The 144,179-nt window shown below is 47.7% G+C and overlaps 1 protein-coding gene across 1 annotated transcript; it reads left to right on the top strand.

The window, feature by feature from the left end:
- Positions 1-32,430: 32,430 nt before the first annotated feature.
- On the top strand, positions 32,431-113,555 carry DDX46 (DEAD-box helicase 46). The gene is made up of 23 exons (XM_063928740.1): positions 32,431-32,598; positions 34,865-35,053; positions 35,288-35,428; positions 37,577-37,667; positions 48,628-48,793; positions 48,900-49,054; positions 50,104-50,217; positions 51,688-51,853; positions 52,701-52,821; positions 62,972-63,147; positions 64,778-64,899; positions 72,936-73,014; positions 75,559-75,641; positions 79,680-79,844; positions 80,101-80,263; positions 90,805-90,998; positions 91,186-91,323; positions 92,479-92,628; positions 92,868-93,101; positions 108,844-109,062; positions 110,039-110,183; positions 110,892-110,965; positions 113,263-113,555. The coding sequence occupies exons 1-23, from the start codon at positions 32,582-32,584 to the stop codon at positions 113,308-113,310; spliced, it is 3,150 nt and encodes a 1,049-aa protein (XP_063784810.1). The 5' UTR covers positions 32,431-32,581; the 3' UTR covers positions 113,311-113,555.
- The last annotated feature ends 30,624 nt before the right edge of the window (positions 113,556-144,179 follow it).

Here is a 144,179-nt window from a genome sequence, read left to right as displayed (position 1 = left end):
CCAATTGAAACACCATTTATAATTGACTATGGCATGGGTTAATTAAATTCATTGGTAGCTTTTAAATGGTGTTGGATTTGTACATATATTTGTTTATATTGTGACAAAGGATGCAGATTGTTTAACAAACTGAAAGTCAGCTGTTAGCTAAGTGGATAGAGAGTGACCTTACATACATAAAATGGCCACTGCTCCTCCCCCTTCCCAAGCTATGTGCACGGACTAAATGGTGATCACACCATGCGGCCAGAATACACAAACACTCTATCCTTTGTCATAAATAAATCACAAATTATACAAGCACCAGAAGTTTGCTACTTCAGGCCTGCGTTAGCAGTATGCGCATAGGCCTCAGCATGATAACACAGCTATATCATACCTATGCACCAACTTTTAAACGCTCTTTAAATTTACTTAACAGATAATCCAATCTGAATCAAACACAATATGACTTATTGAACCTCGTTTAGCAAAAATAAAAATACGCTGTAGCATTTCTAATATTGTGCGTTTTTGTCACACTCACACAACAAAGAACTATATTGTCCCTTGATTCATATCAGCACCTTACTGATAACACAAAAAAAAACAATGCATGTGGTTCAGCAGCATCTAGATGCATCCATCCTTAGCTGGTAGACCACAGCGTGTCTGTACTGCACATCATTAAGTACGTGATATCGCGGCTGCGAGCCCCCAACTGTAAAGTTCAGATTATTTTAAATAAACATTTCAATGCCAGCGTTAATATATGCTGCGGACGCAAGGCGCATCTTGTTACAATAAACGTGCGCTGTACGTCGCAAACACTACATCCCTTAAGAGAAAACAAGCAGTCGCACACATTGTAGACTGAGGTCCAACGCTCAGAGATATATATATTTGATATTAAAAGGGTATGCATATAAAAAAATTACATATGTACAGTATATCATTCAGTTATAACATATATATATATATATATATATATATATATATATATATGGTTACAGAGTAACAATTACATAAGAAGCAGACAGTTACATAAGGATCAGTTACAGCCAGCATACTTCACCCTGTCCCTCAATGCACAGTCCTCTCCATCTTTAAATCTGCACCAACAGCAACTAACAGAGCTTCCTGGGTGAGGGGAAATACCTATATACTGTGTATTGGGGAGGTACATGTCTGGGACTGAGTCTTCTGTTATTGGTCCAAGGGAGGGAGATCTCTCATTCATGATGTTATTGGTCAGTTCATATGCAAGCTACGTCCAGTTTGATGATGAAATTATAGGGGTTAGCCACTGGTTTCTTTCTGCACACATGCTGTCTTTCAGGAAATCCTTTGTTCACTTTAGAATTGTGGCTTCATATTTATACATTTAATCATAACTAATCGTTGCAATGTGCTACAATCTACCCATAGCTATCAAATTAACACACACATTCTTTTAACCATTTTGACACTAAGCATGATATGTTTAACTTGTTCCGTTCCAATAATACATATATATATGATGTTATAACTCTCTTATGTAAATACATTATAATGTCTGGTGCTTGACATGTTCATTTATGTGTTGTATGAAATAAGTGTTGAATATATCTTTGTGGCTTGTCTGTGTGACTGCGTATGCTACCATATATCGCTGTGCATACTGCATGTATGCGCAGCCCTGAAAAGAGCTTTTTTAGAAGACTTAAAGGGCCGCAGCACTTTCTATGTCATTCTGACATGCTGTGCTGCAGTTCCATCACCTCCCTCAGCGGTGCTGCATACTCCCGCGGCCTGGTTCCCGGGTACTTGCAGCGGGAACGCACTGGTTTCTAGGCACACCACTGCTGCTGCTCTCCTGAATCACGTGGCTGCATGACAGGGAGGAGGTAAGAGGATCCCCCCAGGTGGGACCCGCCGAAACCGCAATCCGGTCGCGGTCCCAGGAGATGGACCGCGCCACTGGCATGTACACTGTGGCCGTACAGGGACCCCACTATATCCACCATGGCAGGGAGCACAGATCGGATTTACTAAAATCCGTTTGTAATAGGCTCCACAGTACCCGGTGGTGAAGTCCAGCATAGGGGATAAGGTAGCCCCTGTAGCCCTTCCCCCAGCTCTGGGCACCATCTACAGCAGATGTTCCCGCCCTGGAGCTGCATCTCTCTCCCTCTTACTCCCTGCTGAGATTTTGGCGCCATCTTCACTACTAGCTGGGCTGATCTCCGGGACTGCTGGGCACTTTCTACTCTGTAAAACAGTCTGTCTTGTCAGCGCTGTGTTTTTACAGACACTTAAGTATTCTACATGTCATTTTAGACAGTATTAGTTAAGAACAAGTGTACTGCTATATGAATATTTAGTACAAGTATTCTGTGATATACATCCAGTCTTTACTGTGCATTGTTATATCTGTATACATACAAATCTATTTGTATATTTACTAGTCCAGTGCAGTTTTATTATACTATGGGGGCCATTCCGAGTTGATCGTAGCTGTGCTAAATTTAGCACAGCTACGATCAGGCACTCAGCCATGCGGGGGGGTGCCCCGCATGTCAGTGCCCCCCCCCCCCCCCCGCAGAAATGCAAAAGCATCGCACAGCGGCGATGCTTTTGCATTTCAGGAGTAACTCCCGGTCAGCGCAGCTCCTGCGGCTGGCCAGGAGAACCTCCTCACTGCCAGGGTCGCCGCGGCTGCGAGTGACGTCATGCAGTCGCCGTGGCCCGCCCCCCCCCCCAACGGTCCGGCCATGCCTGCGTTGGTCGGGCCACGCCCCCTAAACGGTGGCTTAACTTAACTGTCAATCAGGCAGAGGCGATCGCTACAGTGCAACAGCCTTTGGCCGCCCAGTGGCGTCAGCGCATGAGCAAATCCGACCCGATCGCCATTACAGCCACATTTTGTCCCTGTCTACCCAGTTACAACAATTAAATCAGTCTTTGGTTAGACAAAAACCTACCCCTCACCCTCCTGGGGCCAAGGGGTCATCTAAGCGGGCCATTTCTTCCTCACAATCCACTAATATTTTGGATGATTCTTCAGATGAGGATGGGTATTATACTGATCCATCAGACACTGATACAGTTGTTTCCTATGAGGAATCTACAACTCAAGTTGATGTTCCCGACCTAGTGGAGGCTATCAAGCTGATTCTCTAAATTGATGATGACATGGAGCCCCCCCCCCCCCCCGCTATGTCTAAGAAACCAGATAAGTTCAAACGTCAGAAGGTTACTAAAGTTTTTTTTACCACATTCTGATCTTTTAATTGACATACATCAGGAATCCTGGTCATCTCCAGGAAAGTAGTTTTCCCTGTCTAAAAAGATGCTAGCTCTTTATCCTAACCCTGCACAGTTGAGTAACAAGTGGGAAACTCCACCGCCGGTGGACTCTCATGTCGCCCGTCTTGTGGTGTCATCTACTCTGCCTGTTACCACTGTCACCTCAGTGAAGGAACCAACAGATAATAGTGTGGAGGGATGTCTGAAGTCTATTTACACTCTTAAAAGTGCTGTACAATAGACCCACTATGGCTGCCTCTTGGGCGGCAAAAGGAATTGAAGCATGGGTTCAGGCAATTGAGGATGAGCTGCCTCAGGGTTTTTATGACACTGCCAGACAATATCTGTCATATATTACCACTGCCTCTGATTGTATTCAGGAGGTGGCCTCTGATGCAGGGGTCATGGCGGCCAAGGCATCTACTACATCTATCCTGGCTCGCCGGATTCTGTGGTTAAGGTCCTGGAAAGTGGACCTACTCTAAAAAGACCTTGGAGATGCCTCCTTTCAAGGGAGACATACTATTTGGGTAGCATCTAAACAAGATTGTGACTGACTTGGCGACGGCCACGACTGCGTTTCTCCCTAGTACTAATCCTTCTGCTTCGAAGGCTGAGTACAACTTTTTTGATCCTTTCGACCTCCAGGTAAAGCAACAGGTCAGGTGAACCCGAGACAGGTTCGTACTTCCAAAACCACAAAGCCCAAATCTAAACAATCCTGGGCCGCCCACCAGCCTGCTTTCAAACAAGACAAGCCTGCAGCATGATGGGGCGGGCCTACCCTTGGGGGACCCCAGGGTGGGAGGCCGACTTCTGCAGTTCGCCCAGGCCTGGTTAAAGACCACTTCAGACGCCTGGGTGCGGGAAGTTGTCTCTCACGGGTATGCAATCTCCCTCGCCAGTTCTGTTCAATGGTTATCCCCTCGGATCTGCTGAAAGTGCAAGCTCTACACCTGGTTGTACAATCCCCCCTGGAAACAGGAGTGGTGGTGCCGGTACCTCTGTCCCAGAGAGGCAGAGGTTACTATTCGACCCTGTTTCTTGTTCCGAAACCAAATGGGTATTTCTGGCCTATCCTCAACCTCAAATCATCGAACAAGTTTGTGAGAGTGACCAAATTCCGTATGGAAACCCTGCGTTCTATTGTGCTGGCTTTGGAACCCGAGGACTATATGGTATCCCTGGATATACAGGATGCTTACCTGCACATACCTATTGCCATTTCGCATCAGCAATATCTGTGTTTTGCTATTGGCAACCTTCATTTTCAATTTCAAGCTCTGCCATTTGGACCTGCCACGGCACCTCGGATTTTCACCAAGGTCATGGGCATGATGACGTCTTTCCTCCGTCGTCAGGGAATCAGGATCCTGCCATATCTGGACAAAGTCCTCCTCAGTAAACTGGAGGTGTCGGTCCAATTCCTACAAGCCCACGGGTGGCTCATAAATTGGAAGAAGTCCTCGCTGGTCCCTGCTCGGAGCATGGTGCACCTGGGGGCACCGCTGGACACACACAGCCACAGACTGTTTCTGTCTCTGGAGAAGGTGCTGAAACTTCAGGACAAGATCAGATACTTCCTCTCTCGCCTGAGAGTGTCGGCGATGCAAGTACTAGGCTCATGGTGTCGGCTTTCGACATGGTAGAGTACGCTCAATTTAATTCTCCTCCCGATAAACATTCTGGAATTACGGGCAGTGTTCAATGCGTTGACACTGGCCCTGCCTCTGGTACAGAACAGGCCTGTTCAAGTACAATCAGACAACGCCACTATGGTGGCAGGGGCGGATCCAGAAGAAAATGATAGGGGGGGCACCATGGAAGGGGAAGTACATTTGTGTGCGGCTTCGGTGCATGTGAGGTGGCGCTTCTTATACAATGCCCACAGTTGTAGCGCTCATTATGCAGTGTCCACTGCACAGGTAGTGCCCCTTATATAGACCCCAGAGTAGTGGTGCCCCTTATGCAATGCCCGTATTGCCCCCAGTAGTAATGTTGCCTGTAGTAATGCCCGCAGTCATTTAGTGAGTGTGGCCAATTAAAATGAGACGTGATACACAGACATATGCCCCCAATAGTGCAGTGCCAAATCCACAATTGTATCCACAGTGCCAGATCCACAAATGCCCCCACAGTGCCAGATCCACAAATGCCCCCACAGTGCCAGATCCAAAAATGCCCCCACAGTGCCAGATCCAAAAATGCCCCCACAGTGCCAGATCCAAAAATGCCCCTACAGTGCCAGATCCAAAAATGCCCCTACAGTGCCAGATCCACAAATGCCCGCACAGTGCTAGAATCAAAAATGCCCCCACAGTGCCAGATCCAAAAATGCCCCTACAGTGCCAGATCCAAAAATGCCCCCACAGTGTCAGGTATACAAATGCCCCCACAGTGCCAGGTAAACAATTGCCCCCACAGTACCAGGTAAACCATTGCCCCCACAGTGCCAGGTATACAATTGCCCTCACAGTGCCAGGTATACAAATGCCCCCACAGCAGGTATACAAATGCCCCCACAGCAGTTCTGCAGCTGCTTACCGCTGCTGCTGCTGCTTCTCTGCCCGGCTCTGAGGGTGTCAGGAGGAGAGCGCGGCTATGTCTGGCGGTGTGTAGGACTTCAAACTAGCCGCCAGTTCGTGAGCCAATCAGAGCTCGTGGACCGGCGGCTCCTTATTGGCTGCCGGTCCGCGAGCTCTGATTGGCTCACGAACCGGCGGCTGGTTTGAAGTCTGCAACACGCTGCCAGATAGCCGCGCTCTCCTCCTGACATCTGAGACACGCTCCCGCCGGACTGAGCGGCAGCTTGTCTCAGTGACACAAGCGGGGGGGGGGGACGGATGGGGCCACAAGTGACAGGGGGGGCACGGGCCCGAGTGCCCCCCCCCTGGATCCGCCACTGTATGGTGGCATACATAAATCAAAGGGGCGGCACTCGAAGCCGCATGGCAATGATGGAAGTGTCAAAAATCCTCCAATGGGCGGAACGCCATCTACCAGCCATATCGGCAGTGTTCATTCCGGGAATCCTCAACTGGGAAGCGGACTTCCTCAGTTGTCAGTACGTGCACGCCGGAGAGTGGAGTCTTCATCCAGAAGTCTTTCAACTACTAGTGGACAAGTGGGGCCTACCAGATGTAGACCTGATGGCGTCTTGACACAATCACATGGTTCCGGTCTTCGGAGCAAAGACAAGGGATCCTCAAGCAGCATTCGTGGATGCACTGGTAATTCCATGGAACTTTCGGCTGCCATACGTGTTCCCTCTGGTGTCACTCCTGCCCAGGGTAATACGGAAGTTCAAGCAAGAAGGAGGAATATTCTAGTTGCTCCAGCGTGGTCCAGATGGCATTGGTTCTCAGACCTGCAGGGTCTATCGATAGAGCGTCCTCTTCTACTTCCTCAATGCCTAGACCTCCTCGTTCAGGGCCTTTGTGTCTACCAGGACCTGGCCAGACTGGCTTTGACGGCGTAGCTCTTGAAGCTTCACTCCTATGAGCAAAAGGATTCTCTGAGGCAGTCATTCAAACTATGTTGAAAGCCTGTATACCAGCTTTGGCTCGGACTTATTACAGGGTCTGGAATTCTTACTTCACCTGGTGTGCTGCTAAGAATTATGATGTATATACTTTCAGAACTTCCAGGCTTCTGGCTTTTCTACAACAAGGCCTAGACTTGGGCCTTCGTCTTAAACCTCCCTATGTCCCTCCTGTGGCTCCATGGGATCTGTCTGTTGTTCTGAATGCCCTATGAGAGTCTCCATTTGAACCTCTTGAGTCTGTAGACCTTAAATGCCTTACACTGAAGGTCGTATTTCTATTGGCTATTGCCTCTGCTAAGAGGGTGTTGGACTTAGGTGCTTTGTCCTGTTGTCCACCCTTTGTGATTTTTCACTGTGACCGGCCAATTCTTCAAACTCGCCCAGGTTATTTAACTAAGGTGGTATCATCTTTTCACCTTAACCAGGAGATTGCGGTTCCGGCCTTCATCTCTTCTGGTTTGTCCTCCAAAGAAAGATCTTTGCATGTGGTACGGGCTCTCTGTGTTTATGTGGAAAGGACAGCCTTTATTAGGAGGTCAGATTCCCTTTTTGTACTTTTTGGTTTTCAGAAACGTGGCTGGCCTGCGAATAAGTAGACCTTGGCCAGATGGATTAGAATGGTTATTGCACAAGCCTATGCGCAGGGTGGGCTCCCAGCTCCTGCTGCTAATCGAAGCCCATTCTACTCGGTCTGTTGCCCGTGGCGCGTCCACAGAACAATTGTGCAAGACGGCTACATGGTCCTCAGTGAACACGTTCATCAGGTTCTATGCCTTTGATACTTCCGCCTCCCAGGATGCTTCCTTTGGATGCCGGGTTCTTGTGCCCGCTACAGTGCATCCCCTCCCATGAGGAACTGCTTTAGGACATCCCCGATGTTATTCCCTGTGGAACATCAGTGTACCTCACTGTAGAAAATGAGATTTATGGTAGACTTACCATTGATAAATCTCTTTCTGCGAGGTACACTGGTTTCCACAGGGCGCCCACCCTGACGCACGTAGCTTCTTTGGGTTGGCATGGCATTAGCCGCTAGTCCCTTCTCCTGTCGTGAGAATGTGGTTCTATGTGACTAACATCTGCTGTCTCTCTTACCTGCTACTGCATTGGACTGGTTAACAAAACTGAGCTCCAGTGCCTGGAGGCGGGGCTACAGAGGAGGCAGTGCAGTGCATCCTGGGAACAGTCAAAGCTTTAGCCTGTTGGTGCCTCGGATCAAGATCCAACTCTACACCCCGATGTTATTCCCTGTGGAATCCAGTGTAGCTCGCAGAAAGAGATTTAACAATGGTAAGTCTACCATAAATCTCTTTTTCATACTCTATTTGGTGAATCTTGATCACCGGGCTGATTGTATACCTGAAATGCACAGACAATAACAGAACATAGTAACGTGTAGAAGGAGCACTACTGTGTGTCGGAACGTGAATAAGGGACACTATTATGTGGTGTGTAAATGTGTGACAGCTCTGTGTGTTACAGATAGGACTGGGCTATCACTAGTGAATACAGATGGGACCGGCCTCTCAGTCTGTAGCAGTGACGGAGAAGCCGTCCTCTCAACGGGTACAAGTCACACTTCCCCACTGAGCTCATTCTGCACCACAGGCGACGTCCAGCATGGTATGGAGGTCATGCCTCTGCAGCAGTGTCAAAATCCACGAGCGATACTCATCGGTGCAACATCACTTGTCTCCAATGTAATAATGCCAGACCAGAGTTGCTCGGCCATCTGCGTACTGATCCGGGATCCCCTTGGCTGCCACGCCCAGGGAGCGGGTCCCCTGCGATGCGTCTGGAAGCCGAATTAGTAGCTGCAGCAGCGCCCACTGGGGGTAATTCCAAGTTGATCGCAGCAGGAATTCTGTTAGCAGTTGGGCAAAACCATGTGCACTGCAGGGGAGGCAGATATAACATGTGCAGAGAGAGTTAGATTTGGGTGTGGTGTGTTCAATCTGCAATCTAATTTGCAGTGTAAAAATAAAGCAGCCAGTATTTACCCTGCACAGAAATAAAATAACCCACCCAAATCTAACTCTCTCTGCAAATGTTATATCTGCCTCCCCTGCAGTGCACATGGTTTTGCCCAACTGCTAAAAATTTTCCTGCTGCAATCAACTTGGAATTACCCCCACTGTACACACTATACCCTGCAGATGCACAACCACACACACCCACATCCACTGACCACAGAGCCGGCCATAGGCATAGGCAAACTAGGCAATTGCCTAGAGCATTTGATATGCCTAAGGGCATCAGCAGCTTCTGCTGATTAAAATGATATGCGGCATGCCTATATTCTGTATGTAGCATTTCATATGCAGATACAGCCACAGTCTCACACAGTATATAGGCATGCTGCATATCAGTTTAATCAGCAGAAGCTGCTTGTGCATCCTAGCCACATAGCAATGCAAATAAGATGCATTTTCATAAAAAAATGTGCCCGACGTTAGCATTGATGCAAGATTTGTGAGGACACATCTGTATCCAAGCAGAGGCAGAGGTCACAGTGTTAGTGGAAGTGTGAGTGCTTTGTGCATGTGAGTGGGTTGGTTGTGCAGTAGTGTTCGGAATATGTGTAAGGAGCATTATGTGTGTCATGTAAAAATGCATTAATAATGTGCAACATATGTGTAAAGGGCACTATGTGTGTCATTATGTGTATAAGGGCTTTAATAATGTGCAGCATATGTGTAACAGGGTACTACTGTATGTGTGTCATTATGTGTATAGGGGCACTAATAATGTGCAGCAAATGTGTAGGGGGCACTATGTGTGTCATTATGTGTATAAGGGCATTAATAATGTGCGGCATATGTGTAAGGGACATTATGTGTAAAAGGGCATTAATAAAGGTTGTCATAATGTGTAAGGTGCATTATGTTTATAAGGACATTAATGTGTCTCATATGTGTAAGGGGCATTACTGTGTGGAATGTGTATAAATGCATTACTAATGTGTGGCATTATGTGTATAAGGTGCTCTACTATGTGGCGTTGCGTATAGAAAGATCATTACTGTGTCGTCTAATGTGAATAAAGAGCAATAGGGTGTGGTGTAATGTGAATAAGGAGCAATTCAGTGTGATGTAATGTGAATAAGGGGCTCTACTGTGAGGAGTAACGTTTATAAGGTAAAGTGATACTACTGTGGGATGTAATATGAATTATGGACACTATCTCATGATAAAATGTGAATAAAGTTGCAGTACTGTGTGGCGTAATTGGAATTGGGGTTACTATTGTGTGGCCATGCCCCTTCCCAGCAAGAAGATGCCCGTTTTTGGGTTGTGTATCAAATGTGCGAACTGTTCCTATTTAAAATATAGGGGGTACAAGGACTATTATGGGTGAGGGGTGATGGTGCTGGGAAAGAGGTGCAGGGTCAGAGGCAGAACCAACGGTGGTGTTCGGGGGCACCAGCCAAAATCTTGCCTAGGGCATCATATTGGTTAGGGCCGGCTCTGACTGACCAAACACAGTGGCAGCAGCTGTCTAGGGTGCCAAATTACCTTGCACTGGCTCTGTTGTTGAGCATTAATAAAGTCTTTGGGGGAGATGTATTAAGCACATACACCCTTATCCCCCCAGTACCTGCCAGCAACAATAACTTATCCCATCACCCAATGCCACACCAGACCTCCCCCATACAACCCCTCACCTTCAATTCTTGTTTCCTATGTAGATTAGTTTATCCTCTGCATCCTCATCTTCTTCTCCCAATGCAGTGTGCAGGAGAGGACACATAGAGGCATGCTTCGCCAGCTGAAGTAATAATTGGTGAGCGGCAGGCGGCCGGGGGTGAGCTGCGGGTGCTGTTAGCTTCAGGACACGGGCAGTAAACGGCGGGCCGCCGGGTGTGAGCGGCGGGTGGGCAGCATCAGGACTAGACATGAGCGGATTCGGTTTTACTCGGTTTTACTCGGTTCTCAAAACGGCATCTTATTGGCTCACGGATGTCACGTGTTTTGGATAGCCAATAAGATGCCGTTTTGAGAACCGAGTAAAACCGTGTAAAACCGAATCCGCTCATCTCTAATCAGGAAGCGGGCAGTGAGCATCAGGCCGCGGGGCGCCGGGTGTGAGCGGCGAGTGGGGAGCATCAGGACGCGGGCGGTGAGCGGCGGGCGGCCGGGGGTGAGCGGCAGGTGGTGAGCAGCAGGACGCGGGCCGCCGGGTTTGAGCGGCGGGTAGGGAGCATTAGGAATTGCGGTCAGTGAGTGGCGGGCAGCCAGGGGTGAGCGACGGGTGGTGAGCAGCAGGACGTGAGTGGTAGACGGCAGACAGACTGATGGTGCTCTTCTCAGCCTGACCGCGGATCTACCTCTCACAGCCGCACAGCTCCAAGACATTTATGTACCGCTGCTGCCGGGTTTGCCTTCAATTCTCCTGCTCCCTCGGCGCCCAAAAAAATCCTGCGCCCAGGTCACTTGCCCCCCTAGCCCCCCCCCCCCAGTTACGGCCATGGCTTAGTACATCTCCCCCTTTGTCCATTGGCCCTCATTCCGAGTTGATCGCTCGCTAGCTGCTTTTAGCAGCAGTGCAAACGCTAGGCCGCCGCCCTCTGGGAGTGTATCTTAGCTTAGCAGAAGTGCGACCGAAAATATTTTCATGCAGTTTCTGAGTAGCTGCAGACCTACTCCTACCTTGCGATCACTGCAGACTATTTAGTTCCTGATTTGACGTCACATACACGCCCTGCGTTCGGCCAGCCACTCCCCCGTTTCCCCAGGCACGCCTGCGTTATCATCTGACACGCCTGCGTTTTTTAGCACACTCCCGGAAAACGGTCAGTTACCTCCCAGAAACGCCCCATTCATGTCAATCACTCATCGATCAGCCGAGCGGCTGAAAAGAGTCGCTCAGCCTTGTGTGAAACTGCATAGTTTTGCGTGAAAGTACTTGGCGCATGCGCACTGCGCCCCATACGCATGCGCAGAAAAGACGATTTTTAGCCTGATCTCTGCGCTGCGAACAAAAGCAGCTAGCGATCAACTCGGAATGAGGGCCATTGTCCGTAAGAAGCCAGGTGACGGCCTTGAGAAGAAACGTCATATATTTCCTTCTAACTGTGAACACAATGACAGCATAGAAGCTTCTGATGGGAATGGGATGTAGCTATGTGACCGGCGGTCTCACAATACCAACCACTACATCCCGCCCGCTCAAAATCCTGCCGGTCAGCATGCCAACCAACAGGGACTATTCCCACTCGTGGGTGTCCACAACACTCATGGGGCGGGATTCAAATCTTGCAGCTCCCCTCCCGCCCCCATTGCGCCCGCCGGCAGTACTCAAATGTTACTGCCGATGGGCGCGATATCAGTATTTCAGGGGTGGCGAGCTGAAATGCACGAAACGGGACTTTTCGTGATCGCGCCCATGACTTTAGTCGGGTTCAGCTGCTTTACGCATCTCTCACGGGCGCGATCAGTGCGATAACAGGGGGCCATAGAATATCGCCCCGCGATCTCCCGTCACTTTAGATGGGAGACCGGGCGCAATAAAAGATTTGAATCCCGCCCAAAGAGTGGGAATAGAACCTGCACTAGCCCACAAGGGTTTTTGTTGCCGAGTAAGTCTGAAGCTACTCAGAAACTGCTACGAGGTGTGTAATCGCAATATTGCGAATACATCGTTCGCAATTTTAAGATGCTAAGATTCACTCCCAGTAGGCGGCGGCTTAGCATGAGCAAATCTGCTAAAATCCGCTTGCGAGCGAACAACTCGGAATGACCCCCCATGTGCACTGCAGGGGAGGCAGATTTAACATGTGCAGAGAGAGTTAGATTTGGGTGTGGTGTGTTCAATCTGCAATCTAATTTGCAGTGTAAAAATAAAGCAGCCAGTATTTACCCTGCACAGAAATAAAATAACACACCCAAATCTAACTCTCTCTGCACATGTTATATCTGCCTCCCCTGCAGTGCACATGGTTTTGCCCAACTGCTAAAAAAAATTCCTGCTGCGATCAACTTGGAATTACCCCCACAGTCTTTAGATTGCAGCGTCAGCCAGTGGTATAAGTAGAAATATTTTCTTAGTGGTACTGAGGGCCGAAAAATGGGAGTGATCATGTGATGTGAGGGGGCGTTGCCACATGCTGCTAGTGGGAGTGGCTACATGACACTAGCGGTGTGACCACACGACAGCCCCCCTTTTTTTTATTTTTGATCTGGAGGCAAGGCTAAACATATATAGCAAAGCCTCCAGTATAATAGAAATATATAGTAATGCCCCCAATTTAACAACAATATATAGTAATGCCTCCATTATAACAGGAAAATACAGCCACTGTCGCACTCCCAGTAACCCTGACAAAGTGGGGGGACCCGTCATGCTGCCAACCACCATGGTCTTGTTGCTTTGTGGCACATTATAATTATGGTAATGGCAAAGTGTGTGGCAGGTGTGTAACAGGCCTAGACGATGATGTAGGGCCTGCTGCCGTGCAGGTGTCGTCACTCCACCCACCTGTACAACTCCCGTCACCGACGATGCCCAACGCGTCAGGGGAAACTGCCTTCCGGACCTACGGACCTATCACCAGCGTAAACACCACCTTGCAGGGGGTGATGCGGAACCTAGGAAAAAGGAACGAACCGGTTGAGACGTGCGTGTCGGCCTCCGTCCGGAGTACGGGGCACGTCAGGGGTAGCAGCGACCTTCACCGGCTGGGCGGAAGGTCATCACCGGCCCGCAGGCCTCAGCTACCCAGTTCTCACACACTCGCACGTTGTGTGGTGAGGGGGGTCCTCACGTCCGTGAGCAAACCCCCGACCGGTTATACGGGGTGATGACAGGACAGACACAGAGTAATACTCACTCCCGACTTGCTGGTCACCTTGATTGTCGCGCCTCTTCACTCCTGTTGGGGCAAGAAGAGCAGCCTCCCTAACTACAGGCTACACTAACGGCTAACAACAACTACAGCCAACTACGCCTGCCTGAACAAACAGTCTTCGACAACTGAGGCTACTGGTTCTATTCCAAACTAGCAGAGACCGGACTAATTAAACACATTCACTAACCAACAAGCCAGTAGAACAATTCCCCGGCCCAACAGTATACCCCGACTAACCAGTCCTACCTTCCAGATACTGGACACCGGCCACTGCCTTTTGCTCTCAATGGGGGACGGGGAGTCTAGAGCAGACGGTTGCCCACTCCAGACGACCGGGGGATGGCGACGTGTGGGACGGGGACGTTACTCCACACTTCCAAATCCCCTGGAGCAAACACCGCGTGGAGCCGGTCGGCTCCTAACACCGGCCACGGATCCCTCGAAAGCTGCCGCACAGCCCACTTCCAGCCGATCCGGGCCGGTCTGCACAGAACTTTGTCCCGGGTCCCGTATAAGGCAGTAGGCCTGGGAGCCTGGGTGAGGGGCGCAGGCCGGAGGCCTGGGTGAGGGGCGCAGGCCGGAGGCCTGGGTGAGGGGCTCAGGCCGGGGGCCTGGAGGAGGGCTCAGGCCGGAGGCCTGGAGGGGGCTCAAGCCAGAGGCCTGGAAGGGGCCTCAAGCCAGAGGCCTGGAAGGGGGCTCAGGCCGGGGGCCTGGAGGGAGGCTCAGGCAGGAGGCCTGGAGGGAGCTCAGGCAGAAGGCCTGGAGGGAGCTCAAGCAGAAGGCCTGCCTACCGTGGGCACAGGCCGAGGGGGCCTGATTATACCTGCAGGCCTAGCGCCTGTCCCTGGTGGTCTAGGGTGGTTCTAGAGGTAGGTGGAGGTGGCCCAGGGCCGCCTACCTGTCTCGGAGGGAGAGGCTGCAGCGGGGAGCTTCGTTAGCTCTTTTGCTCTCCACACGCTGCAGCACTCTCCGCCGGACTCCCGCCGCTGGTCGCCGTCTTCCGCCTTCCTCTTCTTCTCCACTGACGTCTTCTTCCTCTTCTTCCGCTCCGCTGACGCCTTCCTCCGCTCCGCCGCCGCTGCCGGATCCTCTATCTTCTGCGGGAGGTCTCCTGTCTTCGTCCGGAGCTCTTCTCTCTTCGCCGTCCGCCGCTCGACTGCCTCTTCCCGCTCCGCAGCGTCTCTTATATGACGCTGGGAGCGGGCGGAGCTATGACGCGGCGAGCTCCGATTGGCTCGCCGCGGCGAGCTCTGATTGGCTCGCCGCGGCGAGCTCCGATTGGCTCGCCGCGGTGGGCCCTGATAGGCCCGCCGCGGCGAGCTCTGATTGGCGGCCAAGGCGCGAGCCCTGATTGGCTCGCGCTCGGCGCGCCGTTCAAAATCCGGCGTCGCGATTGGAGGGGCTTGAATCCTTTCGGATGCAAGCCCCTCCAGGCTAGGGCCTGCCCGCCGCGACGCACGGCCGGAGGGAGCAATCCCCTCCACATTCCCCCCCCTTTGTCCTTTGTGGTCCCCACAAAGCAAGAGTCCGACCAGACAAAGTTTGGATCCGCGTAGCGAGGGCCCGGGATGCCCCTATTTGGATGCTGAGAACGTCTTGGCAAGGGGGAGGTACTTACATCGGCTGGGGGCTGAGTCCCCGATGCCCCCTCCGGCTGATTCTCCTCGTCCGGCAGCCACCATTCCTCGTCCGGCAGGGGGGCAGGAGCTCCAACTCCCTGCCCCTCCACAGGGGCCTCGGCTTCACTAACCGGACTCAGGAAAGGACAAGGTCGCAGTTTACTCCGATGTAACGTGCGCAGGCGTCCCGTTCCATCAGTAGATTCCACTTGATATACCGGACCACCCGGGGCCAAGCGACGGCGAACAAGGTATGGGGTAACCTCCCACCGTTCAGACAGTTTCCCCCCCGGGCGGACCTCTCGCACCAACACTCGCTGGCCCACGGCCAGCGGCCCAGGTTCGTGGGACCCCACAGGTGGATGTTGGTGGTCCGCGATAAGCCGTCTAGCCAACTCGTGGGCCGTCTTCAGCCGCAGGCGGTGTTCCTCGACCCATTCGGCGGGGGCTAGGGGCGTTTCTTCTTCAGTCCCGGATAGTTGTAAGTCGTGTGCCTCCCGCCCTGGTCGACCGAACAACAAAAAAAAAAGGGGAAAATCCAGTGGTGTGATGAACTCTGTTGTTATAAGTCCAGACCAGTTCCTGTACATGTTCGCGCCATCGCTGCTTCTCAGCTCGTTCCAACACGCGGAGCATCTGCAGCAGAGTCCGGTTAAATCTCTCGCAGGCTCCATTTCCCTGCGGGTGGTAAGGCGTCGTGCGGGACTTTTGAACGCCATAAAGCTGGCAGAGGCGTTCCATCAGCTGCCCCTGGAAACAGGCCCCTTGATCCGAATGGATCCGCTCGGGACAACCGTACTGCCGAATGAAATGTTCGATGATCGCTCGTGTTGCTGACTCCGCAGTTTGGTTTCGGGTGGGGACCACTACCGTGAATTTAGTGAAGTGGTCAGTCATTACCAGGGCATACTGGTGTCCACTTACTGACTCCCCGATCAACACGTAGTCGATCATCAGCATCTCCAGCGGCCGACTGGTCCGGATCGTCTGGATGGGCACATGCTGTTCCTGTGGCTTAACTACCGCACACCTCCTGCACTCGCGACATACCTGGTCCACGACCGCTTGCAGCCGGGGGGCGAAATATTGGCGTCTCAACCAATGGTATGTTTTATAGGGTCCCAAATGGGCCCCCTGCTCATGCGCCTCTTCCACCACTGACCGCACCCGGGCTTCTGGCACGACCACCTGCTCAACAGTACGCATTTCCTGTTCCAAGTAGCACTGCCTCCGTAGGGTACCAGCGCAGACCCGCAATTGGTCCCAACGACGCACCACCTTCCTACAGAACCCGGTCAGCCCATCCTGCTCCCGTCGAGATGGCATATGACCCCTCTGTATCCACTGTCGAATGAGGTCCAAACCTTCGTCGGCCTGCTGTTCCTGTGCCCAGTCCGTCTCCGTGTACCTAAGTAAGGCAGTCTGGGCATTCTGTCGACACAACTCTCCGCCCACGGGCTGCCGCACACGAGTGAGATCCGGCATTTCTTCTCCGCAGTCATCTTCTTCCCCACCAGGCTCGGGGGTTTCCACTGGGAAGCGAGACAGGGCATCCGCGTTGGTATTACTCTTTCCTGATCGATAGCGAATCTTGTAGGAGAACTTGGCCAACCTGGCCACCCACCGTTGCTCCAAGGCACCTAACTTGGCGGTCTCCAGATACGCCAAGGGGTTGTTATCCGTAAAAATATCCACGTGAGCGGCGGTCAAGTACTCCGCAAATTTCTCGGTCACGGCCCACACCACTGCCAGCAATTCCAACTTGAAGGAACTGTAGTTGTCTGGGTTTCTCTCGGTCTCTCGCAGGCTACGACTGCCGTAAGCAATCACCCGCTCCTGCCCATCCTGAACCTGAGCCAAGACAGCGCCCAACCCCTGCAGACTTCCATCCGTGTATAGAACGAAGGGCTTCTCAAAATCTGCGTACCCCAACACCGGAGCTTCCGTGAGACTTTCCTTCAGTCGGTTAAAGGCCAGGTTCTGCGCTTCTCCCCAGGTCTCCAGGGCAGCTTTCTTCGTGGTCGCAATCCCTCGAAGCAAGGCATGTAGGGGTTCCGCGATCCGGGCGAAATCTTTGATGAAGCGTCGGTAATACCCCACCAAACCCAGGAATGCCCGCAATTCCGTGACAGTGGTAGGCACCTTCCATTCCTGGACGGCCGCCACCTTGCTGGGGGTTGGGTACACCCCATCGCGAGACACCACATGCCCGAGGTACTCCAAACTGGATTTCAACAGATGGCACTTCCGGGGCTTGAGCTTCAGGCCGTACTCCTCCAACCGCTGGAGAACCATGTCGAGTCGAGCAAAGCGCTCCTCCAAGGTCGCGGCGAACACGATGATGTCGTCCAAGTAAATCAGCAAGGCCTCAAAATTCAAGTCTCCCAAACACCTCTCCATCATCCGCTGGAATGTGGCGGGCGCATTGTTCAACCCAAACGGCATGCGACAAAATTCGAACAACCCCATGGGAGTAACGAATGCGGTCTTCTCCCTATCCTGGGGGGCTACCGGTACTTGCCAGTACCCACTGGCCAGGTCTAGGGTCGAAAAGAATTTTGCATTGCCCAGTGCAGCTAGGGACTCCTCGATCCTAGGGAGAGGGTAAGCGTCCCGGACGGTGCAACTATTCAACTTCCGGTAGTCCACACAGAAACGGATAGTCCCGTCCTTCTTCCGGACTAAGACTATGGGTGCAGCCCATGGACTTTTGCTCTCCTGGATCACGTGGTTGTCCAGCATCTGACGCAACATGTTCTTTACTTCTTGGTACAACCGGGGCGGTATCGGCCGATACCGCTCCCGAACAGGGGGGGCATCTCCGGTGCGGATCTCATGCTGCAGGTCCTCCGTGTACCCGAAATCCTCCTCATGCCAGGAGAACACCTTCTGCCGATTCCAGAGCATCTGGTCCAGCTTGGCTACGTCCCCGGCCGCGCACTCTTCCAGCGACACGTCCATCTGTGTTCGGATAATCGTACCGTTCCACTCAGGGCAGGCTCCCTCCTGCTCCTCCACTCGAACAGACAATGCCCATGCCTCGGAAGCCTCCGGCTGCAGGGAGAGTTTTCGCATCCCCTGAATGCTATCCTCGTGGATCGCCACCACCTGAGCAATGACTGTCCCAGCCGGGACTCGGCAAAGCTGATCGGTGAGATTACAAAGACGGACGGAGACCTTCCCCCCGGTCACCACCGACACGGTACGTGCCACCATCACTCCAGACCCTACCCCCAGCACATCAGTGGGCTCTACCATCACCGCCATGCCATTTAGGCTCTGATGAGTCCGTACCTCTAGAGGGATCAGGACCTCTTGGCGAGGTGGCAACTCCAGGCGCTTTTGGTGACCAACCTTCAAAAGACCCAGGTGCTCATCGATAGCCCCTAGGGCCCTGGTCCCCCGTCGTCCCACCTGTTGGAGAGCCTGCTGAACAGGACGCCGGACTCCCAGATTCTTCCAATATCGTGGCCCATTTTCCCGGAACAAGAGCTGGTCGAGATGTCGGAGTACGTTCATCCCGAGGATCACCGGGCCATGGCTCAGCCCCGGGCTACTGACTACCAGCAGCCCCTTCCTACCCAGCTCTTGGCCACAAACTACCATTTCCATCCACACCACCCCCACCACGGGGATGGGTAGGTTATTAGCCGCCGTGAGGGTAATGAAGCTCTCGGACACCTCACTCTTGAGATGAGCGTAGTGCTCAAGGAAACAGGCCTCGGAAATGGTGGATACTTGAGAGCCGGTATCCAACAGACAGGACTGATCTTTCCCACCAAGGCGGCTGACTACTACGGGACACTCTCCTACCAATTCAGCCTGTTCGTTAATGGCTGACTTCCCCTCATCGCTCTCCCCCACGGGTGGTCCCGTTACCGCGAGGGAGGTCAGTTTAACTGTGCCTCCGGGATCGCTTCGGTACAGGTCCAGGCAATATGCCCGTACCGATGGCAGCGGTAACAACGAGGGCCCCGGCCCTCTCCAGGACGGCTATCGGGTCCCGTGCTTCGTCCACGGGGCCGTCTGGCGTCCCTCTCACGGGACCGGGACTCCGCACCCTGTTGGTCACGCCGGTACACCTCATCCCTCAGCTGGGCGACCTCTTCCCTCATCTCCTTGGTCACCCGGAGGAAGATGTCTTTCAGGTCTTGCACACAGGTCTCTAATGGGTTGGTCTCCCTGCTAGCCTCTGGCGCGGAGACCGGCTGCACCCATTGGGGAAATACAGCGTGTGGCCCGTAATTGGCATTGCGGTCCCTGGCTACGGCGTCGATTTCTACCTGATGGAAGGTCAGGGTGTCATCCTGGGATATCTTATCCAGCATAACCTGCCTCAGGGGCACATTCCTGAGCCCCATGGCAAACTGATCCCGCAATATCTGACTAGTGTTGGTGAGTGCCCCAAACCCATCGGGTTCCTTTCGACGTATTTCTCCCATCATCTCCTGGAGTGCGTTGGCGTACTGGGGTATGGACTCGTCCTCCCTCTGGAACCGGCCAAACAGACGCTGCCGGAGGGTCCCCGCCGAGGAGGTGTCCCCGTAGATATCTCCCAGGATAGTGTAGATCTCCTCCAGCTCCTCGCGTTCATCGTCGGGTCGTAAAAGGATCGTCCGACGAGCCTCGCCCTCCAGAGAATTCAGGGCGAGGGGCACCTGCAGGTCGTCGGGCACCCGGTAGATGAGGAACGTCGCCTCCAATCGGGCCTTCCAGTCCTCTAAGGTCATATTACGCCCGTCGTAACGCGGTAGGTGGGCGAGGGCTGGTCCGACGTTAAGTCGACGTGATGACCTTCGTCGCTCGTCGTCCGTTCCCCTCCGGGCCACCTCAGTGGAACTGGCGTTCGAGTCTCTCCGAGTGAGTCGTTTTGGCTCATCTCCCCACGGCTTCTCGGCTGTGGGTAGTGACTGATCTCCGTCCATCCTGCCGACTACGCCAAATGTAACAGGCCTAGACGATGATGTAGGGCCTGCTGCCGTGCAGGTGTCGTCACTCCACCCACCTGTACAACTCCCGTCACCGACGATGCCCAACGCGTCAGGGGAAACTGCCTTCCGGACCTACGGACCTATCACCAGCGTGAACACCACCTTGCAGGGGGTGATGCGGAACCTAGGAAAAAGGAACGAACCGGTTGAGACGTGCGTGTCGGCCTCCGTCCGGAGTACGGGGCACGTCAGGGGTAGCAGCGACCTTCACCGGCTGGGCGGAAGGTCATCACCGGCCCGCAGGCCTCAGCTACCCAGTTCTCACACACTCGCACGTTGTGTGGTGAGGGGGGTCCTCACGTCCGTGAGCAAACCCCCGACCGGTTATACGGGGTGATGACAGGACAGACACAGAGTAATACTCACTCCCGACTTGCTGGTCACCTTGATTGTCGCGCCTCTTCACTCCTGTTGGGGCAAGAAGAGCAGCCTCCCTAACTACAGGCTACACTAACGGCTAACAACAACTACAGCCAACTACGCCTGCCTGAACAAACAGTCTTCGACAACTGAGGCTACTGGTTCTATTCCAAACTAGCAGAGACCGGACTAATTAAACACATTCACTAACCAACAAGCCAGTAGAACAATTCCCCGGCCCAACAGTATACTCCGACTAACCAGTCCTACCTTCCAGATACTGGACACCGGCCACTGCCTTTTGCTCTCAATAGGGGACGGGGGGTCTAGAGCAGACGGTTGCCCACTCCAGACGACCGGGGGATGGCGACGTGTGGGACGGGGACGTTACTCCACACTTCCAAATCCCCTGGAGCATACACCGCGTGGAGCCGGTCGGCTCCTAACACCGGCCACGGATCCCTCGAAAGCTGCCGCACAGCCCACTTCCAGCCGATCCGGGCCGGTCTGCACAGAACTTTGTCCCGGGTCCCGTATAAGGCAGTAGGCCTGGGAGCCTGGGTGAGGGGCGCAGGCCGGAGGCCTGGGTGAGGGGCGCAGGCCGGAGGCCTGAGTGAGGGGCGCAGGCCGAAGGCCTGGGTGAGGGGCGCAGGCCGGAGGCCTGGGTGAGGGGCTCAGGCCGGGGGCCTGGAGGAGGGCTCAGGCCGGAGGCCTGGAGGGGGCTCAAGCCAGAGGCCTGGAAGGGGCCTCAAGCCAGAGGCCTGGAAGGGGGCTCAGGCCGGGGGCCTGGAGGGAGGCTCAGGCAGGAGGCCTGGAGGGAGCTCAGACAGAAGGCCTGCCTACCGTGGGCACAGGCCGAGGGGGCCTGATGATACCTGCAGGCCTAGCGCCTGTCCCTGGTGGTCTAGGGTGGTTCTAGAGGTAGGTGGAGGTGGCCCAGGGCCGCCTACCTGTCTCGGAGGGAGAGGCTGCAGCGGGGAGCTTCGTTAGCTCTTTTGCTCTCCACACGCTGCAGCACTCTCCGCCGGACTCCCGCCGCTGGTCGCCGTCTTCCGCCTTCCTCTTCTTCACTGACGTCTTCTTCCTCTTCTTCCGCTCCGCTGACGCCTTCCTCCGCTCCACCGCCGCTGCCGGATCCTCTATCTTCTGCGGGAGGTCTCCTGTCTTCGTCCGGAGCTCTTCTCTCTTCGCCGTCCGCCGCTCGACTGCCTCTTCCCGCTCCGCAGCGTCTCTTATATGATGCTGGGAGTGGGCGGAGCTATGACGCGGCGAGCTCCAATTGGCTCGCCGCGGCGAGCTCCGATTGGCTCGCCGCGGTGGGCCCTGATAGGCCCGCCACGGCGCGCTCTGATTGGCGGCCAAGGTGCGAGCCCTGATTGGCTCGCGCTCGGCGCGCCATTCAAAATCCGGCGTCGCGATTGGAGGGGCTTGAATCCTTTTGGATGCAAGCCCCTCCAGGCTAGGGCCTGCCCGCCGCGACGCACGGCCGGAGGGAGCAATCCCCTCCACAGGTGGTACTGCGGACCCATTGCCAAATTCTTATGGGTACTCCGTACCCAAGCTTACCCGCATACTTGCACTGCTGGCGTCACCATAGCAGTTGCTGGAAAGCACTGATCTTCAATATAATTTCTTGCAGAATGTGCCATATGCTTGGGAACATTATCTTGCAAAAAATTATATTTTCTTCCAAAGTGTTGGATAAATAACTATGTTAAATTAGCTACGAAAATGTGATAACAGACGGGCATAGTTTTATGAGCAACAAAGTCAAACAACTACATTTTGTTTTAATTTATCAGATGCTTTCCTGCATCGGCCAAAAACAATGACCTGTCCAAAACATCTATAGTGTACGTAGGGGGTCATTCCGAGTTGATTGCTCGCTAGCAGTTTTTAGAAGCCGTGCAAACGCATTGTCGCCGGCCACCGGGGAGTGTATTTTCGCTTTGCAGAAGTGCGAACGCTTGTGCAGCAGAGCGCCTGCAAAATCTTTTTGTGCAAAACAAGACCAGCCCTGAACTTACTCTTCATGTGCGTTGATTCTGACAACGGTGGGACGGCTTTTGACGTCACACATCCGCCCAGCGTTCTCCCAGCTACGCCTGCGTTTTCTCCAACACGCCTGCATTTTTCTAAGCACTCCCTAAAAACGGTCGGTTGACACCCAGAAACGCCCACTTCATGTAAATCTTCCCGCATTCCGCCGTGTGACTGAAAGCTTCGCTAGAACCTGTGCAAAACCACAAAGGACTTTGTACCTGTACGTCGCGCGTGCGCATTGCGGTGCGTACACATGCACAGAAATGCCATTTTTTAGCTTGATCGCTGCACTGCGAACAACGGCAGCTAGGGATCAACTCGGAAGGACCCCCGTAGTCCCACATTTGTAGCTGTTGGGACCCACAAATCCATCCATCGCCTGTAAAACCTACTGTAGTACTAGCCAAAAAACAGTTGAATGTGTTCACCCAAGAACAAAAACGCCTAAAAAATTATATATATAGCTGACGACGCGTGATATAGTGCATACACACTAGACAATATTGTGAACGATGTGTCGGAATCAGGCACATCGCCCACGATATTGTCTAGTCTCTAGTGCCAGCCAATAAGCTCCTAGCTGTCATTCTTCAAACACAACCTGTAACATAGCAGTGAGGAGCTGATTGGCTGGAACTCTATCTCTCTCCAAGGCTTAGCACAGTACATCTGCCCCTAAGGTACTATCATTTTGTTTTGCTGTCCCTATTAGTGTGATACCCAGGACTTAGGACCTATGACTTTAATAAGTTAAAAGGTCCCGATGCGGTGTTGGGCAGCTGTGGGGTGCCATACCATAGGGGACAGTGTATTAACAAAAGTCGCTGGAGGTCCTTTGGACCCAGGGGAGCAAGTGCTGTGCACAGTGGTGTCCCCGCGCCTCTGGCGGGACACATACGGGGAAGCGTGAGGAGAGGATAAAGAGGGGTGACAGAGGAGATCAACGGCTGTTCTCGCTCTGACAGGACTGTGAGGAGGATCGTGACGGAGCGGAGAGAGGTGAAGGGGTTGACGGCGCCCTTATCGTAAGGAAAGAAGACGATGAAAGTGGATTCATCACGGAGACTTACCGAGTCAGAATAGGTGAACGGGATCCGGCAGCCCCGAGCAGAGGAGAGTAAGAGAGCTGAAGCAGAGCGGTAGTGCCGTGTCAAGGACGGAAGGTCCGCAGAGCCGTGAGCCGTGAGCCGTCAGTGACAGACTTCCTGGGGAGGAGATGGAGAGACGATCCGCCCACAGGGAGTGTTGAAAGGGTGAGTGATTGCCCATTGCCGCAGCCTAGAAGGGAGAATAAAAGATCTCCCTCAGTCAAGGAAACTGAACAGTCGAGGACTGCCGGGCAGGGGGTAAGCTCCTAAGTACATATCCATTAACGGTATAACAGAGATAGTACACTCAGACAGAGACATTGGCTTATGCAATCCCCTCAGCACTCCGTTACTCCATAAAGGAATAAAAGTTACCTCAGATCCCATTTGTATATCCTCCTAAGTAAGAGCACAGTGATCTGGAAGACTATATCTAGTTTAAGTTATTACTTAAGTATTCCCCTAACAGATGATTTTCCTCACATAACCCATTTTTATGAACTGTAGAGGAAAGCTGGGGCTCAGTCAAGTTAATTTTATCCGCAAGGGCAGCCTCCTCAGAGCAGAAACGAGAGACAGTAATAAGCCAGCCACATCTGCAACTGAGATATAGTAATAAGCCAGCCACATCTGCAACTGAGATACAGTAATAAGCCAGCCACATCTGCAAATTCCAGAATAGAAAAGGATAAAGATCTTTAACACCCTTCAATAGTCTCTAATGTATACACTACGGGATGCACAGAATAGAATGAGAGACGGATTAGAGTCAGCATTCCCCGTTGCCATTTAGCCAACCACAGTTAATTGGTATACGTTAAAAATTCCTCATCTTAATGGATTACAAAGGACAGACAGGCTTCAGCGGAAGAAAGTGAGTTAGATACAAGAACCAACAGGATCAGCAGCAGGGAGTGACTTATTAAGGAGACTCTAGTATTTAATAGACTCGTTCAGTGTGCACCAACGAAAAAGGGAGCGCTCCAATAAACTGAGTTAGACTTATGGGTATCTTAAAGGTTGCGCGCTATAGTAATGTAATATGTTAGTGTGGTAGTAACGTATATAGGTATATGTTGTATTAATCTAATCTTTAACAGTAGTAGGGAACTAACCTGATCTAGACCATTGCAGTGGTGACCTCGGTGTACCTGGTTCCAGTTCAATAAATCATTTGCTTCCATGCGATTGTCGTCTAATTGTATAGTGTAAATTAAATTGTGATTGTATTACATCCACACTCCAACGGAGAGTTATCACAGAATAGTGTTCCAGGTAAAAGTCCCTACCAGCAGGACTTCAGGTCAGAGACAGAATAAACCTGCAGAGAGAGAGATAAAGAAAAAGAGAAAAGAAAATAAGGTAAAATTTATGCAGTAGAAAAATTTACGGATACTTACCTTCAGAGAAACACGAGTGAACTAAGAAACAGTTACATTGTATCATTTTCCGGTTATCACAATAGAAATTTAATTTGGCGTCACCGAACAGGATTCATAACTTCAAGCGAGAAAACCTATTCCTGTACAGGATGTCTAAAGAGCCATCTGCAACGGCGGGGGCATTCAGTGGAGAGTCTAGCAAGCCGGCACCAGAAACGCCTAGTATGGCACAGATAAACCCAATTACCTTACCATACTATTTCGGGGCCCCGTGGCTTCCCACCTATCATGGGGACCGACACCAGGCTGAAGGAAATACCTTGACCGATTTTAAGAACAAGATGAAATCAATGTTCCGTCTCTATCCATTAAATGAGCAACAAAAAGTTGAGATCCTTATCGGTCAGCTGAAAGGGTCAGCTCAACGAGAGGTGATATCGTGGCCTACAGAGGAGAGGAGAAATATTGACCAGATACTTCAACGGTTAGCTACCACCTTTGAGCTTCATACAATTTCAGAATTAAAAATGAAATTCTACGCAAGAAAACAACGTTTAGGAGAGACATTGAGAGATTATGCACTGAGTCTACAAGAGGCTTTGAAGGCAATCCGGACTGTCGATGAGAAGGAAATTGAAAATAGTGACGAAGCTCTTATATCTCAATTAACTGAAGGGGCGAATAAAGAGAGTGTGAGAGCCCAATTGAGATTGTTAAGGATGCAGAAACCCGAACAGTCGTTCTTAGACTTTAAAGAGGCCGCCATTAAGGTGGTAGGGACAGAAATGTCCCAAGAAGTAGAGTTTCCCGAAATGCCTGGATATCAGGAAAGACACTTATCAAATGAAGAGGGTCCACTACATCTCACCAGGAACAAAAGAATGGGAGATGCTATTGGACAAAGCTTTCAGACGCCCACAACAGACCCAATGCGAGCGCTGAGAAACAAATTGGAGGAGCTCGCCGTGGGGATGGCTGAAATGGGTAAGGAGGTACAGAATTTAGCTCGACGACAAGGATCCACGGCAAATGAAACCAGGTGGCCCCGGGAACGAAGGAGAGCCCGAAGCGAGTGGTGGACCCCACCTCCGACCAGCGGAAGAAGAAGCACAGATCAGTTCGACTCACAAGGCCGTCCTATTTGTCGGCGTTGTCAGCGGCCTGGCCACATTGAACGGAATTGCGACCAAGATGAAGCTTTAAACTCCAGTGCCCCGAGGTTAGAGACCGAGCCTCGGGGGGAGATACCGCAATAGGGTCAAGGTCTACAGAATGGTGGTCCCAGTATGTGGGCCGATGCCCTCATATCCCCATTACCCTTAACGGGGTGGAAATTCTGGCTATGATCGATACAGGTTCACAGATTACCACCATTCAACACTCCACCTTCATCCAACATTGGGGAGAACACCAAATTGTGACTCCTCCTCCCACATGGCTACAATTGATAGCCAGCAATGGGTCAAGTATTTCTTGCATGGGCTATTGGGAGGCTGACGTCAGAATAGGGAACACCGAAATGCCTCATCAAGGGTGCCTGATCACACATACAACCGACCCAAATGCTATCCCAATGATTCTGGGGATGAATATACTACAAAATTGTCCGGATGAATTGATCTCGATACTCAAACAAGAACTTGTGGAAAAATCAACCATCGAACCATCGGTACTACAAAAGACTATAAAAATCTTGAAGAGCCAGCGGGCACTGGTACAATGTAACGGTGCCCTCGGAAAAGTGCGGATCACCGAAAGCAAACCCATCAAATTACCTCCAAATGCAGAAGTGATTATTTGGGGCAAGGCTCGTTGCGGACCCAGAGGGGACAGTTATGAAGCCTTAGTTGAGCCATGTGAAGAGGATGATGGGAAAGAAATTGTTGTCGCCCATGGTATAGTCAACGTGATGGATGGCCGAGTTCCCGTACGAATTTTAAACCCGCATAATCACTCAGTAAAATTGTACCGACAGCGACCAATAGCTAAACTTACTTGGATTACATTCCAAGACGTCATACATGCACCGACTCAGGTAAGGTCACGGGGTGATGATCCTGTATCCGAGAGAGAAGAAAGTAAGACAGAATGGTGGAAAGACATCCACATCGGAGATGACAATACCCCTCAAGAACACAAGGAAGGAGCCCTTCAAGTTGTAAAGGAAAATGCGACCACCTTCAGCCAAGGACCCTTAGATTTTGGGACGGTTACTACTGTGAAACACCGCATTGTGACCGGAACGTCTGCCCCTGTCCGAGAAAAACATCGGCCGTTAGCTCCAGCACTGTACCAGCCGGTTAGGAAGATGCTGGAAGAAATGAAGGCTACGGGCGTCATCCAAGAGAGTCACAGCCCTTGGGCCGCACCTATGGTGTTAGTAAGGAAAAAGAACGGACAATTGAGGTTCTGCGTCGATTATCGGAAATTAAACCAGGTGACGCATAAAGACGCATACCCACTTCCTCGGATTGAGGAATCTCTGGCTGCCCTCAAGTCCGCTAAATATTTCTCTACACTGGATTTAACAAGTGGGTATTGGCAGATCATGATGGAGCCAACAGATCAAGAAAAGACGGCCTTTACTACTCCTATGGGACTACACGAGTTCAAACGAATGCCATTTGGATTGTGTAATGCTCCAGCGACTTTCCAAAGAATGATGGAACATTGCTTAGGGCACAGAAATTTTGAAATGATATTGTTATATCTAGATGACATCATTATTTTCTCTAAATCATATACAGAACATCTACAGCATCTCCATGAAGTCCTACAGCGACTAGCCAATTACGGGTTAAAAGTAAACCCAGCTAAATGCCATTTATTGAAACCACAAGTGCATTACCTGGGACATGTGGTGAGCTCGGAGGGAATCACGCCTGATCCTGAAAAAATTCGGAATGTTCGAGACTGGCCGGTACCTCAAACGGTCAAAGATGTTAGACGACTCCTGGGGTTTGTGGGGTATTATAGGCGCTTCGTGAAGGATTTTGCCAAAGTAGCTGCCCCGATCCACGAACTGCTTCGAGATATGCCCCGCCATAGCCAAAGCAGCCGGCAACTGATTATTTGGACTTATCGTCAACAAGCGGCATTTGAACATCTAAAAAGCGTTTTGACTCAAGCTCCCCTTTTGGCCTACCCGGATTACAGTAAACCTTTCATCCTGCAGACAGATGCGAGTAAACAGGGACTCGGCGCGGTCCTCGCGCAAGTACAAGATGGCAAAGAAAGGGTAATCGCGTACGCCAGCCGAGGGCTTCGAAAAACCGAACGGAATGATGCTAATTATAGCGCTTTTAAACTGGAATTTCTAGCATTAGTGTGGGCCATCACAGAAAAATTCAGAGATTATCTAGCCGCCACTCCGTTCGTAGCTTACACCGACTGTAACCCCCTTGCACATTTGGCGACTGCAAAAATGGGAGCATTGGAGCAGCGATGGTACGCTCGGCTGTCCAACTTTCAGTTCACAATTCAATACCGGCCTGGACAGAATAATAGCAACGCTGACGCCTTATCCCGCCTATCTGCTCAAGAGGAACCAGAAGTAGAAGATCCGTTAGAATCAGTAGAACTCCCACCTTTTCAATCAATACCACAGGCGGTGGTGCAACATAATCTCACTTTCACTAGAAAAGAAGCTGAAGGGCCGCTAAAGGGAGAAGGATGGAGTGAATGGCAAAAGTGGCAAGAAGAGTCCCCTATATTTCGGCGATTAAAGAAATTATTATTAAAAAAAAAAAACTCTATCTAAGGCCGAACGACAGGAGGCAGCACCGGAATTAGTAAAATTATGGAGGCAACGGGAACGCTTGGAGATCCATCATAATGTATTGACACGGAAGAGTGTTCATCCAAAAACCCATTTAACTGTCAGACAAGTGCTTATTCCCACGCCAAAGGCACCTATCCTACTAAATGCTTATCATAATCGATCCGGCCATTTCGGGAACCAGAAAACCGAAGCAACTCTGAGACAGAGATTTTACTGGGTCGGATTACGGCAGAACGTGGAAAGATGGTGCCAGAACTGCAAAGAATGTAACCTTCGGAGACCTTCCCTTCCGACCGAGAAAGCACCACTTCACCCCATCATCAGCCATCAGCCATTAGAGTTGGTCACCCTTGATCATCTCAAACTTGAAAAGAGTCGGTCAGGTTATGAATACGCTTTAATGATGGTAGATCATTATACCAAATTTGCCGTCGCTCTCCCAGTGAAGGATTTAACCGCCAAGACCACGGCAGAAATCTTTTGGAGAGCCTTTGTGCGACCTTATGGATTTCCGGAAAAGATTCTCACTGACCAAGGGTCGGCTTTCACGTCTAAACTATTTCAAGAACTGTGTCTCTTGTATGAATGTAAAAAATTAAAAACTACAGCTTATCACCCTCAATGTAACGGGCTTTGTGAAAGAACCAACAAAACGCTAATTCAAATGTTACGGTCTCTTCCGTCACAACAACGACACGACTGGCCCCTGATGTTAACTGAGTTAATGTTCATATATAACAATACCGTACATAGTTCGACCGGGTATACGCCCTACTATCTACTATTCGGAAGACAAGGGAAGTTACCAGTGGATATACAGTTGAATGTAGACATTGCTTCTGAGCCATTGCTAGAAACCGATTGGGTGACGGAACACCAACGTCGAATCCAAACCGTTCATGATCTGGTAGCGCGAACTCGAGAGGTGGTCCAAGAGCGTCAAGAACATTATTACAATCTAAAAGCAAAAGCCGAACCATTGCCAATTGGATGCCGGGTATTGAAGAAGAACCATCAACGTCGGAACAAATTAGATCTTCAATGGGAGCCCATCCCGTACAGGGTGATAGATAGGCCCAATTTAGAGATTGAAGTATACCAGATTAGGCGCGAAGATGGAAATGGACAAAGATTAGTTCATCGAGATCAGTTGAAATTGTGTCCAGAATGGGCAGAATAGAGTGTCGAGATTTACCAATTTTACCAATTCAAGAGAAAGTTCCACCCGTATCTCCATATCTGGACGTAATGATGAGTCTGTGTTGGCCAGTTCTTGGCACAGTCGGATCAACCCAGTTTCCCGTGGATACGGAGACAATAGTTGAAGTGGAAACTGAGTCGGGGGAGACTGAAATCCCTTTGTTGAGACGCTCTGAAAGGAGCACAAAAGGAAAATTACCTGTTAGGTATCAAATCTAAAATAATTTGTCATAATGGTTGACTTTAAAGTTGTTAAAGTAAGCAATTTCATTGTTATAAGTGTTCAAATGTAGTTTAACTAGAATATTGACAAAGAGCCAGTACCTGTTGTAAACAGTTGGTATAAAATGTGGTTGAGAGAGTGTCTATCAATTGTAGATGCATAAGGATATGCATCAAAATTACCGGGGAGGAATGTGATACCCAGGACTTAGGACCTATGACTTTAATAAGTTAAAAGGTCCTGATGCGGTGTTGGGCAGCTGTGGGGTGCCATACCATAGGGGACAGTGTATTAACAAAAGTCGCTGGAGGTCCTTTGGACCCAGGGGAGCAAGTGCTGTGCACAGTGGTGTCCCCGCGCCTCTGGCGGGACACATACGGGGAAGCGTGAGGAGAGGATAAAGAGGGGTGACAGAGGAGATCAACGGCTGTTCTCGCTCTGACAGGACTGTGAGGAGGATCGTGACGGAGCGGAGAGAGGTGAAGGGGTTGACGGCGCCCTTATCGTAAGGAAAGAAGACGATGAAAGTGGATTCATCACGGAGACTTACCGAGTCAGAATAGGTGAACGGGATCCGGCAGCCCCGAGCAGAGGAGAGTAAGAGAGCTGAAGCAGAGCGGTAGTGCCGTGTCAAGGACGGAAGGTCCGCAGAGCCGTGAGCCGTGAGCCGTCAGTGACAGACTTCCTGGGGAGGAGATGGAGAGACGATCCGCCCACAGGGAGTGTTGAAAGGGTGAGTGATTGCCCATTGCCGCAGCCTAGAAGGGAGAATAAAAGATCTCCCTCAGTCAAGGAAACTGAACAGTCGAGGACTGCCGGGCAGGGGGTAAGCTCCTAAGTACATATCCATTAACGGTATAACAGAGATAGTACACTCAGACAGAGACATTGGCTTATGCAATCCCCTCAGCACTCCGTTACTCCATAAAGGAATAAAAGTTACCTCAGATCCCATTTGTATATCCTCCTAAGTAAGAGCACAGTGATCTGGAAGACTATATCTAGTTTAAGTTATTACTTAAGTATTCCCCTAACAGATGATTTTCCTCACATAACCCATTTTTATGAACTGTAGAGGAAAGCTGGGGCTCAGTCAAGTTAATTTTATCCGCAAGGGCAGCCTCCTCAGAGCAGAAACGAGAGACAGTAATAAGCCAGCCACATCTGCAACTGAGATATAGTAATAAGCCAGCCACATCTGCAACTGAGATACAGTAATAAGCCAGCCACATCTGCAAATTCCAGAATAGAAAAGGATAAAGATCTTTAACACCCTTCAATAGTCTCTAATGTATACACTACGGGATGCACAGAATAGAATGAGAGACGGATTAGAGTCAGCATTCCCCGTTGCCATTTAGCCAACCACAGTTAATTGGTATACGTTAAAAATTCCTCATCTTAATGGATTACAAAGGACAGACAGGCTTCAGCGGAAGAAAGTGAGTTAGATACAAGAACCAACAGGATCAGCAGCAGGGAGTGACTTATTAAGGAGACTCTAGTATTTAATAGACTCGTTCAGTGTGCACCAACGAAAAAGGGAGCGCTCCAATAAACTGAGTTAGACTTATGGGTATCTTAAAGGTTGCGCGCTATAGTAATGTAATATGTTAGTGTGGTAGTAACGTATATAGGTATATGTTGTATTAATCTAATCTTTAACAGTAGTAGGGATCTAACCTGATCTAGACCATTGCAGTGGTGACCTCGGTGTACCTGGTTCCAGTTCAATAAATAATTTGCTTCCATGCGATTGTCGTCTAATTGTATAGTGTAAATTAAATTGTGATTGTATTACATCCACACTCCAACGGAGAGTTATCACAGAATAGTGTTCCAGGTAAAAGTCCCTACCAGCAGGACTTCAGGTCAGAGACAGAATAAACCTGCAGAGAGAGAGATAAAGAAAAAGAGAAAAGAAAATAAGGTAAAATTTATGCAGTAGAAAAATTTACGGATACTTACCTTCAGAGAAACACGAGTGAACTAAGAAACAGTTACATTGTATCATTTTCCGGTTATCACATTAGCGCTGTAACCTCCCACCACTAGATGGCGCTGTGCGATAGGTGCCTGCCAGTGGTCACTCTGTAGTGTGGCTGTAACGCTGGGCCTCAGGTGAAGTGTCTTCAGCAGCGCGCCACCGCCGTCTGCTGATCACAGAGAGAGGGAGGCGGCAGCTAGGATCACGGACAGTACGCGGCGCTGACTGAGGCCTAGTACTGACGGAGCCATGGGCAGGGAGTCACGGTGAGTGCTACTGAGCCGTAGCCCTATATATGTGTCTGTACATGTGCTGGGGATGCTGTGACCGGAGATCGCGTTACACTGCAGTGCAGAGCACGGGACAGGGGTAGCCTGGTGTTACCCTACAGAGTACGGAACAGGGGTGGCCCGGTGTTACCCTGCAGAGCACGGGACAGGGGGTGACCCGGTGTTACCCTGCAGAGCACGGGACAGGGGGTGACCCGGTGTTACCCTGCAGAGCACGGGACAGGGGTGACCAGGTGTTATCCTGCAGAGCACGGGACAGGGGGTAACCCGGTGTTATCCTGCAGAGCCCGGGACAGGGGGTGACCCGGTGTTATCCTGCAGAGCACGGGACAGGGGGTGACCCGGTGTTACCCTGCAGAGCACGGGACAATGGTGACCCGTTATTACCCTGCAGAGTACTGGACAGGGGTGACCCGTTGTTACCCTGCAGAGTACGGGACGGGGTGGCCCGGTGTTACCCTGTAGAGTACGGGACAGGGGGTGACCAGGTGTTAGACTCCAGAGCATGGGACAGGGGGTAACTTGGTGTCACCCTGCAGAGCACGGGAGAGGGGTGGCCTGGTGTCACCCTGCAGAGCACGGGAGAGGGGTGGCCTGGTGTCACCCTGCAGAGCACGGGAGAGGGGTGGCCTGGTGTCACCCTGCAGAGCACGGGAGATGGGTGGCCTGGTGTCACCCTGCAGAGCATGGGAGATGGGTGGCCCGGTGTCACCCTGCAGAGCATGGGAGATGGGTGGCCCGGTGTCACCCTGCAGAGCACGGGAGAGGGGTGGCCCGGTGTCACCCTGCAGAGCACGGGAGAGGGGTGGCCCGGTGTCAGCCTGCAGAGCACGAGACAGGGGTGACCAGGTGTCACCCTGCAGAGCACAGCAAAGCTATACTGTCCTGCCAGTGTTTAGCTGACCCCTCGCCTATGGGTATGTCCCCAGCTGGTACATGCAGGATCTGTTATTTGTATACAGAGTATATATCACTATGCTGGGCACACTGTGTGCACTGTCTCTGCTTATCCCCCCCCCCCCTTCCCCAGCCTTAGTGACATGGATTATTTACAAATTACCCCATAGTCCGGTTCTGTAGCCCTATTGCGGTGATTGACAGACTGGTACATTGCTGCATTGGGCGTGCGCACTCCCGCTCTAAAGCGTCGCTCGTCACTTTTAGTATCAGTAGTAAGTTAAGTGATGAGAGAGACGCCTGTCTGTAATCACATACTGTACCAGGAGCCATGTTAAGCCAAGAGCAAGCAAATATGACAAAAAAGTAGGGATTAGCAAGGCAGGTGCCACCTGTTGCCCAACATTTTGTTCTTATGGTAGTTATTTTAGTCTACTGGAGTGTAAACTATGGGTGATCTTATGCAGGTCCTACATACTGTACCTCGGCCAAAGTCCTGTGTATGAAGATCAGGTGGGCGTAGTTTGAGTGCATCACAGGTCAGGTTTATTGGTTTCCGACTTTTGTATTTTAAAATGAAGGCGGGCATGCCACCGAATCCAAAGCATGCTGGTGCGTATTTGTGCGGCTTAGAATTTAGGCTAAATTGCACTTGATAAGGGACAGTCATTAAACCGCAGTTTCCCAGATGTTATGTTTTATAGTGTCAGATAAATGTAGGAGTTTAGCTAAATATTTGTTTCAGATCTAGTTGATCTTAACAGCTATTTATGGGATGAATTGTGTTTTGAGCTAAATTTACATTTATTTAAAACCTGACTTAAACAATACGTCAACATAACTATTTAAAACTACTTAAACTGGATACAAACTATAATATTACCTTTCCAATCTTTGTGGTTGCAATGAAAATCTGGTAATGTATGGGAGAAAATTATAATTGACCATTGTTCCCAAACACTGGAAGACAGACAAAAATGGATGTTCAGACAAATTGATTAAATTCATTTGATTTAACCAATTTTATCCGAATGACCATTTTTGACCATTTTCCGTTCCTTTGGGAGCAAATGGTCATCATTTGCTCCCAAACATTACCAGATGTTCGCTCCAACCAGAAAGATTGGACAGATAATCTTATAGTGCGTAAAAGTCATCGGTTTAAGAAATCAGGCAATTTTGGATAGAATTAGAGAGGACATCATCCGCAACATTGACGCTAGGGATAATGTAGCAAGTTGCTTCGGTACACGTATACCATCTGTCCTGTACGTCACACAAATGCTGTACTTTTGTTTTTTATTTATTTTCATACTTGCATTTTTTTGTCTTCTTCTCCTCTCAGGCATTACCGTAAACGGTCATCATCGCGTGGCCGATCCGGCAGCAAGTCAAAAAGTCGCTCGCCAGCTGACAAGAGAGTTAAGCGGGTAGAAGAGCGCCGATCCAGGAGCCACGAGCGAGAACGCAGAAGGGAGAGATCGCGCAGCAGGGATCGTAGAAGATCGCGGTCCAGAGAGCGAAAGCGCCCACTGTACGATTTACTCATTCTCTTACTAGTATAAAAAGTGTTGGCAGTCGCTGTTTGCGCTGTCAGTTAGGAGAACATCAAGACATTAGAAACTTTTGGTTATTGCCCAGCTGTACTCCTGTTTAATGTTCTCGAAGCTCTCCAGGAAAAAGAACACGTGTAGGTTTGCTTACACCTAGCCCTACAGTTGATCCTTAAAAATGTTTCAGAATTCCTTTTCCTTTGTTTCTCTTATAGCCGCCGACCAAGCCGAGAGAGGGAGCGTAGCAGGGAGCGGAGACGATCCCGCAGTCGTGAGCGACGACGATCAAGAAGCAAAAGCCGCACGAGACGTTCCCGCTCCGGCAGCCCTAGCAAAGCTAAAAAGGGAGAAATAAGGTACTTAGACCGGGTGTAGTATGGTATGCCGGTGGCCGGGCTCCCGGCGACCAGCATACCGGCACCGGGAGCCCGACCACCGGCATGCCGACAGCGTGGCGAGCGCAAATGAGCCCCTTGCGGCCTCCGTGTCGGGATTCCGGCGCCGGTGTACTGTGCACCGGGATCCCGACATTCGGCAACCAGAAGACCACCCCTTAGACCCTATCATTCACTCTTAGGTTACATGTCTGTATTTAATATTGTGCCAAGATAAATCCCTGAAAGTTTAGGTTTTAATTTTGTGAGCAATGTACATTTGATTGTTGCTGTTCATCTTTCCCTTACGTGAGCCAGGGTGTGGGATGGTCAGTGGAGGAGATGTTGGGATTGTTGAGGGTTTTGAGAGTAAGTGGAACAGTTGAGGCTTATTCGTGAAAGTGTTTAGAATTGTTAGGACACTTTCATGTAAATCAAATGATTTTATTTTGTAACTGACAACGATTTCATGGAATGAGCCAGGCAGGGGAATTGGCAAGTCGTTCTAGGTAGCAATAAATGACATCAACACAGAGCAGAGATGGATGGCGTGTATTCAATAGAAGAGGAGCTGGAAGGTACCGGGGCTATGATTTGGATGATTCCAGTGCTGTCTGTCAGTGGGGCTAAGCAGGGTCCTCGGTAGTCAAAGGAGGTCATTCGGCCTTTATAACTGCAAGGTGTTTGAGGGGTTTTAAAATGAACAGCTCATGGGATGGTTTGTTGCAAACATCTTGGATTCCAGATTCCACAGGAAAAGGAAGTGAATTTGGTTGCAGTCATTGGAAGTAGGTGGGTGGTAGATTGAGGATGGGGAGTGGTCAATGGGAGGAAAGGGGGTGGGTGGTGGTGGGAGGAAGAGGGGTGGGGGGGACTATAGATGGGGAAAGAAAAGGGAAGGAGACGTGGGGGGGCTAAGATGGGAGGAAGAAGGGGATTGGGAGGGGGGGGGTAGATAGATGGGGTGTAAAAGGAAAATTTAAACTGCAATACTGGGAACAGTAGCGTGTGACCCAGCGAATCATGGGTCCAAAACACTAGTTTCCATTTCATGATTTACATTTCTTAAGTGCGCTCCTAAATGTTGCTTGTGACGTGCTGAACCTTGGATATCCTTCTCGCCTTCATGTGTTTCTGGAGTGAAATGTAATTATCCCGCCCCACTCCCCAGTGAGGTTTGATTTGTAATCGGCAATATATTGTGAGAGGTCACCACCTTCTCTCCCGCACTTTCCAATATGACATGGGTCTTCAACCTGTGGCCCTCCAGCTGCTGTGAAACTACACATCCCAGCATGCCCTGCCACAGTTTTGCTAATAAGGTATGCTTAAACTGAGGCAGGGCATGCTGGGATGTGTAGTTCCACAGCAACTGGAGGGCCGCAGGTTGAAGACCCGTGCAATATGACCTATTTGTTGGACACAGCATTGTCATAGGAAAATCTAAATACACTGCGGCTGACCAATTATCAAATCATTTGGACATACAAGACAATTTTAGCATGTCCGACAGACCAGTATTGGGGTGGTTGATTGCAGCACTACACACTGTACAATTACCTGGGCGAACGCCCGACATCTGGCGGATCAGCCAGACAATTGTGTATTGCATGCTCAGCATACAGTAAGTACTGAGCATCTGGGAGTGCTTTAGTCCTGATTATGAATTTGATATGTTATCTGTAATGTCACAATGTGGGTTTAAAATGAGCAGTATTTCAGTAATATCCCTAAATTAAAATTGGAGGCATGTGTCTGTGTTTTATATGCCGGCTGCTTATTTCTTACAAGAAATAAACGCTAGTATTGTGCAGATGTCATCGTGTGGAAGAAAATAAAAATTATGTTGGCTATTTAGGGGGAGTTGTACTAAGCAGTGATAAAAGTGAAGTGAGCCAGTGAAGTAGTTGCCTGTGGCAACCAATCAGCATTGACGTAACATTTATAATTTGCATACTATAAAAGTATACAGAGCAGCTGATTGGATGCCATGGGCAACTTCTCCACTGGCTCACTTCTCTACTTTTATCACTGCTTAGTACATCGGCCCCTAAGTCCATTATGGATTTCTCTGATCACTCCCAGCAGTTTCCTCCAGCTTTTATAAATGTCTCCCATTATGTCTTGTAGATCAAAATCTAAGGAGAAAACTGATGTTTCAGAGGCTGCTAAGGAAAAGAAAAAGGATGACAAGGAAGAAGACAAAGAGAAGGATGTCAGTGTGAGTATTGACCAGTCATTGTTTTACTTTTCTAATTTGCTTTACATTGAATTGGGAATCCTGCACTCAGAAGGAACTAAGGTTATCTGCACACTAATACCCCTTTCACATCGCACAAATAACCCGGTATCGACACGGCATATTGCCGTGTCGAAACGGGTCAGTGTGCGATGTGAAAGCTCCTTTGCTGAAATAGCGGGTCGCCTGACCCGGTAATTCAACCCGGTAAAAAAGGAGGGTTATTACCGGGTTGAATACCGGGTCAGGTGCAGTGTGAATGGGAGCCGTTCCGATGCGACACGGCTCCCATTCACAGCATAGGGAGAAGCGGCGCAGGAGATGAGCTCATCTCCCGGCGCCGCCTCCGCCCCTGCTGCTGCTGCGCCCCCTGCTGCTATGGCAACCGACCCGGTATATTGCCGGGTCGGAAAGCCAGCAAAGGAGCGCAAATGCCGGATCCCACTCGGTAAGGACACGTTTCTCTTACCGGGTGGGATCCGGAATTTGCGATCTGAAAGCAGCATAATATATAACTTGGTATTGGGTTAAAGAGGGGCCACCCCGTAGATTTTGAGTATCACAATTACTCAAAATAACAACCATACTGAGGGACAAGAGAGAAAAAAGGGGTTGTATTGATAAAGTGCACACATTAAATATAAAAATATCACTTTTAATAATTATATTAAAACTTGCGTCACTGCAGATGGTTTAAACAAAAGTGAAATTTAGAGGTTAAAACAATTGGGTATTGTTCACAGATTTAGCACATTATAATAAAGAAAAAAAGAAAATGTCTGTTCCATTTGTCTCTTTTGTGTAAGGATACAATATCTCATATGCCACATTAATCGTTGTATGTGTGCCCGTTACTTCATTGTAGTCTATATCCAACTGTCCTGACACTATTAATCCCTAATTATAATTAGTCAATGGTCAGGATAGAGTGGTTGAATCAATATTTGTAATTGCAAAAAAGTATTGTCCCAAGGTGATATTGGTATTCTCATCAATATGCAATAATTGTATCAGCGATGGAGTTAAGTGATCAGTGGAGATAACGTATATATGTATACAGGTTGAGTATCCCTTATCCAAAATGCTTGGGACCAGAGGTATTTTGGATATCGGATTTTTCCGTATTTTGGAATAATTGCATACCATAATGAGATATCATGGCAATGGGACCTAAATCTAAGCACAGAATGCATTTATGTTTTATATGCACATTATACACACAGCCTGAAGGTAATTTTAGCCAATATTTTTTATAACTTTGTGCATTAAACAAAGTGTGTCTACATTCACACAATTAATTTATGTTTCATATACACCTTATATACACAGTCTGAAGGTCATTTAATACAATATTTTTAATAACTGTGTGTATTAAACAAAGTTTGTGTACATTGAGCCATCAGAAAACAAAAGTTTCACTATCTCACTCGCTCAAAAAAGTCCGTATTTCGGAATATTCCGTATTTCGGATATTTGGATATGGGATACTCAACCTGTATCACCTTTTTGAAGGTTATTGTCAGTCAAATTATGTTTTATATTACCTCTGGGAGCTGGATGCAGGAATAAACACAATGTTTCTTTATCACACAATGTTTCTTCTGTCACAACACAGTTTGCCATATAGTTACTTGTATCAATACATTTCTAATGCAGCTGGCCGTACACTTAAAGATTTATCTGTCCAATCTGGCTGGTTGGAATGAAAAACTGGTAATGGATGAGAGCAAATGGCAATTGACCATTTGCTTCTAAATGCCGTAAAACCGACAAAAAGGTCATTCAGACAAATTGGTTAAATCAAATGGGTTTAACCAATTAGACATTTTTTGTTTGTTTTCCAGTGTTTGCTGTTATCCATTACCAGGTTTTCTCTTTCATCCATCTGGGGGACGCTGCGCTGTTACTTGTGGGGATTAGAGTTTATGGATGGGAGTTTGGCACAGAACCTAATCAAAACTAACTCCTCCCCCCTCTAACCCCTCCCATCTCCAGCCTACCACTAGATCACCGCAGTTTTAGTTTTGTACCTGAGGAGTACAGGCACAGATTTCCTTATCTGTAGATTTTAGTTAGGTTTTATTTATTTTCTTTAGACTTCTTAAATTATACTTAGTCCCTGTCCATAGGTGACAAGTATAACAGGAGTGGGGTTAGTCAGTATGTATTTACTCACTCCTTTTTGCGCCTCTGGGGAGTCACCATACTGAGGTCACTGGGGCTTGCTCATTCCGGGCTCAGATCCGAGGAGGCAACAGATCTGTCACGGAAAGACGAAACACCCCCCCCCCCCCGGTCACTCACATCACCGCCGCTAGTTTCACTGAACAGAGCGCTAAGGTCCCTTCAGGGAAGGGAACGTATGACGCTCCGGTCACTGAAGGGAAGCGGTAACCGCGGCGAGACGCAGGGGGAGATGACGTCTTCCCGCATTGCACTCTCACCATGCAGCGTCCGCCGACCTCACTCTGTGGGGGCGGTTCCCAGCTTCAGGCGCCATCTTATTGCTTGCTGCCGGAGTGGAAGCGGGGGACACTGCGCTGACGCCACACACAACACGGACAGCATCTCACCCTGTATATCTCACAGGCGGGGAGCAGCATAATAGCAAGTATTGCTAGGTTTTTAATATTGTAAGAAGTATCCTGCATAGCTCGGCAAGGTTTCCCACATGCTCTCTTTACATTACTTTACAGTTGTTTTAGTACTCACACTGTGAGATTTACAGGAGGGGTACACAATTTTTCAGCATATTGTATAGGGTGGAAGCCTTATATAGAATTTTCCTTTATTTAATAAGTCACTGATGGAAAATAACAATGGCCAGTAAGCCAGACAAACCTACTAAAGTGAAGACAGGCTCAGCTGTATATTTTGCCTGTTCTCAGTGTGGTTCAAAGCTGTCAAAGGGTAGCACGGATCCTGGTTCGCTCTGCACGGCATGCTCCGTGACACCTACAGTAGAGCAGCCTAGTGTATCAGCAGATCAGTCAGTCCCTCTATGGGCCAGGAACATGGCTGACGTTATTGCTGATTTACGTCAATCACAGTCAGGGGTGGATTCTGGTCAGTCGGCTATGGAGCCACCTTGGGCAAGGAATATGGGAAAAAGTATTGCAGACTTGGCACAGTCTATTAACAAGATGGTGTCCGCTTCCAGTTCGGCGGCCGCTAAACGACAGCATCCGTTGGCCGCTATCACCTTCCCAGGAGAGGACTTGGATCTGGTATCCGCTCCTCTGGAGGAGAGTGAACTGGAGTCTGAGTGGGAGGATACTTCCGCCTGGGAAGAGGAGGAATTATCTACAAGTTCAGGTGTCAGATTATTGATTGAGGCCATCCGTCAGACTCTTAATATTCAGGATTCGGCGGAGGCGGAGACTTCGTCAGGTTTCTTCAAGCGTCAGAAAAGACAAGTAATAGTCTTTCCGTCTTATACTCATTTTGCAGACACTTTGGAGGAACCTTGGCTTAGGCCAGATTCACGATTTCAGGCTCCTAAGAAATTAAAATTTTTGTATCCTTTTGCAGATGAAGACACAAAATTCTGGGAAACTGCTCCGAAAGTGGATGCTCCTATTTCTCATTTGGCGAAGGCTACGGTAATTCCTTCAGCACAATCAGTGACATTAAAGGATCCAACAGATCGGAAGCTTGAAGCTATTCTTAAATCCATTTTTGCTTTATCAGGTATTTCTCTGCGCCCAATACTTGCTAGTGCCTGGGTCCTTAAAGCCGTTGATGAATGGTTGGCCCAGGTGGTATCTGGCATGCAGTCGGATGACCCATCGGAGGCTATTCAGCTGGCTGAGCAGATCTCCGAGGCTGTCACCTTTGTTGGTGAGGCCTTACTAGACTCTGTCTCACTACAGTCGCGGGTATCTGCTCAGGCGGTTACAGCAAGGCGTGCGCTATGGCTTCGTGTTTGGAACGCTGACTCTGATTCAAAACAGACATTGACAGCGGTTCCATTTGAAGGAGAGTTCCTCTTTGGTTCAGAGCTTAAAAAGATTATCTCTGATACTACAGGTGGTAAGAGTCCGTTTCTTCCAGTTGCCCCTCAGAAGTCAAGAGCGACTAGGTTTCGGTCCTTCCGTACTCTGAGTAGGGGCGGGTTCCAGTCCTTTCGGGCCTTTTCAAGATTTCCACGTAGAGGCGTGTACCGTGGTAGGGGCGCACAAGCACCTCGCAGAGCGGCAGTCAAACCTGCCGACAAACCTGCAGCATGACGCAGGGACTCCCCTGGGGGGATCCTTGGTAGTGGGAGCGCGGTTACTACAGTTCAAAGAGGTGTGGCTCCTGTCGCATCCGGATCAGTGGGTGTCTGGAGTCATAACCTGAGGTTACATTTTAGATCTCGAAGAACCTGTTCCAAACCGTTTCTTAATCACTCCTCTTCCGAGGGATCCCTGTAGACGACAAGCAATAACTTGGGCTACTTCCACGCTCTTGAAACAAGGAGTAATTCGTTCAGTTCCCAGAGCTCAACGCGGTCAAGGGTTTTACTCAAGTCTTTTTCTAGTAAACAAACTGGACGGTTCATTTCGACCCATTTTAAATCTAAAGTGCCTGAATCCTTACCTTTCTGTCCAGAAGTTCAAAATGGAATCGATTCGTTCAATCATCGCAGCCATGGAACCAGAGGAGTATTTGGCATCTATCGACATAAGGGACGCTTACCTCCACGTTCAAATTTGGTCGGGTCATCAATGTCTGTTGAGGTTCGCACTAGGGCCCTGGCACTTCCAGTTTCAGGCTCTTCCCTTCGGTCTTTCCACGGCCACTCAAGTATTTACAAAAATATTGGGTCACGTGGTGGCGGTCCTCAGAGGCCAGGAGATCCTTACCTGGACGATCTACTTCTAAAAGCTTCCTCGCCTGAACTTCTTCAACTGCACCTACAGCGCACCACGACCACTCTGCAGTCCTTCGGATGGATTGTGAATTTCCAAAAATCTTCCCTGACTCCCTCTCAGGAGATAGTGTTTCTAGGTCTACTGTTCGACACAAGGAGGCAGAGAGTTTTTCTACCTCAGGACAAGATTCAGGATCTCAGGTCCAGGATTCGCTCTCTGTTGCAATTGCCGAGGGTGTCTGTTCTCAGATGTATGCAGGTGTTGGGCAAAATGGTAGCAACGTTCGAGGCGGTACCATATGCCAGATTTCATGCTCGTGCCCTTCAGTCGCAGATTCTGGGCTCTTGGAATCAGATGGGTCCGCATCTGGACTTGCAATTATGCCGACTGTCGGTTCAGACTCGACAGTCTCTACTTTGGTGGCTTCACAGTCCAAATCTAACCAAAGGAGCACCGTTCACGCTATGGGATTGGATGATGGTCACCACGGACGCCAGCCTCACCGGTTGGGGGGCGGTATTTCAGTCTCGGTATCTCCAGGGGCTCTGGAGCGTTCAGGAATCAAGGCTACCAATCAACATTTTAGAGTTGAGAGCAATTCGGTACTCTCTGGTTCAGATACAGGACAGTGTCAGGGGTCACCCAGTACGCATCCAATCAGACAACGCAACAGCAGTAGCTTACATAAACAAGCAGGGAGGAACTCGCAGTTGGAGAGCCATGAAGGAAGTCACACATATTCTACAGTGGGCGGAGAAGTGGATTCCGACCATATCCGCAATTCACATTCCAGGGGTAGACAACTGGGAAGCAGATTTCTAAAGCCGCCACACGATACATCCGGGGGAATGGGAACTTCATCAAGAAGTCTTTCTGACCCTGGTGTCTCAGTGGGGAACACCCGACATCGATCTCATGGCATCCCGCCTAAACCGAAAGTTACCTCAGTACGGCTCTCGCACTCAAGACCATGCAAATCGATGCATTGACAGCCCCGTGGCAATTTCGTCTCGGGTATGTGTTCCCTCCAATTCCCTTGATACCGCGTCTTCTTCAACGCATCCGCAGAGAAGGTCTACCAGTCATTCTTGTAGCACCGAACTGGCCTCGACGTCAGTGGTACACTCTTCTTCGCAGCATGGTGGTCGGAGAACCGTTCCGTCTTCCTCTACGACCCGATCTCCTCTTACAAGGTCCTTGTCACCATCAGGGTTTAGATCGTCTGGCTTTGACGGCTTGTTTCTTGAATCCAACATTTTAAGAGCTAAAGGGTTATCTCGTCCAGTGGTAAAAACTATGCTTCAGGCTAGGAAGCCTGTCACTTCTCGTATTTATCACAGGGTATGGCGTATTTACATTGCTTGGTGTGAAAGGCGTGGGTTGTCCCCGCACCTCTTCCAATTACCTCGTCTGCTCTCTTTTCTCCAGGAGGGTCTGACTAAGGGACTTCGTTTGTCTTCTCTTAAGGGACAGGTTTCAGCACTGTCGGTACTTTTTCAAAAAAGATTGGCTGTCATTCCGGAAGTTCAGACCTTCTTTCAGGGTGTACTCAGGATTCAACCTCCCTTTGTACCTCCGGTTCCACCGTGGGATTTAAATCTGGTTCTTCAGGCTCTCCAGAAGTCTCCGTTTGAACCATTAAATTCTGTTGAGTTACGCTTTCTTATTCTTAAAGTCGTTTTTCTCTTGGCCATTGCTTCCGCTAGGTGTGTTTCTGAGTTGGCAGCCCTTTCTTGCAGGCCGCCTTTGTTGGTTTTTCACGACAATTGAGTGGTTTTACGTACAAAGCCTTCTATTCTGCCTAAAGTTGTCGGCTTTCCATATGAATCAGGACATTGTTCTTCCGGCGTTTGTTCCAGAATCTTCTGGAGGGAATTGCCATTTGGCCTCCTTGGATGTTGTTAGAGCTTTATGCATATATTTGTCCCGTACAGAATCTATTCGACGTACGGATACCTTATTGATTTTGTTTGCTGCGCCCAAGCGTGGCTGGCCGGCCTCTATAAAAATACAGTGGCGCGCTCGGTTACCTCTGCTATTAGACAGGCTTATGTTTCTTCAGCGTTACCTATTCGTGATTCTTTGAGGGCTCATTCGACTAGAGCTGTTGGGGCCTCTTGGGCTGTGCGCGGTGGAGTGTCCGTCGAGCAGTTATGTCGAGCGGCAACCTGATCTTCCGTGCATACCTTCACAAAGTTCTACCGTTTTCATACTTTTGGTTTGGAGCCTGCCTCTGTTGGGTGTCAGATTTTACGGACGGCTATGCCGTCCACGTCTCCCTCCTCTAATTAGCTTGCTTTGGGAAATCCCACAAGTAACAGCGCAGCGTCCCCCAGATGGATGAAAGCGAAATAGGGATTTTTGTTACTTACCGTAAAATCTCTTGCTGTGATCCCTCCCGTATCTTTGTCTGGTTTCCTTGGTCAGGTTCTATCTCGTCTCCTCCGGCTTTGCTAAACGTTAACTGAGGTGATCTAGTGGTAGGCTGGAGATGGGAGGGATTAGAGGGGGGAGGAGTTAGTTTTGATAGGTTCTGTGCCAAACTCCCATCCACACACTCAAGTAACACAAGTAACAGCGCAGCGTCCCCCAGATGGAATCGGAGAAAGAGATTTTACGGTAAGTAACAAAAATCCCTATTTCATTCCAACCAGCCAGATTGGACAGATAAATCTTGAGGTGTATGGCTTAAGGGCCATACACACTAGACCAGGCATTCCCAACCGCGGTCCTCAAGGCACACCCAACAGTGCAGGTTTTAGTGATATCCAGGCTTCAGCACAGATGGTTAAATCCAAAATAGCTGAGGTACTAATTAAGTCACCTGTGCTGAAGCCTGGATATCACTAAAACCAGGACTGTTAGTGTGCCTTGAGGACCGAGGTTGGGAAACACTGCACTAGACGATTATTTTGACCAATACCGACAATTGTGAACAATATATCGTTCACATCGTCTAGTGTGTATGGTCCAAGCAATCAACGATGCGCTCCCGCGCTGGTTGATTGCAGGTTGGCGGTGGGAGGTGCTGCATGCTCATTGTGGATTACAGCCTCCTTATTGATATTGTACAATACTGTTAACACTGTATAGCAGAGCAATATAATTCCTGTTATTCAATAACAAGTTATTAGTTATACCCCTTTCAGACAGACAGAGAAATTACCGGGTGAAGCAGTTCCACCTGGTAATTTCATGAAACACACGGGTCCTTTTTCTGTGTGAAAGGGTCGGCCTGGGCTGAATTTCCTGGGACTTCGACCCTGGAATCTACCAGGGTCGGAGACGCAGGAATTTCGACTCTGGTTGACCCTTTCTCGCAGACAAAATACCCGTGTTGATCTGCAAATTATCGGGTCGTAATTCTCGACCCGGAAATTTGCTTGTCTGTGAGAAAGGGGGGTCAGGCAGTGGTATTACCAATACCACTGTCTGACAGTGGTATTAGACTGGAGCATTTGCTGGTCCTGCTTATGCTAAACACCTGTAATCAGCAGGCGTAATCCCACCCTTCTATTAGCAATTGTGTGCGTAATTCCATCCACCGCTCCTCTACATAGTGTCGCACACTGTTAAGCGTATATATGGATTAGTGGTGCCGTTTTAATACTTTCACTAGATTGTGATGGAAAAGACAGTATATTTTGCATTCACGTTTAATTAGTATAATTGGTTACACGCTGCTGCAGCGCTTCACATTGCAACTAGGAACTCTCCTTTATAATCTTAGGTCATTTCATACAGTGTTCTTATATATGCATCCACTTAGAACCTTAATAAATTGCTTTGATGGAACTAAATAACATTGGGTACAACCAATATCCAATAGATAGACATGTGGTAAGAGTGGACAAGCTGTCACGGCATTTACGTAATGTTCCCGTTAGTCCGTTTAGGGTTAGCGCTCACTCTGTATTGGGCAAATACATAGGAAACATTATTTACATTGGAACAGCCATAACGCCAATGCGCACATTTCACTGCATGCTCCCTCAGGGCTAAACCCGATGGTCTCCGAGGTACAGATATTTATTCCTGTTCTAGGGCCAATCATTATCGATCCCACCTTTAATAATGATTTTCCCTAGAATAGGAATAAATATCTTTACCTTGGAGACAATCAAATGTGTGGCTCATCAATTATATATATATATATATATATATATATATATATATATATATATATATATATACACATAGACCACGGGCATTAGACCAAGTGGTTGCAAGATCTATCCTAGTGGAGAACACTATATAGATACATATCTAGCAGGCACTGGGAATAATATGTGGCCAACACATTAGAATTTTCTGGCATAAAACGGAAGTAACCTATGAGTATTAACCAGCAGAACATGCGTGGTGTGTTATATTTCTAACAACACTCAATAAGCATACAACCAATTCTCTACATGGGTTCACTATGGTATACCGGCGGTCGGGCTCCCGGCGACCAGCATACTGGCGCCGGGAGCCCGACTGCCGGCTTACCGACAGTGTGGCGAGCGCAAATAAGCCCCTTGCGGGCTCGCTGCGCTTACCACGTAATTTATTCTCCCTCCAGGGGGGTCGTGGACCCCCACAAGGGAAAATAAGTGTCAGTATGCCGGCTGTCGGGATCCCGGCGCCGGTATACTGTGCGCCGGGATCCCGTCAGTCGGCATACTGAAGACCACCCCTCTACATCACAGGTCTTCAACCTGCGGCCCTCCATCTGCTGTGGAACAACACATCACAGCATGCCCTGCCACAGTTTTGCTATTAAGGCATGCTAAAACTGACGCAAGGCATGCTGGGATGTATAGTTCCACAGCTTTGAGCGCCTAAACCCGAGACTAATTGGCGCAATCAGTGGGGAAAATTGAATATCGCCCCGCAAATCTCCCGTCACTTTAGACGGGAGATTGGGCGTGAATAAACAATTGAATTTCCCCCAATATGTTAAACACAGTACCGCGAGAAACCTGTACTCTCAGGTCCATACGAACTGCATAACCGCATGGTATAAAGCTCAATAGCGGCAGAGATCAGCAACACATTGGGTGCATAGCAGCATTATAGCAGTATATAGAAGGACTGGATATAAAAGCTGTACATTAACTAATTAGCAGCCTGGTTTATAGCTGCCTTATAAAGGACAGTAAATACATTTGAACTATATCTGCTATATTACACTGAATGTATAAGGAGCAGCAATAATATATCAAGGTTACACAGCAGCAGTTGCTGTTAAGGTGCATGACAGCATGAATATAACATAAGGGAAGAATATACCGTGATAGAACGTTTTGGTATCTATATATGTTACACAGCAGCCAATGAATTTCTCTTTTTCTAGACAGGCAGAAAATGTGTGTATAGAGTATAATAGTTGACTATATAAGCTACATAGCAGCTTAGGTATATACATTTCATACCAGCATTATAGTAATATAAGGGGAGATGAAAAGCAAGATCTACATATATAATCTGCATAACAGACTACGGGGCAGATTTATTAAGCCTGGTGAAGTGATAAAGTGGAAGGTGATAACGCACCAACCAATCAGCTCCTGTCAAGTTACAGGCTGGGTTTGAAAAAATGACAGGTGCTGATTGGCTGGTGTGTTATCGCCTTCCACTTTATCACTTCACCGAGCTTATTACATCTGCCCCTATATAACTATTGCTGTAGCAGTATTTCTCTTACTTCCTAGAGGATGCTGGGGTCCATATTAGTACCATGGTCCACCAAAAGCCATTGGCACTATATAACTATTGCTGTAGCAGTATTTAATGATACATCCTAAAAATGGGACACTGCCATATTTAAGTGCTATATTTAAGTAAGTGCTATATTTACGCCAATGATGTATTTGCTTTTGAAGGTGATGTGTTACGTTAATAAAGGAAGAGGGATTTCTGTGAATTCCAGCAGCTGGCCATAATTTGTGGCTTCTGCATGTTGCGTTCAGCAGAGTGCGTACTGACAGGCCAGGCTGTGGGATTTCCCTTGCTTTTCCTGTTAGACCCAGTGAAACATTATCCATTCAAACTGTTACTTTCTATGCTCCAGTTTCCAAATAAACGTTTCCATCCTATTTCAGAATTTTGACCAGAACAAACTTGAGGAAGAAATGCGCAAACGCAAAGAAAGGGTTGAAAAATGGCGGGAAGAACAGCGTAAACGGGTTGTGGAAAGCATCGGAGAGCTGAAGAAGGAAATTGAAGAAATGAGACAAGGGAAAAAGTGGAGTTTAGAAGACGATGATGGTAGGTTCCGTTGTTATTAACCTTCTAGATCTTGTTGGGTACAATGTTGTATCATTTCTGTTTAGTTTGAAACGTTCTTTCACTGCTGCTCGTGTTAATGTCTCAGATGATGAAGAGGAGGCACCTCCAGAAGAGATGGAAACGCAGGCGGTGGAGGAGGAGGAGAGCGAGGAGCTGGATTCCCTAGACGCCTACATGGAAGAAGTCAAGGAAGAAGTCAAGAAGTTTAACATGGGCAGCGTCAAAGGCGGAAGTGAAAAGGTTAGGAATGGTCACTCACACAAGCTGGCGTCATGGCGTGTCCAGATTCTCATATGTAGATCAGATATTGGCAAACAGTTCATGATACTGGATGAGTGGCTTCATGATGTACCTCTTTGTTGCGGGGAGTGTTTCACAGCTCTTTGACAAGACCACATATCACCGTCTCGCTGTGTTTGTTATTTTTTCAGGGCTTATGCTGGGTACACACCTAGTCCACTTGATGGCGGATTCACTGTCGTGCCGACAGAGCAGCCGATTCAAGTAAGCATATTTACTTATCGATCGGCTGCTCGATTTGTCATCCTGACGTCACAGCCTGGTGGGCATTTGAATGTGCTCACCCAGCTTCGGCGGCTGCTTCCTCCCCTCTTCCGGCTCCTACGTCTTTCGCAGTGGGAAAGCCGTCCGTATGTCTCCCACAGTGCTATGCATGGCAACAGACAGGGGAGCTGTAGTGCTGCACAGAGTATTCTTCGATGCTTCTGGCACTTTGGTGGAGTACACGACCAGCCGCCAGCTGGGGCACTGACCTTATGACTTCTGCACTCGGGTAGGGAATTGGGGGCAGAGGCACATGACCGCACAGGTTAAATTGTTGCCCTGTTACTGGGCTGCCCTGCAGCAAGTGTACTTATGGGCAGTCAGTGGAGTGCCCATACACACAGCCAGATCCGTCAATCCGCAGTTATATTGGCCATCGGCTGTGCTGTACATCCGACATGATACGTCTGTGAATGACATTCACAAACCTATTGGGTCTGCTATTTTGTCCGTTTCATTGAACGGACGGCATCACCCAATGTGTACCCAGCTTTAGATTAGATTTTTTGTCCAAATAATGCAAAAATCATGGAAAATAGCAGGAAATCTAGTCCTTTTCACCATGGGGTACCAAATATGCGTACGCTATTTTACGACCTCTATATAGGTCACACATTACAGTTTAGTATCATACATATACCCATGATTCTGTGCCATAGATCCCTCATTGTCAGCATTTGCGCTATTTTTTTTGCAGAATATATAAATTGTGTTTGCACCAACAGAAATCTGGACCATCCTTTACAAAGGTACTAACCGTGATGACCACCAAAAAGATGGCTGGAGAGACCACAAAGAAAAAAGGAGAGCTTATGGAAAATGATCAAGATGCCATGGAGGTAAGCTCTTCATTTTCTTCACCCACAGTGTAACATCCACAGTAGCTGCAAAATAATACATCCCCAGGAAACGTGACCAGAACAGATGGTCTCGCAACTCCGTGTTACATTAGGAGCTCTGGCACTAAAGCTTCCTCTTATTAAGCCAAACAGAGTACAAAGTAAGATTGTCATTGTGAATAACACTTGGAATTCTCCATTTATTCACAGATTATTGCTCTCAGCATTTAATTTGATTAATGTATTGCAATTCCCAAATTATCTGTCAATAAGAAGGGATTGTAATATTCACTTTAATGTCTGTAGCTGCCATGCATGGTTTTTGAATTACACGTTGAAGCAATATAATCTTATTACATACTGTGCAGTGCTGGTTATATTAGTACACTGCCTGTAGAGCTTAGGTCACATCGATTGGATGGTTGTCAAACCAAATGCTGTCATCCGTTCAACACCATTCTTCCTGTCCGTGCTCGCTGCGGGCACGGTGGCGCAGTACGCGCGCCATGCTATTTATTATCCCTCCAGGGGTGTCGTGGACACCCCAAGAGGGAAAATAGTTGTCGCTATCCTGGCGCCGGTATGCTGAGCGACGGGATCCCGACAGCCGGGAGATCGAGTGCCATCCGCGTCGTACATATAGGTTTACAACTATGGGGTGTATTCAATAACTGTCGGAAGCTGCCGTCTTGTCGGAAAGACGGCAGCTGCCGACAGTTTTAGGTCGGAAGGGGTTCCAACCTATTCATTAGTGCCCCGTTTATTCCGACAAGTCGGGATACCCGACTTGTCGGAATAAGACCCGTTTCCGACAATCTCAATCCGACTTTAAAAAAGCCCCGTTTCCGGCAATCTCAATCCGACTTTAGCCCCGTTTCCGACAATCTCAATCCGACTTTAGCCCTGTTTCCGACAATCTCAATTCGACTTTAAAAAAAAGTCGGATTGAGATGAGGAGACTAGTGGTGCCGCGGGCAGCGGGAGGAGCAGGCTGCGGGGGACATGTCTGCGGCGGCGGGGGGAGGAGTTGCAGGGAGAGAGGTGCCTGGCCGTCCCTCGGCCAGGCACCTCTCTCCCTGCAGCGCCTCCCCCCACCGCCGCAGACATGTCCCCCCGCAGCCAGCTCCGGCCGCCGATCTCTGCTCCCCCCGCCGCAGACATGTCCCCCGCAGCTTGCTCCTCCTGCCGCCGTCCCGCTCACGCCCGCCGCCGCCATCTGCACCGCTGCTGTCAGCGCATCAGCAGCTGCTGACAGCAGCGGCAGCACAGGACCAGTGTACGGCCAAATCTGACAGTCGGATTTGGTTGTCCATTGAATAGGGGTTGTCGGGTCCATTCCGACAACTGCATGTCGGAATGGACCCGACTCTTATTGAATATACCCCTATGTTTCCCTGCTTCCAAGGTCTTTTGATTTAATACTGGATAATGTTGCTGTTTAATAATTAATTGTCTTTGCTGTGCCTGTAGTATTCTTCAGAAGAGGAGGAGGTGGATCTTCAGACTGCCCTGACCGGCTTTCAGACTAAGCAGCGCAAACTGCTGGAGCCAGTGGATCACGGCAAGATTGAATATGAGCCATACAGGAAAAACTTTTACGTGGAAGTTCCAGAGTTGGCCAAAATGACTCCGGAAGGTAAAATGTTTTAGTTTTGGCGCAATAATACGCAAATACAATGCTATTGAGAAGATCAACTAAGTGCTTCTAGTTTTATGGCTTAGAGCTATAACAATATTTAGAGTTGGTAGGATTTGCAGGATCTGTGATTGCTACAATGGTCAGGAGATGCTAGAAATACTGGCCACAGATCTGTCACTGGAGCAACTACATACAGGGGATGATTCAATTATCTTACCCACACAAGTAAGTGTGATGGTAGGTCGCACTTACAGTGACTACGGAGTCGCGGATTTTTGTTTTCAACCCATGTAAAAATCAGCGAGTCTAAGGGGGGAACGGAGGGGAGGGGAATTGCGATGTCGTGGCCCCCTGAAGGTTAATTTTATTGACTCCATAGTCTTAGATAAAGGGGAATTTCCTGAACTAGCTTAAGCTTGAGTTATCTGTTCATTTGTGAGTAACCAAGTCCAGCTGGACCAGTGTCAGAAGTGAGTGCCCCTATCCTCCGTGCAACCTGGTGTTTTGAAGCTCCCAATTGCAGTAATGTGTGCTTGGTGAGGAAAGTTAAGCTTATCTTCTGGCTCTTCCAGCTAGGGCAGTACTGCAAGCATGGTGCTTCAGATAAACATGTCTGCATTGTGATGACTTTTCTGCTTTGTCCACTAGGGGGCGACTTTTCCGAGCATAACTGTTTTTGTAGACCATTGCTTCCTGTACGCTTACTTATGAACAAAAATGCAGAGCGTGTTACGTCTGTGTTGTAGAGGCAATATCGTGTGGTGTTCTTATTTCACCCCACCCCTTCCCCAAAAGAGGAATCCTAAAACCAGTTATTGATGTCTTTCATTTGATTTTCTCCTAGATGTCAGTTCGTACAGACTTGAATTGGAGGGCATTACAGTGAAGGGTAAAAATTGCCCTAAGCCAATCAAGACCTGGGTGCAGTGCGGCATATCCATGAAGATTTTGACTTCGCTCAAAAAGTAAGGATCAATGCTTCATCCATGTTGGTCTCTGCTAGTGTTTGTAACCAGCAATTGTGATCTTTACAGTGCAGCTTTTGTAATCAAGCTAAGTGTCTTAATTGTTTAGTCACCTAAACGATTACGTAAATTACTGTAAATCCACTGTGTCAACACCTACTGTAGAGGTATGTAGTGTTTGTCGTCAGTCACTATGTTAGAGCAAGAATGCCAGTATCCCGACACGGCTGTAGGGGTGTTCAAAGCGCTTTAACCGTGCATGCATTATAGCTGAAAATGCCGCTTTATCGGCATGTTTAACGTTATAGTGGCCACAATTAGTGTTACGACTGTGTTGCGTTACTGGCGCCGATATTCTGGTGTCGACATAACTTACATAGTAATATCCCAGACATTAATATGTATCAGTGGTTGGGCTCACGCAGATATTCCCATTTGGGATATTAGACTGCTTGTGAACTGTGTTACAGCCTCATTGCCTCCATTGTTACGGCAGCACGTTATACTATTTATTATACCTCAGACAAACAGTGGCAGCTGCTCAGTCATTCCTGGAGATAATTATATATCAGGTGCTAGAAAGGGGGAGGGGTCACAAACAGCAGACAGAGGGGGGGGCTTAAACCCCCACCACCACCCCTGCCCCCTCCGGTATCCCCCCAGCACACTAAAAATTACCTGTAACCTAATCTGAACCTATCTGGTAATAGAATGTCAGATAAATTGGTCACATGCGTTTGCAAAGACATGTTTAGCTGCTGGCAGCGTCAAGGCTTCTTCGATATCATATTTTCTCTAACGTCCTAGTGGATGCTGGGGACTCCGTCAGGACCATGGGGAATAGCGGCTCCGCAGGAGACAGGGCACAAAAGCAAGCTTTTAGGATCACATGGTGTGTACCGGCTCCTCCCCCCATGACCCTCCTCCAAGCCTCAGTTAGGTTTTTGTGCCCGTCCGAGCAGGGTGCAATCTAGGTGGCTCTCTTAAAGAGTTGCTTAGAAAAAGTTTTTAGGTTCTTTATTTTCAGTGAGTCCTGCTGGCAACAGGCTCACTGCATCGAGGGACTTAGGGGAGAGAAGTGAACTCACCTGCGTGCAGGATGGATTGGCTTCTTAGGCTACTGGACACCATTAGCTCCAGAGGGAGTCGGAACACAGGTCTCGCCCTGGGGTTCGTCCCGGAGCCGCGCCGCCGACCCCCCTTGCAGATGCTGAAGATTGAAGAGGTCCGGAACCAGGCGGCAGAAGACTTTCAGTCTTCATTAGGTAGCGCACAGCACTGCAGCTGTGCGCCATTGTTGTCAGCACACTTCACACAGCGGTCACGGAGGGTGCAGGGCGCGGGGGGGGGGCGCCCTGGGCAGCAATGTATAATACCTGTATGGCGAAAAATACATCACATATAGCCCTTGAGGCTATATGGATGTATTTAACCCCTGCCAGATATCACAAACTCCGGAGAAGAAGCCCGCCGAAAAGGGGGCGGGGCCTATTCTCCTCAGCACACAGCGCCATTTTCCCTCACAGAAATGCTGGTGGGAAGGCTCCCATGCTCTCCCCTGCACTGCACTACAGAAACAGGGTTAAAACAGAGAGGGGGGGGCACTGATTTGGCGATATGAATATATATTAAATGCTATAAGGGAGGAACACTTATATAAAGGTTGTCCCTATATAATTATAGCGTTTTGGTGTGTGCTGGCAAACTCTCCCTCTGTCTCCCCAAAGGGCTAGTGGGTCCTGTCCTCTAGCAGAGCATTCCCTATGTGTGTGCTGTATGTCGGTACGTGTGTGTCGACATGTATGAGGAAAATGTTGGTGAGGAGGCGGAGCAAATTGCCTGTAATGGTGATGTCACTCTCTAGGGAGTCGACACCGGAATGGATGGCTTATTTATGGAATTACGTGATAATGTCAACACGCTGCAAGCCGGTTGACGACATGAGACGGCCGGCGAACAAATTAGTACCTGCCCAGGCGTCTCAAACACTGTCAGGGGCTGTAAAACGCCCATTTACCTCAGTCGGTCGACACAGACCCAGACACGGACACTGATTTCAGTGTCGACGGTGAAGAAACAAACGTATTTTCCTTTAGGGCCACACGTTAAGGGCAATGAAGGAGGTGTTACATATTTCTGACACTACAAGTACCACAAAAAAGGGTATTATGTGGGATGTGAAAAAACTACCTGTAGTTTTTCCTGAATCAGATAAATTAAATGAAGTGTGTGATGATGCGTGGGTTTCCCCCGATAAAAAATTATTGGCGGTATACCCTTTCCCGCCAGAAGTTAGGGCGCTTTGGGAAACACCCCTTAGGGTGGATAAGGCGCTCACATGCTTATCAGAACAAGTGGCGGTACCATCTACAGATAGGGCCGTACTTAAGGAGCCAGCTGATAGGAGGCTGGAAAATATCCTAAAAAGTATACACACACATGCTGGTGTTATACTGCGACCAGCGATCGCCTCAGCCTGGATGTGCAGAGCTGAGGTGGCTTGGTCGGATTCCCTGACTAAAAATATTGATACCCTTGACAGGGACAGTATTTTATTGACTATAGAGCATTTAAAGGATGCATTTCTATATATGCGAGATGCGCAGAGGGATATTTGCACTCTGGCATCAAGAGTAAATGCGATGTCCATATCTGCAAGAAGATGTTTATGGACACGACAGTGGTCAGGTGATGCAGATTCCAAACGGCACAAAGATGTATTGCCGTATAAAGGGGAGGAGTTATTTGGGGTCGGTCCATGGGACCTGGTGGTCACGGCAACTGCTGGAAAATCCACCGTTTTTTACCCTAAGTCACATCTCTGCAGAAAAAGACACCGTCTTTTCAGCCTCAGTCCTTTCGTCCCTATAAGAGTCATATCTGCCCAGGGATAGAGGAAAGGGAAGAAGACTGCAGCAGGCAGCCCATTCCCAGGAACAGAAGCCCTCCAACGCTTCTACCAAGTTCTCAGCATGACGCTGGGACCGTACAGGACCCCTGGATCCTACAAGTAGTATCCAAGGGGTACAGATTGGAATGTCGAGACGTTTCCCCCTCGCAGGTTCCTGTAGTCTGCTGTACCAATGTCTCCCTCCGACAGGGAGGCAGTATTGAAAACAATTCACAAGCTGTATTCACAGCAGGTGATAATCAAAGTACCCCTCCTACAACAAGGAAAGGGGTATTATTCCACACTATATGGTGGTACTGAAGCCAGAAGGCTAGGTGAGACCTATTCTAAATCTGAAATATTTGAACACTTACAAAAGTTCAAATCCAGATGGAGTCACTCAGAGCAGTGATAGCGAACCGGGAAGAAGGGGACTATATGGTGTCCCGGGACATCAGGGATGCTTACCTCCATGTCCCAAAAATTTGCCTTTCTCACCGAGGGTACCTCAGGTTCGTGGTACAGAACTGTCACTATCAGTTTCAGACGATGCCGTTGGATTGTCCAAGGCACCCCGGGTCCTTACCAAGGTAATGACCGAAATGAGGATTCGTCTTCAAAGAAAATGGACGACTTCCTGATAAGAACAAGGTCCAGAGAACAGTTGGAGGTCGGAGTAGCACTATCTCAAGTAGTTCTACGACAACACGGGTGGATTCTAAATATTCCAAAACCGCAGTTGTTCCGACGACACGTCTGCTGGTCCTAGGGATGATTCTGGACACAGTCCAGAAAAAGGTGTTTCTCCCAGAGGAGAAAGCCAGGGAGTTATCCGAGCTAATCGGGATCCTCCTAAAACCAGGAAAAGTGTCAGTGCATCATTGCACAAGAGTCCTGGTAAAAATGGTGGCTTATTACGAAGCGATTCCATTCGGCAGATTTCACGCAAGAACTCTTCAGTGGGATCTGCTGGACAAATGGTCCGGATCACATCTTCAGATGCATCAGCGGATAACCCTATATCCAAGGACAAGGGTGTCTCTCCTGTGGTGATTACAGAGTGCTCATCTTCTAGAGGGCCGCAGATTCGGCATTCAGGATTGGGTGCTGGTGACCACGGAGGCCAGCCTGAGAGGCTGGAGAGCAGTCACACAGGGAAAAAATTTCCAGGGAGTGTTATCAAGTCTGGAGAATTCTCTCCACATAAATATACTGGAGCTAAGAGCAAATTTATAATGCTCTAAACTTAGCAAGACCCAATATTACAGCAAGATCCTATTCTAAGAGACATTCTCCCCATTAACCCAAGAGTGATCTTCAAAAAGAATAAATCATTGAAAGATACCCTAGCTCCGAGTCAGTTGAAAGAAGTATGTGCAACAAACATCGAAAGTAACGAAACGTGGCTACCATCTAGACCACACGGTTTTTACAGATGCAATAGATCTAGATGTCTAACATGTAATTATGTGATAAATCGCACCATTAATGTAACATGTGCACTTGATGGAACTAACTTTACACTGAAGGAATTTATGAATTGTGAAACTAGTTGGGTAATATATCTCTTACAATGCCAATGCAAAATCGGCTATATAGGAAGAACTACCCGTAAAGTTAAATCAAGGTTCCTTGAACACAGAAGAAATATTCTTAATAAAAAAATGGACCACAGTGTATCCAGGCACTTTTTTGAGTGCCATCAGGGTAATCCAGACTCTCTAACAATAGTATGTCTAGAACACATTAAAGCCACACAGAGAGGAGGAGATAGATTTAATCGGTTGCAGAGACAGGAAATCCATTGGATTTTTAAGATGAATACACTGCATCCATATGGACTAAATGAGGGTATGGAATTAAATGCAGTAATCTAGATATTAGAATGAGGTGTATATATACCAGAGGATGCTACACCTAGGACCTGCCACTTTATGTACCTTTCTGTACTCTTTTTGTGTTGCCTAATATTTTTTAATTGTTATATATATATACACCTTTTAAGATGCCATATGACATGTTGTTTCTAATTGAGTCAGTAAGATGGTCTTTACTAGTATTTGAAGAAGTAAAACCAATGCCCTGATGAAAAGATGAAAAATTGTAAAATACAAAATGAGCTTAATTTTCCCTTTTGATGGCCTCCCTTTGTGTCTGATATGATTTGTGATAATCAACATAAATTCTGCACTCTAGTATAAAATCTGTGTTAATTATGTTATAATTGCTGATCAAAATGTATAAAGATCTGTTTCTAAACTATAATGCAATCCATGCTGTTTGTATTGAATCAGACGTGCGTTTAACTACAGATAATATTACATCAGCAATAAAAGAACTGTATTGACCTTAAGTACAGCTTGGACATTGAAGATCCCATATCCAATAGAATGGTTTGTTTACAAACTGCATGTCCAATGATTGCCTAAATGAACTGCATCGACCATAAGCACAGTGTGCAAATTGAAGATTTTTTCATCCAATAGAATGGTTTGTTTACAAACCGTACACCCAATGAATGCATCCATTGGGAACTAATGTTTTGAATGATTCCGGAGCACGTGACTGTGTCACATGATCGCGGACTCCGTCACGTGATCTGATGACGCGTCGTTCGACAGTGGCTTTGTCACATGATCGCGGACCTTGTCACGTGGTCCGAAGACGCGTCGCCCGTTTATGTGAACGCGGGCTATTTAGCACCTGAGATTATAAACAGTGTTCTTAATGGTCGATGTCATACTGTTAGCTGTTGGGCAATGCAGATCACGTGATTTATGACACCTAATCCACGTGACTGCCGGGTCTACAATCACTAGAGGCTCATTATAAATAATAGGAAGTGAAGACAGTGAAGTCCATTGCCCTTAATGTGTGAAATTCCCCTAGTTCTTAAGAAAAATGACACTTTCATTTATGCAGATGGATTATTTGTTTTATTAACATAAATTCTAGCACTCGTTTTTAATATTAAAAACATATTTTATGATGAATTTGCCTCCTCAACCAAAATAAGATGTTTGAAAGTTGATTTTGAGATATTGTATATATAATTGATGTTGCAGACAGGTGTTGTGGATTAACCAATTTGTACCCTATATAAGGGATGACTGCCTCAGAGAGCATATACCTTTGATAAAGCTGCCCCTGGAAGTCAGCGAAACGCGTAAGGACCAGATTAGTGGACCGTGTGGCACTACCATCCAGGACATTTGGACGGTGGACCTTCTTCAGAACAAGACTGGGATTTTCTCGGATAACCTTTCCACTATTAAACGGAGGACCTATTTCCCACAACCGGTGTGTCGAAATCTCCTCAGGCTGAGATATCACCAGGGAATGTGACATTTGGTTCTACCAGGATCGGTAACTATAAACAGAGAGACTTACCACTCTTACCCAGGAATTATAGGTTCACCAACCACTGGCTATCTAGTAGTGCCGTGCACACGACCATTCAGCTCGATTCAAGTCAGTCATGTTTTAACTTGTATACACAAATGCTCTTATGTGCAATCACGTATTTTAACTGACCAAATAGAAACTAAATAAATATTGATTGATCTTTTACACCTGTCTGCATACATTGGTTTACTGTTAATATTCAATTCTATCTTGTATACCACTAAGCGCTGTCTTTGGTACCTAGAGTACATTTGCATATGAAACTTAGCAAGACCTCTGCTTCAAGGTCAGCCGGTATTGATCCAGTGGGATAACATCACGGCAGTCGCCCACGTAAACAGAAAGGGCGGCACAAGAAGCAGGAGGGCAGTGGCAAGACTGCAAGGATTTTTCGCTAGGCGGAAAATCATGTGATAGCACTGTCAGCAGTGTTCATTCCGGGAGTGGACGACTGGGAAGCAGACTTCCTCAGCAGGCACGACCTCCACCCGGGAGAGTGGGAACTTCATCGGGAAGTTTTCCGCATGATTGTGAACCGTTGGGAAAGACCAAAGGTGGACATGATGGCATCCCGCCCGAACAAAAAACGGGACAGGTATTGCGCCAGGTCACGAGACCTTCAGGCGATAGCTGTGGATGTCCTGGTAACACCGCGGGTGTAACAGTCGGTGTATGTGTTCCCTCCTCTGCTTCTCATAACCAAGGTATTGAGAATTATAAGACGTAGAGGAGTAAGAACTATACTCGTGGCTCCGGATTGGCCAAGAGGGACTTGGTACCCGGAATTTCAAGAGATGCTCACAGAGGACTAATGGCCTCGGGAGCTAAGAAGGGACTTGCTTCAGCAAGTACCATGTCTGTTCCAAGACTTACCGCGGCTGCGTTTGACGGCATGGCGGTTGAACGCCGGATCCTAAGGGAAAAGGCATTCCGGAAGAGGTCATACCTACCCTGGTCAAAGCCAGGAAGGAGGTGACCGCACAACGTTATCACCACATGTGGTGAAAATATGTTGCGTGGGTGAGGCCAGGAAGGCCCCACGAAGAAATTTCAACTAGGTCGATTTCTGCACTTCCTGCAAACAGGAGTGTCTATGAGCCTCAAATTGGGGTCCATTAAGGTTCAAGTTTCGGCCCTGTAGATTTTCTTCCAGAAAGAATTGGCTTCAGTTCCTGAAGTCCAGACATTTGTCAAGGGAGTATTGCATATACAGCCCCTTTTGTGCCTCCAGTGGCACCGTGGGATCTCAACGTAGTGTTGGGATTCCTCAAATCATATTGGTTTGAACCGCTCAAATCTGTGGATTTGAAATATCTCACATGGAAAGTGACCATGCTGTTGGCCCTGGCCTCGGCCAGGCGAGTGTTAGAATTGGCGGCTTTGTCTTACAAAAGCCCATATTTGATTTTCCATTGGGACAGGGCAGAACTGCGGACTCGTCCCCAGTTTCTTCCTAAGGTGGTGTCAGCGTTTCACCTGAAACAACCTATTGTGGTGCCTGCGGCTACTAGGGACTTGGAGGACTCCAAGTTGCTAGACGTTGTCAGGGCCCTGAAAATATATATATATATATAATTCCAGGACGGCTGGAGTCAGAAAGTCTGACTTGCTGTTTATATTGTATGCACCCAAAAAGCTGGGTGCTCCTGCTTCTAAGCAGACTATTGCTCGTTGGATTTGTAGTACAATTCAGCTTGCACATTCTGTGGCAGGCCTGCCACAGCCAAAATCTGTAAATGCCCATTCCACAAGGAAGGTGGGCTCATCTTGGGCGGCTGCCCGAGGGGTCTCGGCTTTACAACTTTGCCGAGCAGCTACGTGGTCAGGGGGGAACACGTTTGTAAAATTCTACAAATTTGATACCCTGGCTGAGGAGGACTTGGAGTTCTCTCATTCGGTGCTGCAGAGTCATCCGCACTCTCCCGCCCGTTTGGGAGCTTTGGTATAATCCCCATGGTCCTGACGGAGTCCCCAGCATCCACTAGGACGTTAGAGAAAATAAGATTTTACTTACCGATAAATCTATTTCTCATAGTCCGTAGTGGATGCTGGGCGCCCATCCCAAGTGCGGATTGTCTGCATTACTTGTACATAGTTATTGTTACAAAAATCGGGTTATTATTGTTGTGAGCCATCTTTTTTTTTTTTTTTAGAGGCTACTTCTTTGTTATCATACTGTTAACTGGGTTCAGATCACAAGTTGTACGGTGTGATTGGTGTGGCTGGTATGAGTCTTACCCGGGATTCAAGATCCTTCCTTATTGTGTACGCTCGTCCGGGCACAGTACCTGGCTGAGGCTTGGAGGAGGGTCATGGGGGGAGGAGCCGGTACACACCATGTGATCCTAAAAGCTTGCTTTTGTGCCCTGTCTCCTGCGGAGCCGCTATTCCCCATGGTCCTGACGGAGTCCCCAGCATCCACTACGGACTATGAGAAATAGATTTATCGGTAAGTAAAATCTTATTTTTAGTGTGCTGGGGGAATACCGGGGTGGGGGGAGCACCTACCCTCTCTGTGTCTGCTATTTATTATACCTCACCTTTCTGTGTTCTGGGTTTCATAAAGTTTTTTAATTTTTTAAAGATGCGTTCTAACAGGTCATTGAGAGCCTCGTTAGTGCCTACTGTTTCTGAAACTACTCCTCATGGATAGAGTGGCACTCCAAATTCTGTGGAACTATGCATCCCAGCATGCCCTGCCACATTGCTGTTAGGGCATGCTAAAACTGTGGCAGAGCCATGCTGGGATCTGTAGTTGCACAGAAGCTGAAGTGTTATGTTACCTCCCTCTGTTCTAGGATGTACGTGGGCACAGTCCAAGCCCTCTCCGTCTGATCACGTTGGTCTCCTCGGTAGAACCCTGTTCTTTGGCTGAATCCTGCGCAGTCTGCTCTCTCCCGTGCATTTCTTTGTACCTGTATCCGTGCTAGTTGTAATTAGTAGCTCACGATTATCAGTGTTGTTGTTACATTTGTGTTTTGTTACATACATTAATAAAAAGAATATAATATCTGTAATGCATTGCTATGAATTTCATGGTGCTTACAGGTGGTGTTGATGACAATGATGATTTGTGCAACCACCAGTTGCTTTTCTCGTACTGCACAGGAGTATTTACCCAAATATAAGAGAACCTACTAGTACTTCACGCTAATCCTGTGGGAGGTGTTCTCCTTTCTGAATGATCAAATAGTTTTTTGCCAATATGTAGAAAAGAACCAATAAAAAAAACTGTAGTACATTACTTCAATAAGTCAAAAGATATAAACACCCTAGGTCACAGGTTCCCAAACGCTGTCCTCACAGTCCTGGTTTTAAGTATATCCATGCTTGGCCACAGGTGACTTAATTCGCTCCTCAGTCAATTTGATTTAAACATCTGTGCTGAGCCATTATATTCCGAAAACCTGGACCATTGGGGTGCCTTTAAGGCCGCGTTTGAGAACCTGTGGATTATATGATCAATCACCGACACTTTCCTAATATGTTTCTTTGATGGATATATGGCAACTCCATTCAACTCTTCCTCGGAGACCGGGAGGAGTTTTTCTTCTCCGTCGGTTAAATCCATGATTTGTATGAAGGAGAGAAAGAAGAGAATCCCAGGGCAACTTTGTATGGATAAGACCATGTACACTTTCTTATGTTTTTATAATAGCATTGACATTAGAGGTGTGGTGACTCTTCTACTGTTCATCTGCTAGTTTGTGTGTTCCTTTGCGCAGTCAAATCTATTTGTTTAGTTCCGCACAGGCGTTTCGCACATACAACATACTCCCATTCAACAACGGTGTATAAAAGTGTCACTTTTCAGAATCTTCATCACTTACATATATATTCTTGTTTGGTCATCAGGCATTCATATGAAAAACCAACCCCAATCCAGACACAAGCCATTCCTGCAGTCATGTCTGGCCGTGACCTGATTGGCATCGCCAAAACTGGAAGTGGAAAGACCATCGCCTTTCTCCTGCCTATGTTTCGCCACATCATGGACCAGAGAACCCTGGAAGAAGGAGAAGGCCCAATATGTATGTGTTAACACTAAGCAATCAGTGCTTTGCAAAAGTAGTCACTGCTAAGACCATAAAATAGGACGAATGGAAGGGTGCAAAATATATTCAATAACCGTAATACCCCTTTCACACCGCCGCTTCGACACGGGTTATTGCCGGTTTACCCTGAGTCGCGGCTCTCTGAAAGGGTTTAAAAAAAACAAACTCCCATCCAGTGACCTGAGAATCCAACCTGGGTAGCTACCTGTGTTACGGAGCAGTGTGAACCCTATGGTGAGCCAACTAAGCGGTTCTTGAAGATGTCAAGCACAGGTAGAGTAGAAGCCCCAGTAATAACCTGGGTCCAGCCTGTGTTGTAAATTGGATTCCTGCTGCTGTGACGTGGCTTGAAACCCGTGTTCAGCGACCTGGCTGGATCTGGGCTTTTAGTCTAAAAGTGGTATGAGTTTGCTTTCATCACATCCATTATTGCTATGAAAATGTATGTCTTTATTACACTCCCCTGCTGTAAGTAATGGTATTGGTTGTCTCAAATTTGTGTGCCATCTATAAAAGGAGTTGTCCTATAGCCTCGTGCTTTTCATATAGGCACATAGGTTGTGATATTCTGAAGTCACAAATAAAACTTTTCTCCTTCATCCACTAGGGGACACTGGAGCATATAAACAATGGGGTATAGACGAGTGGATTATTGGAGCCTGGCACTTTTTTCAGGAAGTGTAGCTGGCTGCAAGCAGCGTCCTCCCTGGGATCAATGTTACGGACACTCCACCCGTCACTATCCTGCTCCAGGAGTATGGCAGACAAAAAAAATAATTTCACTGTGCTTACGTTATTGCGACGGGCTCAGTAACGGAGATCCCTCCCACATCTTTGAGGCAGGGCTTTGTTTGTGCGGTGGGAGCATTGCAGGGAGGGTAGACTGAGAGTGTAGACATGCACTGTGTCTCGGTGTGCATTGTTGGACACAGTTATCTATGTGTCCAGCCAGTAAATCAACAAGATCTGCAAGAGAATTATGGACTGGACAAAGCAAACCATTCTGGCAATATTTGCAGTGCTTATATCGAGAGTTTGATTATCTTACTATCACCTTGATGGCGTCTTGGATGAACCAGAAGGTGGAGCATTTTTGGTCAGGGGATCCAACACGTGGATCCCACAGGCTTTTCATCTAAGGTTTTACTTTCCATTACTGGTGATGCTAACTCGCATAGTCAAAAAGTAAAAGGATCTAAGTGCTCTTGGTGGCACAGGGTTGGTCATGGCAGTCTTGGTACACGGACATTCACTCTTAAATTTTCTGATTCTGGGCGAGATGTATCAAAGATTGGAGAGAGATAAAATACCAATCAATCAGCTCCTGTCATTTCTCAAACACAGCCTGTAACATGGCAGTTAGTAGTTGATTGGTTAGTGCTTTATCTCTCTCCACGGTTTAATACATCTCTCCCTCTGTCCAGTGGGGCTTGGTTAGAGATAGTCAGCCGGTGCCACTTCTGTGCTTGTGGTACCAGTTATCCCCCAGTGGATTCTGTAGTAAGGATTTAACACAAGTATAAAAATGTATACTGCCTATAAGAAGTCTTTGATTTTACTCGTTAATTTAAGGTGATTTTAATGTATGTTTTATTTGTTTCTCTAGCTGTCATAATGACCCCAACCAGAGAGCTGGCTTTGCAAATAACAAAAGAGTGCAAGAAATTCTCAAAAACGCTGGGACTGAGGGTGGTCTGCGTCTATGGTGGAACTGGCATCAGTGAGCAGGTAAAGACAGGTCTGCTGAGTGTGTGAAACATTAATAATGTACTGTATGTATTTATAGGTCTATGCTGCAGATTTGTTGTTGAATGTGTCCTAGATTGAGTGACGTTATAACACTTGGGAGAGCTCAGAGGCACCCGCATCTCTATAGGGTTGTAGTTATGTGACCGGCGGTCAGGAGACCGACCCTAACATCCCGCCCACTCCGAATCCCGACAGTCGGCACCCACTAGTGGGTGTCCACAACACCCATAGAGTAGGAATATAACCTGTGGCAAGCGCAGCTCGCCACCGAGCCCGCATGGCGGCGAGCACAGCAAACCCGCATTCTGCGGCAGGGATCCCGGCCGCTGGTAAGCCATACCCAAACCTCTATCTATTCAAGTTGTCTGGTCTACAGAAGAGAATATTGAAGACCCCAATAGTGAAAAACCGTTTATAACATGTTTTCTCTAACGTCCTAAGTGGATGCTGGGGACTCCGTAAGGACCATGGGGAATAGCGGCTCCGCAGGAGACTAAGCACATCTAAAGAAAGCTTTAGGACTATCTGGTGTGCACTGGCTCCTCCCCCTATGACCCTCCTCCAAGCCTCAGTTAGATCTCTGTGCCCGAACGAGAAGGGTGCACACTAGGGGCTCTCCTGAGCTTCTTAGTGAAAGTTTTAGTTTAGGTTTTTTATTTTCAGTGAGACCTGCTGGCAACAGGCTCACTGCATCGAGGGACTAAGGGGAGAAGAAGCGAACTCACCTGCGTGCAGAGTGGATTGGGCTTCTTAGGCTACTGGACATTAGCTCCAGAGGGACGATCACAGGCCCAGCTTGGATGGGTCCCAGAGCCGCGCCGCTGGCCCCCTTACAGAGCCAGAAGGCAGAAGAGGTCCGGAAAATCGGCGGCAGAAGACGTCCTGTCTTCAACAAGGTAGCGCACAGCACTGCAGCTGTGCGCCATTGCTCTCAGCACACTTCACACTCCGGTCACTGAGGGTGCAGGGCGCTGGGGGGGGCGCCCTGAGACGCAATAATAAACACCTTGGATGGCAAAAAATGCATCACATATAGCTCCTGGGCTATATGGATGCATTTAACCCCTGCCAAAATACATAAAAAAACGGGAGATAAGGCAGCCGATAAAGGGGCGGAGCCTATCTCCTCAGCACACTGGCGCCATTTTCCCTCACAGCTCCGTTGGAGGGAAGCTCCCTGGCTCTTCCCTGCAGTCACTACACTACAGAAAGGGTTAAAAAAGAGAGGGGGGCACAAATTAGGCGCAGTATTAACTATACAGCAGCTATAAGGGGAAAAACACTTATATAAGGTTATCCCTGTATATATATATATATATATATATATATATATATATATATATATATATATATATATATAGCGCTCTGGTGTGTGCTGGCAAACTCTCCCTCTGTCTCCCCAAAGGGCTAGTGGGGTCCTGTCCTCTATCAGAGCATTCCCTGTGTGTGTGCTGTATGTCGGTACTTTTGTGTCGACATGTATGACGAGAAAAATGATGTGGAGACGGAGCAGATTGCCTGTAATAGTGATGTCACCCCCTAGGGGGTCGACACCTGAGTGGATGAACTGTTGGAAGAAATTACGTGACAGTGTCAGCTCTGTATAAAAGACAGTGGTTGACATGAGACAGCCGGCTACTCAGCTTGTGCCTGTCCAGACGTCTCATAGGCCGTCAGGGGCTATAAAGCGCCCGTTACCTCAGATGGCAGATATAGACGCCGACACGGATACTGACTCCAGTGTCGACGGTGAAGAGACAAATGTGACTTCCAGTAGGGCCACACGTTACATGATTGAGGCAATGAAAAATGTTTTACACATTTCTGATAATACGAGTACCACCAAAAAGGGGTATTATGTTCGGTGAGGAAAAACTACCTGTAGTTTTCCTGAATCTGAGAAATTAAATGAGGTGTGTGATGATGCGTGGGTTTCCCCCGATAACAACTGATAATTTCTAAAATGTTATTGGCATTATATCCTTTCCCGCCAGAGGTTAGGGTGCGTTGGGAAACACCCCCTAGGGTGGATAAAGCGCTCACACGCTTGTAAGGGCTCTATCCTCTCCTGAGATGGCCGCCCTTAAGGATCCTGCTGATAGAAAGCAGGAGGGTATCCTAAACTGTATTTACACACATACTGGTGTTATACTGCGACCAGCAATCGCCTCAGCCTGGATGTGCAGTGCTGGGTTGGCGTGGTCGGATTCCCTGACTGAAAATATTGATACCCTAGATAGGGACAGTATATTTTTGCCTATAGAGCATTTGAAAGATGCATTTCTATATATGCGTGATGCACAGCGGAATATTTGCCGACTGGCATCAAGTCTAAGTGCGTTGTCCATTTCTACCAGTAGAGGGTTATGGACACGTCAGTGGTCAGGTGATGCGTATTCCAAACGTCATTTGGAAGTATTGCCTTATTAAGGGGAGGAGTTATTTGGGGTCGGTCTTTCAGACCTGGTGGCCACGGCAACAGCTGGGAAATCCACGTTTGTACCCCAGGTCGCCTCTCAACATGAGAAGACGCCGTATTATCAGGCGCAGTCTTTTCGTGGATAAGCGGCCAAAAGGTTCCTCATTTCTGCCCCGTGACAGAGGGAGAGGAAAAAGGCTGCAGAAATCAGCCAGTTCCCAGGAACAGAAACCCTCTCCCGCCTCTGCCAAGCCCTCAGTATACGCTGGGGCTTTACAAGCAGAATCAGGCACGGTGGGGGGCCCGTCTCAATGAATTTCAGCGCGCAGTGGGCTCACTCGCAAGTAGACCCCTGGATCCTTCAGGTGATATCTCAGGGGTACAAATTAGAATTTGAGACGTCTCCCCCTCGCCGTTTCCTAAAGTCGGCTTTACCGATGTCTCCTTCTGACAGGGAGACAGTTTTGGAAGCCATTCACAAGCTGTATTCCCAGCAGGTGATAATCAAGATACCCCTCCTGCAACAGGGAACGGGGTATTATTCCACACTGTTGTGGTACCGAAGCCGGACGGCTCGGTGAGACCGATTCTAAATCTAAAATCTTTGAACACTTACATACAGAGGTTCAAATTCAAGATTGAGTCACTCAGAGCAGTGATTGCGAACCTGGAAGAAGGACTACATGATGTCTCGGGACATCAAGGATGCTTACCTTCATGTTAAAATTTACCCTTCTCACCAAGGGTACCTCAGGTTTATGGTACAGAACTGTCACTATCAGTTCAGACGCTGCCGTATGGATGGTCCACGGCACCCCGGGTCTTTACCAAGGTAATGGCCGAAATGATGATATTCCTTCAAAGGAAGGGAATTTTAGTTATCCCTTACTTGGACAATTCCCTGATAAGGGTAAGATCCAGGGAACAGTTGGAGGTCGGTGTAGCACTATCTCAGGTAGTGTTGCTGCAGCACGGTTGGATTCTCAATATTCCAAAATCGCAGCTGGTTCCGACGACTTGTCTTCTGTTCCTAGGGATGATCCTGGACACAGTCCAGAAAAAAGGTGTTTCTCCCGGAGGAGAAAGCCAGGGAGTTATCTGAGCTAGTCAGGAACCTCCTAAAACCGAGCCAAGTCTCAGTGCATCAATGCACAAGGGTTCTGGGTAAAATGGTGGCTTCCTACAAAGCAATCCCATTCGGCAGATTCCACGCAAGAACTTTCCAGTGGGACCTGCTGGACAAATGGTCCGGGTCGCATCTTCAGATGCATCAGCGGATAACCCTGTCACCAAGGACAAGGGTGTCCCTCCTGTGGTGGTTGCAGAGTGCTCATCTTCTAGAGGGCCGCAGATTCGGCATTCAGGACTGGGTCCTGGTAACCACGGATGCCAGCCTGCGAGGCTGGGGAGCAGTCACACAGGGAAGGAATATCCAGGACTTATGGTCAAGCCTGGAGACATCACTTCATAAATATCCTGACGCTAAGGGACATTTACAATGCTCTAAGCTTAGCAAGACCTCTGCTTCAAGGTCAGCCGGTGTTGATCCAGTCGGACAACATCACGGCAGTCACCCACATAAACAGGGTGGCACAAGAAGCAGGAGGGCAATGGCAGAAGCTGCAAGGATTCTTCGCTGGGCGGAAAATCATGTGATAGCACTGTCAGCAGTATTCATTCCGGGAGTGGACAACTGGGAAGCAGACTTCCTCAGCACGACCTCCACCCGGGAGAGTGGGGACTTCACCCAGAAGTCTTCCACATGATTATAAACCGTTGGGAAAAACTCGACAGGTATTGCGCCAGGTCCAGGGACCCTCAGGCAATAGCTGTAGACGCTCTGGTAACACCGTGGGTGTACCAGTCAGGGTATGTGTTCCCTCCTCTGCCTCTCATACCCAAGGTACTGAGATTGATAAGATGGAGAGGAGTAAGCACTATATTCGTGGCTCCGGATTGGCCAAGAAGGATTTGGTAACCGGAACTTCAAGAGATGCTCACGGAGGATCCGTGGCCTCTACCTCTAAGAAGGGACCTGCTCCAGCAAGGACCCTGTCTGTTCCAAGATTTACCGCGGCTGCGTTTGACGGCATGGCGGTTGAACGCCGGATCCTGAAGGAAAAAAAGGGCATTCCGGATGAAGTCATCCCTATCCTGATCAAAGCCAGGAAGGATGTTACCGCAAAAACATTATCACCGCAAATTGGCGAAAATATGTTGCGTGGTGCGAGGCCAGTAAGGCCCGACGGTGGAAATTCAACTGGGTCGATTCCTACATTTCCTGCAAACAGGAGTGTCTATGGGCCTGAAATTGGGGTCCATTAAGGTTCAAATTTCGGCCCTGTCAATTTTCTTCCAAAAAGAGCTAGCTTCAGTCCCTGAAGTTCAGACGTTTGTAAAAGGGGTACTGCATATACAGCCTCCTTTTGTGCCTCCAGTGGCACTTTGGGATCTCAATGTAGTTTTGGGTTCCAAAAGTCACATTGGTTTGAACCACTTAAATCTGTGGAATTAAAATATCTCACATGGAAAGTGGTCATGCTGTTGGCCCTGGCCTGGGCCAGGCGCGTGTCAGAATTGGCGGCTTTATCCTGAAAAAGCCCTTATCTGATGTTCCATTCGGACAGGGCGGAATTGAGGACTCGTCCTCAGTTTCTCCCTAAGGTGGTTTCAGCGTTTCACCTGAACCAACCTATTTGTGGTGCCTGCGGCTACTAGGGACTTGGAGGACTCCAAGTTGCTAGACGTTGTCAGGGCCCTGAAAATATATGTTTCCAGGAGGGCTGGAGTCAGGAAATCTGACTCGCTGTTTATCCTGTATGCACCCAACAAGCTGGGTGCTCCTGCTTCTATGCAGACTATTGCTCGTTGGATTTGTAGTACAATTCAGCTTGCACATTCTGTGGCAGGCCTGCCACAGCCAAAAATCTGTAAATGCCCACTCCACAAGGAAGGTGGGCTCATCTTGGGCGGCTGCCCGAGGGGTCTCGGCATTACAACTTTGCCGAGCAGCTACTTGGTCAGGAGCAAATACGTTTGTAAAATTCTACAAAATTGATATCCTGGCTGAGGAGGACCTGGAGTTCTCTCATTTGGTGCTGCAGAGTCATCCGCACTCTCCCGCCCGTTGGGGAGCTTTGGTATAATCCCCATGGTCCTTACGGAGTCCCCAGCATCCACTTAGGACGTTAGAGAAAATAAGAATTTACTTACCGATAATTCTATTTCTCATAGTCCGTAGTGGATGCTGGGCGCCCATCCCAAGTGCAGATTGTCTGCAATACTTGTACATAGTTATTGTTACAAAAATCGGGTTATTATTGTTGTGAGCCATCTTTCAGAGGCTCCTCTGTTATCATGCTGTTAACTGGGTTCAGATCACAGGTTATACGGTGTGATTGGTGTGGCTGGTATGAGTCTTACCCGGGATTCAAAATCCTTCCTTATTGTGTACGCTCGTCCGGGCACAGTATCCTAACTGAGGCTTGGAGGAGGGTCATAGGGGGAGGAGCCAGTGCACACCAGATAGTCCTAAAGCTTTCTTTAGATGTGCCCAGTCTCCTGCGGAGCCGCTATTCCCCATGGTCCTTACGGAGTCCCCAGCATCCACTACGGACTATGAGAAATAGAATTATCGGTAAGTAAATTCTTATTTTTTGGAGCAAACTGTCCCTAAAAACAGAAGCTTGTCGTCTGCCTATAGCACGATAGTGTCCTACTTGCTACCCACCAACAGAACTGGAATTACATGGGCACAGATTAAGCAACCCTTAGTGGAATACAAGAGCTGTGTATCCAACTAAAGAATCAAAGCTGCAACGACAAAGAACCTATGCATTGCGGAAGTACATGATGCAGCCTTTGATTCCAGGGGACTTACAGCAATGGCTTCAGCCAACGTAGTGGTAGTGCAGAATTCTCTAGATAAGTTAATGCATCCAAAATTCTATCTCCCCTTCTTATTCTATATGGGGCACAACTAGATAATTACGTGCACCTCAGCAGGAGAGAGTACCTTCTTTCCGCAGAATAAAACTAAACTGGATGGCTTTCTCAGAAAGAGTTCCTTTAATCTCTCAAATGGGAAGCAGTCCTGATACTAATCTTTAAACAACTAACTGGTTCCTAAGGTACATTGTGTTCCAAAAACCGTTCTAAGTTCTCAGTGACCAGCACACCCTGCTGATTGAGGTCTATGGGCTTAGAGTTATTATTATTATTATTATCCTTTCTTTATATGGCGCCACAAGGAACAAGCAGCGCCCATTACACAGTACATAATTAAATGAGCAAACAAGCATACAGCACTTACAGTTCAATATAGTATAGGAAAGGTATGGAAAACCAGGGTTAGGTGCCATCAAAGGGAGTATGGAGTATAAGTGTAAGTAAGAAAAGGAAAGGCACATGAGGAAAGAAGACCCTGCTCTTGCGAGCTTACAATCTAAAAGTTAGAAAGGAATCTAGCTTGCTTGTCACACAATGCTTTCTCATTCAGTTCAACTTCGTGTTCAGCACGCCCAGAGGATATGTTAAGTATTTTCCAGAACATCCTTCCAAACAGGTGATTCTTTTACCAAGCTCCGTAAAGTCAAGGTTGCTCCATAAAGATTAAGATTGCCATTTCAGTCTCCTCTTGGTGATGTAAAGGGGACGGATCCTCAGTCAGTGTTTTGGCTGTAAAGGCACTCATCAAGTTTCCCAGATGGCAGCTACTCTATTCATGTCAAGAGAAAGCAAGTTTCTGGTGACCATGGGCAATGAGCCCTCCTATCCCGATCATAGCCACTTCATATGTTTTAACTTGCACAGTGCAGTCTCCCCTGTCACTTGTCTCCGACAAGTCTTCACCAAGGTTACAGCCTCCGTTTTGGCATTCTTTTGGCCTGAGAAGGTCATGATCATTCTGTGTTTCCAGCACACATGGATGAACGCCTGGATCAGGAACTTGATGGGGCAACATATTGTGCTAAACATTTTGGAAAGACATTATTGGATAATCATAGGTCCATGTCATCTTTGGTGCTGATGACTCCAATACATTCCTAGGTCTTTATATCGTTATGGTATGACAGCAGTTTTTCCCCAGGGCAGTTCAGTTGCTAATCTTTACCCTTATGATCTTACCCTTTCCCAGCCATCGGGTCCTGCGTGTGGGAGTACATTCTCCTGGGTATTCCTAGAACATTTCTCCCACACCTTACAAGCCTCCTCAAACCATCTGACAAGGTAGTTGCCAACCCTGGGGTGTACAAGACCTTGTAGCAGGTAGTCATGATGGACTCCATCACTCAAGGATTGGGTGCAGTCCTGCACAGTTGCACTTGTAGAAACGTGGTTTTGGTAGTCTCCCCGGTTACAGAAGGTCAAAGCACCCCTGATGTATTAACTGATCCACAAGGGGGCACTCACATTCTCTGATGGAATCCCTTCACACAAAGTGTTGTTTTTTTGTAGCCTCTGAGGAAGCTCATTGTAGGAATGGTCCCTTCTATCTTAGGGTCAGTATAATTTATCAGCTGAGAGCATAAGTGATGATTAATGTGCTAATTATCTAGTCTTTCCTGACTCCTCTCTTTGCTTTGTTTTTTTGCAGATTGCTGAACTAAAACGAGGTGCAGAGATAATAGTTTGCACTCCGGGTCGCATGATCGATATGTTAGCTGCAAACAATGGTGAGTTTGTGTCTTCTGTTATGTCATATTGGGGGTGAGGGGTATTTTCAGAATTGCAAGTTTTGGTTTCCTTAGAGCTGTTATTGTAGAATAGCCACACTCCATGCTGAAGCTGTGTGACTTGGCACAAATGCTTCATAATGTTACAGGACAATAGATGCACAGCTGTACGCAGTGAAGCTTTGCATTTCCTTCCAAAATGATGATTATTCTGTTATTGCCGGACAGATGTATTTTACGTGGCTAGAACTCCGGTTTAAAACAGCTATATAATGGCAGAATGTGATTTACCAACTTCTCCTCTCCATGTTATTTTCGCCCCTCTTGTCTATGTAGCTGTAGACAGAAATGTTCAAGTATAAATATACCCAAGACCTTATTGTTCAAGGAGATGGAGTTTAAATAAAACATTATAGAGCCTGTCATCATTGTGGTTGGTTTACTTTGTCCTCCTGGCAACAATTTGCTTTGGGATCTTTTGTTATACTCTGGTGCGCTTGGAGAGGCATGAGGTTCGAGCCACTGGACATGGGCGTAGCTACAGTAGGGGTTCGGCTGCTAAGGGGTCCGGCACACCTCTGGGGCCTGGCCCTCCCCCTGCACCAACCATACTAAATCAATACTGCACAGGGCAGATGCTGACCTCTGGATCCCTGTGGACGGCTTTACCTTTTCAATGTGTGTGCTGGCCCATGTACCGGCTGGCTCTGGCTCTCGTCACTGATGCATTACAGGGAGGAGACAACTCAAGGCCACATCCACGTCTTCTCCCAGTAATGCATCAGAGATTTGTCATTCTAAAGAGGCCAAGTGAAGGTGTTGACCACTGTAGCCAATCAGATTCAAACGGTCATTTTATAGAATGTACCTGATAAGTGATAACTAGGATCTGATTGGTTTCTCTGGGTAACTTTTCCACTCGTCTTCCTTTGAAGGTTTGATAAATCTCCCCCTAAAGTCACTTACAAAACACTTATTGAAACGGTCAATACATAATCAGAAGTGTTAAATATAATTTTGGGTGGACATCACCTCTGTTAAAAATAATGAAGCACTAATTGTCCCAATAATAGCAGCTTTATGGATATTATCCAGGCTTATGATGTGCATGCTGTATTTGTCTGTTATTGCTTTGTACCATGAACAAAAAACCTTACTAAACTGTTACATTGTTTAACTTCTGTGGGGGAAAAAATATATCCGTGCAAGATATATAGAACTGGATTCCAGGACTTCCCTCTCCTAAGGTAGGTTTGTTCCGCGTTTTGTCAGAATGCAGTTTTACAAAGGGCAGCGAGCTGCTGTAAGTATGGTAAGGTGTTTGTAGAGTTGGCTACTCTAAAATGTGACATCGTTGCATCTAAATATAGGGGCGGATTCTGAGTCGCATGAGTTTCTGTTGATGGACGCATGCGGCAAGCTATTGCATACAGCGTATGCATTTATACATCTAGACAAATCTACTTCCTACTCTGAGTCGTACAGAGTTTGGCCAGATCGGTCGTTCTATAAAATAGGTCGTTTGGGGGCAGGAATTGGGAGGGGGCAATACTGTCTGATGTAACCACCCTGTCATGTGGTGGTGTATCAAAAGCTCTGTGTGATTCTGAGTTATGCGTACGGAGAAGGGAAGTATGTGACTGATATTGATGAAGATGGCGGCGGCAGGGGTAAATCCAGTTGGACGGCACGGCTTTTCCAGTTGCACACGCACGATCCCCTGCATTATTTGAGCAGATACTCTCATAAGCATACAGTAGTAAGTCTGGCTTCCCGCAACTACAGCCACTTTCTGTGTGACTCAGAATCAGCCTGTAGTACGTGATCTTCAAGTACCTGGAGCGTACATTGCTCCGTGTTTTCTAGATATCTTACATTAAGATACAAAGTAATGTCTGAGCCACAGGTGCCTTTCGTACAACATCCTACAATTAAAGGTCCTTCAAGATTGGTTTTGAGCACTAGTAACTCCACTTTAATCCTTATCAACCTGAAATGGAGTTTTTTTAACAATATGTGACATTCTCCTTATTTCTTGTTTTTGTAATCTATATATTGGAGCACTTAGTTCTGGTTAGCAACGTTTTTTTATTTTGTTTAAAGATATTGCATCTGGGTTAGTCAAGTAGCAGTAAGTGTTGAATGGTTCCCTAAATTAAGCGGTGGTCTTCATATGGGCTCTCTGCTTCCCGCACATGCTCTGTAATCTCTAATATGTTCTTTCCTAGGTGAATGCGGTCATATTATGCCTGACGTGGCTCCAGGCTCCACCTCAGTCTTAGTTTTAAGATGTTTGCTTGGAGAGGGCTGAATTATACAGGTCCTCCTAGCCATGAGATGGTACGCAAGTGTAGGCCTTACCCAAACCAGATACCAGAGGGCCTAATCTAGTGTTCCGTGGGGATTTGCTTAGTCAAATGAAGTTCTGTTAGGATTAAAACATTTATTTCAGCCATTTTGTTTGAAAGAAAATGTTATTGCCGCAGGACAAACTGAAATTAAAGTTTAACGATTCCCCCCCACTCATTCTTTCTGTGTGTGCAGGTCGAGTAACAAACCTACGACGGGCTACATACGTTGTACTGGATGAGGCCGACAGGATGTTTGACATGGGTTTCGAGCCACAGGTAAGTTAGGCGCTTTTGGTTTAAAAGGGAGAAATAAATGGCTAAGAGCCACACGGGTGTACAGATGGAGCCCTGCTCGTCTATCCCCTTAATAGGATTAACTTTAGCTAGGGCAGTCGGACTTAATCCCCTGTTGTAATGACTTAATCCCCTGCTGTATTGTTCTCTCTGTATTGTATTGCAGCTGAGAACAATAGATGACAGGTTTATGCTAATAAGCCTTGGTGCACCTAGGCGCAGCAGAGAAGGCTAGATGAGCGAGGCTCCATCTGTATAATAGTCTCATCGTTCCGGACAGTCATCTGCCTTGCAGAGGCTTATTAATTGCCATCACTGGTCTGTGGTTAGCACTTAAGCCAGAGGTTCTCAAACGCAGTCCTCAAGGCACCCTAACTGTCCAGGTTTTAATTATATCCATGCTTGGCCACAGGTGACTTCATGGGTATCTCAGTCAATTTAATTTACCCATCTGTGCTGAGCCTTGGTTATACTTAAGACCTGGACTGTTGGGGTGCCTTGGGGACTGCATTTGAGAACAACTGACGGTCGGTCTTCAAATCAAATTAAATAACACAACTTTCAGATATGTATAAAACATTATTTTTTTCTTTTTCTTGGTTTTATTCATAATGTGTGGGAAATGTGTATACTATTAGTGGCTTGAAACAGAGTTATACACAAGTGGAATTGTAACTGATGCCAAGCAGTGCGGTTTATTGAACAAGTCATGGTAGCTGTACTCACTGTTGCACTGGTAGAGGGGGAGCATGAGGCGGCGTTTGTAGCAGAGCTGGGTTTAGACAGATTGCTGGCCGATGACTATCTCCTGGATGCCGGTGTAGGGTACTGGAACAGCGGTATCGTGGGGTAAAAGATCTCTGGTCTCTTGAGCTAAGGAGGAGACTCTCACTTTGTTACTCATACACTGTAATCAGATGGTGCAGCAGCAGTAGTACTGGCAGCCATCTTGGTAAGGGAATGAAGTCTTATCCCCAGAAAATCCTGCGCAGTAGCACTCTTATTCTAACACATGATAGGGTCAGTCCCAGGCCGCTTTAAATTACTTAGAGGCGACAGAGATGGTTTGATTCTTTTTCTTGGAGGTGTTCGCCCATTTCTCTGAAAATACGTTCTGCATTTATTTGTTGCTTTTGGACAATTGCATGTCTGATTTTGCATTAAAATACGAGAGGTCCTATGATTTTCTTTCTATATAGCCTCCTTTTATTTATGATTGTATCATTTCTTCCGAAACCATGTTAGGATCGTACAAGTGAATACCCAGTTTATACCATCTTCATGATTCTTATAACAAGAAATTTGTGTTAGATGTCATCAGAGACACATGTCCTTTTCATAAGTTTTATGTTAAATGCAAAGGAAAGTTTTTGTTTTTACTCCAACATTCATAAGGTGACTATACTTCCTAGATCAGCAGTTGTCTAGCATGGAATCTTCCACATGTCCCGTGTTCTGATCATTAATCAGACGCTATCCAGCTCCGCTTGCCAAAAATTGGAATGCAGTATTTAGTTATTGTAGTGGTTCCCAAACTGTGTGCCGTGGCACCCTGGGGTGCCTCAGGACGCTTGCAGGGGTGCCTCGGGTTGGTGGTCCAGGACCAATTAAAATTATTTATGGTCAATGTAATGGGCAAAGCCAGTGCTGGTGGCTGGCAATCATAAAGTATGTGGACAAACAGAAGTAAATCTTGTCCCTCACCACACAATTGACCCTAATGATGACATATAAGCACAAATTTACTTAATTTTATATTTTTCTTTATTTCTCAATAAGAAACCTTTGGCCTAGGGGTGCCGCGAAAAAAATTCTGATACTCTAGGGCGCCGTGATTGAAAAAAGATTGGGAACCACTGAGTTATTGTCATACAGCCAGATACAATGCTGCTTGTACTCCCTTATTTAGCATATTGGCTTCTAATAGTGTTTACTGTATATGTTTCCCACACTCAGAGTTGGACACAGTACTTTATATAGTTTCAATTCTTATGCATAGTGCTTCAAGTTTTATTCATTTGCTGTGCCCTGTTTTTTTAACAATTGTTGCTATTTTGTAGCAATGTTTGGTCAGCAGGAGATGGATGAATACACTGTTGCAGATCACACTACTTCAGTCGGTGTCTGTCCCTGCTAAGTGTTAACGCGAACATTCAATCGCAAGAGTAGAGACTGCCTGTGTTGTAGCGCACACTGGCTGCTAATTGTGGTTATTGTGCAGTGTCTGAGTTGAATCTAAGAGTAGCGTTTGTGTAACGAGGCTCCTAGCGCCCCCACCAATGCACATTGAAGCTTAATCTAGTGTTCATTCTAGCACCCTGCACCTTTCAAATCCTGTGCAGTTCCACTTTCATGCCTGGGGTGTTGCTCTCTGCTCTGGTGCTTCTCAGCACACACAGGTCTGTATCACAGCACTGAGTAACAGATCAGAGTGTGCATCACAGCAGAGAGCGACACCCCAGGCAGGAAAGGGTGTGCAGGGTGCTAGAATGAACACTATTAATCATAGTGTGAAATCTGCCTGAGAGAAAACCGGTGGGGTTGCTCACCTGCAAAAGTTATACCAAAGGCACAAAAAATGGGACATGGTCTTGTGCCCGCTAGGCCACACCCCATTTTCACGCACGCGCATGATATCTGCTCTATAACTTGACTACAGATATTTGAGGCTCTTTGCCTCTGGCTGGTTAGCCACCCCTGCTTTAGAGTATGGTGGAGAAATGAGAGACTTGGAAGACGGAAAATTTATTAAGCAGCTGCATGTTTCTGTAGGATCCATCATAAAAATAATCTGTTCCTATGGCATAGCTATGTAGCCTTGCTCATCTTACTGCAATGCTGCATGGAGTACCAGGCTGTGACTATTTGCAGCCGGCAGTTGCTCAATGAGTTCCATTAGGAATTAATGGAGCGATTGCCGGCTGAAAATAGTAGCAGCCCGGTATGCAGTGCAGCAAGCCGTGTTGCAGAATGCGGCATCGCAGCATAATGGAGCATGGTTTCATCTTTATGTTCTCCAGGGCTCATAGGATCTGGATGTATAATAGATTTTCAGTTACACAGGGCAAAAGAAGCAGATAAGATTTCCCTAAAGACATGAACATTATTAAGTAAGGCGTGAGTTTCCTGTGTCAGGCTTCTAAAGAAATAATTATTCTGGGAGCCAAGGGACAATCCTCTACCATTGTAGCCAGACTTATCAGGAGAATACCCTCACAGAACATTTCCTCTGAGATTGTGTGCTTGGGACTCATGGGGATGTTTTCTTTAGCCATTGGCACCTTACCATGGGCAAACTGGGGCCTAAGCTGCAAGAAGAAAGACGGCAAGTGTTGGGAACACCATAAAAGTATCCTCGATCTGATAATTATCACAACAGACAAGGGAGGAGGTGCCTCACTTGGTGGCAACATCCAAAAATATTGGAGGAAGCAATTGCGATAACAGAGCCACAATGGACAGTGCAGTCAAGCCTAAACAGCTGAGGAACCCATCTTCACCAGCAGCGTAGCTCGAGGTCTGTGGGCGCACGGAGAGAAGTGGCTTGCCATCAAAGCAAGAAAAGTGTGGCATGCAGTCCATGACTTTGAAATTGTGATTGCAAAAAAGCATCTAAACCAGTGGATCTCAAACAGTGTTCCATGGCACTCTGGGGTGCCTCGGGATACTTGCAGGGGTGCCTTGGATTGGTGGTCCAGTACCAATTCAAATTATTTATGGTCAACGTAATAGGCAAAACCAGAAGCAAATCTTGTCCCTCACCACACAGTTGAACCTATATACGCTTTTCCATATAAAACAAGAAATAGTGTCCTCATGGTGACAAGTTGTGATGATGCTCAGAATGTTTTCTATGAATGCTAGCTGTGATGCCATTCTTGGCTCAGTCTTTATTATTCAGATTTTCCTATAACGCCCCATAACTGAAACTGGCAGCACTTTACAGAATTATATATCGTCACCCAATAACTATTTCACAGGTGTAATTCAAACCATAATGTTCAATTCAATTTTGTACAGGTCATGAGAATCATAGACAACGTTCGGCCAGATCGACAGACTGTTATGTTCTCCGCCACGTTCCCAAGAGCCATGGAAGCTTTAGCACGGAGAATATTGAATAAACCCATAGAGGTCCAAGTTGGAGGCAGAAGTGTTGTGTGCTCTGATGTGGAACAACATGTGGTGAGTATTCGGAGGGTGCAGTGTTGTAGGGGGGACTGATTGAGGGTCCCTTTACTTGTATACTTCATAATATCGCCCTGTCCATTAGGGAGCTATATAAGATTAGGGTGTTGCTGCTTGGTGATAGTGTCACCTGTATACATGGCAACTTCTAGCATAACGGCTGGTTCTGACAACTGAATATATATACAATTACTGGCCGTTAAGCGATGAATTGTTTAAGCGTTGGAATAAATGATCGTTCTGTTTCATTTAGATTGTAATAGATGAAGACAAGAAGTTTCTTAAATTGCTGGAGCTTTTGGGACATTATCAGGAGTCGGGTTCCGTCATTGTATTTGTCGACAAACAGGAGCATGCAGATGGATTGCTGAAAGACTTAATGAGAGCGTCGTACCCCTGCCTGTCACTTCATGGAGGTACACCTTACTCTTACTATTGCAGTATTCTTATGCCTACATGAAAAACAGTTCGTTTGTGTCACTGTTACTATATGTATAGTCTTTGGTTTCTAAGTTGCCGTAAAGCTTCCTGCGCACCATCCAAGGAGATGGTAAACGTTAAGCGCAGACTAAAATAGGTAGTATATAAAGTCCTATAGATACAATACTGTACTGTAGTTGGCATGAGTGTGTAGAGCAGGCAACGGAGAGAGGCCCCTGCTCAGACAAGCTTACAGTCTATAGGGGATATAGTTGGACACAAAGGAAAGAAGAAGACTACAGAGACTGCAGAGTTAGGAGGAGGGGAATGTAAACTTGAGTTTTAAGGACACCCCAGTGATGAGGAACAGCCCAGGAGAAATTCTGAATGTGATGTCGGGAGCGTTGATCAGGGAGGTGGTGAGGTGGCAATCACTAGCAGATAGAAGAGGATGGGAGGGCGAGTAGGGAAATAAGGCCGGGGATGTAGGGAGGAGTGTTGAGAGTATTTAATTTTCTCTAACGTCCTAGTGGATGCTGGGGACTCCGTCAGGACCATGGGGATTAGCGGCTCCGCAGGAGACAGGGCACAAAAATAAAGCTTTAGGATCAGGTGGTGTGCACTGGCTCCTCCCCCTATGACCCTCCTCCAAGCCTCAGTTAGGTTTTTGTGCCCGTCCGCGCAGGGTGCAATCTAGGTGGCTCTCCTAAAGAGCTGCTTAGAAAAAGTTTTTAGGTTTTTTATTTTACAGTGAGTCCTGCTGGCAACAGGCTCACTGCAACGAGGGACTTAGGGGAGAAGAAGTGAACTCACCTGCGTGCAGGATGGATTGGCTTCTTAGGCTACTGGACACCATTAGCTCCAGAGGGATCGAACACAGGCCCAGCCATGGAGTCCGGTCCCGGAGCCGCGCCGCCGACCCCCTTACAGATGCCGAAAAGCGAAGAGGTCCAGAAACCGGCGGCAGAAGACTTTTCAGTCTTCATGAGGTAGCGCACAGCACTGCAGCTGTGCGCCATTGTTGTCACACACTTCACACCAGCGGTCACGGAGGGTGCAGGGCGCTGCAGGGGGCGCCCTTGGCAGCAATGAGAATACCTTGTTCTGGCTAAAAAATACATCACATATAGCCCTTGGGGCTATATGGATGTATTTAACCCCTGCCAGGTCTCACAAACTCCGGAGAAGAGCCCGCCAAAATAGGGGGCGGGGCCTATCTCCTCAGCACACAGCGCCATTTTCCTGCTCAGCTCCGTTGCGAGGAAGGCTCCCAGGACTCTCCCCTGCACTGCACTACAGAAACAGGGTAAAAAAGAGAGGGGGGGGGCACTTTTTTTGGCGTTTTTGATATATATTAAGCTGCTATAAGGGAGACAACACTTCTATAGGGTTGTTCCTATATATTTATAGCGCTTGGGTGTGTGCTGGCAAACTCTCCCTCTGTCTCCCCAAAGGGCTAGTGGGGTCCTGTCTTCGATAAGAGCATTCCCTGTGTGTCTGCTGTGTCGGTACGTGTGTGTCGACATGTATGAGGACGATGTTGGTGTGGAGGCGGAGCAATTGCCGGTAATGGTGATGTCACCCCCTAGGGAGTCGACACCGGAATGGATGGCTTTATTTATGGAATTACGTGATAATGTCAGCACATTACAAAAATCAGTTGACGACATGAGACGGCCGGCAAACCAGTTAGTACCTGTACAGGCGTCTCAGACACCGTCAGGGGCTGTAAAACGCCCTTTACCTCAGTCGGTCGACACAGACCCAGACACGGACACCGAATCTAGTGTCGACGGTGAAGAAACAAACGTATTTTCCAGTAGGGCCACACATTATATGATCACGGCAATGAAGGAGGCTTTACATATCTCTGATACTGCATGTACCACAAAAAGGGGTATTATGTGGGGTCTGAAAAAACTACCTGTAGTTTTTCCTGAATCAGACGAATTGAATGAAGTGTGTGATGAAGCGTGGGTTAACCCCGATAGAAAATTGCTAATTTCAAAGAAGTTATTGGCATTATATCCTTTCCCGCCAGAGGTTAGGGCGCGCTGGGAAACACCCCCTAGGGTGGATAAGGCGCTCACACGCTTATCAAAACAAGTGGCGTTACCGTCTCCTGAAACGGCCGCCCTCAAGGATCCAGCAGATAGGAGGCTGGAAACTACCCTGAAAAGTATATACACTCATACTGGTGTTATACTGCGACCAGCCATCGCCTCTGCATGGATGTGCAGTGCTGGGGTGGTTTGGTCGGATTCCCTGACTGAAAATATTGATACCCTGGATAGGGACAGTATTTTACGGACTATAGAGCATTTAAAGGATGCATTTCTATATATGCGAGATGCACAGAGGGATATTTGCACTCTGGCATCAAGAGTAAGTGCGATGTCCATATCTGCCAGAAGAAGTTTATGGACGCGACAATGGTCAGGTGATGCGGATTCCAAACGGCATATGGAAGTATTGCCGTATAAGGGGGAGGAATTATTTGGGGTCGGTCTATCGGATTTGGTGGCCACGGCAACAGCCGGGAAATCCACCTTTTTACCTCAGGTCCCCTCCCAACAGAAAAAGACACCGTCTTTTCAGCCGCAGTCCTTTCGTTCCTATAGGAACAAGCGGGCGAAAGGACAGTCATATTTGCCCCGAGGCAAAGGAAAGGGTAAGAGAGTGCACCAAGCAGCTTCTTCCCAGGAGCAGAAGCCCCCCCCCCGGCTTCTGCAAAGCCCTCAGCATGACGTTGGGGCTTTACAAGCGGACTCAGGGGCGGTGGGGGGTCGACTCAAGAATTTCAGCGCACAGTGGGCTCACTCACAGGTGGACCCCTGGATCCTGCAGATAATATCTCAGGGTTACAGGTTGGAATTCGAGAAGTCTCCCCCTCGCCGGTTCCTAAAGTCTGCTCTGCCAACGTCTCCCTCAGACAGGGCGACGGTATTGGAAGCCATTCACAAGCTGTATTCTCAGCAGGTGATAGTCAAGGTACCCCTCCTACAACAGGGAAAGGGGTATTATTCCACACTATTTGTGGTACCGAAGCCGGACGGCTCGGTAAGACCTATTCTAAATCTGAAATCTTTGAACCTGTACATACAAAAATTCAAGTTCAAGATGGAGTCACTCAGAGCAGTGATAGCGAATCTGGAAGAAGGGGACTTTATGGTGTCCCTGGACATCAAGGATGCTTACCTGCATGTCCCAATTTGCCCTTCACATCAAGGGTACCTCAGGTTCGTGGTGCAAAACTGTCATTGTCAGTTTCAGACGCTGCCGTTTGGATTGTCCACGGCACCTCGGGTCTTTACCAAGGTAATGGCCGAAATTATGTTTCTTCTGCGAAGAAAAGGCATATTAATTATCCCTTACTTGGACGATCTCCTGACAAGGGCAAGGTCCAGGGAACAGCTGGGGGACGTAATAGCACTAACCCAAATAGTGCTGCAACAGCACGGGTGGATTCTGAATTTTCCAAAATCTCAATTGACCCCGACGACACGTCTGCTGTTCCTGGGAATGATTCTGGACACGGTTCAGAAAAAGGTGTTTCTTCCGGAGGAGAAAGCCAAGGAGTTATCCGAACTTGTCAGGAACCTCCTAAAACCAGGGAAAGTGTCTGTGCATCAATGCACAAGAGTCCTGGGAAAGATGGTGGCTTCTTACGAAGCGATTCCATTCGGCAGATTCCACGCACGAACTTTTCAGTGGGATCTGCTGGACAAATGGTCCGGATCGCATCTGCAGATGCATCAGCGGATAACCTTGTCGCCACGGACAAGGGTGTCTCTTCTGTGGTGGTTGCAGAGTGCTCATCTGTTAGAGGGCCGCAGATTCGGCATACAGGACTGGGTCCTGGTGACCACGGATGCCAGTCTGAGAGGCTGGGGAGCGGTCACACAGGGAAGAAACTTCCAGGGAGTATGGTCAAACCTGGAGATGTCTTTTCACATAAATATACTGGAGCTAAGAGCGATTTACAATGCTCTAAGCCTGGCAAAACCCCTACTTCAGGGTCAGCCGGTGTTGATCCAGTCGGACAACATCACGGCAGTCGCCCACGTAAACAGACAGGGTGGCACAAGAAGCAGGAGAGCAATGGCAGAAGCTGCAAGGATTCTTCGCTGGGCGGAAGATCATGTGATAGCACTGTCAGCAGTGTTCATTCCGGGAGTGGACAACTGGGAAGCAGACTTCCTCAGCAGACACGATCTACACCCGGGAGAGTGGGGACTTCATCCAGAAGTCTTCCACATGATTGTGAACCGTTGGGAAAAACCAAAGGTGGACATGATGGCGTCTCGCCTCAACAAAAAACTGGACAGGTATTGCGCCAGGTCAAGAGACCCTCAGGCAATAGCTGTGGACGCTCTGGTAACGCCGTGGGTGTTCCAGTCAGTGTATGTGTTTCCTCCTCTGCCTCTCATACCAAAAGTACTGAGAATTATACGGCAAAGGGGAGTAAGAACGATACTCGTGGCTCCGGATTGGCCAAGAAGAACTTGGTACCCGGAACTTCAGGAGATGCTCACGGAAGATCCGTGGCCTCTACCTCTAAGACGGGACCTGCTTCAGCAGGGACCGTGTCTATTCCAAGACTTACCGCGGCTGCGTTTGACGGCATGGCGGTTGAACGCCGAATTCTAAGGGAAAAATGCATTCCGGAAGAGGTCATTCCTACACTGGTAAAAGCCAGGAAGGAGGTGACTGCACAACATTATCACCGCATTTGGAGAAAATATGTTGCGTGGTGTGAGGCCAGGAAGGCCCCCACGGAGGAATTTCGATTGGGTCGATTCCTACATTTCCTGCAAACAGGATTGTCTATGGGCCTCAAGTTGGGGTCCATTAAGGTTCAAATTTCGGCCCTGTCGATTTTCTTCCAGAAAGAATTGGCTTCAGTTCCTGAAGTCCAGACTTTTGTAAAAGGAGTACTACATATACAGCCCCCGGTTGTGCCCCCAGTGGCTCCGTGGGACCTTAATGTAGTTTTGGATTTTCTCAAATCCCATTGGTTTGAGCCACTCAAATCGGCGGATTTGAAATATCTTACATGGAAAGTAACCATGCTACTGGCCCTGGCTTCAGCCAGGAGAGTGTCAGAATTGGCGGCTTTATCGTATAAAAGCCCATATCTGATTTTCCATTCGGACAGGGCAGAACTGCGGACGCGTCCTCATTTTCTGCCTAAGGTGGTGTCAGCGTTTCACCTGAACCAGCCTATTGTGGTGCCTGCGGCTACTAGCGATTTGGAGGATTCCAAGTTGCTGGACGTTGTCAGGGCATTGAAAATATATATTTCAAGGACGGCTGGAGTCAGAAAATCTGACTCGCTGTTTATACTGTATGCACCCAACAAGCTGGGTGCTCCTGCTTCTAAGCAGACGATTGCTCGTTGGATTTGTAGCACAATTCAACTTGCACATTCTGTGGCAGGCCTGCCACAGCCTAAATCTGTCAAGGCCCATTCCACAAGGAAGGTGGGCTCATCCTGGGCGGCTGCCCGAGGGGTCTCGGCATTACAACTCTGCCGAGCAGCTACGTGGTCGGGGGAGAACACGTTTGTAAAATTCTACAAATTTGATACCCTGGCTAAAGAGGACCTGGAGTTCTCTCATTCGGTGCTGCAGAGTCATCCGCACTCTCCCGCCCGTTTGGGAGCTTTGGTATAATCCCCATGGTCCTGACGGAGTCCCCAGCATCCACTAGGACGTTAGAGAAAATAAGATTTTACTTACCGATAAATCTATTTCTCGTAGTCCGTAGTGGGTGCTGGGCGCCCATCCCAAGTGCGGATTGTCTGCAATACTTGTACATAGTTATTGTTACAAAGAAATCGAGATACACTGACACTCGACGGTGTCGAAGTACCGACCTTACCAGCGTCTGCAGAGACAGGATCTTGTCCTGAGGGAGGAAAACCCTCTGACGGACCGTGTCGAGAATCATCCCTAAAAACAGCAACCGTTGTGAGGGGCATAAGTGAGACTTCGGGATGTTCAGGATCCACCCGTGCCGAATCAGAAGGTCCTGCGTTATCCGGATATTCTGAAGTAACAGGTCTGCCGAGCGCGCCTTTATGAGCAGATCGTCCAGATAGGGAACAATAGTCACACCCTGCTTTCGAAGTAGGGCCATCATGACCGCCATGACCTTTGTGAATACTCTGGGAGCAGAAGAGAGACCGAACGGAAGGGCCTGGAACTGGAAATGAGCGTCCTGAATCGCGAACCGGAGAAAGGCCTGATGAGGAGACCAAATGGGAACATGTAAGTATGCATCCTTGATGTAATAAGGACGCCAGAAACTCGTTTTGCTCCAAACCCGCAATAACAGACTGGAGGGACTTAATCTTGAACTTGAATACCCTCAAATACGGATTGAAATCCTTCAAGTTCAGGATTGGTCTGACCGAGTCGTCCGGCTTCGGTACGAGAAACAGGCTTGAGTAATAGCCCTGTTTCCGAAGATGAGCGGGAACAGGGATCAATACCTTTGCGGATAGAAGCTTCTTGACAGCTGCCTGTAAGGCAACTCTTTTGTCGTTGGAAACTGGTAAACCCGTGGTAAAAAAAACGCTGGGGCGGTCGGGTTTGAAAATCGAGCTTGTAACAGCAAATGATGAGGTCCCTGACCCAAGCATCTGGACAGGACTGTACCCAGACTTCCCTGAAGTCCCACAGACGAGCTGCCACCCTGTGGTCTCCCAGGTGGGAGGGAAGCCCGTCATGCGGTGTTAGTGGTGGAGGACTTAACCTCTGACTGGGTAGAGGCTGTGGAACCTCTGCCTCTACCCCTATGGCCTCGAAATCTGGAAGGGGCACGAAAGGATCGAAAGGAGGGACCCCTATAGGTCCTGCGAGGGGCTGGAGCAGCAGAAGGAAGATAAGTCGACTTACCTCCGGAGGCCTGAGAAATCCAGGCATCCAGACCCTTACCAAAGAGGACCTCTCCTGTAAAAGGCAACACTTCTGCAGCCCGTTTGGACTCCGTATCCGCTTGCCACTGCCGCAGCCAGAGAGCTCTGCGGGCCGAAATAGCTAAAGCAGAAATCCAAGCACCGAGAATACAGATGTCATTGGAAGCCTCGTAAAGATAAAGGGCTGATTCCCGGTTGTGTTCTGCCAACTGGATCAGCTGATCCTCCGGCAAATCATCCCGAATTCCAGAAGACAATTGCTCCGCCCAAGCTTCCATTGCTTTGTTGACCCAACAACCTACCTGCGCCGGGCGATGTAATACCCCCGCCGCAGAGTAAATAGTCTTCAAGGTGGATTCCAACTTCCTGTCCGACGCCTCCTTAAGTGAAGTCGCTCTGGAACCGGCAGAACCGTTTTCTTGGACAGATGAGACACCGAAGGATCCACAATCGGAGAGGTCTCATAACGCGTCCTGCTATCTGCGGGAAAAGGATAGGAAGACAACCGTTTTCTCGATACCTGAAACTTCGCTTCTGGATGTTTCCAGGCTGCCGTGATGAGCGCATCTAGCTCCTCCGAAACTGGAAAAGTCACCGGCAAGCATTGGTTGGTGCCAAACCGTGAAGGGCATAAGGCGTCCTGCTCCGTCTCCTCCACCTGTAATACTGAGCGAATAGCAGTAATAAGAGCCTCTATACCCTGAGCTACTGCAACACAGAGGCTAGCGAGCTCTTTTTAGAAGCCTGTGGGGGAGGACTAAAGGACGGGGCTTGGGTAGGGATTACAGCCCTAGAGAGCCCTTCCACTGATTTTGCCGGGGAAACAGCCCATGCTGGTTCTGGCTCCGGTACCGGGACAGGCTGTCGGACCCGGGTCGCCTCTCTATCTTCCCGAGAGTCCTTCAGTTCCCTAGTCAGCAGGGACATAACCTCTGTGAGCTGTGCTGCTCATGCAGGGGTGGGCTGGGCAGATGGTTCTGACCCACCTTCCTCACCTGAAAGGTGCCCCTGTCTCTGTGCTGCCTTGGAGCCTATGCTTGCCATGTCAGCAGTTACCCTCCCACACAAATACAGTAGAGTGTACGCAGCCTAATAAAGTATAAGTGCCCACTGTAATACGCTCACTGTGACCGGAGTGCTCTATCTCCCGCGTTGCAGCCTGGAGGAAATGGCCGCCAGCGCGCGCTGAGCCCAGCGGAGGAGAGCGGGACTAAGCTCCGCCCCCCCTCTGTAAAGGCGCCAGATTCAAAACTGCTGTGCGCCTCCAGCGGGATTCCCGTGCCGGATTGAGCCGCGCCGAGCGGGGAACCCAGCGGGGGGTGCGAGCCGCGGCCACCGGGACCAGCAATCAGAGCGGGGGAGCGGGCACTATGAGCCACGGCCGCCGGGACCCTTAAGAACGGGGGCGGGGAGTGTGAGGCCACCTTTCTAGTGTAAAAACAGGGCATGCTGCTACTTACAGTGTGTTGAAGATCTGTACCTCTCTAGTACGTTTTCTTCTATGCTGGAGCACAGCTTTTTTCTTGGTGGAGCGGCCCCGACACGCGCCGCACGCAGCGGTGTCCATTATGAGGATTATGTGCACAGAGCGGGGCGAACGGGCCGTAATGGTAACATGGTGAGAAAGTGGCTGCATTAGTTCTTAATGTGTCAGTGGCTGCTTTGTGTCTTATCGCTATAAGATTGTTCCTTTATCTCTCTTACTAAAAGAGATTTACTTCTGTGTTTGATGGATGACTTTGTTTTATATAGTTAACTGGAGGTAATAGTAAGCCTGTTTACCATAGAACACTTTTGCTTTCTAGGGATATGCTTTTACATTCATCAGAGGATCAGGCTCGTTATGCTGGAGACATTATTAAGGCGGGGAGTGTGAGGCCACCTTTCTAGTGTAAAAACAGGGCATGCTGCTACTTACAGTGTGTTGAAGATCTGTACCTCTCTAGTACGTTTTCTTCTATGCTGGAGCACAGCTTTTTTCTTGGTGGAGCGGCCCCAACACGCGCCGCACGCATCTGTGTCCGGCCGCACATACTCACCGCTGCCGGAATCTTCTGCCGACGGAGCGGCGCCGCACGCAGCTGTGTCCGGCCAGCTCCGGAGAGCTCAGTGTCTCCTTCAGCCGGGGCCCATCCCGAGCCGCACGCAGCTGCGATGGGACCCCGCCGGCAGCCTTCCGCAGTGCAGACTGGCAGTGGTAGAGCTGCCAGTCTGTGAGTGCAAGAAAGAAAAAGAAAAAAAAAAATTCTTCAGAGAAGATTCAAGTGGGCACAAAACAAAGACTGGCTTGGAGGGGGGACATAGTAGGGGAGGAGCTAGCTACAGTGTTTGAGTTTTAAAGTGCCAGCTCCCAGTTACTGCCTACTATTTCCCCATTGTAACTGCGCTCCAGTGTCCCCTAGTGGATGAAGGAGAAATACAGGTGAGCTCCAAGTGGTAGTGAGCGGTGTAATGTTAACGCGTTTCATGTCCGAGTTTTCCTGAAAGACCTTAAATGCTCTGCAGATGTCCTAAAATCGTATTAGGGCACTTTAATTACACATCATGACAACAATAACAGTAGTTGAATTTTTTATCTTTAAGTTCTATCACCGTTCTTCAGATGTACTGTGCCCCCTTTTGTAGTGTACGCACAGGAAAGACAGCATTTCTCTGCCTTGTATTACAAACCTGTGAGGTGTCTTTGTAGCTTATACAGTAAGTTAGTTGATTATATCTAGGCGGTGTCCTCCTATTTATTCTTGGAAGCCAAGGTCTGTTACCTGACACAGAAATCCGGCTCCTGTAATCAGGAGAACATGGGATCCTGGAATGCAGAGTTTTATGTCCTCCTGGCTGTATACACTCAGAACTCCGCACGTGTCTGGTATTGGGAGCTAGATCTCGTATTCTGTACATAGGGGGAGATTCAGCATGGATCGCTATTGAGATTGAAAGTGCAATTGTTTAAAAACTGCTACTGCCAAAAATTGCATGTGAAGTGCCGACCAGAAATGTTAAGACGCCCAGTGATGTGATCGCAGCTCTGCGTGTGTAGTTGCAGAGTTGCGATCCATGCGCCGACACAGAGTACCATCGACAGTTGCGGTTGACCCATGCCTACTCAGAATAATGCAGAGGCATCGGCACCATGTTTTTAATCGCAAACTATCGCAGCTGACGTCCAATACACGCCACGAAAACGGAAATGTCACACCTGCGTTTTTTCAACCGCTCTCTACAAACGCCATGTTAATACCCATGAAGGGTCACTTCCTGTCGGTCACTCTGCAATCGCGTTTCGCCGAGTCTGAGATCGCTCAGCGCATGCGCAATCCAATTCACGTTTTTTTGCAATATAGTGATCCAAACTGAAAGAGGCTTTCCCCTGTCTGATGACTATTTTATTTTTTTATTTTTTTTTGTATTACTGTCACTGCCTAACTTAGAAGGTAGTTAGCCCATTTGAAGAAAATAAATTCGGGAGCAACAGTTGTTTTCTTTCTCTGTCGTCTTTTCTCTTGTGAATTAATACATATTGTTATTGTTTTACTATTACAGTACAATTGCATGTGCACCGGTTTTGTCTTCTTAATAATGTGCTTTTTTTTTTTGCTTTTACTTTATTGCTTTTAGGCATTGATCAATATGACAGGGACAGCATCATCAATGACTTCAAAAATGGCGTGTGCAAATTGCTGGTGGCGACCTCCGTGGCAGCCCGTGGGTTGGATGTAAAGCACTTAATCTTGGTGATTAATTATTCATGCCCAAATCATTATGAGGATTATGTGCACAGAGCGGGGCGAACGGGCCGGGCTGGTAACAAGGTGAGAAAGTGGCTGCATTAGTTCTTAATGTGTCAGTGGCTGCTTTGTGTCTTATCGCTATAAGATTGTTCCTTTATCTCTCTTACTAAAAGAGATTTACTTCTGTGTTTGATGGATGACTTTGTTTTATATAGTTAACTGGAGGTAATAGTAAGCCTGTTTACCATAGAACACTTTTGCTTTCTAGGGATATGCTTTTACATTCATCACACAGGATCAGGCTCGTTATGCTGGAGACATCATTAAGGCGTTGGAGCTTTCGACCAATGCCGTCCCTCCTGAGTTGGAGAAACTGTGGTCTGAGTTTAAGGACCAGCAAAAAGCTGTAAGTTTTATTTCATATTTATTTTAATTTTTTTATTTTTTTTTCCCCCCTTTAAAACATTTTTCTGTCTTTAGTTTATTGGCTTACGGAGTGTAATGTTATAATGGGACTTATGAAAATGTAGGGCGTCGGGACTGAACTCCTGTATAAAATCAAAGCATTCGGTAATGCCCCGTTTGACTCTCTTCATCTACCATGAGGATTATTTCATGGATGTTTTCTTCCTTTATGTTAAACGGAATTCCTGTTTTGGTCAGTGCGATCACTCTCTCATTCATCAGTCAGCTCATTAATGCAAATATTGGCATTGGGAGAAGCTCACGCCATGGTTTACTGATAGAATCAAGGCTGCTTTCACCCACACTTTGTACATGAACACTCTGGTTGGATCAAGTTAGCCTGGCTGAGCAATGGTTCATGGACATCCTCATATAGAAATGGTTAAGATGTACAATTGCCAGTTCCGCATCAATATTTTTTGAATCGATACAGGATTGGGGTTGTGTGGATCGATTCAGTAGACGTTTCACTGACAATATTGATACTTTACATTATCAATATGGCGATGGTGTGCATGTGCAATAGACATCTGCACTGGGTACTGGATTGGCATTAGCTCTGAGAGGTTCTTGGTGACTTCTAATGGGCGCTCTCAGCTTCTCAGAGAATCTCAGGACAGCCCCAAACAGATGCAGGAAAACAGGTGGGCTGGTAAAAGCCTCCGGGGCAGTTAATACATTATACCGTTTAGGGATCAATCCACGTGATATATCGCCAAGAATATCTCGGCAGTAGAAATTATTGATTGTATACGAGGGACAGGAACTTAGGCCCAGCCCTATCTCTGAAAAGCCCAAACTGGATAATGGCCTTCCAAGTATTTATTCTTTAAATCCGTTATGGGTAGGGTGAGATATGTACGTATAATCCCTATCATTTTAATATAATCACTCAAAGCTCCCACATACACGCAGTACAATTACATGTCTTAACGAGTGTCACCAACGCTTAGTCTGGTCAGTGTCCATGGTTATTACGGAAGTACATCAGCAAGCCCTGTGTTATAGTGTCTGGAGTGTCTTAAAATGTTGTACCACCCGAATGAAATTTGTTTACATTTTCATAGTTATTTTACAATACTTCTATATCTTCTAGGAAGGAAAAATCATTAAGAAGACCAGTGGGTTCTCGGGTAAAGGATTCAAGTTTGATGAAACGGAGCAAGCGTTGGCAAATGAGCGTAAAAAGCTGCAGAAAGCGGCTCTGGGTCTCCAGGATTCAGACGACGAAGACACCGCCCTCGATGTGAGTGCTTTGTAAATGAGTGCTCTAATTATAATATCCTAAACCATTCCTCTATGTCCTCTTATAAGTAAGTGCGGCGGTATATCTTGCTTGTAGTACCGCTGGACTTACAGGTTTTGGCAAGTCCGGTGCTAGACGGGGGCGAGTTCCAGTGTTAGCGTGAAATACCTGACAACGTGTGCATACGATATGAATGTGTTTATTCCATGAACTGTTCTGACCCGTGTTTGCAATTCCAGATTGATGAGCAGATCGAGAGCATGTTCAATTCGAAGAAGAGAGTGAAGGACATGGCTGGGCCTGGTGTACCCGGCGGAGCACCGGGGTCTGCTGGAGCAGCTGGTGGTACCGGAGCAGCGGCTTCTGCAGCTAATGCTCCCCCACCGACGGCTGGAAATGCAGAGAAGCTGGAGATGGCTAAACGCTTGGCCAAGAAGCTCAGCGTGAACAAAAACCTGGGCGCAGAAGCACAGGTACGCATCACTTGTTTACCGATATGTAAATCTAGTGCTTTTTCTCCGCTAGCTTATGCATGCCTTAATGCTCCGCTTATAAATGCTATACTCTTATTAATGCTACACTTTATGTATTTAATGTTTGCTAATGCAATGGTTCAGACGGATGTTTATGAGCAGTATTTTGTGTACGTTGATTACTTTACTTGGGGGGTCATTCCGAGTTGTTCGCTCGTTATTTTTTTCTCGCAACGGAGCGATTAGTCGCTAATGCGCATGCGCAATGTCCGCAGTGCGACTGCGCCAAGTAAATTTGCTATGCAGTTAGGTATTTTACTCACGGCATTACGAGGTTTTTTCTTCGTTCTGGTGATCGTAATGTGATTGACAGGAAGTGGGTGTTTCTGGGCGGAAACTGGCCGTTTTATGGGTCTGTGCGAAAAAACGCTGCCGTTTCTGGGAAAACGCGGGAGTGGCTGGAGAAACGGGGGAGTGTCTGGCCGAACGCTGGGTGTGTTTGTGACGTCAAACCAGGAACGAAACTGACTGAACTGATCGCAGTTGCCGAGTAAGTGTGGAGCTACTCAGAAACTGCTAAGAAGTGTCTATTCGCAATTCTGCTAATCTTTCGTTCGCAATTTTGCTAAGCTAAGATTCACTCCCAGTAGGCGGCGGCTTAGCGTGTGCAAAGCTGCTAAAAGCAGCTTGCGAGCGAACAACTCGGAATGACCCCCAAGGTTGGTTCCACTTTTGGAGTGCGGGTAGTCTTATCTGTTTTCCTGCAAACCCCTTTTCTCTGACGTCCTAGTGGATGCTGGGAACTCCGTAAGGACCATGGGGAATAGCGGCTCCGCAGGAGACAGGGCACATCTAAAGAAAGCTTTAGGATCACCTGGTGTGCACTGGCTCCTCCCCCTATGACCCTCCTCCAAGCCTCAGTTAGATTTTCTGTGCCCGACGAGAAGGGTGCACACTAGGGGCTCTCCTGAGCTCTTTGTGAAAGTTTTAGTTTAGGTTTATTATTTTCAGTGAGACCTGCTGGCAACAGGCTCACTGCATCGAGGGACTAAGGGGAGAAGAAGCGAACTCACCTGCGTGCAGAGTGGATTGGGCTTCTTAGGCTACTGGACATTAGCTCCAGAGGGACGATCACAGGTTCAGCCTGGATGGGTCACCGGAGCCGCGCCGCCGGCCCCCTTACAGAGCCAGAAGAGCGAAGAGGTCCGGAAAAATCGGCGGCAGAAGACTTTCCTGTCTTCAGATAAAGGTAGGCGCACAGCACCGCAGCTGTGCGCCATTGCTCTCAGCACACTTCACACTCCGGTCACTGAGGGTGCAGGGCGCTGGGGGGGCAGCGCCCTGAGACGCAATAAATCGATAGAAAACCTTTTATGGCTAAAATAAATGCATCACATATAACTCCTGGGCTATATGGATGCATTTAACCCCTGCCAAAACATACAAGAAAACGGATGATAAGGACGCCGAGAAAGGGGCGGAGCCTATCTCCTCAGCACACTGGCGCCATTTTCCCTCACAGCTCAGTTGGAGGGAAGCTCCCTGGCTCTCCCCTGCAGTCACTACACTACAGAAAGGGGTTAAAAAAGAGAGGGGGGCACAAATTAGGCGCAGTATAAACAATACAGCAGCTATAAAGGGAAAAACACTTATATAAGGTTATCCCTGTATATATATAGCGCTCTGGTGTGTGCTGGCAAACTCTCCCTCTGTCTCCCCAAAGGGCTAGTGGGGTCCTGTCCTCTATCAGAGCATTCCCTGTGTGTGTGCTGTGTGTCGGTACGTTTGTGTCGACATGTATGAGGAGAAAAATGATGAGGAGACGGAGTAGAGTGTCTGTAATAGTGTTGTCACCCCCTGGGGGGTCGACACCTGAGTGGATGTACTGTTGAAATTGCGTGACAGTGTCAGCTTTGTATAAAAGACAGTGGTTGACATGAGACAGCCGGCTACTCAGCTTGTGCATGTCCAGACGTCTCATACAGGGGCTCTAAAGCGCCCGTTACCTCAGATACAGACGCCGACACGGATACTGACTCCTGTGTCGACGGTGAAGAGACAACCGTGATTTCCAATAGGGCCACACATTGCATGATTGAGGCAATGGAAAAAGTTTACACTCTTCTGATAATATAAATACCACCAAAAAAAGGGGTATTATGTTTGGTGAGGAAAAACTTCCTGTAGTTTTCCTGAATCTGAGAAATAAAATGAGGTGTGTGATGATGCGTGGGTTTCCCCCCGATAACAATTGATAATTTCTAAAAAGTTATTGGCAGTATACCTTTTCCCGCCAGAGGTTAGGGTGCGTTGGGAAACACCCCCTAAGGGGGATAAGGCGCTCACACGCTTGTAAGAACAAGGGCTCTACCCTCTCTGGAGATGGCCGCCCTTAGGTATCCTGCTGATAGAAAGCAGGAGGGTATCCTAAAATGTATTTACACACATACTGGTGTTATACTGCGACCAGCAATCGCCTCAGCCTGGATGTGCAGTGCTGGGTTGGCGTGGTCGGATTCCCTGACTGGAAATTTGATATCCTAGATAAGGACAGTATATTATTGCCTATAAAGCAATTAAAAGATGCATTTCTATATATGCATGATGCACAGCGGAATATTTGCCGACTGGCATCAAGTATAAGTGCGTTGTCCAATTATACCAGTAAAGTGGTCAGGTGATGCGGATTCCAAACGGCATTTGGAAGTATTGCCTTAAAAAAGGTAGCCTCTCAAAATAAGACGCCGTATTATCAGGCGCAGTCCTGGTTGGCAAGCGGACAAAAGGGTTCCTCTTTTCTGCTCGTGACAGAGGGAGAGGAAAATGGCTGCAGAGATCAGCCAGTTCCCAGGAACAGAAACCCTTTTCCGCCTCTGCCAAGCTCTCAGTATGACGCTAGGGCTTTACAAGTTCAGGCACGGTGGGGGCCCGTTCTCAATGAATTTCAGTGCGCAGTGGGCTCACTCGCAAGTAGACCCCTGGATCCTTCAGGTAATATTTCAGGGGTACAAATTGGAATTCGAGACGTATTCCCCTCGCCGTTTCCAAAAGTCTGTTTTACCGACGTCTCCCGCTGACAGGGAGGCAGTTTTGGAAGCCATTCACAAGCTGTATTCCCAGCAGGTGATAATTAAGGTACCCCTCCTGCAACAGGGAACGGGGTATTATTCCACACTATTGTGGTACCGAAGCCAGACGGCTCGGTGAGACCGATTTTAAAATCTAAAATCTAAAATCTTTGAACACTTACATACAGAGGTTCAAATTCAAAATTGAGTCACTCAGAGCAGTGATTGCAAACCTGGAAGAAGGGGACTACATGATGTCTCGGGACATCAAGGATGCTTACCTTCATGTCAAAATTTACCCTTCTCACCAAGGGTATCTCAGGTTATGGTACAGAACTGTCACTATCAGTTCAGACGCTGCCGTAGGGATGGTCCACGGCACCCCGGGTCTTTACTGAAGTAATGACCGTAATGATGATATTCCTTCAAAGGAAGGGAATTTTAGTTATCCTTTACTTGGACGATTCCCTGATAAGGGTGAGATCCAGGGAACAGTTGGAGATCGGTGTAGCACTACCTCAGGTAGTGTTGCGGCAGCACGATTGGATTCTCAATATTCCAAAATCGCAGCTGGTTCCGACGACTTGTCTTCTGTTCCTAGGGATGATCCTGGACACAGTCCAGAAAGAAGGTATTTCTCCCGGAGGAGAAAGCCAGGGAGTTATCCGAGCTAGTCAGGAACCTCCTAAAACCGAACCAAGTCTCAGTGCATCAATGCACAAGGGTTCTGGGTAAAAATGGTGGCTTCCTACGAAGCAATCCCATTCGGCAGATTCCACGCAAGACTTTCCAGTGGAACCTACTGGACAAATGGTCCGGGTCGCATCTTCAGATGCTTCAGCGGATAACCCTGTCACCAGGGACAAGGGTATCCCTCCTGTGGTGGTTGCAGAGTGCTCATCTTCTAGAGGGCCGCAGATTCGGCATGCGGGACTGGGTCCTGGTGGCCACGGATGCCAGCCTGCGAGGCTGGGGAGCAGTCACACAGGGAAGGAATATCCAGGGCTTATGGTCAAGCCTGGAGACATCACTTCACATAAATGTCCTGAAGCTAAGGGCCATTTACAATGCTCTAAGCTTAGCAAGACCTCTGCTTCAAGGTCAGCCGGTGTTGATCCAGTCGGACAACATTACGGCAGTCACCCACGTAAACAGACAGGGTGTCACAAGAAGCAGGAGGGCAATGGCAGAAGCTGCAAGGATTCTTCGCGGGGCGAAAAACCATGTGATAGCACTGTCAGCAGTTTTCATTCCGGGAGTGGACAACTGGGAAGCAGTTTTCCTCAGCACGACCTCCACCCGGGAGAGTGGGGACTTCACCCAGAAGTCTTCCACATGATTATAAACCGTTGGGAAAAACTCGACAGGTATTGCGCCACGTCAAGGGACCCTCAGGCAATAGCTGTAGACGCTCTGGTAACACCGTGGGTGTACCAATCAGTGTATGGGTTCCCTCCTCTGCCTCTCATACCCAAGGTACTGAGATTGATAAGATGGAGAGGAGTAAGCACTATATTAGTGGCTCCGGATTGGCCAAGAAGGAATTGGTAACCGGAACTTCAAGAGATGCTCACGGAGGATCCGTAGCCTCTACCTCTAAGAAGGGACCTGCTCCAGCAAGGACCTTGTCTGTTCCAAGACTTACCGCGGCTGCGTTGACGGCATGGCGGTTGAACGCCGGATCCTGAAGGAAAAAGGCATTCCGGATGAAGTCATCCCTATCCTGATCAAAGCCAGGAAGGATGTAACCGCAAAACATTATCACCGCATTTGGCGAAAATGTGGTGCGAGGCCAGTAAGGCTCAACGGAGGAAATTCAACTGGGTCGATTCCTACATTTCCTGCAAACAGGAGTATCTATGGGCCTGAAATTGGGGTCCATTAAGGTTCAAATTTCGGCTCTGTCAATTTTCTTCCAAAAAAGAACTAGCTTCAGTCCCTGAAGTTCAGACATTTGTTAAAGGGGTACTGCATATACAGCCTCCTTTTGTGCCTTTAGTGGCACTTTTGGGATCTCCAGGTGGTTTTTGGGTTCCAAAAGTCACATTGGTTTGACACACTTAAATCTGTGGAGTTAAAATATCTCACAGAAAAAGTGGTCATGCTGTTGGCTCTGGCCTGGGCCAGGCGCGTGTCAGAATTGGTGGCTTTATCCTGTAAAAGCCCTTATCTGATTTTCCATTCGGACAGGGCGGAATTGAGGACTCGTCCTCAGTTTCTCCCTAAGGTGGTTTCAGCGTCTCACCTGAACCAAACCTATTGTGGTGCCTGCGGCTACTAGGGACTTGGAGGACTCCAAGTTGCTAGACGTTGTCAGGACCCGGAAAATATATGTTTCCAGGACGGCTGGAGTCAGGAAATCTGACTCGCTGTTTATCCTCTATGCACCCAACTAGCTGGGTGCTCCTGCTTCTAAGCAGACTATTGCTCGTTGGATTTGTAGTACAATTCAGCTTGCACATTCTGTGGCAGGCCTGCCACAGCCAAAAATCTGTAAATGCCCACTCCACAAGGAAGGTGGGCTCATCTTGGGCAGCTGCCCGAGGGGTCTCGGCTTTACAACTTTGCAGAGCAGTTACTTGGTCAGGAGCAAATCCGTTTGTAAAATTCTACAAATTTGATACCCTGGCTGAGGAGGACCGGGAGTTCTCTCATTGGGGGCTGCAGAGTCATCCGCACTCTCCCGCCCGTTTGGGAGCTTTGGTATAATCCCCATGGTCCTTACGGAGTTCCCAGCATCCACTAGGACGTCAGAGAAAATAAGAATTTACTTACCGATAATTCTATTTCTCGTAGTCCGTAGTGGATGCTGGGCGCCCATCCCAAGTGCGGATTGTCTGCAATACTGGTACATAATTATTGTTACCAAAAAATTCGGGTTATTGTTGTAGTGAGCCATCTTTTCGAGAGGCTTCTCTATTATCATGCTGTTAACTGGGTTCAGATCACAAGTTGTACGGTGTGATTGGTGTGGCTGGTATGAGTCTTACCCGGGATTCAAAATCCTTCCTTATTGTGTACGCTCGTCCGGGCACAGTATCCTAACTGAGGCTTGGAGGAGGGTCATAGGGGGAGGAGCCAGTGCACACCAGGTGATCCTAAAGCTTTCTTTAGATGTGCCCTGTCTCCTGCGGAGCCGCTATTCCCCATGGTCCTTACGGAGTTCCCAGCATCCACTACGGACTACGAGAAATAGAATTATCGGTAAGTAAATTCTTATTATCCAAAAAGTTCTTGTAGAAACAAGGTTACATTGTTAAGTTGCTGCTAGTTGGTGGTAAAGAGCCGGAAGTATCGGGCCTTGTAGAGAGAGAAATTGGATTAGATGCCCAAAGTAACCAAACAGCTTCTTGCTGTTATTTCAAAGACTGCACTAGATAAATGCCAGTGTTTACTTCAGGCACATTTAGCAGGGTGCCGCGCCCTGCTCATCTCTTATACATAAAATTGACCAAGCTATTACTCTTAAGGTTCATACACATTCATCGTTTTTGCTGAACTGGGCGTTTTTTGCTTAAGGTCCATACACACTGGGCATTTTTGTGAACATCGCTGGCAAGACAATAGCTTGATGCATACACAGTGAGCGATTTTCACTGTGCCCAGCGATGTTCACCGGGGGGGTGAACCACTTTCCACAGTAGGAGACTGTGAAAAGTGGTTCACTGGGCTGGTAAAACAGCCCGACGGACGACGGCGGCCAGCGATGATGCGTGAGCTCCCATCAGCGCACATCGCCCGGCCATACACACTGGCCGAGTTTGAGCTCAAAACACCAAAAGTGACCTACTTTGAGCTCAAATTCGGTTAGTGTGTATGGGCCTTAGGCACTATACAGGATCCTGCTACATGTACTCCTGCGTTAGGAATAGAACTGCAGAAGGGATTACAGAAGACTGAGGGCGGCACAGGTTACAGTGTTGCAGTCTATATTCCGCCCACCACTGAAACAGTCTTGCAGTTTCCATGAGACTCTGCCCTGACCAGACGGCATCCCAGAGGAGGGCACGTAAATCACAGCACCGCTGCGGTTGCGAATGTAACACAGCACTCGGAACGGGAATGAAAGAATGAGTTAAGCAGTAAGCGTATCCTGCTTATTTCCCCAGTAGAACAGACTTTTGCACTGATACAGTAGTTACTGGGTACCGCTCCCCTTGAAAAGAAGGGAACTATCAATGTAATTTAACCCTTTGCTGAAATTTTCCATTTTAAATCTACTAAGGATTTATACCATGGTTTTCTCTGACGTCCTAGTGGATGCTGGGACTCTGTAAGGACCATGGGGAATAGCGGCTCCGCAGGAGACAGGGCACAAAATAAAAGCTTAAGGATCAGGTGGTGTGCACTGGCTCCTCCCCCTATGACCCTCCTCTGTTAGATTTTTGTGCCCGGCCGAGAAGGGTGCAATCTAGGTGGCTCTCCTGAGCTCCTTAGAATAAAAGTTTAGTTAGGTTTTTTTTATTTTCAGTGAGTCCTGCTGGCAACAGGCTCACTGCATCGTGGGACTAAGGGGAGAAGAAACGGACTCACCTGAGTGCAGAGTGGATCGGGTTTCTTAGGCTACTGGACACTAGCTCCAGAGGGACGATCACAGGTTCAGCCTGGATGGGTCACCGGAGCCGCGCCGCCGTCCCCCTTACAGAGCCAGAAGAGACGAAGAGGTCCGGTGAAATCGGCGGCAGAAGACATCCTGTCTTCAGACTAAGGTAGCGCACAGCACCGCAGCTGTGCGCCATTGCTCTCAGCACACTTCACACTCCGGTCACTGAGGGTGCAGGGCGCTGGGGGGGGAGCGCCCTGAGACGCAATATAACAGAATACCTTAGGTGGCAAAACAGAATACATCACATATAGCTCCTGGGCTATATGGATGTATTTTAATCCCCTGCCATTTTACACAAAAAAGCGGGAGATAAGGACGTCGTGAAGGGGCGGAGCCTATCTCCTCAGCACACAAGCGCCATTTTCCCTCACAGCTCCGCTGGAAGGACGGCTCCCTGACTCTCCCCTGCAGTCCTGCTTCAGAATCAGGGTAAAAAAGAGAAGGGGGGGCACGTTTGGCAGCAAATAAATATATTAACAGCAGCTATAAGGGAGTAACACTTATATAAGGTTATCCCTGTATATATATATAGCGCTGGGTGTGTGCTGGCAGACTCTCCCTCTGTCTCTCCAAAGGGCTAAGTGGGGTCCTGTCCTCTATCAGAGCATTCCCGGTGTGTGTGCTGTGTGTCGGTACGCGTGTGTCGACATGTATGAGGAGGAAAATGATGTGGAGGCGGAGCAGTTGCCTGTGTTGGTGATGTCACCCCCTAGGGAGTCGACACCTGACTGGATGATTGTATTTAAACAATTAAGTGATAATGTCAGCAATTTGCAAAAAACTGTTGACGACATGAGACAGCCGGCAAATCAATTAGTGCCTGTCCAGGCGTCTCAAACACCGTCAGGGGCGCTAAAACGCCCGTTACCTCAGTGGGTCGACACAGACCCTGACACAGATACTGAGTCTAGTGTCGACGGTGACGAGACAAACGTAATGTCCAGTAGGGCCACACGTTACATGATCACGGCAATGAAAGAGGCATTGAACCTTTCTGACACTACAAGTACCACAAAGAAGGGTATTATGTGGGGTGAGAAAAAACTACCAATATTTTTTCCTGAGTCAGAGGAAATAAATGAGGTGTGTGAAAAAGCGTGGGTTTCCCCCGATAAAAAACAGCTAATTTCTAAAAAATTATTAGCATTATATCCTTTCCCGCCAGAGGTTAGGGCGCGTTGGGAAACACCCCCTAGGGTAGATAAGGCGCTCACACGTTTATCAAAACAAGTAGCGTTACCGTCTCCTGATACGGCTACCCTCAAAGAACCAGCTGATAGAAGGCTGGAAAATATCCTAAAAAGTATATACACACATACTGGTGTTATACTGCGACCAGCAATCGCCTCAGCCTGGATGTGCAGTGCTGGAGTCGCATGGTCGGATTCCCTGACCGAGAATATTGATACCCTGGATAGGGACAATATTTTGTTAACTATAGAACATTTAAAGGATGCATTACTATATATGCGTGATGCACAGAGGGATATTTGCACCCTGGCATCAAGAGTAAGTGCTATGTCCATCTCTGCCAGAAGAGCGTTATGGACGCGACAGTGGTCAGGGGATGCGGATTCCAAACGGCACATGGAAGTATTGCCGTATAAAGGGGAGGAGTTATTTGGGGCTGGTCTATCGGACCTGGTGGCCACGGCAACGGCTGGAAAATCCACCTTTTTACACCAGGTCACTCCACATCAGCAGAAAAAGACACCGTCTTTTCAAACTCAGTCCTTTCGTTCCCATAAGTACAAGCGAGCAAAAGGCCACTCCTTTCTGCCCCGGGGCAGAGGAAGAGGAAAAAGACTGCACCATGCAGCCGCTTCCCAGGAGCAGAAGCCCTCCCCTGCTTCTGCCAAGTCTTCAGCATGACGCTGGGGCTTTACAAGCAGACTCAGATATGGTGGGGGCCCGTCTCAAGAAGTTCAACGCGCAGTGGGCTCACTCGCAAGTGGATCCCTGGATTCTACAGGTAGTATCGCAGGGGTACAAACTGGAATTCGAGGCGTTTCCCCCTCATCGGTTCCTGAAGTCTGCTTTACCAAAGTCTCCCTCCGACAGGGAGGCAGTTTTGGAAGCCATTCACAAGCTGTATTCCCAGCAGGTGATAATCAAGGTACCCCTCCTGCAACAGGGAAAGGGGTATTATTACACGCTGTTTGTGGTACCGAAGCCGGACGGCTCGGTGAGACCAATTTTAAATCTGAAATCCTTGAACACTTACATAAAAAGGTTCAAATTCAAGATGGAGTCACTCAGAGCAGTGATAGCGAACCTGGAAGAAGGGGACTATATGGTGTCTCTGGACATCAAAGATGCTTATCTCCACGTCCCAATATACCCTTCTCACCAAGGGTACCTCAGGTTTGTAGTACAAAACTGTCATTATCAGTCTCAGACGCTGCCGTTTGGATTGTCCACGGCACCTCGGGTCTTTACCAAGGTAATGGCCGAAATGATGATTCTTCTACGAAGAAAAGGCATTTTAATTATCCCTTACGTGGACGATCTCCTGATAAGGGCAAGATCCAGGGAACAGTTAGAAGTCGGAGTAGCACTATCTCAGGTAGTGTTACGTCAGCACGGGTGGATTCTAAATATTCCAAAATCGCAGCTGATTCCAACGACACGTCTACTGTTCCTAGGAATGATTCTGGACACAGTCCAGAAGAAGGTGTTTCTCCCGGAGGAGAAGGCCAGGGAGTTATCCGAGCTAGTCAGGAACCTCCTAAAACCAGGACAGGTCTCAGTGCATCAGTGCACGAGGGTCCTGGGGAAAAATGGTGGCTTCTTACGAAGCGATTCCATTCGGAAGATTCCATGCAAGAACGTTTCAGTGGGATCTACTGGACAAATGGTCCGGATCGCATCTGCAGATGCATCAGCGGATAACCCTGTCGCCAAGGACAAGGGTGTCTCTCCTGTGGTGGCTGCAGAGTGCTCATCTACAAGAGGGCCGCAGATTTGGCATTCAGGATTGGATCCTGGTAACCACGGATGCCAGCCTGAGAGGCTGGGGAGCAGTCACACAGGGAAGGAATTTCCAGGGCTTGTGGTCAAGCATGGAAACATCTCTTCATATAAACATTCTGGAACTAAGGGCCATTTACAATGCCCTAAGTCAAGCAAAACCTCTGCTTCAGGGTCAGGCGGTGTTGATCCAATCGGACAACATCACGTCAGTCGCCCACGTAAACAGACAGGGCGGCACGAGAAGCAGGAGGGCAATGGCAGAAGCTGCAAGGATTCTTCGCTGGGCGGAAAATCATGTGATAGCACTGTCAGCAGTGTTCATTCCGGGAGTGGACAACTGGGAAGCAGACTTCCTCAGCAGACACGACCTTCACCCGGGAGAGTGGGGACTTCACCCAGAAGTCTTCCACCTGATTGTAAACCGTTGGGAAAAACCAAAGGTGGACATGATGGCGTCACGTCTAAACAAAAAACTGGACAGATATTGCGCCAGGTCAAGGGACCCTCAGGCAATAGCAGTGGACGCTCTGGTAACGCCGTGGGTGTACCAGTCAGTGTATGTGTTCCCTCCTCTGCCTCTCATACCAAAAGTACTGAGAATCATAAGAAGGAGAGGAGTAAGAACTATACTCGTGGTTCCGGATTGGCCAAGAAGGACTTGGTACCCGGAACTTCAAGAGATGCTCACGGACGAACCGTGGCCTCTACCTCTAAGAAAGGACCTGCTACTGCAGGGGCCTTGTCTGTTCCAAGACTTACCGCGGCTGCGTTTGACGGCATGGCGGTTGAACGCCGGATCCTGAGGGAAAAAGGCATTCCAGAAGAAGTCATCCCTACTCTGGTCAAAGCCAGGAAGGACGTAACCGCAAAACATTATCACCGCATTTGGCGTAAATATGTTGCGTGGTGTGAGGCCAAGAAGGCCCCTACAGAGGAATTTCAACTGGGTCGTTTCCTTCATTTCCTGCAAACAGGACTGTCTATGGGCCTAAAATTGGGGTCCATTAAGGTTCAAATTTCGGCCCTGTCGATTTTCTTCCAGAAAGAACTGGCTTCAGTACCTGAAGTTCAGACTTTTGTAAAAGGGGTGCTGCACATACAGCCTCCTTTTGTGCCTCCAGTGGCACCTTGGGATCTCAATGTTGTGTTGAGTTTTCTAAAGTCACATTGGTTTGAACCACTTTCCACTGTGGACTTAAAATATCTCACATGGAAGGTGTCGATGCTGTTAGCCTTGGCTTCAGCCAGGCGTGTGTCAGAATTGGCGGCTTTATCATATAAAAGCCCTTACTTAATTTTTCATTCTGACAGGGCGGAATTGAGGACTCGTCCTCAATTTCTACCTAAGGTGGTTTCTGCATTTCACATGAACCAACCTATTGTGGTACCTGCGGCTACCAGGGACTTAGAGGACTCTAAGTTGCTTGACGTTGTCAGGGCCTTGAAAATATGTTTCCAGGACGGCTGGAGTCAGAAAATCTGACTCGCTGTTTATCCTGTATGCACCCAACAAGCTGGGTGCTCCTGCTTCAAAGCAGACGATTGCTCGTTGGATTTGTAGTACAATTCAGCTTGCACATTCTGTGGCAGGATTGCCACAACCAAAATCAGTAAAAGCCCATTCCACAAGGAAAGTGGGCTCATCTTGGGCGGCTGCCCGAGGGGTCTCGGCTTTACAACTTTGCCGAGCAGCTACTTGGTCAGGGGCAAACACGTTTGCTAAATTCTACAAATTTGATACCCTGGCTGAGGAGGACCTGGAGTTCTCTCATTCGGTGCTGCAGAGTCATCCGCACTCTCCCGCCCGTTTGGGAGCTTTGGTATAATCCCCATGGTCCTTACGGAGTCCCAGCATCCACTAGGACGTCAGAGAAAATAAGATTTTACTTACCGATAAATCTATTTCTCGTAGTCCGTAGTGGATGCTGGGCGCCCATCCCTAGTGCGGATTGTCTGCAATACTTGTATATAGTTATTGTTACAAAAATTCGGGTTATTATTGTTGTGAGCCATCTTTTCAGAGGCTCCTTTGCGTTTATCATACTGTTAACTGGGTTCAGATCACGAGTTGTACGGTGTGATTGGTGTGGCTGGTATGAGTCTTACCCGGGATTCAATATCCTTCCTTATTATGTACGCTCGTCCGGGCACAGTATCCTAACTGAGGCTTGGAGGAGGGTCATAGGGGGAGGAGCCAGTGCACACCACCTGATCCTTAAGCTTTTATTTTGTGCCCTGTCTCCTGCGGAGCCGCTATTCCCCATGGTCCTTACGGAGTCCCAGCATCCACTACGGACTACGAGAAATAGATTTATCGGTAAGTAAAATCTTATTATTACTATTATTGCTATTATGCCACAGGATCTCTTTAAACTATACTGGACATAGAGTATTGGCACAGAGCTCAGGTGTTATGTGGGTGTACTGTATATTTGTGGGGTTGTATAATAATTACATGTGGGGGAATATATGTTTTGTGCATTTATAAGCTATAGCCATGCCACTGTGTCCAAAATTTGCCTTTCAGAATTAGTGTGTCCTCCACAGTTGTCTGTACCCTGCCCTAAAAACATCCTATCACAGTTAGACTCTGGTTGCTTTGGGCAACTTCTCCACTTTCTCTCCAAGGCTTGATACATCTCCCCCCACTGTGTCCTAATCATTAAGTAACTCCTTCAACCAATTACTGTTAAGTACACTGCCTGGCAGTTTAACATGAATGCAAGGAGCAGTGTTGGAGGTTAATGCAAAGGAGAATACTGGTGGCAGTGTTGGAAGTTGTTTAGAAGGGGTTAGTCTGTGGAAGTGTTGGAAATTATTAAGAAGGGTTACGCATGTGGCAGTGTTATAGGTTAATGAGAAGGGGAACGTCTGTGGCCGTGTTGGAGGTTGAGAAGGGGGAACGTCTGTGGCAGTGTTGGAGGTTGAGAAGGGGAACTTCTGGCAGTGTTGGAGGTTGTTGAGGAGGGGAACATCTGGCAGTGTTGGAGGTTGTTGAGAATGGGAACGTTTGTGGCATTGTTGGAGGTTAGTGAGAAGGGTAAATCTAATGGCAGTGTTCTAGGTTAATGAGAAGGGAATGCCTCTGTTGTAGGTTAATGAGAAGGCTAACAGCAGTGGCAGTTCTAGAGATTAATGAGAAGTGGAATGACAGTGGTGGTGTTAGTGAATGTTAAGCTTGGTGCATCAAACTATAACATTTTCTGATCTACCTCCCAAGCAGTCTGAGTGATTGATACCATATATATTCCTATTACATGCTTTGAGATTTTGAATGTTGTGCTATATACAGATGTAGCCATGCTCATCTGTCCTCTGTGTGGCTTGTTGTGCGAAAAAGTAGTTGCATTACGTTAGCCTGGGCCTTGTCGCAGCCTGGCATATTCAGTCACAGTGTAATGAATTGTGCATCCGTCGGGGGCAATACTGGTGTTCGTCCACAAAGTGTCACTTTTGAAAACCACCATTGCGCGTGTGGGAAGTCTCCATTGTAAAGTCAAACGATTCTTGTAGTTTAAGAACTATTTTTTTTTTTTTTTTAGATATCTACATTAATTAGAAATGTGAACACAGAAAAAGATTGGCTCAGCATCTCCAACGCACACAAATAAAAGTACAGTTCACAGTTCTACACAACTCTCTAAAAGAAAAGAAAATCATTGCAATCAGCGATAGAGTTGGGACACACAGCACTATATAAAACAATTACAATAAACGACAGCACTATGTCACTGCAGGTGTCGTGGTATCGCAGATGGTTACCATGCCCATGAGCTAGGGTTCAATTCCTGCAAAGGACACACTGTTTTTTATTCGTGTAAAAAGTAGCATTCACAGTAGCATCCCCCCCCCCCCAAACAAGCTCTGCTGTGCTTCATATACAGACTCAGGCATGCACACAGATTATACATTCAAAATTAGAAAAGCTGTAGATGCTATTTTTCCACAGATATACAAGTGTTTGTTTTTTTTGTTTTTAAATTACGAGACTTTATAAGACTGAATTCACTGTACTTTTTCCTGGGCCTCCCCATTGCTTTAATAGCTAGCCTCCCCCACCACTAATCCAACCTCCTGTGAGATTTGTGATTTCACGGACTGGGTGTACTGCTTGGTAAATGACAAACAACACGGCCGGTAGACTACTGTATGTTAATGAATGGCTAACATGCCTTACAAATGAACGAGCTATTAATTTACATACAGTAGTCTTTATTAAAGCAATGGGGAGGCCAGGGAAGAAGTACAGTAAATTCAGTCTCACAAAGATAACACACTCGTAATTTGAAAAGCCACACTTGTATATCTGTGTAAAAAGTAGCATCTTCAGCTTTTTTTCTAATTTTGACTGTATATCTGTATATGAAACACAGGTGTCCCTTTCGGGAATCAAACCCTAGCTCATGGGCATGGTAGCCATCTGGGAAACCACTTGCCAAGAGAGCCATGGAGACAGGTGACTGACACCTGCAGTGACATAATGTCTCTCATTGTAATTTTTTCTTTTCTTTTTTTAATAATGCTGTGTGCCCCAACTCTGTCGCTGATTGTAATTATTTTTTTCTGTTTAGATAGCAGTGTAGAACTCTGGACTGTGCTTTTCTTTGTGTGCGTTGGAGACGCTGAGCAAATCTTTTTACATGTTCACATTCTACTTAATGTAGCGATCATTTTATACAGTGCACCAGGGGAACTTTCAGTTGTAAGGCAAGTTGTACTGCGCCCTACAGTATTATTGTATTAAAAAAGAACTACTATATTTACTGTGCACTGGCCCGCTTGTCACGGCTTGCTTGATTGTTCAGTGTTCTGTAGTGCCATATCCATCTGCTGTTATTCAGCGCTGTACTGTAGTTTTCATTAGTTGAACAATCGTCACCCAGTGGTGAAGCTGTGTATTGCATGCTGTGGATCCTCTTGAACCTTATTACTCCTTACTTCATCTCCCTGCGCTATTTGTATGGCGCGACTAGGGCGGCTGTATGGCGCAACAACGATGAGCATGTAGACTAGATTTTTACGTCCTGCATTTTAATTCTTGGTAGCTGGTGAATGTGAGTAAATGCATTCTGAGTCTGTCTTTCTGTTACATCAGGATGTGATGCAGCAGGCCACCCATGCTGTCCTCAGGGGAGGAACAATATTAGCCCCCACAGTATCCGCAAAAACGATCGCAGAGCAGCTGGCCGAAAAGATTAATGCTAAACTCAACTACGTCCCCGTTGAGAAACTAGAGGAGGAGAAGCAGGATGCAGGAACGAACGAGTCCTTCAAGAGATATGAAGAGGAGTTGGAAATCAATGACTTCCCTCAGGTATGATCAATAAACACAGATGTAGGTAATAGACCATGGAAGGTACTGCAACTTACCATTGGGTATAGAGGGCCTCTAGGGTTTCACACTGCTCAGATTGGCTCGGTTACCGGCCACTGGAAAACTGGGAGTATTTAAGCGTTCATACCAGATATGCATAGTTTTTTGTTTGGCAGAGACTTGACCCCTAGTCTGCTCAGAAGATGTTGTCTCAAACAGTGAATACAGATAGTTCATGTATGGCCAAGAGGGGAATTCAATTAGCCGTGATAATGCGGTAGGTTTTCGTGATCAGACTTTTTGCGGACATCGCCAAAAGATTACTGCAAAAAAGACTTATTGTGGATTTGCCGCTCCCGCCATTTTGCCCTAATTAACTGCAAATTCGTTAAAACAGGATTCTTGCGATAGTTTTTGAGGTCAAAACCAGAGAAAAGTGCGTGAGAAAATGGGGAAATCTGCATGTACCCCAATAAAAGACAAACTTATATAGGAAAGCAATGTAGAAGCCTATTAGTGGTAATAATAAAAAGCTTTGGGGGACTTAGATTGTGTCAAATTGTTATTTTTCTAAAGCCCTGTTTTTACTGTGAAAACAGGTTGTCGCGGCTAATTGAATTCCCTCCTAAATGTAAGAGATCTGGATGTTCCCTGTTTGTGTCCACAGAGCTCCATTAGTGTGGTTGGACATTACTTGCTGTAATGTAGTCCTCGTCAGACTGCATTTCCCATGTGATTTCCAGTCCGTTTTATAGATTAGTAGTTGTCATGTGTCCAAGATCACGGTTATCCAGGGTCCATCAGGTTAATTGGCAAACCAGAACGAAGTGTGTTGGCATGTTACAATCTGTTGTATCTTGCTTTGGTCTGAGACATTAGGATGTGACATGCTCATAGGGAAACTTAATTAAAAATGTGTCGTTCAGACTCATTTGTCCACTTGGAATGTTCACAACCCTAATTTACTATATTTCAGACGGCAAGGTGGAAGGTAACTTCGAAAGAAGCGCTCCAGAGGATCAGTGAATATTCTGAGGCTGCTATTACCATTAGGGGAACCTATTTCCCACCCGGCAAAGACCCCAAGGAAGGAGAGCGAAAGATTTATTTGGCCATTGAAAGTAAGTGTATTCTGTTTGCGTCCTGCATTCCCGCAGAAACCTTCTTAGCTTACTTTGGATGCCCAGTGTTGGAGCGTCAGTGCTGTATGAAGCCCAGAGGGCCTGTTACTGGCATATCATTTACCAACCCGATTGTATTGTTTGTTTTTACATATTAGTATAGATTGTAACTGCTGTCTGGCCATTTCAGGTTAAGGGGGACATGTACTAAGCAGTGATAAAAGTGGAGAAGTCAGCCAGTGGAAAAGTTGGGTGCCTAACCCTGGTTCCTAACCTTCCCGTGGCTGCACCCTAATACCTTGGCAGGACGGCACCGCGTCCTGCCATCTGAATGATCGGGATGCCGGTTGTTAGTATTTTGACACCGGCATTCCGTCCGGTGTTGGTATGTTGATGCCGGGTTTGTGTCCTCCCTCGGGATCCCGGCGTCACTATATCAACCGCCGGGATCCCGATCGTCGGGAAGCTAACTGCTTCACGTTAAAACTGCTAACATAAGAAGCCCCTTACCAGGACATTTGGGAAGATAATAAACCATTACTAGCGCTGTTTTCTTTCTTTTTAACTATTTTTACAGAAGTCTCATAAACGAAATCCAAGGTTTATATTCTGTGTGCCACAAAGACGGCTGAAATATATAACTGCGCAAAAACAAAATAACAAGTGATTTAATATTTGCAGAATAATATTGAATTATCCTTTCCCTAGGTGCCAGTGAATTGGCTGTGCAGAAAGCAAAGGCGGAGATTACCCGTCTTATCAAGGAAGAGCTTATCAGACTGGTAAGTATGAGGTGCCGACATATACACCAGGAAAAGCATTGTAATGGGTGTAGTATGGTATGCCGGCGGCCGTGCTCCCGGCGACCAGCGCCGGGAGGCCGACCGCCGGCATACCGACAGCGTGGTGAGTGCAAATGAGACCCTTGCAGGCTCGCTGCGCGTAGCGTGCCATGCTATTTTATTCTCCCTCCAGGGGGGTCGTGGACCCCCACGAGGGAGAAAAAGTGTCGGTATGCCGGCTGTCGGAATTCCGGCGCCGGTATACTGTGCGCCAGGATCCCGACAATCTGCATACTGAAGACCACCCATTGTAATACGAGGGCGGTTATTTGTGGTGTTTTTCTTTCTTTCTTATAATGCAGCATAAAATAATGTTTCATGTAATTATTTTATGTATAGAGATAGAAAGAATGATTATAGTCCGAAGCCCTTCTGCATTTGTTGTCCTCTGAGCATAATTCTAGAAGACATATAAGACCTACTCATGTAGTTATAATGTGTGGTCTTCATTTAAGTTTGCTGTGTTCTGGTACGGTCTCCTATAGTAACAGCTGTATGCGGTAGTCAGTATACTTTAATAGTTTGTGTGCCTGCATAAAAGATATTCCGAATTGGCTTGCAGGCATAAGCGAGCCGACGCCAACGATGAGCGACCGTGGGGCTGCGCATCGTTCATCGTTGGTACCTACACACTGAACGATATGAACAATTTCTTATTCATTTTGAACAAGATTGTTCATATCTGCCGCACACATCGGCCAGTGGGGGTCATTCTGACCCGATCGCTCGCTGCAGTTCTTCGCAGCGATCAGGTCAGAACTGCGCATGCGGGCACACGGCTGACAGCCGACTTCTGCCGTTGCCTAGCAGTCGCCTCTGCCTGATTGACAGGCAGAGGCGGGAGGGGGCAGCACGGCGGCGTTTGCCCGCTGTTTTGTGGGTGCGGTCCGCCCAACGTAGGCGTGGCTGGACCGTGCAGGGGACGGGCCGCAGCGGCTGCGTGACGTCACACGCAGGCGCTGCGACCCGGGCAGCGACGAATAGCTCCCAGCCAGCACGCAAAAGCTGCACTGGCAGGGAGCTACTCTTGAAGTGCAAAAGCATCGCCGCTGTTTGATGCTTTTGCACTTCTGCGACGGGGCACGGACTGATATGCGGGGCGGGCTAGCCCTGTGCTGGCGTCCCCCAGCATGTCTATCTTCCTGATCGTAACTGTGCTACATTTGTGTAGGGCCCTTAACACCTAGACCAGACGTTCCAAAACCTTTTGAATCAGGCATTTTTTCCAGGCCACCCCAGGCCACAAGTAAATTGTGTTTATAAGTCATCCTTAGGTTCAATTAGGTAGTGAGGGACATGTTTCCTTTCTGTTTGCCCACACATTTATGATTGGAAGCCACAAGCACTGGTTTTGGCCATTACATTGACCATAAATCATTTTCCTTGATCCTGTATCACCAACCCAGGACACCCCTGCATGTCTCCCGGCACTGTCTTAGACTATACTATCTTACAAAGAACCTATTATCAATTAATCCGCTTAATTGTTTCAGAGAGGTTCAGATATATAGTCAGTGTTGAAAGGCATAACCATTATATCCTCTATTTACCATTATATCCCTGCGTTAAGGGGTCTAATAACAGTAGATCTAGATCTAGCAATACACAGTAATGTGCAGCCGACCAGAGCATAGGGACAGGGGAGAAGATATCTGCCCGATAGTCGGAGTAACTCCATGCACTATTTTTTTTATTGAGGCCAACTCCATTCACAGCCTGAAGGTGGCTGAACAATGTTCGGGTGGATCCGGCAGATATAAAAACCAAATGGCATCATATAGACCATTTGCAGATGGATTCAGACTGTGTACACTGTTCACCACTGACTGATAATCGTTCAAACATGTCGCTTGGTCAGCTGGTTTTTACAACTATCGCGCAGTGTACGGCCAGCTTAATAGTGATGGACCTTTACCCAGCTCTAGTAGTATGCCTGCAATCACTCATTCACCCAGCAAACTATACAGGGACACTGAAGCTTTGGGTCTGTTTTTTATTAGGTGCATTCTAGCTTGTAGATTGCGCATACATGTAAACAATGCAAATAATGTAACTAAGATCACTGCTGCATTCAAGTATCTAGTTATCAATATGTTACAGAAAAACTGAAGTGTTACCACTCGGTGACCCTACCCCCCCACCACCACCACCACCACTATAGTTATTGCATTACTGACGTAAATGTGAAGTCGGCACACTCTGCAGAACTAACTCTGAACTTCTCTTTTCTCTTGCAGCAAAACTCGTACCAACCGACCAACAAAGGACGATACAAAGTGCTCTAGTTCTGGGCGCGTGGCTGGCACGGTCTGCTCTTGTGATCTTTTTTCGTTCCCATCTTATGTTGTAAATGAAGCACTTTTTTTATTTTTAAACTTTGCCTCCATTTTAAATTAAATCCCGTAAAAAATAAGGGAGGAAATTAAACTTTTTTCCTTTTTTTTTTTTTTTTTTTAAAGATATTATGTAAGACCGTAGGAACGTTTGTATAGATTCCAACATCCTAAAATAAAATTGTTTTTAAATTTCACTCAAAGTGAAATAATTTTGATTTTATTTGTTTGTGTGTGTGTCTTATGTCGATCAGTGATAGATGTTGCCTCCTTACTGAATATGTGTACCGTTTGGCTGTTTGGGTTTTTTTCTGCAGAAAATATAGCAGATATCTGAAATTTTTCCATACGTGTTTAATTGTGCCATGTATAGTTTGGATTGCGTTTATTTGTTTTCCTCTAGGACGATTGGGCAGAGGGTTTGTACATTTTATATTTGCTTTAATTCTTATAAATGTGTGCCCTTGTTTAGTGATGGTTCCGGAACATGATGAGAATAAACACTGTCCTTGTGCAAAATATACAAAGTGGCCATATCTTGTCTACTTTAGGTACCTGGAGCGGGCTCTGCATCATCACCTGTTGAATGGCGGCATTTAGTAGGGGAGGGACTGTGATTTTACTTTTCAGATTTAATACATTCTGTTACAATGATTGTTGTAATTGCTGGTTATTGCAGATGCACATAATCAGAATTGTGTATGGGGGAATTTTACAAGCACATGCTGTATTAAAGAACTTGTGCCGACATAAAGCTAATATGCATATACCACTTACCTGGAAGACTGTAAGAAGTCTGTAGTGGGTAAATGCAACATGTTGGTATTTCTGTTTTGTCCACTAGGGGGCACAGGGAGTAACGCTGGGTATAGGCTGGCTGGGATGGAGACCGGAGTGTAGTATGGTATGCCGTCGGCTGGGCTCCCGGCGACCAGCATACCAACAGCGCAGCGAGCGCAAATGAGCCCCTTGCGGGCTCGCTGCGCTCTCCATGCTGCGGGCACGGTGGCGCGCTACACGCTATTTATTCTCCCTCCAGGGGGGGCCGTAGACCCCCAAGAGGGAGAAAAAGTGTCGGTATGCCGGCTGTCGGGATTCCGGCGTCGGTATACTGTGCGCCGGGATCCCGACAGCCGGCAAACTGAAGACCACCCGGAGACTGTGCACCAAGCCCAGCCCCTCTGGCCGAGGCCAAAGCATGAGACATCTGGCTGATGTTTGGTGTGTATGTACTTACCAGCTGTCAGGTCAGCGGATAAGCTGGATGGCCAATCAGTCATCCTAGTATGTACCCAGTGTAACACAGCATAGCTACTAGACACAATCAGGAGTGCACCACGCATCATTTGCGGAAAGGATCCAGCACTGAATGATTCTTTTGCATTTGGAAAGCTACAAATTGTATAATGGGGGACAGATTGCTGGTTCTAGGTTTCTATGCAAGTGTTCAGTAACAGTGGTTGAGTACAGTGTGACCGACCTGCTGTGTACCCTCCCCCCAGTCCATCTCCTCATCCTTATCACGTCAAAGATAGATATGTATATTTACATGGGAATCAGACGCTATGAGGTGGGACTTAAAAGATTGTCCTCCAAAATCAGCTTACTTCATCCGCCGGGCCTTTCATTGCAAGCTACATTTAGCTGGAGACCAACAGTCCCCTACTATCTGCAGAGGTTCCTAAACGCGGTTCTCAAGGCACCGTAATGGTCTAGTTTTAAGTATATCCATGGCTCAGTACAGATGATTAAATCAAATAGACTGTGGTACTAATTAGGTCACCTGTGCCCAAGCATGGATATTGATAATGTCGATATTATCTTAGACCGCAAAGCTATATCTCTAAATACACTTTTACCGTTGAGCCGCTATGGCCGCTAGACTTAATACACGTGCTACGCACTTTGTACGCTATTTGCGTACAGAGTCCCGCAGTGGTACGTACTTGGCGTACACACGCCGCGCTGAGTGTACAGAGTACGCTCAGCGTGCGCACACACGATGGATAACCTTTAAACCTTGTTAATGATACAATGTAATGATATGCTTATACTTTAAACCCTTAACAGCAAAGTTCTGTAATGATGTAATACCTTTAAACCTTCAGTAGCGCTGGCGATACAAAGTACCCGCAGTGCGTACACCTTATCAATGCTTATACACCTTATACCGATTAATCTACTTTAAAGCCCAGGCAGGAAAGTGAAAACACAACACTGATTTGTAGTTGCAACCACAGGGTTCTAAGGCCTCAGTGGATTAATTCCAAAAGGTAAAAACAATACAAATCATACACTACAGGCTAACAAGTAAGTCTAAACAGAATAATGGCTACAGAGAATGTACATACGTGAGAATGTTTCGCAAGCTCAACCCGAGTCGGTCCTCCGCTGGTCATACAGCGGTCATTGTTGCCTGGCCGGTCAGAAGACTCTGAACGCTATGTTCAGAGTCTTCTGACCGGCCAGGCAACAATGGTCTTTTTATACACAACATGCATACACAATACAATGGTTACTGTAATCTCTTTGTCCATTGGACACAGGGATGTGCCTCTACATTACAGAAAAGGTCATAGGTGGATTGAAAGGGTGGGCGATGTCTTTCCCCAACTGCTCTTGTGGGTGGTATCCTCTGGATTCCTGCCGCATACATAAAATACAGTAAATACAGTTAATGTTCATATTCTACTTTTGTACATAACTATACGCAGGAACAAGCGATCTTTCTCTAACCAACACCGGAATGTTACCCTCAAAATACCCTACAACTGGATACTAGACATCGCCTTCCAACCTTTATCTGACCCTTCCTATCATGCAAAGGCGAATCTCTGTCCAGGAACTGTTTAAATTAATAATACTCGTTGACATGGTCTAGGGGAACTATATCTACAATGTACACTATTTGGGTTAAATATGCAATGTTCTAATAACCCTCTATGCGCTCACAAACTCTACCGTAAATGCGCATGGCCGTGTAAAGCTCCGTTACGCAAATTGCGGATATGCGCACGCACGGCAGAGCGAGTGCACGCGCAGCGGGCATGTGCACGGGGTTAGTACGTTAGGCATGCATTACAATATTTTCTTTTTCATCCACTAGGGGTCACTGGAGTACTCTTGGGATATGGACGGCTTAGCAGAAACAAAGGCACTGAATATTTAAATTTAGAACTCTCCACCCCTCCATATCCCAGAGTACCTCAGTGTACGACCTCAGTGTTTTTTCTGTGCTCAAAGCACTAACATCGGCTTGTGGGAGTTCCCACACTTTGTGGAAGATTTTATTAATTTTTCATTTTTACTTTTTCCTTTTTACTTTTTTCAATAGCACATCCCTTCCCAGTTTCAGGAAAAACATGGGTCCGGGATAGTGCCGCTGCACGGGCAGCGCATGGCATGTCGGTCCTCACAAAGAGCACCCTCACAGCCACAGGCAGCCCACTGCTCCTGCAACAGCTGGACGGAGCTTACACATAGAAGCCCCGTCGCAGCCATGACTGGAGAGCTGGACGGAGCTTACACATAGAAGCCCGTCGCAGCCATGACTGGAGAGCTGGACGGAGCTTACACATAGAAGCCCCGTCGCAGCCATGATCGGAGATACAGAGCAAGGTAGGCTGGGGAACGGGGCGGTCAGCGCAGGCTGCCGCCCCGCTATGTGGGTCAGTTTTGTTATGCCGCTCCCGCCGCTCATACATCCGCCCGCCACAGCGCCCAGCCGCTACGTCTGGCAGCCCCAGCCGCTCCATACGGCAGCCGCTACGTCCGGCCGCCCAGCACGTCCACCCGCAGACGCTCCGTCAGTTCCCAGCGCTAAGAGGGTGACAACCGGGCCGCCGCTCCGTCCGACCGCCCAGCACCATCCACCCGCAGACGCTCCAGCGCTAAGAGGGTGACAACCGGCCCGCCGCTCCGTCCGACCGCCCAGCACCATCCACCCGCAGACGCTCCGTCAGTTGCCAGTGCTAAGAGGCAACCGGGCCGCTCCTGGCGACCTCCGCTGCTCTGCAAGAAGGCCTCCCTGCAAGTCTTCCCGGGCTTCCCGCTGAGACACAGCGTTACAGGGAGTACGGGGGGAAGGGGGGCGGTGGAATCTGGTGGATTACAGCGGCAAGGGTATGTAAAATACCTATATGAACAGCAGCCACGGTTTATGTATATGGAGCTATATTTCTCTGACGTCCTAGTGGATGCTGGGACTCCGTAAGGACCATGGGGAATAGCGGCTCCGCAGGAGACAGGGCACAAGAATAAAAGCTTTAGGATCAGGTGGTGTGCACTGGCTCCTCCCCCTATGACCCTCCTCCAAGCCTCAGTTAGATTTTTGTGCCCGAACGAGAAGGGTGCAGGCTAGGTGGCTCTCCTGAGCTGCTTAGAATAAAAGTATATTTTAGGTTTTTTTATTTTCAGTGAGTCCTGCTGGCAACAGGCTCACTGCATCGTGGGACTAAGGGGAGAAGAAACGGACTCACCTGCGTGCAGAGTGGATCGGGTTTCTTAGGCTACTGGACATTAGCTCCAGAGGGACGATCACAGGTTCAGCCTGGATGGGTCCCGGAGCTGCGCCGCCGGCCCCCTTACAGAGCCAGAAGAGCGAAGAGGTCCGGTGAAATCAGCGGCAGAAGACGATCCTGTCTTCAGACTAAGGTAGCGCACAGCACCGCAGCTGTGCGCCATTGCTCTCAGCGCACTTCACACTCCGGTCACTGAGGGTGCAGGGCGCTGCGGGGGAGCGCCCTGAGACGCAATATAACAGATAATACCTTAGGTTGGCTAAAGAATACATCACATATAGCTCTTGGGCTATATGGATGTATTTTAACCCCTGCCATTTTTTACAGAAAAAGCGGGAGATAAGGACGTCGTGAAGGGGCGGAGCCTATCTCCTCAGCACACAAGCGCCATTTTCCCTCACAGCTCCGCTGGAAGGACGGCTCCCTGACTCTCCCCTGCAGACTTGCTACTGAATCAGGGTAAAAAAGAGAAGGGGGGGCACTATTGGCAGCTAAAAACTATACAGCAGCTATAAGGGAATAACACTTATATAAGGTTATCCCTGTGTGTATATATATATATATATATATATATATATATATATATATATATATATATATATATATATATATATATATATATATATATATAGCGCTTGGTGTGTGCTGGCAGACTCTCCCTCTGTCTCTCCAAAGGGCTTGTGGGGTCCTGTCCTCTATCAGAGCATTCCCGGTGTGTGTGCTGTGTGTCGGTACGTGTGTGTCGACATGTATGAGGAGGAAAATGATGTGGAGGCGGAGCAATTGCCTGGGTTAGTGATGTCACCTCCTAGGGAGTCGACACCTGACTGGATGATCGTATTTAAAGAATTAAGTGATAATGTCAGCACTTTGCAAAGAACGGTTGATGACATGAGACAGCCGGCAAATCAATTAGTGCCTGTCCAGGCGTCTCAGACACCGTCGGGGGCCCTAAAACGCCCGTTACCTTAGTGGGTCGACACAGATACTGAGTCTAGTGTCGACGGTGAGGAGACAAACGTAATGTCCAGTAGGGCCACACGTTACATGATCACGGCAATGAAGGAAGCATTGAACATTTCTGACACTACAAGTACCACAAAGAAGGGTATTATGTGGGGTGTGAAAAAACTACCAATAGTTTTCCCTGAGTCAGATGAGTTAAATGAAGTGTGTGATAAAGCGTGGGTTTCCCCCGACAAAAAACTGCTAATTTCTAAAAAATGAATGGCACTATATCCTTTCCCGTTAGAGGTTAGGACACGTTGGGAAACACCCCCTAGGGTAGATAAGGCGCTCACACGTTTATCAAAACAAGTAGCGTTACCGTCTCCTGATACGGCCACCCTCAAAGAACCAGCAGATAGAAGGCTGGAAAATATTCTTAATAGTATATACACACATACTGGTGTTATACTGCGACCAGCAATCGCTTCAGCCTGGATGTGCAGTGCTGGCGTCGCGTGGTCGGATTCCCTGACTGAAAATATTGATACCCTGGATAGGGACAATATACTGTTAACTATAGAGCATTTGAAGGATGCATTACTATACATGCGTGATGCACAGAGGGATATTTGCACCCTGGCATCAAGAGTAAGTGCTATGTCCATTTCTGCCAGAAGAGCGTTATGGACGCGACAGTGGTCAGGAGATGCGGATTCCAAACGACATATGGAAGTATTGCCGTCTAAAGGGGAGGAGTTATTTGGGGCTGGTCTATCGGACCTGGTGGCCACGGCAACGGCTGGAAAATCCACCTTTTTACCCCAGGTCACTTCACATCAGCAGAAAAAGACACCGTCTTTTCAAACTCAGTCCTTTCGTTCCCATAAGTACAAGCGAGCTAAAGGCCATTCCTTCCTGCCCCGGGGCAGAGGAAGGGGAAAAAGACTGCACCATGCAGCCGCTTCCCAGGAGCAGAAGCCCTCCCCTGCTTCTGCCAAGTCTTCAGCATGACGCTGGGGCTTTACAAGCAGACTCAGACATGGTGGGGGCCCGTCTCAAGAATTTCAACGCGCAGTGGGCTCACTCGCAAGTGGACCCCTGGATTCTACAGGTGGTATCGCAGGGGTACAAACTGGAATTCGAGGCGTTTCCCCCTCGCCGGTTCCTTAAGTCTGCTCTACCAAAGTCTCCCTCCGACAGGGAGGCAGTTTTGGAAGCCATTCACAAGCTGTATTCCCAGCAGGTGATAATCAAGGTACCCCTCCTACAACAGGGAAAGGGGTATTATTCCACGCTGTTTGTGGTACCGAAGCCGGACGGCTCGGTGAGACCAATTTTAAATCTGAAATCCCTGAACACTTACATAAAGAGGTTCAAATTCAAGATGGAATCACTCAGAGCGGTGATAGCAAACCTGGAAGAAGGGGACTATATGGTGTCTCTGGACATCAAGGATGCTTATCTCCACGTCCCAATCTACCCGTCTCACCAAGGGTACCTCAGGTTTGTAGTACAAAACTGTCATTATCAGTTTCAGACGCTGCCGTTTGGGTTGTCCACGGCACCTCGGGTCTTTACCAAGGTAATGGCCGAAATGATGATTCTTCTTCGAAGAAAAGGCATCTTAATTATCCCTTACTTGGACGATCTCCTGATAAGGGCAAGGTCCAGGGAACAGTTAGAAGTCGGAGTAGCACTATCTCAGGTAGTGTTACATCAGCACGGGTGGATCCTAAATATTCCAAAATCGCAGCTGATTCCAACGACACGTCTACTGTTCCTAGGAATGATTCTGGACACAGTCCAGAAAAAGGTGTTTCTCCCGGAGGAGAAGGCCAGGGAGTTATCCGAGCTAGTCAGGAACCTCCTAAAACCAGGCCAGGTGTCAGTGCATCAGTGCACGAGGGTCCTGGGAAAAATGGTGGCTTCTTACGAAGCAATTCCATTCGGAAGATTCCATGCAAGAACGTTTCAGTGGGATCTACTGGACAAATGGTCCGGATCGCATCTTCAGATGCATCAGCGGATAACCCTGTCGACAAGGACAAGGGTGTCTCTTCTGTGGTGGCTGCAGAGTGCTCATCTACTAGAGGGCCGCAGATTTGGCATTCAGGATTGGGTCCTGGTGACCACGGACGCCAGCCTGAGAGGCTGGGGGGCAGTCACACAGGGAAAAAATTTCCAGGGCTTGTGGTCAAGCATGGAAACATCTCTTCATATAAACATTCTGGAACCAAGGGCCATTTACAATGCCCTAAGTCAAGCGAAACCCCTGCTTCAGGGTCAGGCGGTATTGATCCAATCGGACAACATCACGTCAGTCGCCCACGTAAACAGACAGGGCGGCACGAGAAGCAGGAGGGCAATGGCAGAAGCTGCAAGGATTCTTCGCTGGGCGGAAAATCATGTGATAGCTCTGTCAGCAGTGTTCATTCCGGGAGTGGACAACTGGGAAGCAGACTTCCTCAGCAGACACGACCTTCACCCGGGAGAGTGGGGACTTCACCCAGAAGTCTTCCACCTGATTGTAAACCGTTGGGAAAAACCAAAGGTGGACATGATGGCGTCACGTCTAAACAAAAAACTAGACAGATATTGCGCCAGGTCAAGGGACCCTCAGGCAATAGCGGTGGACGCTCTGGTGACACCGTGGGTGTACCAGTCAGTGTATGTGTTCCCTCCTCTGCCTCTCATACCAAAAGTACTGAGAATCATAAGAAGGAGAGGAGTAAGAACGATACTTGTGGTTCCGGATTGGCCAAGAAGGACTTGGTACCCGGTACTTCAAGAGATGCTCACGGAAGACCCGTGGCCTCTACCTCTAAGAAAGGACCTGCTCCAGCAGGGGCCTTGTCTGTTCCAAGACTTACCGCGGCTGCGTTTGACGGCATGGCGGTTGAACGCCGGATCCTGAAGGAAAAAGGCATTCCAGATGAAGTCATCCCTACCCTGGTCAAAGCCAGGAAGGATGTAACCGCAAAACATTATCACCGCATTTGGCGAAAATATGTTGCGTGGTGTGAGGCCAAGAAGGCCCCTACAGAGGAATTTCAACTGGGTCGTTTCCTCCATTTCCTGCAAACAGGACTGTCTATGGGCCTAAAATTAGGGTCCATTAAGGTTCACATTTCGGCCCTGTCGATTTTCTTCCAGAAAGAACTGGCTTCAGTACCTGAAGTTCAGACATTTGTAAAAGGGGTACTGCATATACAACCTCCTTTTGTGCCTCCAGTGGCACCTTGGGATCTCAATGTTGTTTTGAGGTTCCTTAAGTCACATTGGTTTGAACCACTCACCACTGTGGACTTAAAATATCTCACATGGAAGGTGACGATGCTGTTAGCCCTGGCTTCAGCCAGGCGTGTGTCAGAATTGGCGGCTTTATCATATAAAAGCCCTTACTTAATTTTTCATTCTGACAGGGCAGAATTGAGGACTCGTCCTCAATTTCTCCCTAAGGTGGTTTCTGCTTTTCACATGAACCAACCTATTGTGGTGCCTGCGGCTACTAGGGACTTGGAGGACTCCAAGTTACTTGACGTTGTCAGGGCCCTGAAAATATATGTTTCCAGGACGGCTGGAGTCAGAAAGTCTGACTCGCTGTTTATCCTGTATGCACCCAACAAGCTTGGTGCTCCTGCTTCTAAGCAGACTATTGCTCGTTGGATTTGTAGTACAATTCAGCTTGCACATTCTGTGGCAGGCCTGCCACAGCCAAAATCTGTAAAAGCCCATTCCACAAGGAAAGTGGGCTCATCTTGGGCGGCTGCCCGAGGGGTCTCGGCTTTACAACTTTGCCGAGCAGCTACTTGGTCAGGGGAAAAGACGTTTGCTAAATTCTACAAATTTGATACCCTGGCTGAGGAGGACCTGGAGTTCTCTCATTCGGTGCTGCAGAGTCATCCGCACTCTCCCGCCCGTTTGGGAGCTTTGGTATAATCCCCATGGTCCTTACGGAGTCCCAGCATCCACTAGGACGTCAGAGAAAATAAGATTTTACTTACCGATAAATCTATTTCTCGTAGTCCGTAGTGGATGCTGGGCGCCCATCCCAAGTGCGGATTGTCTGCAATACTTGTACATAGTTATTGTTAACTAAATCGGGTTATTGTTGTTGTGAGCCATCTTTTCAGAGGCTCCTTCGTTGTTATCATACTGTTAACTGGGTTCAGATCACAAGTTGTACGGTGTGATTGGTGTGGCTGGTATGAGTCTTACCCGGGATTCAATATCCTTCCTGATTATGTACGCTCGTCTGGGTACAGTATCCTAACTGAGGCTTGGAGGAGGGTCATAGGGGGAGGAGCCAGTGCACACCACCTGATCCTAAAGCTTTTATTCTTGTGCCCTGTCTCCTGCAGAGCCGCTATTCCCCATGGTCCTTACGGAGTCCCAGCATCCACTACGGACTACGAGAAATAGATTTATCGGTAAGTAAAATCTTATTATATGTGACATGTATTCACTGTATAATAGGCTATTGAGCCTATATTAATGACGGTGATTATCACTGTAAATAGGCTATTGAGCTTATATTAACAATGGAGGCATGTATTGTAACCTGTCCTGTGAGTTTCACTGTATAATAGGCTATTGAGCCTATATTAATGTCTGTGATTCTCACTGTATAATAGGCTATTGAGCCTATATATATTTATTCATAGAGCATGTGTTGTACCCTGCTGTATAATAGGCTATATTAACACTGAAACAATTGTAACTTGTTCTGTGATTATCAGGGTCAGCATGGCAAAGGGGCCATTTTAACCATGCTTCCTGTTGTTTTCCAGTTTGTAATTCCGGAACATTCCTGCCCTACATCTCTAAGCCACCAGAGGCGCAGGGGTGTTAGTGGGAATTTTGGTTCGGGTTTCACATAGGCTGCCCATGTGAACTGCTTTTCAGCCATAAATATATATATATGACACACCTTCAGATAATAACTTTACTAAGTCGTGCAAGTGTCTGTCTGTTGCCTATTGTGTTGTCTGTCTGCATAGGGAGTAAGGCTCCAGCGCAGACTAAAAATACTTTTAAACAATGTCTAGACATAAATCTACCACATGTTCACTATGTTTTGTAGGTTCAGGATCCCAGATCCTATGTTAAGCATTGGCAATTCAAATTAAACTCTGCTCGACAGGAGCGGTAACATCGGAGTCTCGGAAGTTACTCCGCCAGCTCTAACGAAGGACAGTCTTTCCAAAGGTCCAATTTCCCTTTGGGTACCAGGGTGTTTATTTAACTGGTCTTATAATTTAATGCAGTCGGACGATCTATGTCAAATCTCACAGCGATAACTACGAGTGAGAAGGGTACATTAGACCAGCACTCAGATAGTGCGGGATTTTGACAACATGCATTGCTAATACCCAGTGAGTCAATGTCTCAATTTTTACAGAGACTAAGTAGACTCTAACAACTATTTAACCGTTTCCACATCTAAATGGGACGATCCGCCATTGGTGAATTCGTCTGTGTCAAACATTATAAAGACCCAAGATACATTTGGGTCACTAGACTCTATGTATGGAAACAATGACGATCACTGTTAATGAGAAGCTGCAGAGTATATCTGTAAAGCTTCTGCTAACGCCTGTTACCTCGATTCTCACTTTTCATCGTCGCTAGTTTCAGCACGACAAGGCCAGAAGTTGTTTGGTCCTAAATTTGATATTCAGCCCATTGCCGCCTCCAGTATCAAAACGGAAATACTTTGGTCCGGCGTTTAATCCCTTTAGTCTTCAGTCTTTTCAAGGCTGTGGTACAAAAACAGTCACGCCTTGTAACGACAGGACGCTAAAGTCAACAAGCCAGTGGCTTGACGGTCGCTTAGGCCATCTCCATTTTCCAATTGTGGAAGCGCGTCTTTACACGTTACATTGGCCGGGTTTCCAGACATCAACTCATGGATGTATCCGCTATTTACAGATTAAAAGACAAGACTGCCTCTGTCGGACGAAATTAGGCGTTTTGGCAGGTTGCCATTCAGTCTCTGCTGGTTTCAGCTGTTTTTATTTCCAGGCCTGGTACACCAACAGAGTCAGGGTTACTTATTCCCCTCTGTTTGGGGTAACGAAGCCGGAGGGCTCCGTCGCAGTCTCAATCAGCAAGTCACTTACTGCAGTTTGAAAATGGATTTTCTGCGGTTAGTATTTGCATATTTGAAGCCACATAATTGCGCTTAATCTTCACAATGCGTATTTACCCATTCCGGTTTGGTCACCGCATCACAGGTTCTAGCATTTTGCAATACGCCACAACCATTAACCATTTCAGGTTCTACCGTTTGGCCTCTTGTCAACGCCTCGGGTATTCACCAAAGTGATGTTGGTGATGATAGCTCATCTCAGAGCCCTGGCAGTGACAATCGTTCCATACTTAGACGATCTGCTCATAAGAACTCTGTCTCAACAGAGGTTCCTCTTACTTGCGCTACTAACGTACACCACGGTGGCAGGTCAAGTTAAAAAACAATCGCATCTAATTCCGTCTGAACGACTTCAATTCCTAGGTATGATTATAAATACGGTAAATCAAAGAGATTTACCTACTACACCAGAAAGAACAAATATACCATCTAGTACAATTAGTGCAAAAGCCACGCACACTAGCGGTACATTGGTGTATTCGCCTATTAGGAACAATGAGGTGTTTTCAAAGCGCTTTAGTTCGCCGGGTTTCACTCGCGTTTCCCACAGGGGGGCGAGGGTGTATATACTCTGGACGAGAGTCTCAGAGGTTGAGGAGTTGTAGTTAAAAAGGTCAGCGACAGGGGTTCTAAAACGGATCACGACAGATTGCTGTCTATAAATGTCCTGGAACTCCGTGCACTTTACACTGCACTACATGCTTCGCTTTCAGTCTGTCCAAGTGTAGTCAGACAACGCAACGGGAGTTGCATACACAACAACCAGGGAGGACCGAGAAGCCGCATGGCAATGCGGGAGGTAGCTCGAATCCTCAATTGCCCAGAACACCATTAGGTGATGTTGTCGACGGGGTTCATTCCGGGAGTGGACATCTGTTAGACAAATGATCTCACCCGTCGGGATTTTCATCCAGAAAACTGGGCATTAAATCCAGAGGTGGTTCACATGTGGATCCACAGGTGGGGTTACCCTCAGGTGTACATGATGGCATCTCGCCACAATTACAAACGCTCAGTATGTGTACAGAACGACAGATCCCAAGGGCAGTGGCGGTGGAGGCTCTCACATTCGCGTGGTCGTACAGCTTCGTGTATCTGGCTCCACCATTTCCGCTGATCTCTCCGTTGCTAAAACGGATCATAAGACAGTTCGCCACAGTCATACTAGTGATATCTCATGGGTTTCGGAGAGCTTGCTTCTCGAATCTCCAAGGAATACTCGCACACGATCTTTGCCGCTCATAATACGTCCAACCTGTTACAACAGGGACCGTTCTTTTACCCCTATTTACCTATGTACCGCGGCTGCGGTTGACGGGGTGGTGGTTCAGACCGCCCTCTTAAGAAAAGACATAGGGCATTACAGATCGGTTATACCAACCATGTTATGAGCTAGGAAGCCACTTACGGCAGCTCATTATTACAAAATTTGGTGTGCCTATATAGGTGGGTGTGAAGCTCGGAAGTTTCCGACATCATCTTTCAAGTTACCCGTATTCTGTTATTTTACAGACGGGGTGGGATGGACAACTGCGTTTATCTACACTGAGGGTGCAGGTATCTGTATGGTCAATTTATTTTCAAAGACGTTTGACTCTATTGCGTCAGTACACACTTTTTTACAAGGTGTCATCAGAGTGCAGCCTCCATTTATCCCACCTACAGGGCCATGCGACTTGAAGCTGGGTTCAGTTGTCTTACAGTTTTCATCTTTTGAACCCTTACAACAAATGGGGATTAAGTTTCTCACTTGGAAAACGGTTTTTCTTCTAGCCTTAGCTTCGGCAAGGGTTTTGTTTTCACATTTGGGTGCCTTGTATTCCAAGCCACCGTATTTGGGTTTCCTCATGACAGAGCGGAACTTCGGACGAATTCCGATTTATTATTTTTCACATCAATAAACCAATAGTGTTTCCTGTGTTGACAGCACATTCTATAATTCTGAATGTGGTACGCGCATTACGCGTTTATATGTCCTGAACGTCTACAGTTCGTAATACGGATACGTTGTTGTTCTCTATGATGCTGCCAACTGGGGTTAGCCAGTTTCTCAGCAGACATTATCCAGTTGGATAAAACTGACTACAAGTCAGGCTTACCTTAGGGCTAAGTTACAGTCGCCTAGGTCAGTAATAGCTCATCCCACAGGTTCTGTGGGAATGTCATGACCAGCTGGTCGTGGAGCTTCTACGACGCGGCTACATAGTCTTCAGTGCACACGTTTGTGCGCGTTTACGCGTTTTGAAACGTTTGCGGCATCAGCATCTAGCTTTGGCCGCCTACTGTTACAGGTGTCAAACAGCTCTCCCGCCCACGAGGGAAGCTTTGGTACGTCCCAAGAGTACTCCAGTGACCCCTAGTGGATGAAAAAGAAAATAGGATTTTGGTACTTACCAGGTAAATCCTTTTCTTTGAATCCATAGGGGGCACTGGACGCCCACCCAGAGCAGTTTTACCTGGGTTGTTTTAAGCTCAGAGGAGCTTATGGTAACACATTTTCACCGATTGGTTCAAGTTATAAAGGTCTATCGGTTATGGTGTCAACTGTTTAGTTGACAGTAACGTTATGTGTCAACTTTGTTGTTGTCCGTTATGTTATAGGAATTCTCCATTGTCAACCTCTCTATAGTTCCTGTTCGCTCAGTAAAAAACACTGAGGTCGTACACTGAGGTACTCTGGGATATGGAGGGGTGGAGAGTTCTAAATTTAAATATTCAGTGCCTTTGTTTCTGCTAAGCCGTCCATATCCCAAGAGTACTCCAGTGCCCCCTATGGATTCAAAGAAAAGGATTTACCTGGTAAGTACCAAAATCCTATTTTTCGACTTTGACAGTCCACCCTTTGGCAGTCAACAATAACTGCCACTATCTAAACATTAAACAGAAAAATTATACAATACAATATCTATAAAATAATTGGATGGTAGGAGGAGAGGAGTAGGCGGGAAATGTATGGCTTAGTGGGATAGTAAAAGCATGTATGTATGAAATCCATGTCTGAGGGGCAGGTATCATCGTGCCGTACATGTTCTAGATAAGCTTCGAGGTATTACGAAGTATACATTAAATCCTTCTCATCCCGTATTAAGGGTCTGGAAGTGGGCCAACAAACACTACCGAGCTCTTTTTTGGCTTCTTGTTCCAACAAATGGGGTGCACATTTAGTTGATGATACATGGAGGGGGAAACGCATGTGAATGCTAATATATGTATCTATATAACCTGTCGACTATGTGTATCACTACCTGAAGGTTGTAGAGATGAAGATAAGACCCGTATCACAAATACAATCATACAATCACATAACATTTGTGCAATCGTCCTTGGGTGTTGGTTGAAGTCTTGTCCGGATGGGTGTATCTTTGCCGTGAGTGTTAATCAAAGTCTTTTGAGTTTCCATAAAAAGTCTTTAGAATGTCCATAAAAGTCTTTAGAGTGTCCATCAGAGTCTTTTCCGAATGGATGTATAGTTCATCAAAGTTTCTTCCGAATGGATGTATTTTTGCTTGAGGGAAAACAAAGGAGAAACAGGTGAAAGAAACGGACCGTGGAATCACGTCTTATCACAACATTGTCTCAATTGATGGGTCATAAATTAAATCAGTTGTTGTAACAATGCCCCCGCTTCTCAAACTCATCACTTTGGTACTGTGCTTGCGCCGCGTTAAAAATCGAACACATCTAAATATCAAACCAATCATCATGACAACTCCCAGGATACAAAGGAGAAACTTTCCTACACTCGCGATAACATTTTGAGCCCATTCTCCTAAACCTGAGAACCAATTGCGTGGGTTCAACCATGAGACCCAGCCGGTCAGTTCATTACTCGCAGCAGTAAGGGTAAGGTTGTGTCTCCTCCGGTACTCCCACTTCAATTGCAAGATATCGTCCATCTTTTGATCTATGACCTCGGTTGGGTCATCAGTGTTGTTTGTAATGTACGTGCAGCACTTTACACCATACTGAGTTGCTAAGGTGACACAGTACCCGCCTGTCACCGCTGTGATATAATTGAGAACCATCCTGTGCTGGATCAGTTCCGTTTTGTAAGCTTGCAACTCCCTCCCTGTATACCTGAAGGTGTCATCATACATCTCGGTGATATTATTTATCCGGTTCGCTAGCGCATGAATATACCTAAAATTTATATTTCCTCTGGCGGTATGGGTGATATCTAAGGCGAGTAGGAATTGAATCCCGGTGGATTCGTGGATCAAATCAGAGGCTGCGTGCTCTGTCCTATCTATAAGGTGTCTCTTAACGATGTGTTCATAGTGAGTGTAAGGAGCTTGAGCATTGCAGTGAATGTTTTTCATCTTATTATGGGTTATGGTCATAACTTCTGGCAACACTCTTCCAATGTAACACAATCCCTCTGAGCTTGGGGCAAGCCACTTATACGCCTTCCTCCCGCATATGCAATATGCATCATCGGGGAGAACATATGGGACAGAATATAACATTACCATATTGCAAACCTTCCAAGTGAAAAATCCTAACTCATCTGTTCAGTACACGTATCAGGCTGTATGATATGCGCACAGTACCCTGGAGATACTTCTCCAACCCGCATGGTCCTACTTCCTAGGGTATACCTATACCGAAAATACCTCCCACCGTCGGCTATTTGGCATATAAGTTCTGAGTCTACGGGCATTCTGTCGGCTCTGTGTGAAAATGCCATGGTTTGGTTATTCCATGTCACTTCCCAATTTCCCGGCTTTCGGGGATAGGAAATGTTGAAACATACTAAGGATCTATCCACATGATATTGGTGGAGCTTCAAACTAGGGGGCCTAGAAATATTAAATTTCTTGTCCACCGGTCTCCCACCCCTTAATTCAAGTACCTCATCTATTGTTAAAGGATACGGTACTAGTCCTGACTTGCTCTGACCTTGAGGTACTTGTGAGCACACCCAGCATTCTGTTTGGTTTAAAACCTTACCTGACGGTCCATGTTGATATTAAGGCTGGACTGACATCTCTGGATGCACCCGTCCTCAACTATGTTTTCACAGTTTCTACAAATACAATTTTCCTCAGCCAATAACCCTTCACAGTGCCTCCTAGTTTCTTCACTACCAGATCGTTTTCTGATACTCGCCTTTGCTCGGTGAATGTGTTGCTCTTGGAATTCTACAAATCCGTCCTTGCCATCAGAACCCATTCCAGATCCTTTCTCGACCTCTCTGGTACTCTCACCGAAACAGACTGCTCTGGTCAACAACAGGGTCAACAGGAAAACCCGGAATGCAGTCTCTTGGGGTAAGTCCATCTTGCTAAGGGGAGAGAAAAAGGAGCAAGGAAGGGGGGAAAGGAGGGTGATGGGAGATGGAGAAAATAATAAAAAGGAAAAAGAAATTTTGTGCGACAACCGCCTTTGGTCTTGTAGTTCTCTGTGCTCAGGTGCCGTGACAACAGTCCTGCCTCTCAACCTTCCCGGAATAGGCACTCCAGTGATACGATTTCCTCTACACTCTGCTCTTTGTCACGGGCTTTCTCTGGGTCAGCGACCTTCTTACAGTGGGACGAGTGGACCCAAGTCTCTCTCTCGGCAACCTTCAATGCTGTCGTGCTGGTCAGTAAGACTTGGTACGGTCCTTCCCACCGGTCAATAAGGCAACCTGAGCGTAGAAAATTTTGAATCATTACATAATCCCAGGTTCAATGTCATGACAATTACTGTTTGGTAGGTCAGGAATCACCAGCTTTAGATTGCTGTTTTGATTCCTCAACTGCTTGCTCATCTTAACCAAATATTTCACAGTCACTTCATTATTGCATTTCAAATCATCCTTGGGGGTCAATCATTACATGGGGTTGTCGACCAAAAAGAATCTCAAAGGGTGATAGGTTAAGGGGGGGCCTGAGAGTGGTTCTGATGCTGTACAATACAAGTGGCAAAGCTTCTGGCCACAACAATCCTGTTTCAGCCATCACTTTGCTCAACTTGTTCTTAATAGTGCTGTTTACTCTTTCCACTTTCGCACTTGCCTGTGGGCGGTACGGAGTATGCAGCTTACTATTAATTCCCATTAGTTTGCACATAACCTGAAAGACTTCACCTGTAAAATGGGTACCCCTATCGCTTTCAATCATCCTAGGGATACCATATCTGCACACAAATTCCTGCACGATCTTCTTTGCAGTGAACGTAGCAGTATTTGTGGCAGCGGGGAACGCTTCTACCCAATTTGAAAACACGTCAATACAAACTAACACATACTTTAAATTTCTGCATGGTGGCAACTGTATGAAATCAATTTGTATTACCTGAAAAGGGCTGTCTGTTGGCGGGATATGGGATGGTTCTGTTGGTATTGACTTTCCAATATTCTTCCTCAAGCAGGTAAGACATGTCATTGCTCTCTTACCCGCATGAGAAGAGAATCCTGGCGCACACCAGTAGGCTCTCACCAGCTTACACATACCCTCTTTGCCCAGATGAGTCAGACCATGTGCAGCCTCAGCTAAGCTTGGAAGATATGCTCTGGGGGCTACTGGCTTACCTTGTCCATCTGTCCAGAGTCCTGAGGACTCCTGGCCATATCCTTTTGACCTCCAGACTGCCTTTTCCTGTGGAGAACACAAATTTTGCATTTCACTTAATTTTTGTGTGTTGACGGTATTGAATACCATCAGTTGTGCGATGTCTGTCTGTATGGGGGTGCTGGCTGCTGATTTAGCAGCTTCGTCTACCCGGCTGTTACCAAGTGACACTGGGTCTTGGCTGTAAGTGTGGGCTTTGCACTTGATAACAGCCACTCTGTCAGGTTCCTGTATCGCTGTTAGAAGCCTTTTTATATGGGATGCATGCGCTACCGGTGTGCCAGCTGCTGTCATGAAATTTCTGAGGCGCCATAGGGCCCCGAAATCATGCACTACTCCAAAGGCATACCTAGAATCTGTATATATATTGGCTGACTTACCCTTAGCCAATTCACACGCTCTGGTTAGGGCGACCAGCTCAGCAACTTGTGCTGAGTGCGGTGGGCCCAGGGGTTCAGCTTCTATGATACCTTTGTCATCTATGACTGCGTATCCAGTACACAAGTCTCCCGAGTCCGTCTGTCTGTGGCAACTACCGTCAGTGTGAAAAGTAAAATCTACGCCTTCCAGTGGGTTGTCACTAATGTCAGGTCTTGCAGTGAAAGTTTGGTTCAGATATTCCATACAATCATGTGTGTCAGTGTCTGTACTAAATCCTCCTTCACCATCATTCTCATCCTCCACCCTTTGTGCCTGTCCAGGCACACCTGGGAGATACGTTGCAGGATTTAGTGCGCTGCGTCTCTTTATGGTGATGTTTACAGGTGCCATTAGTGCTAATTCCCACCTTGTAAACCGTGCTGATGAGATATGTCTGGTTTGGGCAGAATTCAGTAAGGCTGACACTGCATGAGGTGTATGGATGGTCAGGTTGTGTCCTAACACTACATCTTCGCTTTTACTCACTAGCAAAGCCATCGCTGCAACACTTCGCAAGCATGTGGGGAGAGACCGTGCTACGGTGTCCAACTGTGCACTGTAGTAAGCTACCAGCCTGCTGGCATCACCATGTCTCTGGGTTAGAACACCTGCCGTACACCCAGCACTCTCTGTACCGTACAATTCAAAGGGTTTCCCATAATCTGGCATACCTAATGCAGGTGCCTGTGATAGGCACTGTTTGAGTCTCTCAAATGCCAGTTTGGACTCATCTGTGTGCGAAATCCGATCTGGTTTGTTTGAAGAGACCATCTCTTGCAAAGGTAAAGCCAGTATGGAGAACCCTGGGATCCAGTTTCGGCAGTACCCACACATTCCTAGGAAAGTGCGGATCTGTTGCTGGGTTTGTGGCAGAGTCATGTCGCGAATCTCCTGTATTCTATCAGCGGTGAGGTGTCTCAGTCCTTGTGTTAAGCAATGTCCCAAATATTTCACCTTGGTCTGGCATAACTGTAACTTATCCTTTGAAACCTTGTGTCCCGTATTAGAAAGGTGAAACAGAAGCTGTTTCGTGTCTTTCAAGGACGATTCGAGTGAATCGGAACACAGCAGTAAGTCATCTACATACTGTATTAATACTGATCCGCTCTCAGGTTGAAAGGATTGTAAACAGTCATGCAAAGCCTGGGAGAAAATACTTGGGCTGTCAATGAAGCCTTGGGGTAAGCGAGTCCAGGTGTACTGTACTCTTCTGTATGTAAATGCAAACAAGTATTGGCTGTCCGGGTGCAGAGGGACCGAAAAGAAAGCAGAACAGAGGTCAATTACAGTGAAAAACTTCGCAGTAGGAGGAATTTACATGAGGATGACAGCTGGATTTGGCACTACGGGGAATTGGCTCTCACCTATCTTGTTTATCCCCCTTAGATCCTGCACTAGCCTTTAACCCCTCCCCCCACTCTTTTTCACAGGGAAGATGGGACTATTGGCAGTGCTGGACGTCCTAACTAGGATGCCCTGTTGTAGCAAGTGCTCTATGACTGGGTACACTCCTAATTCCACCTCTGGCTTCAGAGGATACTGTGGGATTTTTGGAGCTATCCTACCATCTTTTACTTGCACAACTACAGGAGCTACGTTTGCCATCAATCCAGTGTCTTGTCCATCTTTGGTCCAGAGGGATTCTGGTATCTGGGAGATCATTTCCTCTACCTTGGATGGACACTTGTCTATAACAGCAGAGTGTGACATTAACCTTTGTGGGGTGTCTAACATATCCTGCATTTCCTGAACGTGATTCTCGGGTATATCTAAGAAGACACCCTCAGGAGTACAATATATGACACACCTCATCTTACACAATAAATCTCTCCCAAGTAGATTAGTCGGAGCCGATGCAGCTAGCAAAAAGGAGTGCTTGGTCTGCAAAGGCCCTATCGTAATCTCTGCTGGTCTACTTAAGGGATAGTGTTGCACTACTCCTGTTACCCCCATTGCGGAAATTGTTTTACCCGTTGTTTTTATACCTACCGTTGAATTTAACACTGACCTGGCCGCCCCTGTATCTACAAGGAAAGGTAGTGATCTACCAGCTACATCAACTGTAACCTCGGGTTCATTTCCAAGGCTAGCAATCAACTTTACTGGCTGCAAACTACAGGTGTGGCCTAACCCCTATTGTATGTTGTGACCCTCCCGCAGCGCGCTGGCAGCTACAATATGTGAAGGGGGTAGCTGAGAATTTCCAGAGGTCTGCCAGTCCTTCCTAGGTGGGTACCTCCTTGTTTCCCCTGCATGTGGCTCGTAATTCCTCCTATACGGTCCCCGATCCCAATTACGTGTGTCATACTGTGAGTCATGTTCTGGTCTAGGGGGTCGATATACCTTATGTGGGTCTTTAAAATTACAGTTCCGTGCGTAATGTCCTTCCCTCTGACATTTATAACATTTTACCACATACGACTTACCATCAGGGGTCTGGGGTTTAGGCTGATGTGGCTTCATTGTCAGGGCTTTTATACTTACTGTCATCAGCTTATCCCCCTGTGACTCCCTGTGCGTAATGATGTTCCGATCATGCTCAATAGCGGACTCTCTTAATGCAGCCACCGAGATACCTCTCCAATTTGGTTGAGTGGTTTGTACCCTTGTTCTCAAACGTTTCTTTTAAACCGTCCATTAATACGGACACAGCTACCTCTCTATGATGTACATTTTCCTTAATATCCTCGACCCCAGTATATCTAGCCATTTCCTGCAGTGCTCGATGGAAATATTCAGAAGCAGTTTCACCTTCTTTTTGTCTAATGGAGAAGATTTTATTCCACTTGACAACAGTTGGGAAATATACTCCTAATTACAGATTGATCTGTCGTACATTCTCCTGAGTGTATTCATCAGTGAGAGGTACCTCTGCGTCTAATTTACAATCAGCAATGAATTTCACAGGGTCAATATTGGAGGGCAAACATGCCCGTAGCACTGTCCGCCAATCTTTGTTTGTGGGTTCGGTGGCGTTACCTAGTTCTCTAATAAACCTCTGACATGCGGCTAGATCTTTTCTGGAATCGGGAAATTCAGACATAATTGTCCTCAACTCTGTCCGGGACCAGGGACAATGCATAGCAATGTTCCTGACGGGAGTGATTCCCTGAGCGTCAGTCTTCCCATTGGGGACTGCGATCACCCTGACAGGATTTAGTTCAATTACATCATTCTGGGTTGTTTCTACAATGTGAGGTGCAATTGTCTCTGCATAATGTACTGTACCGTACTTACCTGTGGACATGACCTCACCTATCCCTCCGCTAGGGGCCTTTGCTACTACTCTTACTGGTTGGTCCGTGCCCACTTGTGTGTCTTGTGTGGTGGCTGCCAGAGAAAGTGCAGATATCGTGCTGGGCTCATCTTCTTGGTCGCAGTCCTGAGGGAAGTTTAAGATGGGATACAACTTGCACGGGTTAGCATTAATACATTTGTCAAGTTCACTCATCATATATTAGTATGCCGTTCTCTGTGGCCACTTTCTCCCCTGTAATATACTGTGGTGGTGGTGCAGTTGCTATCGGTTTCCTGCTAGGGTTGGAACCAGCTGTTTGAGCTAATCCCCTTTGCATATCACCCTCCTGTTGCCATAAATGTAAACAATCTGTATGTCTAATCCTTTGTTTTCTGGATTTTATTAGACATATCCTTCTACTTAAATTTTGCAATACCTCTGGACTAAAACTGCCTACCTTAGGGAATGGTTCCCTATCTTCCGCAGTCATACGTTCCCATTCATTCCATAAAACCTCTGCGTGTGATCCATATTTCTCACACATTATGTACCTCGCCGACCCTTTGGGACGCGGAATATCAACCTGAACCCTGGTTGATCATCCCTTACTTGAGCAACTGGCCCCCATTCTTTTGCAGGTATTGCCTTCTCAGCTAATTCCTACAAAAAAACAAAATACTCAGTGGTAAGGCAACGGTGAAAGTTCTCAGCGCTCTCACCCACTCACGCCCACGTTGGCCAATACACCTAAGCACTGTCGTCAGCACCGGTCGTACCCAACCTAGGGCCCTGTGTAACCTCTATTTACTGAGAGTGTGTGGGAGTGACTTACCCTTCCCAGTAAATATTGGTCGTTGGAGATTTCCTGAGTGACCAGCGAAACTCCCTTAAAATAAAAAAAACTTACACAAATCACGTTGCGTGTGCTACAATTAGCGTCTATGATCCCGCGATTTTACGCAAATGTCGTAAAGGGTATCACGTAGAACTAAATATTGCACACACTAACGCGCGGTACAATCGCACGGCGTATAAGTAACTGTTACTTATCCGCTGTACGACCAATGGAATCGTTTTTTCAGGCTGCGAAACCTCAGCCGGAGCTTTTCAGAACAGGCCTATATGGGTACTACGCCAACCCCCGGGGCTGCGCTCTCTATACAACTCACCGCTGACCTTTTAGGCCACGGTATTCAGAGCTTCGCTTGACTTTGTCAGCAGTTTTCTGACTTCGCTGACCTCTTGGTCTGCTGTTATACTAATTGCTCCTTTATACCTTAATCAATGTTAACGTGAGAAAGCCACTCCCACGCCACCAAGTGTCCACTCACCTTATGTGGTCTCCTACGGGATCCCGAATTCCCTGGGTCCACAAAACCTTTATTGTTTGCACACTCACGCTCGTTCACTCATATACACTTTGATTTTTCTGTACAGAAAATTCACTTTCATTCAGATAAACAGCCTTAGTCCCAGAGGTGACACAGTAAGAGAAGGTTCTTTTAAACTAAATATTGGAAACTGAACAAATTTGTGCTATTATCGCGTGGCTACCGTATCTCCTAAACTGAAACAATGCTTTTGTGTGATTTGTATTTAGTGGGCGTACCTGTACGCACGTTGCGTAAACACGCCACGTGTGGAGGCCTTTACGTTGCGTACGCAGTCCCGAACGTTGTCCGAGACACATGTACATAGGCCGTACGTCCGCAGTACTACAAATCCCACACTTCTATAAATGTAAGCGAAATTTAACTATAATCACTTACTTAACACACACACAGTTTCTACTGTATAAACCTTTACAACTAGGCCAGGCTGCGTGTGCGTCTTACACTTACTTCTTTAACTATCAACACTATATGTTAACTAAATAGCAACAAATTTTCTCAGTACAGGTCAAAATGAATCTGGTAATCAGTAATTATGGCAATAGTGCGAGCAGATATGCAAAGTACAAAATACCGGTGTGTTGCGTGCGCATTTGGTGCCAAAACAGAAATTTACAGATTTTAAAAATAGCTTTTGCGTTCTTACCTTACGGATCCCTCCAGCATCCCTTCAAACCGTGCAGGGCAGACGCTTATCTAATCAGCACTTATTGTATCCCCCGACCAAGAGAAGGTTTACAGGGGACACCCTTCCGCCCTTTGCTGATAAAGTCTGTGAAAACTCTGCTAGGCTGCAGGTATGAGAAGGAACCGGACGAGCTCCCAATTGATAATGTCGATATTATCTTAGACCACAAAGCTATACCTCTAAATACACTTTTACCGTTGAGCCGCTATGGCCGCTAGACTAAATACACATGCTACGCACTTTGTACGCTATTTGCGTACAGAGTCCCGCAGTGGTACGTACTTGGCGTACACACGCCGCGCTGAGTGTACAGAGTACGCTCAGCGTGCGCACACACGATGGATAACCTTTAAACCTTGTTAATGATACAATGTAATGATATGCTTATACTTTAAACCCTTAACAGCAAAGTACTGTAATGATGTAATACCTTTAAACCTTAAGTAGCGCTGGCGATACAAAGTACCCGCAATGCGTACACCTTATCAATGCTTATACACCTTATACCGATTAATCTACTTTAAAGCCCAGGCAGGAAAGTGAAAACACAACACTGATTTGTAGTTGCAACCACAGGGTTCTAAGGCCTCAGTGGATTAATTCCAAAAGGTAAAAACAATACAAATCATACACTACAGGCTAAGAAGTAAATCTAAACAGAATAATGGCTACAGAGACTGTACATACGTGAGAATGTTTCGCAAGCGCAACCCGAGTCGGTCCTCCGCTGGTCATACAGATAGCGTTCAGAGTCTTCTGACCGGCCAGGCAACAATGGTCTTTTTATACACAACAATCATACACAATACAATGGTCACTGTAATCTCTTTGTCCATTGGACACAGGGATGTGTCTCTACATTACAGAAAAGGTCATAGGTGGATTTGAAAGGGTGGGCGATGTCTTTCCCCAACTGCTCTTGTGGGTGGTATCCTCTGGATTCCCGCCGCATACATAAAATACAGTAAATACAGTTAATGTTCATATTCTACTTTTGTACATAACTATATGCAGGAACAAGCGATCTTTCTCTAACCAACACCGGAATGTTACCCTCAAAATACCCTACAACTGGATACTAGACATCACCTTCCAACCTTTATCTGACCCTTCATATCATGCAAAGGCGAATCTCTCTGTCCAGGAACTGTTTAAATTAATAATACTCGTTGACATGGTCTAGGGGAACTATATCTACAATGTACACTATTTGGGTTAAATATGCAATGTTCTAATAACCCTCTATGCGCTCACAAACTCTACCGTAAATGCGCATACCACGCGCTAAGGCGCATGGCCGTGTAAAGCTCCGTTACGCAAATTGCGGATATGAGCATGCACGGCAGAGCGAGTGCACGCGCAGCGGGCATGTGCATGGGGTTAGTACCTTAGGCATGCATTACAATATTTTTCGACTTTGACAATATACTTAAAACCTACACCATTAGGGTGCCCTGAGGATCGCGTTTGGGAACCTCTGCCCTCCTGACAAAGTAGCAGTGTTCATATCCAGACATCATCATTGATTAGAATTCTATTATCCTCAAAATAATGCAATTCATTTACTTTTAAGTGTTTATAGAGATATTGCATTGGATAGTCTAGAGGAGTAAATTTCCACTTACCACTGGCCACACCGCCGACGCTTCTCAATAGAGGCCCAAGATCATTTTCATCCCCAGGACCATGTTGTCCTTAATCTTGCACTACGTTATGGAGTCATTCTTTGGTCTTTAAAATACTACCTCGTCACAATGTAATCATTTGGGACTATACTGGGTTTTTTTTTTTTTTTAATTGCGTATTCTTTATTGAAAATTTCAATACAGAAAAATAAAATAATAACAAAACAATACAGACCTTAAACAGTAACAATTACATTATGTCATCCACCACTCGATTATACAGCCAAGTTAGCCCACATACATTAGTGACCATAACAACCTTCCAGTTGAAATTCGTATAAGGAAAAATATACATACAGCACTTGTCCATTCGACCCAGAATAGGCAATGCAGGTTATCATATACCAATATACCTATGAGCTGAGATACGTTCAAGTCTCTGCGAGGATAAATATTAGACCAAAAGTAGTAGAAAAAGGAAAGATGCATGAGGGAAAAAAAGAAAGAGGATGTCAGAATGACTATTGATACGTCACAACATGCCCCACATATAGAAAGTATACACATAATTACGCTGTTGTCGCAGCTTCCGTCTCCTTTCCCAACCCCGATTCGCACCATCTATCCCATTTTTCATGAAATTTATGCAGAGCATTCCGTTTTTTAAACATATGTTTCTCTGACGTCCTAGTGGATGCTGGGAACTCCGTAAGGACCATGGGGAATAGCGGCTCCGCAGGAGACTGGGCACAACTAAAGAAAGCTTTAGGACTACCTGGTGTGCACTGGCTCCTCCCTCTATGACCCTCCTCCAGACCTCAGTTAGAATTTTGTGCCCGGCTGAGCTGGATGCACACTAGGGGCTCTCCTGAGCTCTTAGAAAAAGAAAGTTTATTTTAGGTCTTTTATTTTCAGTGAAATCTGCTGGCAACAGACTCACTGCTACGAGGGACTAAGGGGAGAGAAGCGAACCTACCTGCTTGCAGCTAGCTTGGGCTTCTAGGCTACTGGACACCATTAGCTCCAGAGGGATCGAACACAGGCCCAGCCTCGGTCGTCCGGAGCCGCGCCGCCGTCCCCCTTACAGAGCCAGAAGCAAGAAGAGGGTCCTGGAAATCAGCGGCAGAAGACTTCGGTCTTCATCAAGGTAGCGCACAGCACTGCAGAAGGCCAAGGAGTTGTCATCTCTAGTCAGAGACCTCCTAAAACCAAAACAGGTGTCGGTGCACCACTGCACGCGAGTCCTGGGAAAGATGGTGGCTTCTTACGAAGCAATTCCATTCGGCAGGTTCCATGCAAGAACCTTTCAGTGGGACCTGTTGGACAAGTGGTCCAGATCGCATCTTCAGATGCATCGGCTGATAACCCTGTCTCCAAGGACCAGGGTGTCGCTGTTGTGGTGGCTGCAGAGTGCTCATCTTCTAGAGGGCCGCAGATTCGGCATACAGGACTGGGTCCTGGTGACCACGGATGCCAGCCTTCGAGGTTGGGGGGCAGTCACACAGGGAAGAAACTTCCAGGGACTATGGACAAGTCAGGAGACTTCCCTACACATAAATATTCTGGAACTAAGGGCCATTTACAATGCCCTAAGTCAGGCAAGACCCCTGCTTCAACACCAGCCGGTGCTGATCCAGTCAGACAACATCACGGCGGTCGCCCATGTAAACCGACAGGGCGGCACAAGAAGCAGGATGGCAATGGCAGAAGCCACAAGGATTCTCCGATGGGCGGAAAATCATGTGTTAGCACTGACAGCAGTGTTCATTCCCGGAGTGGACAACTGGGAAGCAGACTTTCTCAGCAGACACGACCTCCACCCGGGAGAGTGGGGACTTCATCCAGAAGTCTTCCAAATGATTGTACACCGGTGGGAAAGGCCACAGGTGGACATGATGGCGTCCCGCCTAAACAAAAAGCTAAAAAGATATTGCGCCAGGTCAAGGGACCCTCAGGCGATAGCTGTGGACGCTCTGGTAACACCGTGGGTGTACCGGCCGGTGTATGTGTTCCCTCCTCTGCCTCTCATACCCAAGGTACTGAGACTAATAAGAAGGAGAGGAGTAAGAACTATACTCATTGTTCCGGATTGGCCAAGAAGAGCTTGGTACCCAGAACTTCAAGAAGTGATCTCAGAGGACCCATGGCCTCTGCCGCTCAGACAGGACCTGCTGCAGCAGGGGCCCTGTCTGTTCCAAGACTTACCGCGGCTGCGTTTGACGGCAGGGCGGTTGAACGCCGGATCCTGAAGGAAAAGGGCATTCCGGAGGAAGTTATCCCTACGCTTATTAAAGCTAGGAAAGAAGTGACCGCAAACCATTATCACCGCATATGGCGGAAATATGTTGCGTGGTGTGAGGCCAGGAAGGCCCCAACGGAGGAATTTCAGCTAGGTCGATTTCTGCACTTCCTACAGTCAGGGGTGACTATGGGCCTGAAATTGGGTTCCATTAAGGTCCAGATTTCGGCTCTATCGATTTTCTTACAAAAAGAACTGGCTTCACTACCTGAAGTTCAGACATTTGTTAAGGGAGTGCTGCATATTCAGCCCCCTTTTGTGCCCCCAGTGGCACCTTGGGATCTCAACGTAGTGTTGGATTTCCTTAAGTCGCATTGGTTTGAACCACTTAAAACCGTGGAACTAAAATATCTCACGTGGAAAGTGGTCATGCTGTTGGCCTTGGCTTCGGCCAGGCGTGTGTCAGAATTGGCGGCTTTGTCATGTAAAAGCCCTTATCTGATTTTCCATATGGATAGGGCGGAATTGAGGACTCGTCCCCAATTTCTCCCAAAGGTGGTTTCAGCGTTTCATTTGAACCAGCCTATTGTGGTGCCTGCGGCTACTCGTGACTTGGGGGACTCCAAGTTGCTGGACGTAGTCCGGGCCCTAAAAATCTATGTTTCCAGGACAGCTGGAGTCAGAAAGACTGACTCGCTATTTATCCTGCATGCGCCCAACAAGTTGGGTGCACCTGCTTCAAAGCAGACTATTGCTCGCTGGATCTGTAGCACGATTCAACTTGCACATTCTGCGGCTGGACTGCCGCATCCTAAATCTGTGAAAGCCCATTCCACGAGGAAGGTGGGCTCTTCTTGGGCGGCTGCCCGAGGGGTCTCGGCTTTACAACTGTGCCGAGCAGCTACTTGGTCGGGGTCAAACACATTTGCTAAATTCTACAAGTTTGATACCCTGGCTGAGGAGGACCTAGAGTTCGCTCATTCGGTGCTGCAGAGTCATCCGCACTCTCCCGCCCGTTTGGGAGCTTTGGTATAATCCCCATGGTCCTTACGGAGTTCCCAGCATCCACTAGGACGTCAGAGAAATTAAGATTTTACTCACCGGTAAATCTATTTCTCGTAGTCCGTAATAGATGCTGGGCGCCCGTCCCAAGTGCGGATTGTCTGCAATACTTGTATATAGTTATTGTTTAACTAAAGGGTTATTGTTGAGCCATCTGTTGAGAGGCTCAGTTATATTTCATACTGTTAACTGGGTATAGTATCACGAGTTATACGGTGTGATTGGTGTGGCTGGTATGAGTCTTACCCGGGATTCAAAATCCTTCCTTATTGTGTCAGCTCTTCCGGGCACAGTATCCTAACTGAGGTCTGGAGGAGGGTCATAGAGGGAGGAGCCAGTGCACACCAGGTAGTCCTAAAGCTTTCTTTAGTTGTGCCCAGTCTCCTGCGGAGCCGCTATTCCCCATGGTCCTTACGGAGTTCCCAGCATCCACTACGGACTACGAGAAATAGATTTACCGGTGAGTAAAATCTTATTTTCTCTTTCATCCACTAGGGGACACTGGAGCATTCTTAGACATTAGGGGTGTGAAGCTTGCAACCGGAGGTGTGGCACAATGTAAAAATTAGCATTATCTGCACAGCCGGCTCCTCCCCCTTCACATCCCTCCTCCCTCAGTTTGAAAAATTGTGCCAAGGAGGTAACAGGCACAGAAGGAGCTCCTGCTCCATTACAAATAAATAAATGACTAAGGCTGCGTCAACCTACTGTGAAGGGGGACAAAAGTCTTCAGACTAGAGCAGGCATGTCCAAACTGTGGCCCTCCAGCTGTTGTGAAACTACATATCCCAGCATGCCCTGACACAGTTTTGCTGTCAGAGAATGCTAAAGCTGTGTCAAGGCATGCTGGGATGTGTAGTTTCTCAGCAGCTGGAGGGCCGCAGTTTGGACATGCCTGGACTAGAGAGACAATGATCCCTACTAAAGGGGATCTGCATCTCTCCTCTGAAAATCTGGAGCACAGAGTCAGCAGTGAGTACTGGTTGTAAAAAGGGCCCTAGTTACAGATAAAATCATCTTAGCTTATTTAGGGATCTAGGAGACAGTTTAACAAACTTTCTCCCGCACACAAGGCTGCTAACTTCTGCCTCTAAGCCAGGGGTGGGGAACCTCCGGCCCGCGAAGCCGTTTGGTCCGGCCCACCAGCTTGTGTCAGTGAGACACACTGCCACTCAGTCCGGCGGCAGCGTGTCTCAGCTGTCAGAACAGGGAGGAGAGCGCGGCTGTCGGGTGGGAGCGGCGGCGTGTAGTACTTCAAACCAGCCTCCGGTCCGTAAGCCAATCAGAGCTCGCGGACCGGCAGCCAATCAGGAGCTGCGGCTGCCGGTCCGCGAGTTCTGATTGGCTCTCGAACCGGCGGCTGGTTTGAAGTACTACACGCCGCCGCTCCCACCCGACAGCCGCGCTCTCCTCCGTGTCCCGCCGAAAGGAGCACGGTAAGCAGCACGGAGGGGAGAGGGGAGGGGGGGAGGGCATCTGTATACCTGGCACTGTGGGGGCATTTGTATACCTGGCACTGTGGGGGCATCTGTATAACTGGCACTGTGGGGGCATCTGTATACCTGGCACTGTGGGGGCATCTGTATACCTGGCACTGTGGGGACATCTGTATACCTGGCACTGTGAGGGGCATTTGTATACCTGGCACTGTGGGGGCATCTGTATACCTGGCACTGTGGGGGGCATCTGTATACCTGGCACTGTGAGGGGCATCTGTATACCTGGCACTGTGGGGGCATCTGTATACCTGGCACTGTGGGGGCCATCTGTATACCTGGCACTGTGGGGGGCATTTGTATACCTGGCACTGTGGGGGGCATTTGTATACCTGGCACTGTGGGGGCATCTGTATACCTGGCACTGTGGGGACATCTGTATACCTGGCACTGTGGGGACATCTGTATACCTGGCACTGTGGGGGCATCTGTATACCTGGCACTGTGGGGGGCATCTGTATACCTGGCACTGTGGGGGGCATTTGTATA

Source organism: Pseudophryne corroboree, chromosome 6 (assembly GCF_028390025.1).
Source record: "Pseudophryne corroboree isolate aPseCor3 chromosome 6, aPseCor3.hap2, whole genome shotgun sequence".
NCBI lineage: Eukaryota > Metazoa > Chordata > Amphibia > Anura > Myobatrachidae > Pseudophryne > Pseudophryne corroboree.
Note: the sequence above shows the minus strand (reverse complement) of the source record. Positions and strands in the feature narration are given on the sequence as shown.

Coding starts and splice junctions, on each gene's coding strand:
- DDX46 (XM_063928740.1), top strand. Junction 90,999..91,185: donor CGGGCCGGGCTGGTAACAAG/GTGAGAAAGTGG, acceptor TTTGCTTTCTAG/GGATATGCTTTTACATTCAT. Junction 110,966..113,262: donor AGGAAGAGCTTATCAGACTG/GTAAGTATGAGG, acceptor TTTCTCTTGCAG/CAAAACTCGTACCAACCGAC.